Source organism: Tamandua tetradactyla, chromosome 8 (genome assembly GCF_023851605.1).
Source record: "Tamandua tetradactyla isolate mTamTet1 chromosome 8, mTamTet1.pri, whole genome shotgun sequence".
Classification (NCBI taxonomy): Eukaryota; Metazoa; Chordata; class Mammalia; order Pilosa; family Myrmecophagidae; genus Tamandua; species Tamandua tetradactyla.
Genome location: NC_135334.1, coordinates 49,286,388 through 49,430,566, shown reverse-complemented (window position 1 = coordinate 49,430,566; position 144,179 = coordinate 49,286,388). Strand labels below are relative to the sequence as shown.

Sequence of the window (144,179 nt, the reverse complement as noted above, 5' to 3'; positions counted from 1 at the left end):
TGGTGAATTGACAGAGATTTTCTTGAGTGTCAGGAGCTAACAAAAGGCAAGCAGACCTAAGCAAAAAACACCTTTCACCATCTTTGCAAATTGGCTTTGTATTGGCTTGAACTCCATTTAGAGTTAGGTTTGCCCAAGGCAAATGTAAAGTGAAGGGCTCTCCCTATGTTTTCTGGGCCAGTCTTGTCATGGGCTTGTACTTGCTGGTGTCCTGAGAAGTCCCCAGGAAACAGACCTTCTCCCTCTCCTGGGCATTGCACTGCTGGACTCAAAGTAGCTAAGCTTTGCCCTGGACAATATGCCTTATTTCTTACATCTAAAGTTGCTTTTACCTGGATGGCAAATTCTGGGAGGTAGGGCTGCTGGAGAGTAGTTTACCAAGTCAGTCTTTCCCAGCTGGGTCAAGGTCAGGGAACCACAAAGGGAGTAATGGCTGGCTCCAAACTGCCCTGGGCAGGGGTGGTGATGAGGGAAGGGCCATAAACAGTGCCAGAAGGCTCTTCCAAAACTCCACAAAGCTGTGTGTTCTTTACTCAGCCCCTGAACAGATAATGCAGCCTTCAACTGTCCTCCGCAGCTCTGAGGAAGCATACTGTCTTTAAGTTTCCTCCATTGCTTCTATCCAGAATAGGTTGGAAAAATGGTTTTACTCAGTTCTGGGACCCAGAGATCCTCCAAAGTTGCTAACCAAAACAGTGATCAGTGATTGGCCCATGCCCACCATGGATCCTGGGGAAGTGAATTTTTATATCCTTCTTTGGTGGCAGCAAGGAACACCAAGGGCCAGACCCCACTGCTGCTGCCATGAGACTGGGACATGGACTATATTAACCATAGCACAAATAGAGCACTTTATTGTTATTACTGTAATTTAACAGCCTCCTTCTTTCTGCTCTTCTCTGGGTGCTGTATAGTTTTCCTCTGTACAGTTCCTGTTTAATAGGCAGTACAATTCCTGTTTAGTAGGCAGGAATTGTGAAGGGACTGATTCCTGGAGCTTCCTACTCCACCATTTTCCCACAATTTCCTCCATATAGACTTTCTGGAAATGGGCATTTCCAGCCTATTCTGAAAGCAGGAAGAACGCTTGGAATGTGATTACAATAATTCAGATAAAATATGATGGGTTAGGGAGACAGTGGAGGTTGTTGAAAGTGTTTGAATTCTAGATATATTATGAAGGTAGAACTATCAGGATCTCTTGCTGGAGTAGATGTGAGGTAAAGAAAAAGGGAGTGAAAAATGATTCTCAGGTTTTGGGATGGGCAATATGCTATTTATTGAGACAGGGAAGCTAGGAGGAGAAGGTTACAGGAGCTTGTAAAGTCAGAAAAATCAATAGCTTTCAACTTGTCAAGTTTCAGATGTCTATTAGATATCCAAGTAGAGATTTCAGGTAAGCAGTTGGATTATGAATTTGGAGTTCAAGCAGATGTATGGCTTGTATGGTATTTGTATATGTATGGTATTTAGTCCTAAGAGCAGATGAGATCACCTAAGGAATGAATGCAGATAGAGAAGAGGAGAGGTCTGAGAAACTGAACCCTAGGATACTACAAAATTTAGAGGTAAGGAAGTTGAGGAGAAACAAGTATAGGGTTGTCTAATAAAGTAGAAGAAAATCTGACAGAGTGGTTTCCTGGGAAGCAAGTGAAAAGTTTCAAGAGAAGAAGGATCAATGTGTCAGATGCCCCTGACAGGTCAAGAAAGATGAAGATCGTGGGTGCAAGGGTAGTTCAGTGGTAGACTTCTTGCCTGATATGTGGGAGACCAGGGTTTGCTTTCTGATCCATACATTTCCCCAAAAAAACAAACAAGCAAGCAAAACAAACAAACAAAAATTCAATAAATAGTGCTGCAATAATGGAATAGTCACACGGAAAAATAATAAAATGTGACCCCACCATAAAGCTACAAAAAAAAAAAAAGAAAGAAAGAAAGATGAGGCTCTAGGACAGACTTGGATTTGACATAAAGATCATTGATGAACTTGACAAAAACTTGTTTGAGGAGGGTTCAAGAGAAATCAGAGATGGCAATTACAAAGAACTCTTTAAAAAACTTGGGTATCTAGAGGAACAAAAAACAGGGCCAGATGTGAAGACAGAATGAGATCAAGAAGGATTTTTTAAACATGAGAGGCATTACCTCATGTCTGTCCACTAAAAAAGTGGTATGACAGAGAGGGAAAAAATGATGATGAAGGAAAAAGGGTAGATAACTGTTTGGTTAAGGGAGGTAGATTGGAGTTCATTTCACAAAAGAGGTGATGTGTTGGATAGAAGCAGAAATAAATAATCATTTGCTTACAATGGTGAAAATTAATGAAAAGTTATTAACAGGGATTGGAAAACTGATTTAAGGAGTCTAAGTACAGTAGAATAAAACACAATCATCAAAACTGATGGTGCATATATCAAATAAGAGTTGAATACCAGAATATATAAAGAACTCCTACAACTGAACAAAAAAAGACAACCCAATTTTTAAAATGGGCATAGGAACTTGCATAGATATTTATCTAAAGAAGAAATATAAATGGCCCATGTGCCAGGTTGAAAGGGTTATATACCCTAGATATATAATCGATATCTATAAGATATTATAGATATATATATATAAGATATAGGCATAAGATATATATATGATATAGATATAAATCTATATTTATAAAATAAAGCCATGTTTTAATCTCAACCCATCTTGTGGAGGCAGCCTTTTCTTTTAATCCCTATTCAGCACTGTAGGTTGGAAACTTGATTAGATTATCTCCACGGAGATGTGACTCACCCAATCGTGGGTATTAACCTTTGATGAGAAGGAGACCTATTCCAGGTGGGTTGTGATTAGTTTACTGGAATCCTTTAAAAGAGGGAACAATTTTGGAAAAACCTTGAGAGTCCTGAGAACCATGCAGCCAGAGACCTTTGGAGATGAAGAAGGAAAATGCCCCCAGGGGAGTGTCATGAAACAGGAAGCCTGGAGAGAAAGCTAGCAGACACTCCCATATGCCTTTCCAGTTGAAAGAGAAATCCTGAACTTCACTGGACTTTCTTGAGTAATGATAACTTATTTTTGGTGCCTTAATTTGGACATTTTTTATAAACTTGTTTTAATTGGGACATTTTCATGGTCTTAGAACTGTAAATTTGCAACTTAATAAATTCCTCCTTTTAAAAGCCATTCTGTTTCTGGTATATTGCATTCCCACAGCTAGCAAACTAGAACAGCTCATAAACACACTAAAAGATGCTCAATCTCATTAGCCATCAGGTAAATGCAAATAACATTGAGATACTACTTCAAACCCACCAGGATAATTATTATTTTAAAAACAGGAAATAAGTGTTGGCAAGGATGTGGAAAAGTTGGAACTCTTGTGTATTGTTGGTAGGAATGTAAAATGATGCAGTAGCAGTGGAAGATGTATTGGTGGTATATGGAAATTCTGCATTTTCTGCATGACTTTTCTGTAAGCCTACAACTTCTCTAATTATATATATATATATTTATGTATATATATGTATATATGTTCATATATATTTGTGTGTGTGTGTGTATATATATATATATATATATATATATATATATATATATATATATATATTAACAGCCTGAAAAGGCTGTTGTAAGGATCAAAGCAAATAATATAAATAAGATGCCTAGCACAGTGGCCTGGCACATAAAAGGTACAAAATACTAGGCAAGCCATATACACTTAGTGACGATGGTACTGGGGGAACCCCTCTCTGATCAATAGCAATGGAGCTGCCATTGCTTTTTACTATTTCTGGTGACCCTAGTCAGTCTCTTTTACCTAATGCAGGGGGACCTGTGAAAACAGGGAAAAAAATTTCCACAGCTTCTCGAATGCCAGCAAACACTTCAAGATTTGGCTAGTTTGCCCTCTAGTGACAGATATTATAATTTCTATCACATTTTCCTCAATGGGAGCTGAAATAGAAAAGAGCACCAACTGAGTTGTTGCCTCACCTCATGCTCACACTAGGCATAATGCCACCACTGTGTGAAGGTAGAAAAAGAGCCTGAAATTGGTGCATCATTTACTTCCTTATGTTAAGTCTGAAGGCCCTTCTTAAAATGCAAACCTATACCTAGAAGTGAGCTGACGATGAATCCTAAAGCTTGAATTAATCTAGCCTGAGGAAGGGGACTTGAAGTAGATTAGTTTTTCAGCAGGCCAAGGAAAGCCATGGGAACTTAGCCATAAAGGTAAGTCCAGGTTTAGTGCCTTACTGGGAGTCACTGGCTCTACCAAGTCTGAAGAGCAGCCAGTTCCCAAAATGCCTCCTCTGCTTCCTAAAAAAACCAGAATTGTCTCCCTGGAGTAATACCTAAAACAGATGGATATAACAAAACTGACAGATTTTGAAGCAAGAGATTGTTGGTATGTATCTGTGCAGATATAAAGAGCTATGGATTTGGGGTCAAAAGACCTGAGATTGAGCCTTACTCTTGCCATTGACAGATATTTAATACTAGGCAAGGTATTGAGCCATACTGAGCATAAATTTTCTCATCTATAGAATGGATGATGGTGATAATGCTGTGCTCAGTGAAATGCTTAGTGTGATGGTTAGGTTCTGGTGTCAACTTGGCCAAGTGATGATGCTCAATTGTTTGGTCAGGTAAGCACTGGCCTGACCATTGCTGCAAGGATGTTTTGTGGCTGATTGATAAACTGGAAGGCTGATGTATTAAATAATCAGTCAGTTGATTGCATCTGTGGCTGATTACATCTGTGACAAACTAAGGCATGTCTCCTACAATAAGATAATCCAATCAGATGAAGGCTTTTAAGGAAGAAGAGACTCTTTCACAGCTTCTTCAGCCAGTAAGCTTCTCTGGGGGAGTTTGTCCAAATCGTTCATCAGAGCTGCCATCTTCACAACCTGCTCTACAGATTCTGGACTCTTCCATTCCCACAGTTGCATAAGACACCTTTATAAATATTATATTTACAGATCTTTCCTGTTGGTTCTGTTTCTCTAGAACACCCTGACTAACACAGGTTGGTAGCAGGAGTGGTTCTTGGGAAACAAAATCTTAAAAATTAGTTTGTACAATTGGTTTTCTACTCTGACTAGACTCAGAGGCACTAATGACTCTGTTTCCAATAATCAAGATGGCACTGACAGTTTTGTCACTTGTGACTGGGGTGAGTTGGCAAAAAAATCATCATTGGATTCTACACTTATGTGAGGCAAAGCTCCAGGTGAGAAAATTTTGACACCTTTATGGAGTTTTGTATATAACTATGTCGGCTGATTGTTGTTAGATATGCTGGATACAGTGATGAGGGAAAGGGATGGGCTAAAGTTTTCAAATTTTCACCTTAAATGTTGTAGCATGATGTAAAAGTTTCCATGTATGCCCTGAAAGAAAATCTTACTTCCTGTAGTTGCTGACTTCAGATCTCTGAAAAACAGACACAAATCCTCACTGTGTGAGTAGCAAATTACAACATAAACTAAAATCTCTGCTGTTAAAGTAAGGACTTTGATTGGAAAAGAATGGGATTCTGAAATGTGGGGTGGGGATATATGGCTTGATGGGGATATATGGCGATAGGAAGATGGGATCCTTGGAATCTGCTGAGCTTTTGCTAGATAGATCTATAATGGACTGCCCTGAGGAAAGAGCTTCTGGACTTCCAACCTGCCTTAGGAAACAGTTTCCCTGCCTCCAGTCTCCCCAGAGGAGTCTGTCATCCAACCTCCACCTAATGAGATTAACCCTGCAGTGCCTGCCAAACCTGGATTATCTTGTTGTGGGAGATTGAAGACAATGGAAAAGTGCAACAACCCAATCCAGGTAGGACTACCAAAGGCCCAGAAACTTCAGGAATGAAGGTTTGGGTCATTCCACCTGACAAAAAAACATGGCCAGCTGAAGTGCTTGCTGAGGGTAAAGGAAACATGGAATGGGCAATAGAAGAAGGTAGTGATAAATACGAATTATGACCATGTGACCAGTTACAGAAACAAGGACTATGATTGTATGACTATTTCTTCCCTTATTTTGAGTGTGTTTCCATTTGTACATAAGCAAATATCTTATTTTCCTCTTACCATTTGACATAAGTTGTATGGTTCATGTAATAGGATTTAAGTCATAGAATATGAAGTTTAAGAGTGAATGTTACTTAAGGACTTACATCCTATTCTGGAGAGATGTAGTGTGTTTCCACTTGTACTCAGGACAGCTGGTTATTATTAGGCAAAACAATAGGTCTGTTATTGTGTTCTATTTGGAAATTTAGCATATTTCAAGGTGAAGTGTATAGCTGCCAAGATGACAAAGGGCGGATTCTGATGGTTAGGTTCTGGCGTCAACTTGGCCAGGTGGTGATGCCCAGTTGCCTGGTCAGGCAAGTACTGGCCTGACCTTTGCTGCAAGTATGCTTTGTGGCTGATTGATAAACTGGAAGACTGGTGCATTAAATCATCAGTCAGTTGACTGCATCTCTGACTGATTACACCGGCAATCAACTAAGGCGTATCTCCCACAACAAGATAATCCAATCAGATGAAGACTTTTAAGGAAGACGAGTGACTCTTTCACTGCTTCTTCAGCTAGTGAGCCTCTCCACTGGAGTTTGTCCAGACCCTTCATCGGGAACCACCAGCTTCACAACCTGCTCTATGGACTTTGAACTCTTCCATTCCCATGGTTGCATGACACACCTTTATAAATTTCATATGAACAGATTTCTCCTATTGGTTCTTTTTCTGTGGAGAACTCTGACTAATATACTTAGAAAACCACAGGTTACAATGGTTTTGTTTGTTGTTTTAGGTCTCCTTGAGAATGGTGTATTGCAACTAGTGTTGAATTGGAAAGAGAGATTCATTTACTGAAAAGAGACACCACTCTTCTGAGCTGGGCCTGTGGCTTGATGACATGAGGAGGTGGGTGATGACGTAATTAGGCTCTTTACTGAAAGCTGAGAGCATGGGTCAGATAAGCAAGTCCCCTATTGGAGGGACTTGGGAAAATTCCATAGTGGAGTGTCAATAGTGAAGTCTTTCAAGCAAAGATGGGAGGAGAGAAAAAGAAAACAGAAAAAGAGCACAGATACATGAAACCTGGGCAATGCAATTGGAAATATGAAATTCAACTTCCAAAAATTGGATAAGGGGTTGACATGAGCCCATATGTGTAATGCCTCCCCACAGGAATGGTCTGAGAGGGATGTTACACATTGGAGGGAGCTTTGTTGCTATAGGAAAGGTGGTTTTGGAATGGTTGGTGTTTAACTGAAATGGTAATAAAACTTTCTTAACTGATTTATTTTGAAAATTTGGTTAGTGAGTGCCAAACAATTGCTGGAGTATTAGTACTACTTATGAGCAAGTCAAGGAAAAATTTGTACTCAGGGAGACCTCTCATAGTCAATACTTTATTACATCAGACATAATAATAATTCCTACTACACAATGAATTAAAGCTCAGAGTTATTTTTCAAAGCTAGACCTGTTATTATAGTCAAAGCACAGACCAGAAAAATGGTCTACTATCTAATATTCATGAGTATATAAGTTCTTTCATTTGTTCATCAGATATTTATTGAGGGCTACCTGAGGTTCAAACACCATGATCTGCCTAGCATCTAAAAAAAATTAGATGTGGTTGTTTCCTCCAAAGTGTTTATAGTTTTCCATAACACAGTCATAAATTAATTATAAAACAAGGTAGAAAGTGCGATTAATGTTGAAAGAAAAAGTTCAGGATATAGACAGATAATCACTGCTGGCTAGAGGAGAAACACAGAAAGCACAGAAGATTCTTCACAGAGGTACTCAGTAAATATTTATTAAGTGATTGGGGTGGCATGGAATAGAGGAATAAATAGAGAGGAATAGAAAGAGTATGGCCTTGAATGTCAGAAATGTCTGGGTAAAAAATATGGTTATGTCACTTGAGCCATTTAATACTGGGCAATTTAAGGGCTCAATAGAATGGCAGATATCAGAACTTTTAAGATTTTATTAGTCTTGAAAGATGGATAGGCTTGGATGTGTGGAAATGAAGGGAAGGACATTTTTATCCCACTATCAAGCACAAAGTTGGTTTGACCCTGTCAGACATTATACTTCCCCATCAAAAAGCCCACATTTTAGGCAAGGAGTAGCATAGTAGACATGCTAGGAAGATGAAAGCAACCCTTGGAGTCACACAGTATTGATCCCATGTTAATAAGGAGCAAGAAATCCCACACACTTTGCAGAGCCATAATATTATTATTTTATTCTGTGAAATATTGAGTTGGGAGTATGTGAAAAAAAAGTGGAGTTATTTCATGTTCTTCACAGTCTTTGCAGTGGTTTCAAGAGTAAGCCTTTTAAACTGTTTTTTAAAAAGGTGGAAAAGTGATCAGACTTGGACTAGAGATATGAATGAAGCTGATCTGGATAGGACTAAGCTAAATCAGAATACAGGGTAAAGAATGATATCATCCATATCTTTAAACTTCAACTTGTGTGTGAGAACAAAGGGAGAGATGTTTATGTGGTGCAAAATTTATATTTTCGGTAGCACATTATCTAATTTAACTTGTATGGTCAGTTTATTTGAACACCCTAATTGCATGGAATAATAGCAAGTAAGATCTTGATGGTTTGTACAGGCTTGTGTTATGCCCTGATTCATCCTGGAATAATTGGGAAAGAGAATAAAAAAGTATTTGCAAAGTCCCTTTGAGGGATTGGGAAATAAAGAAGAAATATTAAATATTAAACTTCTTCATCTAGAATATTCCTGATATTGTTACAAGCAATGGGAACAAATTCAATAGACTGAGTCCTGAATCTTGGGGTTTGCCCCTATGAAACTTATTCCTGCAAAGGAGAAGCTAAGCCTACTTATAATTATGCCTAAGAGTCACCCCCAGAGAACCTCTTTTGTTGCTCAGATTTGGCCTCTCTCTCTCTCTCTAAGCCAGTTTGGCAGGTGAACTCACTGCCTTCCCCCCTCCATGTAGGACATGACTCCCAAGCATATAAATCTCCTTGCAACATGGGACAGGATTCCCAGGATAAGCCAAACTCAGCATCATGGGACTGAGAAAGACTTGTTGACCAAAGGTGGGAAGAGAGAAATGTGATAAAATAAAGTTTCAGTGGCTGGGAGATTTCAAACAGAGTCAAGAGGTTATCACTGGAGGTTATTCTCATGCTTCATACAGATATCCCTTTTTAGCTTATGGTGTTATTGGAGTGGCTAGAGGGAAGAACCTGAAAATGATAAACTGTATTCCAGCAACCTTAATTCTTGAAGATGATTGTATAACTTAAATAGCTTTTACTATGTGACCGTGTGATTGGGAAAACCTCGTGTTTGATGCTTCTTTTATCCTGGGTATGGGTAGATGAGTAAAGAAATAAGGATTAAAAATAAATAAATAATGGGGGGGAGTAAGGAGTACAAAAAAATTGGGTAGATTGAAATACTAGTGGTCAACGAGAGGGAGGGGTAAGGGGTATGGGATGTATGAGTGTTTTTTTTTTCTTTCTGTTTCCTTTTCTGGAGTGATGTAAATATTCTAAAAATGATCATGGTGATGAATACACAAATATGTGATGATATTGTGAGTCACTGATTGTATACTTTGGATGGACTGTACGTGTGTGAAGATATCTCAGTAAAAATATTTTTAAAAAAAGAATAAGGCTTTATGGTTTTTGCGAAAGAGCAGAAAATGTTTGGGATAGAACTGAGGGTCAAATACTATGAATAAGGAGGGGGAGAAGCAAAAGGGTTCATAGTAAACTTACAGGAAGACAGCTAAAGAGAACCACACAGAGTGTCTGTAGCCTAGAGCAGAAACCTGGAGATACTGAGAGGAAGGAAGCTGACATGACAAAACATCCTACAAAAATGACTTTGCACAACAACAGGGAAAAAAGACTTTAGAAGGTATCAGCTAAAATAGGAGACTGGTACTGAAGGGTCTGCCATAGCCTAAGCAGAAAACAGTCGTGCTTAGGAAATATCACCAATTCATCTACTGAACCCAAACTGTGCTACACAGCAAAACATCGGTCTTGTGTTTAACTTTGGAATAAAAAGTTCTAATTTTGAAATCCATGCCCCTCACTTCCTAGTGTGTGATCTCCTTCAGTTTTTCATTCCTCATCTGTAAAAATGAGGCTAATAACAGGACTTAATGCACAGGGTTGTTGTCAGTTGTAAGAATCAAATATGCAAAACACTTAACTCAGCACCTAGGGCATACATAGCAAGAGCTTGATAAATATAAACTACTCTTATTTTTCAGGAAGTGTTGATGATTCAAAGCAAATGTCATGGTGCCTCCACTCAAGTGTTTATCGATTTCTATTCATCTGTAAGCCTCAACCAAAAGTTCATCATGGACTCCAGCCAACACAGCAAGCAAACTCACCACCCTCCCCCTCTCTATGTGGGACATGACTCCCAGGGGTGTGGATCTTCCTGGCAATGTGGGACAGAAATCCCAGAATAAGCTGAGATTCAGCATCAAGGGATTGAGAAAAACTCTAGAATGAGCTGAGATCCAGCATCAAGGGATTGAGAAAACCTTCTTGACCAAAAGGGGGAAGAGTGAAATGAGACAAAGTGTCAATGGCTGAGAGATTCCAAACAGAGTCGAGAGGTTATCCTGGAGGTTATTCTTACACATTAAGTAGATATCACCTTGTTAACCAAGATGTAATGGAGAGGCTGGAGGGAATTGCCTGAAAATGTAGAGTTGTGTTCCAGTAGCCACGTTTCTTGATGATGATTGTATAATGATATAGCTTTCACAATGTGACTGTGTGATTGTGAAAACCTTGTGTCTGATGCTCCTTTTATGTACCTTGTCAACAGATGAGTAGAACATATAGAATAAAAATAAATAATAGGGGGAACAAATGTTAAAATAAATTTAGTTTGAAATGCTAGTGATCAATGAAAGGGAGGGGTAAGGGGTATGGTATGTAAAAATTTTTTTTCGGTTTTTGTTTTATTTTTCTGTTGTCTTTTTATTTCTTTTTCTGAATTGATGCAAATGTTCTGAGAAATGATCATGATGATGAATATGCAACTATGTGATGATATTGTGAATTGCTGAGCGTATGTGTTGGGAATGTTTGTGTTTCCTTCTTGTAATTTTTTTTAATTAATAAAAAATTTTTTAAAAGTTCATCATGAAGACCTTCCTTTGTCAGCCTGTATTTCAGACCTCTCCTCTTGCTTCCATAGGACCCTATGTATAACTTGACCATTTGTTGAAGAGACTATTCTGTCCCAGTTCACTAAATTTAGGGGCTTTGTTAAAAATCAATTGGTCATAGGTCTGAAGGTCTATTTTTGAACTCTCAATTTGATTCCATTAATCAATATGTCTATCTTAATGCCAGTATCATGCCATTTTGACTGTGGCTTTATAATAATCTTTAAAGTGAGGAAGTGTGAGTTCTCCCACTTCATTCTTCTTTTTCAGGATGTTTGGCTATTTGAGTCCCCTTTCCCTTCCAAATAAATTTGATAACTAACTTTTTCAATTCTGCAAAGTAGGTTGTTGGAATTTTGATTGATATTGCATTGAATCTGCAATATCAATCAAATCAATTGATATTGAGATATCAATTTGGGTAGAATTGACATCTTAACAATATTTAACCTTCCTACCCATGAATACAGAATGTCTTTCCACCTATTTAAGTCTTCTATGATTTCATTTTGCCAAGTTTTGTAGTTTTCAGTGTGTAGGTCCTTTACATCTTTGGTTAAGTTTATTACTAGATACTTGATTCTTTTAGTTGTTGTGAATGGAACTTTTTCTTAGTTACCTCCTTGAATAGCTCACCACTAGTATAGAAACACTACTGATTTTTGTGTATTGATCTTGTATCCCGCCACTTTGCTGAATTCATTTTTCATCTCAAGTAGCTTTGTCATAGTTTCCTTGGGATTTTCCAAATCATCTGCAAATAATGAGAGTTTTACTTTTTCCTTTCCAATTTGGATGCTTTTTATTTCTTCTTCTTGACTAACTGCTCTAGCTAGAACTTTTAGCACAATATTGAATAATAGTGGAGACAGTGAATATCCTTGTCTCATTCCTGATTTTAGAGGGAAGGCTTTCAGTCTCTCACAATTAGATACAATATTAGCTGTGGGTTTTTCATATAAGCCTTTTATCATATTGAGGAAATCTCCTTCGATTCCTACCTTTAGAATTTTATTTATCAAGAAATGATGCTGAATTTTATTGGCTGCCTTTTTGCCACTAATTGAGATGATCATGTGATTTTTTATCCTTTTGATTTCTTAATGTATTATATTAATTGATTTCCTTGTGTTTAACCACTCTTGCATACCTGGAATAAAACACAGTTGGTCATGGTGTATGATTCTTTTAATGTGCAGTTGGATTTGATTTGCAAGTATTTTGTTAAGAATTTTTGCATCTACTTCCGGAGAAGATGGCGGCTTAGTAAGACGCGTGGGTCTTAGTTCCTCCTCCAGAACAGCTACTAGGGGAATAGAAACGATACAGAACAGCTCCTGGAGCCATGACAGAGAGCAAGAAGACAGCGTACCCCATTCTGGAACAGCTGACTGGCTGGGAGAACCCGCTCTGGTGAGATCGCCAAGGGGCGCGGGCTTCCCCGAGCCGGGGCGGCAGGTGGCCAGAGTCCGTCCCTCCCTCCTTCCCGGGACGGCTGGGAGAACTGGATAGGCGGTCCCCTCAAGCCGTGGCGGCTGGCGCCCCCCCCACGCGCAGTCCCCCAGACCAACTGGGAGAATTGGATCAGAGATTCCCAGGCCGCGGAGAACGGTGACCGGGGTCTCTTCCAAACACGTGGCTTCCCAGTCCGGCTGGGAACGGTGCACTCTCCCGGGCCGTGGCGGCTGGCGCCCTCCCACCATGCTTGGCGCCCCGGGCCAGCTAGGAGATTCGGACGGGCACTCTCCCGGGCTGCGGCAGCCGGCGACCCTCCACGCATTCAGATCCCCAGGCCGGCTGGGAGATTCGGATTGGCACTCTTCCAAGTCACTTCAGCTGGCGAACCTCCCCCATGGCGAGAGTTTTCCAAAGTCAAAGGACCCACAGCACCTTTTACTGGTGGAACCCGCAGACAAACGAGTGCCATGAGCGCCACCTACTGGGCAGGATAAGAAAAACAGAGCCCAGAGATTTCACAGAAAAATCTTTCAACCTGTTGGGTCCAACACCCAGGGAAATCTGTCTAAATGCGCAGACGCCAACAGAAGATAATGGATCACGCTCAGAAAATTGAAAATATGGCCCAGTCAAAGGAACAAACCAATAGTTCAAATGAGATACAGGAGCTGAGACAACTAATGCTGAATATACAAACAGAAATAGAAAACCTCTTCAAAAACGAAATCAATAAATTGAGGGAGGACATGAAGAAGACATGGGCTGAACATAAAGAAGAAATAGAAAAACTGAAAAAACAAATCACAGAACTTATGGAAGTGAAGGACAAAGTAGAAAAGATAGAAAAAACAATGGATACCTACAATGATAGATTCAAAGAGACAGAAGATAGAATTAGTGATTTGGAGGATGGAACATCTGAATTCCAAAAACAAACAGAAACTATCGGGAAAAGAATGGAAAAATTTGAACAGGGTATCAGGGAACTCAAGGACAATATGAACCGCACAAATATACGTGTTGTGGGTGTCCCAGAAGGAGAAGAGAAGAGAAAAGGAGGAGAAAAACTAGTGGAAGAAATTATCACTGAAAATTTCCCAACTCTTATGAAAGACCTAAAATTACAGATCCAAGAAGTGCAGCGCACCCCAAAGAGATTAGACCCAAATAGGTATTCTCCAAGACACTTACTAGTTAGAATGTCAGAGGTCAAAGAGAAAGAGAGGATCTTGAAAGCAGCAAGAGAAAAACAATCCATCACATACAAGGGAAACCCAATAAGACTATGTGTAGATTTCTCAGCAGAAACCATGGAGGCTAGAAGACAGTGGGATGATATATTTAAATTACTAAAAGAGAAAAACTGCCAACCAAGACTCCTATATCCAGCAAAACTGTCCTTCAAAAATGAGGGAGAAATTAAAACATTCTCAGACATAAAGTCACTGAGAGAATTTGTGACCAAGAGACCAGCTCTGCAAGAAATACTAAAGGGAGCACTAGAGTCAGAACCGAAAAGATAGAAGAGAGAGGTATGGAGAAGAGTGTAGAAAGAAGGAAAGTCAGATATGATATATATATAATACAAAAGGCAAAATGGTAGAGGAAAATATTATCCAAACAGTAATAACACTAAATGTTAATGGACTGAATTCCCCAATCAAAAGACACAGAATGGCAGAATGGATTAAAAAACAGGATCCTTCTATATGCTGTCTACAGGAAACACATCTTAGACCCAAAGATAAACATAGGTTGAAAGTGAAAGTTGGGAAAAGATATTTCATGCAAATCACAACCAGAAAAGAGCAGGAGTGGCTATTCTAATATCCAACAAATTAGACTTCAAATGTAAAGCAGTTAAAAGAGACAAAGAAGGACACTATCTACTAATAAAAGGAACAATTAAACAAGAAGACATAACAATCATAAATATTTACACACCGAACCAGAATGCCCCAAAATATGTAAGGAATACACTGCAAACACTGAAAAGGGAAATAGACACACATACCATAATAGTTGGAGACTTCATCCCCACTCTCATCAATGGACAGAACATCTAGACAGAGGATCAATAAAGAAATAGAGAATCTGAATATTACAATAAATGAGCTAGACTTAACAGACATTTATAGGACATTACATCCCACAACAGCAGGATACACCTTTTTCTCAAGTGCTCATGGATCATTCTCAAAGATAGACCATATGCTGGGTCACAAAGCAAGTCTTAACAAATTTAAAAAGATTGAAATCATACACAACACTTTCTCGGATCATAAAGGAATGAAGTTGGAAATCAATAATAGGCAGAGCGCCAGAAAATTCACAAATACGTGGAAGCTCAACAACACACTCTTAAACAACCAGTGGGTCAAGGAAGAAATTACAAGTGAAATCAGTAAATATCTTGAGGTGAATGAAAATGAAAACACAACATATCAAAACTTATGGGACGCAGCAAAGGCAGTGCTAAGAGGGAAATTTATTGCCCTAAATGCCTATCTCAGAAAAGAAGAAAAGGCAAAAATGCAGGAATTAACTGTCCACTTGGAAGAACTGGAGAAAGAACAGCAAACTAATCCCAAAGCAAGCAAAAGGAAAGAAATAACAAAGATCAGAGCAGAAATAAACGAAATTGAAAACATGAAAACAATAGAGAAAATCAATAAGACCAGAAGTTGGTTCTATGAGAAAATCAATAAGATTGATGGGCCCTTATCAAGATTGACAAAAAGAAAAAGAGAGAGGATGCAAATAAATAAGATCAGAAATGGAAGAGGAGACATAACTACTGACCTCACAGAAATAAAGGAGGTAATAACAGGATACTATGAACAACTTTATGCTAATTTATCTGGAAGGGCAGGGTGCCCCGAATTGCTAAAAACATCTTCAGGAAAAAAAACGAAGCTGGAGGTCTCGCGCTGCCTGACTTTAAGGCATATTATGAAGCCACAGTGGTCAAAACAGCATGGTATTGGCATAAAGATAGATATATCGACCAATGGAATCAAATAGAGTGCTCAGATATAGACCCTCTCATCTATAGACATTTGATCTTTGATAAGGCAGTCAAGCCAAGTCACCTGGGACAGAACAGTCTCTTCAATAAATGGTGCCTAGAGAACTGGATATCCATATGCAAAAGAATGAAAGAGGACCCATATCTCACACCCTATACAAAAGTTAACTCAAAATGGATCAAAGATCTAAACATTAGGTCTAAGACCATAAAACAGTTAGAGGAAAATGTAGGGAGATATCTTATGAAACTTACAATTGGAGGCAGTTTTATGGACCTTACACCTAAAGCAAGAGCACTGAAGAAGGAAATAAATAAATGGGAGCTCCTCAAAATTAAACACTTTTGTGCATCAAAGAACTTCATCAAGAAAGTAGAAAGACAGCCTACACAACGGGAGACAATATTTGGAAATGACATATCAGATAAAGGTCTAGTATCCAGAATTTATAAAGAGATTGTTCAACTCAACAACAAAAAGACAGCCAACCCAATTACAAAATGGGAAAAAGACTTGAACAGACACCTATCAGAAGAGGAAATACAAATGGCCAAAAGGCACATGAAGAGATGCTCAATGTCCCTGGCCATTAGAGAAATGCAAATCAAAACCACAATGAGAGCAAATGTACTAAGAAACGATGATCATGTGATGATGTTAAGAATTACTGATCGCATATGTAGAATGGTATGATTTCTAAAAAAAAAAATAATAAATAAAATGGTCAGCACAATACTACCTAAATGTAATGTAATTATGTTAAAACACTGAATGAAGCTGCATCTGAGCTATAGTTTTTTTCTCTTATATATTTTTGTACTTTTTATTTTTAGTTTTATTTTCTCTCTATATTATCATTTTATTTCTTTTTCTGTTGTCTTGCTATTTCTTTCTCTAAATCGATGCATATGTACTAAGAAATGATGACCATACACCTATGTGATGATATTAAGAATTACTGATTGCATATGTAGAATGGAATGATTTCTAAATGTTGTGTTAGTTAATTTTTTTTAATTAATAATAAAAAAAAAAAACCACAATGAGATATCACCTCACACCCACCAGAATGGCCATTATCAACAAAACAGAAAATGACAAGTGCTGGAGAGGATGCGGAGAAAGAGGCACACTTATCCACTGTTGGTGGGAATGTCAAATGGTGCAACCACTGTGGAAGGCAGTTTGGTGGTTCCTCAAAAAGCTGAATATAGAATTGCCATACGACCCAGCAATACCATTGCTGGGAATATACTCAAAGGACTTAGGGGCAAAGACACAAACGGACATTTGCACACCAATGTTTATAGCAGCGTTATTTACAATTGCAAAGAGATGGAAACAGCCGAAATCTCCATCAACAGAAGAGTGGCTAAACAAACTGTGGTATATACATACGATGGAATACTATGCAGCTTTAAGACAGGATAAACTTATGAAGCATGTAATAACATGGATGGACCTAGAGAACATTATGCTGAGTGAGTCTAGCCAAAAACTAAAAGACAAATACTGTATGGTCCCACTGATGTGAACCGACATTCGAGAATAAACTTGGAATATGTCATTGGTAACAGAGTCCAGCAGGAGTTAGAAACAGGGTAAGATAATGGGTAATTGGAGCTGAAGGGATACAGACTGTGCAGCAGGACTAGATACAAAAACTCTAAAATGGATAACACAGTAATACCTAATTGTAAAGTAATTATGTTAAAACACTGAATGAAGCTGCATCTGAGCTATAGGTTTTTTTGTTGTTGTTATTGTTTTTTTTGTTTTTTGTTTGTTTTTGTCTGTCTGGTTTTTTTTGTTTTTTTGTTTTTGTTTTTACTATTATTATTACTTTTATTTTTTTCCTCTATATTAACATTCTTATCTTTTTCTGTTGTGTTGCTAGTTCTTCTAAACCGATGCAAATGTACTAAGAAACGATGATCATGCATCTATGTGATGATGTTAAGAATTACTGATTGCGACTTCCGGAGAAGATGGCGGCTTAGTAAGACGCGCGGGTCTTAGTTCCTCCTCCAGAAAAGCAACTAAAGAAACAGAAACAATACAAAACAGCTCCCGGAGTCACGACAGAGACCAAAAAAGACAGCGTACCCCATTCTGGAACGGCTGAACGGGTAGGGAGAATCCACTGCTGTGAGATACCCGAGGGGTGCACGTTTTCCCGGCTGGGTGGCTGGCGTCTGGGGTCCCCTCCACGCACGTGGCTCCCCGGTCTGACTGGAAACGTTGGATAGTGGGGCCCTCCCGTCACGCTTGGCGTCTCGGGCCAGCTGGGCAATTTGGACCGGCACTCCCCCAAGCCACGGCCAGCGACCCCCGCCTCCACGCGCGGTTTCCCGGGCCGCCTGCCCCGCAGACAAACGACCGCCACGAGCGCCACCTACTGGTCAGGAAAAGAAAAACAGAGCCCAGAGATTCCACAGAAAACCTTTCAACCAGCTGGGTCCCACACCCAGGGAGATCTGATCAAATGCCCAGACACCAGCAGAAAATAATGGATGACGCTCGGAAAATTGAAGATATGGCCCAATCAAAGGAACAAACCAATAGTTCAAATGAGATACAGGAGCTGAGACAACTAATGCTGAATATACGAACAGAAATGGAAAAACTCTTCAAAAACCAAATCAATAAATTGAGGGAGGACATGAAGAAGATATGGGCTGAACAAAAAGAAGAAATAGAAAATCTGAAAAAACAAATCACAGAACTTGTGGGAGTGAAGGACAAAGAAGAAAAAATGGAAAAAACAATGGATACCTACAACGGTAGATCTAAAGAGACAGAAGCTACAATTAGTGAACTGGAGGATGGAACAACTGAATTCCAAAAAGAAACAGAAACTATAGGGAAAAGAATGGAAAAACTTGAGCAGGGGATCAGGGAACTGAATGACAATATGAAGCGCACAAATATACGTGTTGTGGGTGTCCCAGAAGGAGAAGAGAAGGGAAAAGGAGGAGAAAAACTAATGGAAGAAATTATCACTGAAAATTTCCCAACTCTTATGAAAGACCTAAATATACAGATCCAAGAAGTGCAGCGCACCCCAAAGAGAATAGACCCAAATAGGCGTTCTCCAAGACATTTACTAGTTAGAATGTCAGAGGTCAAAGAGAAAGAGAGGATCTTGAAAGCAGCAAGAGAAAAACAATCTGTCACATACAAGGGAAACCCAATAAGACTATGTGTAGATTTCTCAGCAGAAACCATGGAAGCTAGAAGACAGTGGGATGATATATTTAAATTACTAAAAGAGAAAAACTGCCAACCAAGACTCCTATATCCAGCAAAATTGTCCTTCAAAAATGAAGGAGAAATTAAAACATTTATAGACAAAAAGTCACTGAGAGAATTTGTGACCAAGAGACCAGCTCTGCAAGAAATACTAAAGGGAGCACTAGAGTCAGATACGAAAAGACAGAAGAGAGAGGTATGGAGTAAAGTGTAGAAAGAAGGAAAATCAGATATGATATATATAATACAAAAGCCAAATGGTAGAGGAAAATATTATCCAAACAGTAATAATACTAAAAGTTAATGGACTGAATTTCCCAATCAAAAGACATAGAATGGCAGAATGGATTACGACCCAGCAATACCACTGCTAGATATCTACTCAAAGGACTTAAGGGCAAAGACACAGACAGACATTTGCACACCAGTGTTTATAGCAGCATTATCTACTACTTCAAAGAGATGGAAACAGCCAAAATGCCCATCAACAGACGAGTGGCTAAACAAACTGTGGCATATACCTACGATGGAATATTATGCAGCTTTAAGACAGACTAAACTTATGAAGCATGTAATAACATAGATGGACCTAGAGAACATTATGCTGAGTGAGTCTAGCCAAAAACTAAAGGACAAATACTGTATGGTCCCACTGATGTGAACCGACAGTCGAGAATCAGCTTGGACTATATCATTGGTAACAGAGACCAGCAGGAGATAGAAACAGGGTAAGATAATGGGTAATTGGAGCTGAAGGGATACAGACTGTGCAACAGGACTAGATACAAAAACTCAAAAATGGACAGCACAATAATACCTAAGTGTAATGTAACTAGGTTGGAACACTGAATGAAGCTGCACCTGAAATATGGTTTTTTGTTTGTTTGTTTGTGTGTTTGTATCTTTTGTTTTTGTTTTTTTCTTTTTCCTTTTTATATATATATATATTATTAGTATTATTATTTTAATTCTCTTCTCTATATTAACATTCTATATCTTTTTCTGCTGTTTTGCTAGTTCTTTTCCTAAATCGATGCAAATGTACTAAGAAATGATGATCATACATCTATGTGATGATACTAAGAATTACTGAGTGCATGTGTAGAATGGAATGATTTCTAAATGTTGTGTTAATTTCTTTTCTTTTTTTTGATTAATAAAAAAATTAAAAAAAAAAAAAAAAAAAAAAAAAAAAAGAATTACTGATTGCATATGTAGAATGGTATGATTTCTAAATGTTGGGTTAATTTCTTTTTTTTCTTTGTTCCGTTAATTAATAAAAAAAATAATAAAAATTAAAAAAAAAAGAATGGGCTTTAAAAAAAAAAAAAAAAAAATCTTCCTACAAAGAAAAGCCCAGGGGGCCAGATGGCTTCACAGGGGAATTTTATTAACTATTCTATAAAGAACCAACACCCAACTGCTCAAACTTCTCCAAAATATTGAGGAAAAAGAAACTCTGACTTTAAGACCAATTATAAAGCCACAGTGGGCAAGACAACATGGTACACAAAGACAGAATCATTGACCAATGGAATCGAATCAACAGTGCAAAAATAGACCACCAAATCTGTGGTCAATTGATTTTTGAAAAGGTCGCCAAATCCTCTGATTGGGACAAAATATTTTTTCAATAATTGAGCATGGAAAAACTGGATATCAATAGCTAAAAGAATGAAAGAGGACCCCTATCTTACACCCTACACAAAAATTAACTCAAAGTGGATCAAACACCTAAATATAAGAACAAATACCATAAAAGCTTCTAGAAGAAAATGTAAGGAAACATCTTCAAGACCTAGTAATAGGAGGTAGCTTCTTAAACTTAACACCCAAAGCACAAGCAACAAAAGAAAAAATAGATAAATGGGAATTCCTCAAGATCAAATGTTTCTGCACCTCAAAAGACTTTGTCAAAAAGGTGAATGGGAGAAAATATTTAGAAATCACATATCAGACAAAGGTTTGATATCTTGTATATACAAAGAAATCATACAATTCAACAACAAAAGAGCAAACAACCCAGTTATAAAATGGGCTAAAGATATGAGTAGGCATTTTTCTGAAGAACAAATACAGACGGCTCAAAAGCACATAAAGAGATGCTTATTTCACTGGCTATAAGGGAAATGCAGATCAAGACTATAATGAGATACCACCTCACACCTATAAGAATGGTTGCTATTAAATAAACAGGAAACTATAAACGTTGGAGAGGATGTGGGGTAACTGAGACACTTATGCATTGCTGATGGGAATGTATAATGGTGCAGCCACTATGGAAGACTGGCGGTTCCTTTGGAAACTAAATATTGAGTTGCCTTATGACCCAGTAATAGCACTACTTGGTATATACCCATAACAGCTGAAAATAACAACACAAACAGACATTTGCAAACCGATATTCATAGCAGCATTATTCACAATTGCCAAAAGATGGAAACATACCAAATACCCATCAACAGACAAGTGGATCAACAGAATGTGGTATATACATACGATGGAATATTACGCAGCAGTAAGGCAAGAATGACGTCCTGAAGCACATGACAAGATGGATGAGCCTTGAGGACATAATGCTGAGTGAAATTAGCCAGATACAGAAGGATAGATACTATATGATTCTACTTTTATTACCAGCATAAAGATATAATCAGAGGCTTATATTATAGAATATAAGGGACTTAGAGATACATAAAAGCTAGAGATGGTTGAACCGTTAGTTAATGAGGTTGAACTCCAATGTAAGGGACTAGATAGGAGTGAAGGTGGTTCTCTAGTGGGTCTAGAAGGAATATTACCATACTGAAGATGAAAAAGAGGTTTGAAAGAGGTTGTAGAGACCTACGTGTCCTACTGCTTAACACCAGAAATATGAATTAGTTCTCACAAGAATTACTTCAAAGATATGATTCTTTTATACAAAAGTGTGTAAGTCCAGGGTAGAGGGGGGAAACTGCTATTGCATACTATGAGCTATGTGCAAAAGGAAACCATAAATAGCACTACCACAGCAACAGCAGAGGTTAATGATGGGGGGAGGGACAAGAGTTAAGAGGAGGTTTGGACTTCCTATTCAGTGAGGGTGTGTCTATTGGTTTTCTTTCTACTGGGAACAATGAAATTATCTAAAACTGAAATGTTGATGGGCTGTGGACTTTGGGCCTTCTATATGATGCCCAATGAATGCAGTTGGCTGAAGGATGCACTGATAGAAAAGTAGAATGGTGAACGATGGTGTATACTTATGAACAAAGGTTTTGTGCTGCTACAAAAAAGAACAAAGTCATGAGGCATGCTATGATGTGAGTGAACATGTGGGTCATTTGGTGAGACAAAATAAGCCAGAAATGAAAGAACAGGAATAGTATGGTCACCTTTTGAAAATGCTTATAAGAAAATAGGGGCCTAGACTGTAAGCTTTTAGAGCAGACACATTAAGCCTGGAGTGGTGATTATTTCTGGATTTTGAGAGGCTGTTTTATATATAACCTGGTATTTAGAGATAAGAATGAAGCCAAACAGGTTGGAGTTAAAGTAATTCAGAACATAGGGGTAATGAGGACAGTGTCTATATTTTAGAACCACACATACTCTTTGAGACCAATGGAAGGAAGATTTATTTGGTCTGGAACTGAAATTTCCTGTAGTCATAATCTAATTCAACCTATCTGTATAGCTCACTTAAACAACTGAAACACATGAAGCACAGAATAAGAAAGAGGTACTTTAATCCTGTATAGATTATTATAAGGCCTGGATACATCCTAGATTATATTAAACAGATAATCAAAAAATATTGACAGTCCCCTGAGGGGTGAGAGAAAGAATATAGAACTATTAAACCTTACCATCAGGGAATCCCCTGATACTGTGTCAAACTCTAGGGACACCCAAATCAATAGGCCATACCCTCAATCAGGAGGCTTACTCTTGTGAAGCTTATGTAGGTAGCAGAGAAGCTCAGACTACCTATAGGCATGCCTAAGAGTTACTTCTGGAGGACTCTTTTGTTGCTCAGTCGTGGCCTCAGTCTCTCTAAGCCCAACTCCACAAGCGAATTCATTGTCCTCCCCCTTACATGGGACATGATATCCAGGGGTGAAAGTCTCCCTGGCAATGTGGGAAATGACTCCCAGGGATGAATCCCGACCAGGCACTGTGGGATCAACAATCCATTTTGACTAAAAGGGGGAAAAGAAGTGTAGTTAATAAATTATCAGTGGCAGATAGAGTTCAGATAGAGTCGAGAGGCTACTCTGGAGTTTGCTCTTATGCAACCTTCAGTTAGACTTTGCTACCTATCATAGCCTGCCAACCCCCAACCAGGACCATTCCAGCCAATCCTAAAGAATACCTAGGGCAATCATAAGATTCCACAAGTGTCCATGCACTAGAGTAACTTTCCAGAAACCTACAACCTCCAGATGGGTCCCTGGCCCAGATAAGTCCTAAAACCTAGCCCAGCCTCTCCAGAACATCAGATAGTTCCATCTCCCTACCCCATATTAGTGACAGACCCCTCCAATATGAAAAATTTAGAATGACCAAAACCCAAACATCCCTAAAGAGAGGGATGGAAAGGCGATAGGATTTAACAAATGAATATGAATGCTGAATCATTAAATTGATATCTCTTTTAGCCTTCAGCATTTTAGAGCAGCTAGAAGCAAAAGCCTAAAATTGTGACATTATAACCCACGTAAAACTCTGAAATATGTTCTATAGCTAATTGTGGTGCTGTGTTGTGCTTTTAAATTTATAGCTTTTTGTATATGTTATTTTACACAAAATAGAAGGAAAAAAATTCAATTGTGATAATAAAAAAAATATGTAAGCCCTCTAACTTCCTGTATTCTGGAACAGCTAGAAGGAAAACTCTGAGAGGATCGTATGGTAGCCCGTGACAAATTCTGGAATCTGTCCTGTAACTATATGTTGAAGAGAGCTTTGAAAACTATTGCTTTTTTATTTCTTTGCTTTGTATATTCTTTGCTTTGTTATACTATACATATATACTAGCCATGTTTCTTGAAGATGATTATATAACGATAATAGCTTTTTCAATGTGACTGTGTGATTGTGAAAACTTTGTGTCTGATGCTCCTTTTATCTATGGTACGGACAGATGAGTAAAACACATGGATTAAAAATAAATAAATGATAGGGAAAACAAACATTAATATATATATATATATATATATATATATATATATATATATATATGGTAGATGGACATACTAGTGGCCAATGAGAGGGAGAGGTAAGGGGAATGGAATGTATGAATTTTTCTTTTTATTTCTTTTTCTGGAGTGATACAAATGCTCTAAAAAATTATCATGGTGATGAATACACAACTATGTGACGATATTGTGAGTCACTGATTGTACACCATATATGGAATGCTTGTATGTTAAGAATGTATGTGCTTGTACACTGTTGTATCAATAAAAATAAATTTTAAAAAAGATGATATTGTGAGCCACTAATTGTACACCATATATGAAATGTTTGTATGTTAAGAATGTATATGCTTGTACATTGTTTTATCAATAAAAATTTTTAAAAATTATCAAGTGAGATTCATCCCAGTTATGCAAGGATGGCTCAATATAAGAAAATCAATTAAAATAATATACCACATTAACAGAACAAAGAAAAATGACACATGGTCATCTCAATTGAAGTAGAAAGGCATTTGACAAAGTTACAGCACCAGTTTTTGAAAAAACACTTGGAAAACTAGAAATAGAAGGAAACATCCTCAACATGATAAAGGACACATAGGAAAACCCCACAGCTAACATAATACTTAATGACTGAAAGCTTTCCCTCCAGGATCAGAAACAAGATAAGGATGCCCAGTGTCACTGCCGTTATTCAGATTGTACTGGAAGTTCATGCCAGAGCAATTAGGCAAGAAAAAGAAATAAAAAGGCAACCAAATCAGAAAGGAAGAAGTAAAACTTTCACTGTTTGTAGATGACATGATCCTATATACAAAAAATTCTGAAAAATGCACAACAAAGCTACTAGAACTAAAAATTCAGTAAAATGGTGGGTACAAGAGCAACATACAAAAATCAGTAGTGTTTCTCTATACTAGTAATAAAGAATTTAAATAAGAAATTAAGGGAAAAAAATCTCTTTTGCGCCAGTTTGAAACCATATGTACCCCCCAAAAAAGCCATGTTCTTTTAATCTGATCTTGTGGGGTAGACCTATTAATGGGTGGGGCCTTTTGATTAGATTTTTTCTATGAAGATATGACCTTGCCTATTCAAGGTGGGTTTAAATCCGCTTACTGGAGTCCTTTAAGAGGGAGACATTTTGGAGAAAGCACAGATGCTTAGGGACAGAAAATGCCCTGAGAGATGCTAAGCTCTGAGATGAAATTCAGAGTTTGCCCCAGAAAAGCTAAGAGAGGACCCACAGACACTTAGAGATAGAAATGCCCTCGAGACACCAAGAGAAGACCCACAGGCCAAAGAGAGAAAGTCAGTGGCCTTTCTTCAGAGTCCAGGTATCATCTTGTTGATGCCTTAAATTGGACAATTTCATGGCCTTAGAAGTGTAAATTTATAACCTAATAAATCCCTTTTGTAAAAGCCAATCCATTTCTGGTATATTGTATTCCAGTAGCTTTAGCAAACTGTAACACCTTTAAAACAGCAAGTAACGGAATAAAATATCTAGGAATAAATCTAACCAAGGATGTAAAGAACTCGTACTCAGAAACGACAAGATATTGCTAAAAGAAACAAAAGAAGATCTAAATAAATGGAAAGATATTCTGTTTCATGGACTGTAAGACTAAATCTTGTTAAGATGTCATTTCTACTCAAAGCAAATTATAGATTCAGCACAATCCCAATAAAAATTCCAACAGTCTTCTTTGCAGAAATGGAAAAGCTAATCATCAAATTCATATGGAAGGGTAAGAGACACTGAATATTCAAAGCCATATTAAAAAGAAGAATGAATTTGAAGAATTCACTCTTTCTGATCTTAAAACTTATTACAGAGCCAGAGTTATCAAAACAGCATGGTAATTGTAGACAGACAAACATATACATTCCATTAATTTAATGGAATTAAATTAAATTGCACATATGTTGTCAAGTGATTTTTGACAAGGGTCCCAAGTCTACTCAATGGGGAAAGAATAGTCTTTTCAATAAACAGTGTTTGGAAAACTGGATATACACATGCAAAAGAATGAAGATGGACCCCTACCTCATGTCATATATAAAAATCAACTCAGGATGGATCAGAGCCAAAATATAAGAATCAAAGTTTAAAACTCCTAGAGAATATATAGGGAGACATCTTTAAGGCCATGTTTAGGCAATGGTTTCATAGACTTTACACCCAAAGCACAGGCAACAAAACAAAGAACAGACAAATTGGACTTCATCAAAATTAAAAACTTTTGCACATCAAATGATTTCATCATGCAAGTAAAAAGACAACCTACAGATTGGGAGAAAAATATTTGGAAATCAAATATCCAGGAAGAGTTTAATATCCAGAATATATAAAGAACTCCTATGATTCAACATCAAAAAGGTAAGCAATCCAATTCAAAAATGGGCAAAAAAAAACTTGAATAGATATCTCAAAGAAGATATACAAATGGCTCAAAAGAACATGAAAAGATACTCAACATCATTAGCCCTTAGGGAAAAGCAATTCAAAACCACAGTGTTATACCCACTAGAATGACAACTAAAAACATGGAAAGTTACAAGTCTTGGAGAAGTTATGGAGTAATAGGAACACTCCTTCATTGTTGGTAGAAATTTATGTTTCTACCAACAATGTGGAGGACAGTGTGGCAATTCCTCTGAAAGTTAACCAAAGAATTACCATATGACCTAGCAATCTCACATCTAGGTATATATCCAAAAGATTTGAAAATGGGAACTTGAACATATATTTGCACACCAATGTTCACAGTGCCGTTATTCACAATTGCCAAAAGTTGGAAGCGACTCAAGTGCCTATCAACAGATGAATAAACAAAATGTGGAACACAATTACAGTAGAATATTATTCAGTTGTAAAAAGGAACGAAATTCTGATACATGCAATAACATGGATGAACTCTGAAGATATCATGTTGAGTGAAAGAAGCCAGATATAAAAGAACAAATATTTTATGATCTCACTAATATGAAATAATTAGAATAAGCAAATTTATAGAGTCAGAAACTAGAATCCAGGTTAACAGGCACCAGGGTGGGAATATGGAAAGAGGAGTTACAACTTAATTTCAGAAAGTGCAGAATTTCTGTTTAGGATGTTGGAAAATTTTTGGTAATGGATTGTGGGAAACTGCTTATGGCACCGGCAGTGTGCCGGCCATCTTGTGGCCTGATGCCATCTTAGGTACTAACTCAAGTTAAGTTTCTATTTCCTCACTTCTGCTCTACCTTTCCCCGAAATCAGTGGACCTGCCTTGGCTGATCAGCCTTTCCCAGCTTGGTCCCTGCTGATTGGTTGCTTAACTGCAGGGTAATGCCCAACCTCTGCTGACGTCCGCTACAAGTCACCTCCCCTTTCTTGCTGCATAAATACCCTGGATTCGCCTTCAATAAACGAGACTTGATCAGAATCCTGTCTTGTCTCCATTCTCTGTGTCTTTTGTCCCCCGTTCTACCTCCCTCCCTCAGGTCCAGGTTCGTCTGTCCCGCGGGTCGGGTCAATTGATGGCGTTCATGTAGAACAATATTGTGAATGTGATTGACACCACTGAATTACACATTTGAATGTAGGTAAAAGAGGAAATTGTTGTTTGTATATGTTACCAGAATAAAAACTTTTTAAAAACATAGGCTTGACAACACAGTGACTCCTGATGTAAACTATAGATTTGTTAATAGTATAATTACAATAATATTCTTTCATTAATTGTAATAAGGGAGCCACACTAATACAAATTGTTAATAACAGGAGGCATATATGGAAACTATATTTTCTGTATGATTTTTCTGTAAACCTACAAGATCGCTAAAAAAAAAAATCATACATATAATCAAGATAGAATTGTAAACAAGAACAAGAGGTCAATTACACTAAACTCCTTGAGAGCAAAGTGCGTATCTTGTTCACTAGTGTAGCATCTAGGAAAAGATCTGGTATGTAGAAGATACTCAGATTAATTGATGAATAAATGAAGACAGATATAATCCCAGCCCCAGGATATGATACCCATAGAACTGGCCCCCTCACCAGTTCAACCATCATGATAGAACTCATATTAGATTTGAGCAGGGACATATGCTCATATCCTAATAAAAGCCTAGAGAGAAAATATTCCTCCCTGCAGGTTCCAGTATGAATAACTCTTGGGAAGGATAAAAGACCCCGATTGGCCCAATTGAGGTCATGTGCCCATTCTTGTTTCCAAGCTGGGTAAGAAACCTAACCCTGTGGCCTGGAGGGTCGGTTCTGTACCAGAAGGAGGAGAATTTGCTATGGAACAGGAAAAACAACAACAACAAAAAAGTTAGGCTACCTAACAAGTGTATATCTCTTTAGAGTTTACAAAATGTTCCTACAGAATTTATGCCTTGTGAATCTCACAACTACTATATGAAGATGGATGGCAGGACAAGTATTAATAAAGAACTGGTGGATTAAAGATGCTTGCAAATTCCCTGTCACTCTGTTGGGAGATGAAATTTATTTACCCTTCACTTGAACCTGAGCTAGCTCTATGATACTTAAACAAAATGTGGCAAAATTTACTACCACTACTTCTCCACCTCACCTTTAAAAGGACTTACAACTTCCATTTGTTCTGGGAATGCTCACTGTTAGGATACTCTCTTTGAATCCAGCTACCATGTAGTGTAAAGTCCAAGGCACATGAAGAGTACTTTGGTCAACCGTCCTAGCTGAGCTCTCAGCTGACATCCAGCTCAACTGCCAATTGTATGAGTGAAACATCTGTACATTCCAGCACAATCAAACTCCCAGATGTCTCCAAGTTCCAGCCAATATCACATGGAAAACAACCACCCAGTTGAGGTCACTCAACCTAGCACACTATAAAAGATAATCAATGGTTGTTATTTTAAGCCTTTTCATTGTGGGGTGGTTCGGTTTACAATAGATAACCAAAACAGAAATAAGGTTTAAGGGGTTTGACTTAGGCTAGAAAGTATCAGAGCTGGGATGTTAAGCCAGATGTTTGGACCTAAGCCCACTGCGCTTTTTTCTTTTTTTTTAATTCCTTACCTCTTTTCAAAAACAGAAACAGCCTTGACTCAAAATGTCCAATTGAAGAATTTCAGCCACAGGATGTAGGCTGGGGAAAAAGTGCATATCATTCACTCATTCGACAAATACTTGAGAAACTCTATGTGCAAGGCAACTGAACAAAATGCATTTCCTCATTTCAAGAAATTCAGAATCTAGTGCAAAAAGACAGCTCCATAAAACAGCTCATTTTAATATGGACAGGTGTCATGATGGGTAATGTGCAGGGTGCTTTTGGAACGGATGGTAGGCACTAAACCTAGTCCAAAACATCAAATGATGGGCACATCTTCTGATGGGTGTGGAGGGTATCTCTGAACCTATGTTGAGGGTGTTGGAATGTATAAAAAGAACTACTCATGAAGATAAATATGACACTGTGGTAGAATGCTCACCTGCCATGTGGGAGACTCAGGTTCAATTCCCAGTCCATGCACGCATACACACACACAAAGATAAATATGAGAGGAGATTGGAGAAGGGAGAGGTAGAGAGGAGGAATCCTACTATTTGGGGTGGAGAAACGAATTTCAGTGCTAGTTCTACCCTTTACTTACATATGTTCTTTACCAAGTCACAGAACCTATCTGTGACTCAGCTTCCTGGATTGTAAACCAAAATGGGTTCACAGCTTTTCTTCTTCAAGCACTTGGCTGATCTTTCCTCCAACTCCTTCTCTTTAACTTTTGTACTTAGCTCATTGCTCTTCCCACTCCGAGAATTCTCCCTAAGTGATCTCATCCACTCCTAGAGTTTTGGTTATTACTCATATGGCATTGGAACCCAAATTTAGCCCAGTTCTTTCTGCAGGCTGTCTTCCAGTGTATTATCAGTTTGCTGGATATCACTGACTATTCCACAGGCACATCAAGTTTCTCATGTCCAGAGCTGAGTTCATCACTTTGCCCACTTAAATAACTCCCACTCGTGCTGATTTCTCCCTCAGCCCATGGATCATCATAGCAACTCAACTAGTGGCCCGTGAGGCTAACTTTACTCTTCCTTTTTCCTTAACTTCACATGCAATTATTTGTCAAGCACTGCTAATTTTGCATCCAAAATATTTCTGGATTACATCTTTTTGTCTAGACAGCCCATAGGAGAGCAAATTCAAATTATTTAAAGCTTAAATCATTACTTCCTCTCCCCAAACCTCCTCTACCTTGCCACCCACTCATCTACAATCTGGAACTTGGGCATCACCCTTTATTTCGCCCTCTTTTTCTCCTCCCATAACCAAGTAACCATCAGTTCCTGATGTTTGGCCTTCTTTTTTGCCTCTTAAATCTACCCTCTTCTCTCAATCTTACCCACTTCTCTCCATTCTCATTACTATCATCTTTAATTTCTAGGATAAATAATATCCTAATTGATTTTCCTGTCTTTCAATTTTTAGTCTTCAACCTTTAATCTCTTCTCTGCAGCCCAGACAGAATCTAATCAGGTCAGCAACCCCTACAGCACCCTTACCCCTACCCCTAATTTCTGGTATGCTTAACTCCCTAGACTGCATTTTGGTGGGACAGGGGCCATGATTCAGTCTACCCTTGTACCTCCTCACCTAGCACCTAGAGTACCTGGCACAAAATAGGTATTCGGTACATGAACCTGTGCTCACCTCTTGATTACAGGTTCGTAGCAGATAGATCCTTGACCCGTTTTAGTTGTCTCGAACCTCTGGAGTCACTGAGTAACATATGATTCATTTTTGAGAGCTAGAGTCTTTACATGAAAGCTATCAGAAACTAACTGTTGTATAATAGTACCAATAAATTATATATCAGTATATAGAAAGATGCATATTTTAAGGCATCTTCGTGATGGAGTTTTTAGACTAAAATCAATCTCAAGATTCTGGGCAAATAACTTCACCTTTCGGTATGTCTGTCTCCTAATCTGTAAAATAGGCATACTGAAAGCAATGAAGAAAAACTTCAAAGTCGCTGTAACCTGTGAGAAACCACGGACCTTAGAATGACCGGCCCGTGCATGTGCGCGTGCGCGAGGAGAGGGGCTTTACCTCAGCGCGGCCCTCCCGGCAGCCCCAGGGGGAGGCGAGGCCAGGCTGATTTCCGCGGTTTGTTCCCGCCATTGGTGGGCGGTTTGAATGACGGAAGTGACGATGGCACAGCTATGGCTGCCCCGTAGGCGCACGAACGGTTGTTTTGAACCTGAGTGGCGGTGGCTGTCCGGGCAGTCTAGGATACGGCTTTTGGCCCTGGCTCCAGATTTTCAGGTAAGTGACATATCGGCTCCCCGTGAACCTGGATGTGCATGACTCCCTGAGCCTCACGAATTAGGAGTGTGCTTAGAATGAAAGGGATTCCGTGCCGCGTCGCGAACGCAGCATGGCCGGCACATCTCAGACTTAGTCAGACCTTCGATTCTCGATGGGGTTTGACTGGCAGAAGTAAGGAGCGCCCAGTCAGGAGATGCGTCCCGACCCAGGCCTGCCAGCTTCATGCGAGAGGCTGATCCAGGGTCTTTTGCTCTTGTGGCTTTGAGCGCCTTTGCCGGGTGGGGTCGCGCGGGTTCTTAGTCCCGGGCAGCCGGGAGGGCCGCCGCCGCCGCCACTGCTGGAAGCACTTCTGGACGCGTCCTGCCTCACATTACCCGTGAATATTGGCTGGAATCGTTCTATGCAGAAAGTACACTCTTCTGGTGTGGCACCGTTAATTTCCCAGGATTTAATAATCCTGCCACGAACTGAGGTTTTTAAACAATAACCAACTTTTGAATCTTTGATACTTAGAATGTATATGGCAGTTTCACCTTCATTAAGTCACATAATCATCCGAACTGTTGGGGTAGATATAATTATCCCCATCATACAAGGTTAAGAAACTGAAATTCAAAGAGACTGACGTAGTCGGTGTCTTCAGCTAGTAAGTGGCAGTGATGGGTCTAAACCCAAATCTTCCCGAGTCTGTTATTAATTGAATGATTATATTGCCCCTTACGTATGCCACAGCATTTGATCTTCAGGACAAAATCGTAGATAAGGAGAAATATCTCCGTTTTTGATGTGCTTCTTGGGATTATAGTGAATAGTCAGGATTGGAGCTAATATGTTTCTGCCTCCACAACTCGAGCATATTTCACTGTTTTTCAATGCCAATTTCCTGTTGTAGAGAGAGCACACTACTATGAGCTCATTAGGTTAAGGATTTGCAAAGCAACAGGAAATCTCTGCTTTTAAAAGTGTGTTTTAGGAGAAAACACTTGTTTAGGTTTGAGAAAATCAGAATTCTGCTGATAATACCTTCTGTCACCTGGGACAGCTTTTTTTTAAAGTACTTATAGTGTGTTGCTGAATTTTTTGTAGATGGGTAAATACTAGTACCTGCTAATTTATACTTATACTACCTATAATACCTGTTTGGTTTGTAAAAATAGTTCTTCACCAGGATTGTTATGAGTAAGAGTGGTTTACATACATTTTTATAAGAGTTGCTTTCAATATTAAGGTAACAGTTATTGGGTAGTAATTATACATAGAATTTTTTAAATCCATGTATCCATATTGATATGAATAAGTAATTAAATTAATTGGGGTAACAGGAAAAGTTCTTCTTTATAGTAGAATTCTAATTGATGAGTGTAGAAGCAATAATAAAAATAGAAAATAACCATTTGATAAACTCCACAGTAATTGTTTAGACACTAAAATTAATGGACAAAAGAATAATGAGAAATGGAAAATTTGCATAGCCTCAAAGTATCTCTCCAACAGATAGTTATAACTCACAAGGGAAAAGTAGTAACTTTACAGAGAAGAAACCTCGTAGAGTCAGCGTTAACCAAGTGATCAAAATTTCATATGATCCTTAGTAATGGTGCATCAAGATCCTTCTCCTGATGTGATGCACAGAGAAGGGCACATCATCACTTTTGTGCTATTCTTGCCAAAAATTCACAACCTCAACCTAATTATAAGAAAACATCAGACAAAATCAGATTGAAGTGAATTCAACAAAATAACCCGCCAGGATTTTTCCAGAATTAGAAGAGACAAAGGAGACATGACAACCTTGCAGCTTCTTCTCGTAGAGAAGAAGCAACTCACACCTTCAGCCTTAGGAATGTAATTGACCAAGGGCTCCAGCACTCTAAAATCTATTTGCATGGAGGCTACTGTTTCCATGGGCTGTCCCCAGCTAGTAATTGAAGATGGCAGGGATACTAGGGCAGTGCTTTACTTTCAAGGCAATGAACTTTCGCTGGAGGATTTCTCAGAGGCCTTTCTCAAATTTCCTTACATTGCAAGACAGTTTGAGAGTCATCTACTCAATCTTCCCTCCTTTGCTCAGTATCAGTATTGCATTAAAGTCTTATATTCCAGCCTTAATCAGCTCCCTCCCATTTTCCCTCACACAGACATTTTCTCTAATAAAATCTAATCACCTGCGGTTTAATCCTGTCTTGGCATTTGCTTTCTGGAGGACCCTGACCAACACAATAACCAAGTACAATATGTATCCTTACGTTGGATCTTGGTCTAACTCTGAAATTATTTCCAAATGATAGGTTAAGGAAAAAATATATACATACACATGCACATACACACGCAGTAATAGAATAACTAAAGAAAACGGTTATTCTATTACATTTAGGAACTAAAAATAACAAATGTATATTGTTTCCCTCTAATCCTTTGGCAAAAGAAAATGATGATTAATACTCAGAACAATCTGAAAATTCAAGGTTGTTTCTTTTTTCTTTTTGTTGAGGTATAATCTAGACAGAATAAAACACACAAGTCTAAGTGTTGATGAATTTTTACATATGCATGCATCTCTGTGACCATTACGTTGATCAAGATTCAGAAAATTTCCAGCACCCTACCAGGCTTCTTTGTATCCCTCTATCCATCAGTAACCAGAAAGGTAACCCCTATCTAACCTCTTATCATGGATTAGTTTTGCTTGTTTTTGAACTTCATATAAATGGAATTTTACAATATGATCTCTTTTGTGTCTGATTTCTTTCATGCAGTGATATCTATGAGATTCAGTAGGAATTCATTTTAATAGTTGAATATGAGTGGATTTTTAGAGACCTTCCAACAAGTTAATAAAGGCACATAGTGAAGACAATTCAGTCTTGCTCATTTTGTTTTTTCTTTTTTTTCTGTTCTCTAATCCCTACACAAAAAAATACCAGCTAAAATAAAGGTTTTCTCTCTCCACATGTTTCAGCTATCAGAAAGTTAGGAGTCATTTGGAATAAGGAAACCAGATTCTTTCCTTGGCTCTACCACTAGATATTGTCTCTTTAGACAAGTCTTATAACCCAAAAGGCATTTGTTTCATCACGTAACGTGAGGAAAGCAATAGGCACTTCTACCATTACCAAGCCTTGGGTATATCAAATGAGTGGATGCCTTAGAAAAAAATTTTTAATGCAAGCTAATTCCCTTTTTGCATTTATTCCTTAAGTACAAGCTATTATTCCTTTTTTGACATAATATTAAAAAGATAGTAATAATAACCATATATACTTATATAGCACTTGCTACGAGCCAACATGAAATATGAGTTAATGTGCTAAATGAGTTATTCAGTCAACACATTTAGTGAAGTACTTGCCTACGTGCAAGTACTATTTTTATGAAGTGAATGTAAAACTGAATTAAGACAGTTCCTGCCCTTGTTGATTGTCCATGCTGATGGAGAATTCATACTATTAAGTACCCCACACTTTCCTAGCCCCTAGTCTTTGTGTCCATCCATAGTATGTGAAATAATACTACCTGGAAGTTGTTACTCATAAAATATTTTTTAATTGCTTTCAATATTAAAATCATTTAAAAAGATATAACCCCTGTCATTCAGCTATTTGGAACCTAACTAGGACGAGCAAACTAATTAATGAAAAAATAAAAGAGGCTCATGCCAAAACAACATAAGATTAAGTCCCCATATGAATATAGAAACAGTATTTATTATACATGGACAAGATAGGATGGGTGGAGTTGGTGGAGCAGGAATTATTAGAGAACAGTTTTGTGGAGGAAGTATAGCTTAAGCTAACTTCAGCAAGATGAATATCCAATCTAGTTTGTCTGCCTGGTTACTGTGAAGAGACCTGAGAAATGTTGACTTGTCTCAGATAAAATTATGGCCACATACTAATGTTAATGTCTGAGTTTTGGAGGTAGTAATGACAATGAGGAGAAGATAACAGAAGAAACTGAGGGGAGTTTTAAAATTACTGAAACTATAAATTCTTACATTCTTTCCATTTCTACACATCCTATTCTCCTAAATAGGGGCATGTTTTAATTTAGGAAGGAGAATGAGAATATCTCAGTGTAAACAGTAGAAACAGAAGAGTTGATAGGGGAATTTAAATACTTTACATGTCTAGATGGAAGAATTGTAATTGCAACATCCAGTTATGAGATAGGAAACCGTCCTAGAATATTGGCAAACTTGCATGAAGAATCACATTGTGAATCACATTGCCTGGCAGTTTACAAAAAGAAGATTTTGCCACATTTAATTATATACTGTGTATGGATGAAAGCCATCTGAGAGATTTGAATAGAAAAGGTAGTGAAGTTAAAAACTGCAAAGCAAAAATTTGAACTACTTGGGAGCTTTGATCCACAAAAACGACTTATTGAAGAAACCTATTATGGGAATGACTCTGTGGTAGTTAGATTCAGTTGTCAACTTGGCCAGGTGAAGGCACCTAGTTCTGTTGCTGTGGACATGAGCCAATGGTATGTGAACCTCATTTGTTGCTAATTACATCTGCAGTCGGTTAGGAGGCGTGCCTGCTGCAATGAATGACGTTTGACTTAATTGGCTGGTGCTTAAATGAGAGAGCACAGCATGACATAGCCCAAGCAGCTCGCCATTCCTCATCTCAGCACTTGGCATTTCTCATCTCAGCACTTGCGGTTCAGCCCAGGCCTTTGGAGGTGCAGAAAGGAATCACCCTGGGGAAAGTTGTCAGAACCCAGAGGCCTGGAGAGGAGGCACGGCAGAGACCATCCTATGCCTTCCCACGTAAGAAAGAACCTCAGTGGAAAGTTAGCTGCCCTTCCTCTGAAGAACTAACAAAATAAATCCCCTTTTTATTAAAAGCCAATCTGTCTCTGGTGTGTTGCATTCTGGCAGCTAGCAAACTAGAACAGACTCCGACTTTGAGACTGTACCAGCAGTGTGTTAGGTACTGCAAAACATTTTTGAAGTCACAGTAAAACTGCATCCATTCATTGCTGAAGACCAACAATGATTAATATCTTTACAGTGATGTTCTAGATTTAATAATCAGTGTGTTAAAAGTGTAATGTTTCATAGCTGAAGGCCACAATTTTTTTTTCAATTGATTTATTCTTGTCTTAAGAAATAATTGTACATGGAAATTGTTGTTTGGCAGAAAAATTAATACAAGTCTTTGACTCAGACAGTTTATGGGGTACATTAAATGTTCTTAAACAAATTAGACCTCTTATCTTGCTCCAATTACAAAAATAGTGGAACAAATAAGATAGTAGAACCACTAAATATAATGTTTGTGTGTGTTTTGAAACAATAATTTTTTTCCACTGTTTATCCTTAAGGTACTCTCCGTGAGAGTGCTAGCCCTCTAATAGGCTTAATTATGGTCTTAATAGATAATTAAACTTCACTTTCAGGCCCAAGTTAATTTCTGAGCCCATCGAGACTTTTAAATAATCTACCTCTTTTATTAAGTCAGTATGTATAACTTGATGGACACATGTCCTTCATTCACCTATACTACCTCTATTTTTACCCCAGGTAAAAATATTTTACATATTTTATTACATACCCCCCGGTCATAAGAGTTCACAATCTTGATTGTAAGTGTTTTGATTCACACATACCCAGAGTACACACTTGTATGTTAAAAGGATAGGAAAAAGAGTGATTTATGGTATAAATCTTGAGCATTATTCTTAATTTTTGTTTATCTAGTTTATTTCATTAGGAAACTTTTTGTTCCCATTTGGACAACTTTGCCTCTGAAAATTTAATTATATCCAGAAAGGACACTGTATGCTGTTTCATCTTATGCTTATTTTGACAAATGTGTCTGCTTTATATGACCATATAACCCGTGTCAAATATTATTTATTAATATAGATGGGAAAAAATAGTAAAAAAAACTGGGAAAAGAAAATTCTATTATGTTGAAGTCCTTAAATAGGATGTTACGTGTTCTTTTAACAGTGTTTCATTTATTGGTAATTTCTTTGTACTTTGAGATAATTGCAATTTCAAATTCATTTGTATATATATCAGAAAAGGTTGTTTTCAAAATGAACTGGGTATTAAAAAAAAAAAGATATAATGACCTTTAGTGAACAAGTTATATAAAACAAAAGGGATTTGAGTCCAGGACCAGGAGCCCTTGAAATTACAACAATCTTGCTGATATGAACAAGTTATCAAAGTTCTAAAGCGCTAATTATAGTTTAAATAACATTTATGCTACGCTAAAGTAGCTGTGCTTTTTTTGCACTTAACCTAGGTAAACTCTGGAAATGCCAATAAGAAATAAATCAGATCCCAGGTACTCTAGGTAGAGAATAATTTGCTGTATATTCTAAGTAATTTTATGCCCAACCTCCATCCTATCAGAGTACAACTGATTTAAGTGCTGAATTAATAATACTATTTGTAAATAGTTGGACTTTGACTATCCAGATTATTTTGAGTATAGATAGCCGTTTACATGTCAAAAATATTAATGTGAATTTTAAAAACTATTCTAACTTTGCATTCTAACCTTTGCAGTTTTATTTTAATGGTATTTATCTTTATGAACATTTTTCTTTTTTAAAAATTCAGAAACTTTATATTTGATTACACAGAAATGAAAAGAAAGGTAGTGCATGCTGCCAAGCTGAGGTTGAGTCCAAATGAGGAAGCCTTTATCTTGAAGGAAGATTATGAAAGAAGACGAAAGCTAAGATTGCTACAGGTATGATTTATTTGAAATAAATTTTCAAATTCTTTGTCTTACCCATATTGTTTGTATTTGTTACATTAGAGTGTTTTAAATAAAATTTTGTGTTTAAAAGCCTTTTTGGCTATACAGGAGCGCTGGTTCTTATATATTAGTTTTGGAATGTTTGAAAAATGGACTGTGATAGTAAATCGATTGAAGTAGCATTTGAGGTTAGTAATTATTTGACTCAGTAAATATTGGAAATGGTTATTTAAATATCATTTTTTAAAAATTATCTGTAACCAGTGAAGATTAGAGCAGGAAGATTAGATTGACTTTGAAGAAGACTTATTGGAAAGATGATTGACTGTAGAGGCACATTTATTAGGAAATTAAAGATTATCCTTTTTTACATGTCTTTTTTGAATGAAATAATTAATTGTGAAGCAGGATTTACCCCACTGTCAGCAGATGACTTTTGTTATACAGAATAAATTATTAGTTAAAAACACATTTACTTTTCTTTCAGTATGCAGGTAAAGCTATAAACCTGTCTTCATCTTAAACCATACTTTACACTAAATTAAGCAAAGTAATTGCCTCCTCCCCTCTTTTAGTTTCGTAGGCTATTTATTAGGTGCTGTTTTGTCTAAAATTGGGGTGATGTACCACCTTCCTGGAGTTTTTATCTGGATTTGTATCCTTATCTGGGCTATATTTTTTGTTGAATCTTGCTTATGATTTTAATCTCATATAGGTTATTAGAGTGATAACAGCAGGCCCATTAGGTCTTTGGGGGAAAAACAAAATAGCTTAGTCAGTTAGAAGACTTTAGAAGTACTTTTGAGATTTTTTTTCTTCATTGTTTGGATTTTCTACTTTAGACAGACTTCATCTGATATAAGAATATTCAGGGAACTGATAAGCCTAAAGAGAATTCATTTGAGATACTGTTTCCAAATAGCTTTTAAAAAGATTTCATATAAACCTCCTTTCATAAAATCTGTTAAAATACTCATTCTTTAGGTTCGAGAACAAGAAAGGGATATTGCCTTACAGATAAGAAAAGACGTAAAACAGAGGAGAAATCAGCAATTCACTCGTTTGGCAGAGGAGCTAAGGGCAGAATGGGAAGAATCACAAACTCAGAAAATTAAGAACTTGGAAAAATTGTATTTGGCAAGTTTAAGAAATGTGGGAGAAGGACATCGGCAGGCCAAAGAAAATGTGAGTGCTTTACTGGTTAAAATTAAAATATAGTTGGGTGGTTGCAGCAGTGCCTCAGCAGGTAGAATTCTCACCTGCCCTGCCAGAGACCAGGTTCAATTCCTGGTACCTGCCTGTGCAAAAAAAAAAAGTAAAATATATAGTTAAGTGCTTATATGATAAAAATGTTTTCATAATGGAGAATTTGGGGCAGCAAATTCAAAAAAAAGTTTTTAATTTTTTTAAAAAATTTAATATAATTTGAGCAGAATGCCTCTAGGTACATTTCCTAGTAAGAGTCATGTCAACTAAAATCAATTTTCCTGTGATGTTTAAATTAAAATTATTATCTTTCCAGTTTTTATCTATATGGACAAATATGATAATAATCTGAACCAGAGATTGTTTCTTATTTCAAACATTTTTGACAGATTCAATTGGATTTCCCATTTTGGTATCATTCCTCTTACTTCTATCATGTGTGGTTTAATGTACATGTACTTAGATTTCATTCACAAATAAAAAAATTCTTTGATGGCTTTCAAAAAGGCAAAGTAGATTTTATTCAGTCATTGAGACAGTTCCCTTAAGTTATTTTGATTTAATTGTGCATTATGATTTATGATTAGAAATTACTAGGTTGTTGAGTCCAAAGAAGGCACATCTTCGATAACTTCTAGTTATCTAGTGAAGAAAGAAATAATTTTTAGAGATTGTACAACCAGATATGACCCTTGGGTCCCTTGTTTTAGTCTGTGTTTTAGTAAAAGCCCTAAGTTCTGACATCTGCTTTATAGCTGTTTGTGTTCCACCATTAGCTTTGTGCTTTAGTGACATGTTTCACAAACCTCAGTTATTTGAATACCACCTTCATGATTTTTGCCCTAACTGGAGGAATGCTTTTGCATTTTAACTTAAATTCTTATTCTTTTATTACTTAAATTAATTTGACCTTATCCTAAGTACTTTGGTATTTTATTTAATATAAGTTAAATGATACTAATTTTAAGTTAGAATGTTTGTATTTGTCCCGCCTAATCATATGAAATATATTGATTATGCCATTACCATACTTTGGGAAAATTGCCATGGTATGTGGGAAGAGGTTAACAAAATTGAAAAGTTACTTCTGTTGTGATATCGAATAAGATGCATGTCATTAATCTTGTTTGACATAATATCTTAAATAATATACTTTTTAGGAACCTGATTTGGATGTTCTAGCATGGCGGGCAGCAGAAAGGAAAAAAAGAGCAGAAACGAGGCATATAGAGGCCCTGAAAGAACAGAAAAATCAAAAAGAAATGTTAATTAAACAGAAAACCCGGTAAAGTAGTAATAATTTTTACCATATTCTTAGTTGAACTGACATGGCTGAAAGTAGAGGGTACATTGGATACTATATTAGCAGATACTAGATAAAAATCATATAGTATATCCCCTGCATTTGTTAAACTTTATCTAAAATAATGCCAAGTTCTGGTAGGGGGGTGGGGAGTTGTTTGCTTAGGTGAGCAAAATATGAAATTAGCTTTCTCTTTTAGTTACAGTTTGAACATTCTGGGTTTACTAGTAGTTAGTATGTTTCTGAAGAAACATATGGCTAGTTCTGAATACTACGGTCCAACAGCATTCATGTCAGCAAAAGCCTATCTGCCTCTGATGTAAAAAAGAAAAAATAATCAGTGCGATTAAGAACAAACAGTAAGAGGTTATGGGTTCTTTGGAAGTTATTAGTGAGTATTTTTGTTTGTTGTAAGAACTTAGGATCCTGTCACTAGTCAAAAGTGTAATTTTATACAGTGACCCACCTCTGTCAACATTTCTAGTTGTTTTACTCATTCTTCTAAACCAATGAATAAGAACATTCTAAACTAAAGTACAGTAAACTTGGGTCAGACCTCATGCTATATGTCTTTAGATACATGTCTTTCAACTGGTCAACATTTTCTGCATGTCTCCTGAATATGGACTTTATTAAATAGCACATTCAACCTGTGGGATCAGAATGAGGATTTTTTAAGATCTATGGTTTATTTATATTTTTACCCACAAGGGTTATACTGTAAATATTACCTTAGAGATCACTTTATGACAATTCTTTGTTTTTTCTTAAGGCATATAAAAGCTCGAAAGAAAGCACTGCTTGTGGAAAAGGAGAGATCTGCCAAAATTACAAGTTTGCCAACTCCTCCTCCATCCCTTTTTGAGGTGAGTTACTTTGGATGTCAAGAAGAGCTAAATTATGATAATTCTTTAATCTTAGGATTCAGTAGAGGTCAAAGAACCAAGATTTGAATTAAACTTGAATTTTAATTGTACTTATAATACATGAGGTTATCTGCAGTATATAAAAATAATCCTAGATATAATTTCACCCATAAGTATTTTTATTGTATCTCGGATGCATAAAAACTTTTTAAAAAACAGAATTAAAATACTTTTATTATTTTCATTATCATCTAATAGTCTGTGTTCAGTTTTCCCCAATTGACTAAAAACGCTTTTTTGTTGCTCAGAAAACTATAACATTTTGTTTTTTTTTTTTTGGAAACTTACGTTCTGTTGTTTTGTCTTTCTTTTTTTTATTAATGCCCTTTATTTGTTGGAAAAATTGAAGTATTTTGGTACAGAGTTCCCCACATTCTAGATTTGGCTGATTGTAAATAGTCAGCATTTTACAGATAAATTAAGGTTCAGAAAAGTTAATAAATTTGCACAAGATCACAGAGTAATGGAAGGGCCCTTTTTCTTTATGGGAATAAATATGTGCTTTTGCAAGTTAGTGTTCATTTTTGAAAAAAAATATTTAATTTACTAAGGAAGGTAGAAACATAACTGTAAAAGGTATTGGTTTTCTTGTTCACATTAGCTTGTTGTGGTTATTGAAATGGATCATTATCAAAAGTTGCATAGTCATTTTTATCAAAAAAGTTAAGGAGAAGTAAAAAAGAAATCTTAAATATTTAGGGATGCCTAATTTGGTTGTATTTATATTTTATGTATGTTTGATCACCATAAATATCAGATATTCACCTTGTAGGCTTTTTATTTTGTCAGCATTATTCTTTTTATTTGAACCACCTGCCATGCAACATTTGAGTCAAGAAGATTCAGAAATGAGTCATATTGCAGTCATTCCTTCAGTACCATGTACCGTGATAAAAGGCAGGCAATATTTTATCTATGATGCCTTTTGATTACTTTTGACATAATCCTAATGAATGACAAGCTAGGGTCAAAAATTTACAAAAAGCAAATGAAATATTGTCTGTGCTTTGCCTTTGGCAAGTGTGAATTATATGTAAGTTTATGGTTGTCCTTTTTTCCCAACTTTTATTATGAAAATACAGAAAAGTCAAGAGTGTGACTACCTATGTATGCACCACTTAAACTTAACAGACATAAAATTGTGTATAGATTTGGAATTGTTGTGTGGTGTGTATACAATTGAATATAAGTTATAGAGATGACATGTCACCCTTAAATGCTTATTCTTAGGAGAATAAGTTCATTGTGTATTCAAGTACAATACCATTGTCATACTAAAATAATCAACTTCTTATTACCATTTTATAATCTGTCTATAATCCAGATTCTCTGATTGTAAAGTGTCTCGTATTCTACATTTGTCTCATTTATTCCACATGGTACCATGTACTCTATTTCCATTAACTGGAACTTGGGTTTGAAGTCTTTTTTTATATTTAGGCAAGAATACTAAGTAGATGCTGGCATATAATTTATTGCACCATGTCAAGAAGCACATACTGATCAGTTATTCCCCTGGTGAGTCTAAATTTGATCAGTTGGTTAAGGTGGTGACTGCAAATGATTGCCATCATAAAGATATACATTTCCCCTTAATCACATAATCTATGAGAGGATACTTTGGCTTATGCAGATGTCTAACATCTTTCTACATTTATTCCTTTGCCTACTTTAAGAAAAAAAAGAAAGACAGAAAACAGAACTTTCTATTACCAGTAGATATGAACTATAATTAGTTTTTTAAAAGACAGGGTAATAATTTCTCTATAAACCTACAACTGCTCTTAGTAAAAAACAAAACATAGAGTATAGTCTTAGTGTTTCCAAACCCATTACCAATTTTCAGAGTAAAGAGTTGTAATAATCAACTCCAATATCACAAATGAGTTTTTTTCTTTCACTATAGAGTTGTGGATTTTTGTTTATTCAGTAACGCAGAGTCAAGTATAGTCATTATTCTTTCTGATGTTTATAATATCCCAAATTTATTAAGCGGGAACCTCTTCAAGCTGACTCTATATCCCCATTGCTCCTCAAACACTTCCTTGCTTTGTGGCCCAGGAAATGATCCAGACACACTTTGTACTTTTCCTGTTTCAGATCTGAAATCTCCAGGGAGCTCTTGTTCTTTTTAGTGGAGAATCGCATTTAGAAACCAAGATCTAGGTGATAATATTCTATTCTTCTGTGACTAAAAACAGTGTTTCAGAGTAGGTGCATTACCCATGCCTATGAAAGTATTGGGGAAAAGGCAGTATCTTTGAAAATGTTTAAGTTGGTTGTAGATATATGGGGTGAAAGGGAGTGAAAGAGTCCTGGTTGGGGAAAGGCTATATTGTGAGGTAATTATCTTGGGACTGCATTGTATAAGATCTTTGTATTGTATACCCAGAGTATAGGTGCATCTGTGTCACCATTTGAATATAAACTTGAAGCACAGTTTTTATCAAAGTGTCTGATTCTATAAAGCTCATTATCCTTCTACTGTGCCACTTAGCTTCCCCTGAATATACTTCAGAGTTCACTCTGTAACTGTTCAGACAATGAATTCTATAAATGTCAACAAACATTATCTTTTCATAGAACTGTTAAAAACATGGCCCAGTGTTTCAGGATTAGAGCTGAAAATATGTCATTTAAACATCTAGAAGTAAGTCTAGTGTGAACTACAGAAGGATTTTTATGATCAAACATGTAATAGGACAGAATAGTGCATGTCCTCTTTTTCCTGTAAATACAGTGAAGTGCTTGTAATTTGACCTGACATGTCTTGTAAGATGAATGCATTTGTATTCAGGAGTTTTAAAGATGAAATGGCTCTTCAACTACAAAATAAATGACCTCAGAAATCGAGGCGAATGAAAGACGTTGATTACATTAAAGACATTTAAAAAATGTTTTTGTGATAGTGAATCATGAAAAATAAAGCTGGTACTTTTATTAAAACTGAAAATGCTTTAACTTAGGAGGAAAAAGGACTTATTTTATTGTGAGCAAATGTTCAGCTTATCTGGAATCAGGCTGACAGATTCAAGTACAAAATTGCTTTTTGGCATTAGATCAAGCTTTATATGAAAACTAATGCTGTTAACCTGACAATTTATTTTTATGATCCTTTTTTCAGAACATTGAATTAAAGAGAATTTCTTCAGTGAAGACCAGTGGTTCTACCTACCATCATCTTTCTACTCTTGTGAATAGGGAGATGGACACAATGCAGGTGATTGACTTATTGTTTGTATATATGGCCCTCATTTCATTATCTCTTTGTTCATTGAGTTTTATCTTGGCTCTATAACTCATGTTCCCAAATTTCCATCTCTACTAACCCTCTTAGTATAGTGGTGATCAAAAACCTTTAAAGTATGCTATGAATTTTCATGTCAGGTGTATAGTGGTTTAATGTGAATGGAAGAAAGTAGTTGGCTACTTAAGTAGTAAGATTTTAAAGTAATAGATTTTTAACTTTTTTATTACAAAAATAACACATGCTCTTTGTGCAAATTTTATGACTGTGTATAACCATAAACTATAAGAAAAATACAATCCCATTACCAAAAGGTGGTAATGATTAATATTTCAATGAATTCATTAGTCTAATTATATGTAAACATATACACATACTTTTCAAACCAAGCTGGGATTATATTATACTGTTTGACAAATCACTTTTTTCGTTTTGCGTAGTTTTCAGATCAGTTTCCTGTATTCTTAAGTATTCTTTAAAAACTTGATTTTAAAACCCTTACTATTTCATCATTGAATTTATTTAACCATTCTCCTATTACTTCTGTTTTTGCTTTTGTAAATAATGCTAACATAATAATCTTGTACATTTTTGTCTATATCCTTCTTGAATATTTAGCATAGATTCCTAGAAGAGAAATTATTGCTTGTTGGATCCAAATTGTATAAATATTTTAAAGCTGATAGTACAGATCATTAAATTGCCTTTTTAAAACATCAGTAACTTATGATAATGGCTATCTTATCATACCCTTACCTGCATGGAGTATCATGGCCTAAAAAGGTTATTGCCAGTCCTAAAAGAATGACAAATGATATCTCCTTGTTGTTATGACTGCCGTTTCTTTTTAACAGTTTTTTTGTTTCTTTTCTTTTTTTTCATGTTTGTAGACATATTTGACTACTAGGAAAATAAACTTTCTCAATATAGCAGTCATACAGAGCTTAGAAAGTACCAGAAACACATTTGGTTGGCTACTCAATATTAAGACTGTGTTAAAGTCAATATTCAGTCAAGACCTAAGATGAATATCACCATCGTAGAATTTCCAAGATGCTAGAATAATCTTAGATTTATTAATATTTAATTAAAATATACTTACTATAATTATTAAAACATTTTTGAGAAAATGGTTTCTAAAAAGAATTTTTTGACTGAGATTCATAGTTTATGCAATTTTCACTTTTTTTTTGTCTTCCAACAATCGAAAATTGAATCTGCAATGATTTCAATTAAATTTTTGTTTAAATTTTTAATTATATTGACACAAATCTACAAGGGATTATCTTCCTACAGTTATTCTTATAAAATCTTGCTTTGAAGTTTGGTCAGTAAGAACAAAACTTGTTGCGGTATCTAATATTTCTCTAGCCTTTTTTTTTTGCCTCCTATCCTTTATATACTTTATTATGTCTAGATTGAAGATGTTTATCATTCATGTTGTATATTATTTTGCAGTTTTTCCTTCTCTTAAGATTTTGACCAAAATTGACATCCTCCTTTTATTTGGTCTCCATATACATGAAATCTTAAATGACTTTTTCTGGAAAACTTCCTGGTCTAAGTGGAATAAAATATTGTCCTTAAAGGTTATTTTGTTTAATGTTGTAAGTGTTATATTAAATTTGCTTAATAACTCCACAAAGATTATAATTTTGATTTTATCTAACCTTTTTTATTCTGCCTGGTATTATTTAGATTAGCTGAAATGAATTGTTCAAAAGGGATATAGTATTTTTCATAAACATGTTTGACCAATGTACTCTTTTTTATTTTGTTTTGTTTTTATTTGTACTTTGAGAAGCTGTACCTAAGAAATTGCACTTGAGGAACTTTATCTGCATCTGGACCTAATTTATATGACCATATCCTGAAATGCACTCATTCTTAATATATTGACTGTCAGTCTCTTATCTATTTATCTCACTACTTAAGAGTTTGAAATAATTTTGCATAAAAAGTTGATAGCATTTGCAATCATCATTAATTATTGTTTCAATTGACCAATAGAATTTCAGTAGCTAAAGTATACAAGGTTTTCACTCCAAATTATATTTAGAATGTTTGTCTATGTTTGTAAGTAAATAGTAAGAGAATAAAAAATAAACCCAGGTTATGTGCATTTTTTGTATTACTGTTACGCTAATGAGCTAATGGCTGGCTGTGCACTCATATGATCATTGATTATGCACAAGTTTTAGAAAGCTGGAAGTAGGTATTTTGGGCTTCACGAGGCTGAAGCCAAGCAAGTTTTTGCTGAAAACCAAAGCCAAGCTGTGAGGATTCCCTAAATTATTTCTTTTACTTGATTTTTATGGTTTCTTAATAGATTTGTAGGTGTTTACCTTCTAACACTTTTGTTTTAATGAAATTTCTTTACTTAATAAAAAAAAAAAAGATGGAAGAATTTTCTTCGATTGTGTGTAGCCTTACCTGGTATGAAATTAACTTGACTTCTTTATAGTGTCCTGCTATAAAAGATAGAATTTTGTTATTCAGTCATGAGGTAAATCATTTTGATATCATAAGGCATAACAATTCTTGTGGGGCTTTTTTGTGTTTTTTTTTTTTTTTTTTACTTTATTTGTAACATATTTGATTCTTTTCATAGATCTATGCTCCTGATATTTTATTAAAAATAAAACTCTTATTACTGTTTGACTTGAGTAGAAAAGCAGTTTTAAAGTTTTGTTTTTTAGATATGGCTTCAGTTCATACTTTTTTTTTAATTGTCTAAAATGTCACTGAATACTAGCCAGATGCTCATTTGGCTGCTGAAGAAGAAGCTAAACGTTTGGAAGAACTACAAAAACAAGTAGCACAAGAAAAAATGGAACAGTTTGAAAAGGCACATGTACGGGGTTTCCAGGCAATGAAAAAGATCCATTTTGCTCAAGTAAGAATTCTACCTGAGATTACAACTGATAGAATTATAGCTAGCATTGCAGAATTGATTAATGTAGAGGCTACGGAGATGAAATGTGAAAAGTGTTAAAATATTAAAATATTTTCTGATTCATAATGATTTCATTTTTCCCAATTTACCTTCCTGTTGCAAGTTCAAGTTGAGTTAAGCTGTTCTCATTTATATTATTTCACTATACTCTAAAACCATTACTAATTGTGAATTTATCAAAAATTTAATATTTTAACCAATCCAAAAATAACCTGAGAAAAATTAATCAGGTTCCTAATTTAATTATTTGAATTACATTAACACTCCTTAAATTTGAGAATTCAATTGAATAAATGTTTATTCAGCAAAGCGCTTGTTGGCGTTACAAAATATTGATCCAAAGGTAAAGTCATGATCCTTGCTATTAAGAAACTTTGCAAAAGTGACTGTCCAGACTTGCAGAATATATGTGATAAAAACTGGCTTTTAAGTTTTATATACAGCTTCACTTTGTTCATGCATAGTATTGAGTGCTTAGTGTTGATACATAACCATGAATATGATTTATCTTGTTAGAAGTCTGATTTTATTTTCTGAATATGATTAATGCTTTTGAATGTTTTAAGCACTCATCTTAGGAATGAACTCAAAAGTAGATTAGTGGTAATTTAATGCCTATCTTTTGAAAATTCATTTATATAGTTTGAACTAAATTAAGACTTTCTCCCTTAAATTTTTAGCATTTTAAACTTGGAGTAAATTATAACTAAAAGAACTGAATGTCCAAATTATTATCAGTAATTCTCTTTTTTAAAGCTTAAATTGATAGGGGAAGGAAAAACACGTGAAAAATTATCTTAAATAAAAAGCAATAGTATTTAGAGGCTAAGGAAGTAGTTCCATATTCACTCTACCTGAGTTTGTCTCTCTTCTTCATCACTTAGCTGTTTAAACTCAGGCAAGTTACCTAATCTCTCTGAGCTCTGTTTCATCCTGTTTTGTGAGGATAAATGAGTTTAATAAAGCACTTTGAATTGTACCTGGAATTTTATAAGCTCACACACAGTAACTGTTGTTGGGGGTTGTAGTCATTATTATAAATAAACCAAGTAGAATAATATGCCAAGCCAGAAATAGTGTATTTATTCAAAAAACTTTGAAGTTAATGAGATGATTTGAATCTTAATACAATTGAAATGAAATTTTTCATAATTTGATTCATCAGAGCATGGCAAAAAAATTCTTCTCCAAATGAAAAAGATATTTTAAAACTTTGCAAAAGAATGAATAGTGTGCATATGTTACTGACAGATGCTTTATTATACAGGCCCTCTCTGCCTTATTGTAGACTGTTTCTTACATAAGAATGGTTGTCAAAACCATGCAATCTCATAGCTCTTAGAGGATTTCCTTTTCCATCTTAACCTTTTTGCTGCAAATTAGCTATAGCCTGGAATTTTATTTCCTACTAGTGTCCATTGTAAATAGTATTTGATCTTTATCTACCTCCCCAACTTTATTTTTTTCCTTACCTCTGTTCCTTAGCTATAAAGAACACTGTACTATTGTCTAAATATCCCCTGCCTTCCTTTCCATTTCTTCATGCTATATCCTCTTCTGTCTGGCTAAATCCTTATTCTGAGGGATCAGAGGTCTTCCTTTATCTCCCTCCCTACCCTTTACCATCAAAATTGGATTAGATAGCCTTAGTAAAACACCTTAAACCTTCACATTAGCTAGATTCTTTAAGCTTAGGGAGATACATACAAATCACCTTTAATAGAAAGGGGATTCGTAGTGTGTGAAGTTACAAGAAATATTCTCTCGTTAGTCACAGTCACTCTGAGTCTTAGTGCTTACCCCAGATTGATACATGCTGGTGACTGGGTGCCATCTAGCCACCAGCATGAGCCATGGACTTATATAGGCAGTAACTTCATAGTTTTTATCAGAATGGAAAAGTGTAACTGGCAGACGTTTTTTTGAAGTTTTATGGCCTGACCAGTATACCATACTAACATACATCACTACTAGTCTAGGGTCAGAAATTATGTCCCTAGCACTTAGCATTCTGTCTGGTATTCAATAGATGTTTGTTGAATGAATAAATTAATGTCTTTTTGTGGCAGAACTAAGGGTACAGGAGGGAAGGGAATCTCAGTCTCAGTATCTCACTATTTTCCCTCCTTTTCCCTTACAATTGATTATAATATCCAGAGTTTATGACTCAGCTGTCATTATTTCTCCTTGTTTTCGAAGAATCAAAAAAAACTAATGGAAGAACTCAAACAGCTACAACAAGAGGACCTGGCACGTAGAAGACAGACCGTAGCACGAATGCCACCACAACTGGTTGAACTTCCATATAAACGCAATGAAATGAAAGAAGACTGGCAGAGAGAGCTGGAATTTGCCTTTGAAGATATGTACAATGCAGACAGGAGTAAGATATTTTCAATAAACATTCACTAGTGTTTTATTTTCTAACGAAAATTCATAAAATGCAGTTATTAGTCTCCTGTTGTTACTGTAGCAAATTACCACAAAATTAGTGACTTAAAATAATGCAAGTTTATCAACTTACAGTTCTGGAGGCTCTAAGTCCCTTGATTTTATTCCAGTGAAACCTATGTGGGATTTATGACCTCAGCAGTGCTTTTAAACATTTTGGTGGGGAAATATATTTATCATGATGAAGTAGCTTTTATTTTGAAATGAGTTCTTTGTTTGAAAAAGGTTCTCATTTTAGACCTAAAATCTGTGATGGCCTTTGAAACCTTATGATTACATTCTTTTTAAAGTCATTTTAGAATGGAAACATGTCTCTCTATTTCTTTATTGAGAGGTGAAAGGAAATCTGATTTTACACCTTGAACCGGAGCCTTTGCCCACTGTAATTGATCAGACTCAAGATGAAGAACTGGACCTTTCAATGGAACAAGAAAATATAAGTGAAAGTGGGAGCCTTCAAGTGACAGAAACTGAAGAAATATGCTCTGGTGAAACAGATGGTAAAAAAAACTCTCTGAGCTGATTCTTATGTAGAAAAAGAAAATACTAATCATTAGCCCACAGTTAGGAAAATCTGATCTAATTTAAGTACAGACAATGACTAATACTAATAGGAGTGGTGGAAGGAGGAAACAGCATTTCAGATTTCTGTCATTAAAGATGCTTCATACATAAGAGGCAGTTATTTTATTCATTTGATGCTCAGTTCTGACTTCATTTAAAAGATCATCTTTTTCTCCTAGACTTTTATCAAAGCACCAGAGAGATCTTACTGTGTTCAGTTATTGCTAAACACTTCATGTATAATGATGAATAGCTCAAGCCTAAACCTCTTTTCTAAACTTCGTCTGTATCTCCAACATTCTAATCTTTTTTATTTGGCTGTCCTACAAGTACTTAACAATCAAAGTATACAACAATAAATTTAATCACCTTTTCTTGCCTACTGAAACTTCTATCTTCCTTAAAACTCTGCAGTTTTCCAAGTAAGAGCATAGGAGTTAAACACCTCCCCCAGTTTTATATCCACCTTTCATAATGACCAAGTCCTCATTCTGACCTATTGTTATTGCTGTCATTCAAAACCTCATCATTATTACCCTGGATTGATTCAACAAACTAATTTGTCTCCATACAATATAGTCCCTTTCTGTCTTTGAATGGCTTTAGAATAATTTTGATATTTTTGTTTAAATTGGCTTTATTGAGATATAATTTACTTATAGTAAAATTCACCCCAATCAGAGGGGTAAGGGGTATGGTATGTATAATTTTTTTTTTTCTGTTTTCGTTTTCTTTCTTTTTCTGTTGTCTTTTTATTTCTTTTTCTGAATTGATGCAAATATTCTAAGAAATGATCATGATGATGAATATGCAACTATGTGATGATATTGTGAATTACTGATTATATATGTAGAACAGAATGATCATATGTTAGGAACGTTTGTGTTTCTTTATTGTCATATATATTTTTTTTATTTAAAAATTAATTTAAAAATTTTTTTAAAAATTCACTCCAATCAGCATTTAGAACATTTCTGTCATTGCAAGAAATTCCTTTAAGACCATTTGCACTCAGTTTCCTCCCCTAACTACCTTTTAAGCCTTAACTTCCCATTCCCTATCTCCACCCCATCCTCTGGTAACCTGTAGTCTAGATTCTTACTCCACAACATTGCTTATTCATAGCAATATTTGTCCTTCTGTGTCTGGCTTATTTCACTCAAGTTGTCAAGTAGCCCTTGACAACTATTGCTCTGATTTCTATCATTTTAGTTTTACCTTTTCTAGAATTTCAGGTAAATGTAATCATACAATGCATAGTTTTTTGTACTGCATTTGAAGTTCATCAATATTTCATTACTTTTTTTACTGAATAGTAGTCCATTGAATAAATATGCAACATTTTATTTATCCATTCACCATTTGATGGATATTTGGACTATTTCCACTTTTTTACTGCTGTGGATAATGCAGCTGCTATGGATATTCACATACAAGCCTGTGTGGATATATGTTTTCATTTTGCTTAAATGAATAAATAGAAGTGAAATTGCTAGGTTTTGTGGTAAATTTTTAAGAAACTGCCAAACTGTTTTTCCAAAAGGTTATAAATAAATGTTCCATTTCTCCACAGCTTGGCCAACTTACTTCTATTAGAGAAGGTGCTGGTTCACAGAAGGGTCTTATAAAAATAAAAAGTTTCCATACACCCACCCTAATTTTTAACATTTTGCATTGGGGTGTGGTATCTTTGTTATAATTGATGAGAGACCATTTTATTTATATTATTACCTATAGTCCATACTTTACATAAGTTTTCAGACTTGTGTTGTACAGTTCTATGGTTATTTTTGTTTTGTTTTTAGTTTTTATTTTAGCAACAGATATACCCCTAAATTTTCCCTTTTTAACGACAGTTGTAAAATTCAATGTTGTTAATTACTTACACAATTTGTTAACCATCACCTCTAAATATTACTAAAATTTCCACCACCCTATATAGAAACTCTGCATTATAGTCATTCTTGTGGATATGAGGTATTATCTTATGTTTCTTTTTTTTCTTTATTAGAGAAGTTGTGGATTTACAGAACAACCATGCCACCCCCAACACCTTGTATTGGTGTGGAACATTTTGTTACAGTTGATAATACCACATTTTTATAATTATACTATTAATTAAAGTCCGTGGTTTAACTTAAGGTTCACTGTGTAATGTAGTTCCATGAATTTTTTTTCTTGTTTTTAATTTTTTTAATTTTCTTTTCATTTTGTTACCACATATACAATCTAGCATTTCCCCCTTTTAGTCATATTCAGATAATATATCAGTGCTGTTATTTGGGTTCATAATATGCTACCATCACCACCATCTATTACCAAAATATTTTCATCTTTCTAAATAGGAACCCTGTATGTTTTAAGCCTTAACTTCCCATTCCCTATCTCCACCCCATCCTCTGGTAACCTGTAGTCTAGATTCTTACTCCACAACATTGCTTATTCATAGCAATATTTGTCCTTCTGTGTCTGGCTTATTTCACTCAACAGGATGTTTTCAAGGTTCTTCCATGTTATCGCATGTATCAGGACTTTATTCCTTTTTACAGCTGAATAATATTCCATTGTATTTGTGAATCACATTTTATTTATTCATTCATTGGTCGATGGACACTTGGATTGCTTCCAACTTTTGGCAGTTAGAATAAGGCTGCTATGAACATTGGTGTGCAAATATCTGTTTGAGTCTCTGCTTTCAGTTCTTTTGGGTATATACATAGTAGTGGGTATTAGCAGGTCATATGGTAGTTCTATACTTAGCTTTCTCAGGAACTGCCAAACTGTCTTCCACGGTGGCTGCAACATTTTATATTGCCACCAGCAATGAATGAGTGTTACTATTTTCCCACATCCTCTCCAACACTTGTTATTTTCCATTTTATTAATAACAGCCATTTCTAATGAAATGATATCTGATTCCTTAATGGCAGATAATGTTGAGCATCTTTTCACGTGCTTTCTGGCTATTCGTATCTCTTCTATGGAGAGATGTCTGCTCACATATTTTGTCCATTTTTATAATTGGATTGTTTATCTTTTTGTTATCATTTATTTTGGATATTAATCCTTTATTAGATATGTGGTTTCCAAATAATTTTCTCCCATTGTATAGGGTTTTGTTTTACTTTCGTGATAAAGTCCTTTGAGGAACAAAAGTTTTACATTTTGATGAGATCCCAATTATCTGTTTTTCCTTTGCTGCTTGTGCTGTGGGTGTAAAGTTTAGCAAGCTGTTGCCTAATACAAGGTCTTGAAGATACTTCCCTGTATTTTCTTCTAGGAGTCTGATAACTGTAGCTCTTATATGAAGGTCTTTGATCCAGTTTGAGTTTTTTTGTATATGGTATGAGATAGGGGTCCTCTTTTTTTTTTTGCAAATGGATACCCAGTTTTCCCAGCACCATTTGATGAAGAGACGATTCTTTCCCAATTGAGTGGTCTTTGCCACTGTGTCAGATATCAGTTAGCCATAAATGTGAGGGTTGATTTCTGAGCTCTCAGTTCTATTCCATATATCTGTTCTCTGCCAGTATCATGCTGTTTGATTACTGTGGCTTTGTAATAAGTTGCAAGATCAGGGAGTGTGAGTCTTCCGATTTCACTTTTTCTTTTTCAAGATAGTATTAGTTATTTTGAACCATTACTTTATTTTTCCATATAAATATGATTGGCTTTTCCATTTCTGCAAGGAAGGTTGTTGGAATTTTAATTGAGATTGCATTAATATATAAATTTCTTTGGGTAATGCTGATATCTTAACGATACTTAGTCTTCCAATCTGTGTACACAGAATATCCTTCCCTTTATTTGGGTCTTTAATTTAATTTATTTTATTTTATTTTTTTGCATGGGCAGGCACCGGAACTCAAACCTAGGTCTCTGGCATGGCAAGCGAGAACTCTACCTACTGAGCCACCGTGGTCTCCCCTCTTTAATTTCTTTTAGCAATGCTTTGTAGTTTTCTATATACAAGTCTTTTATATCCTTGGTCAGGGTTATTTCTAGATATTTGGTTGTTTTGGTTACTGTTGTAAGTGGAAGTTGATTGCATATGTATTTATAATTATTACATCTTCTTTTTAAATTATCCCCTTTATCGGTATATAATGACCATCTTTATCCTTTATAAGTGTTTTAGCTGACATTAGTATAGCCAACCCAGCCTGTTTTTGGTTACTACTTTCATGGTATTTTTTTTTCCATCTTTTCATCCTCAACCTACTTGTGTCTTTGACTTTAAAATGAGTTTCGTGCAGACCACATATTTTTGGGTCTTTCTTTTTTATCCATTTTGCCAGTTTCTGCCTTTTGACTAAAGAGTTTAATCCATTCGTGTTTAAAGTCACTACTGATAATATGGAATTTCTTCTGCATTTAGCCTTTGTAAATCTTGAACCTTTTTGTCCCTTGTATCTTTTAAAGCTACTTTTATATTTATTTGTTTTTTTGTGTTGTAACATATTGAGTGCTTTCTAATTTCTGTCTGGATGGATTTTTCATCTCTCCTCCTTGTTTTTACCATGGGCTTGAAATTTATCATCCGAACTATATAACAGTCATTTTGCTTTGATACAAACTTAACATCTGTAGTATGCACATATACTTTTCCTATATGCCTCTGTCCCCCACCTTTTTTTTTTTTTTCAAAGAGAGTACTACTAGGCACATAGTAGGAGAGCAGATGGCCCAGTGGCCCAAAATCTGTCTCTCTGAGTTTAGGGGGTTCAAGGTTTTTCAGGATTTTAGCAAGGGGAGATGTGGTCATTTCGGATAGCAAGTTCAAAGCAGAAAAGGAGACAGTATCATTCCAGTAGGAGAACATAAGCTGAAAGGAGAAAGGCAGAGCTATCATTTCAGTACTAAAGGTATAGCCAAAAGAAAGAGAAAGTTATCTTTCAATAGCAGAGTCTAGCTGATATGATTTATAAGTGTCAGGGGCTGAAGCTAGTTAATAGCTGACTTTAAATACTTCATTAGCATTAGAGCCTTTGCTGTATAAGAAAATGACCAGATAAAAGGAATAAGAACTCTTATAGTTACAAAGGCACAAGATAAGGGCTTTTACAATCATTTCAGATATCAGAATAGCTGAATTATAGTTTAGGTATTTCAGGTTATTTCCGTCTATCTACTCTATTATACTGGAAAGCAAAAAGGAATATAATGATTCAGTAATCAAAATCATCCCTTAAATCCTAATTTCTCGGTTACAGTTCACACTCTCATTTGATAATTATCTCTCAATTTTGAGGGATGTCTGGGCGACACTCTACTAAATCATTCAAGGCTGAAAAGGGACGTTGTTAATTAAGGGGCAGAGGAATGAAATGATGAAACCAGTTATTCTTGGAAAGTCTAGTATTTCTGGGTTTCAGAACTTCTCTGGCATTAGAACAATCTGGAGGTTTTAAGTCTCTGAAAAACAAACTCAGTAAGTAAAATTTTATAGAGACCGGATTATCTTTCAGGGTTTCTAGGAATACTGTTGGTTGGGGTTTGCTATATTGTGGCAGTTTGCAATATCTGGCTGAAACTTGCTTAAGAGTAACCTCCAGAATGACCTCTCTACTCTATTTGAAATCGCTTAGCCACTGCAACTCTTTTTTCCCCTTTTGGTCAACTAATCCAGGATGCCAGGGCCAGGCTTATCTTTGGAACTTATATCTCATGATGCCAAGGCCAATTATGTCCCATGATGCAACGGCCAGGCTTATACCCCTGGAAATTATGTCCCATGTAGGGGGAAAGGTCAGAGTTTGACTTAGACTAAGAGAGAACACATTTGAGCAAAAGCAGAGATTTTCTGGAGATGACTCTTAGGTACTAATCCTAGGTAGGTTCAGTTTGATATTACAGAACTAAGTTTCATAAGAAAACCAAGCTTCAAGATTGAGGTCTTTGCCTATTAAATTGAGAGCCCCTCTTACTTAAGAAAATGTCAGGAATTCCCCAGGTGGGGAAATTCAATAGTTCTATTTTTCTGTGCTCCTCAAGGGACTTTGCAAATACTCTTCCATTTTCTTCCAAAAATATTCTGCCTTATGGTGTAACATTAACTTGTACAGAATATTAAGAATTTTATTCCTTATTCCAGGTTCTGTATCAAATAAAGCTGAATTAAATTGTTTAAAGTAACTGACCAGACAGATTAGATAGTATGCTACAGAAAATTTAAATTTGGGGCAAAACGAATATTTTTCTTTCTGTCTCACATAAAAGTTAAAGCTTTAAAATACAAACAATATTATTTTTTACCTTGTATACTAATTTACCTTAGTTTTAACCAGATAAGTTTCATCATACCTCTAATCAGAGCTTGATCTTTTTCAGTTTTTTAACAGTTGCTGTATGGACTTATGCTGACTTTCAGAGCTGAAGAACTAAATCTGAGTAACAGGTGTCACACAGTAGTTCCAGGGAACTACTAGCTTATATAAAGAGCAAAGCATTTCAGAATTTAATGATAACAGTTAAAGTTTAAAATCTAAGCTCAAATTTTTACAAGCATATATAAATGAAACTGCTTTCAGAAATAAAACATTAAACAGTTGTTTTATATTAATAGAGCATAGCAGATTTTGTTCTGGTTTACTTGTACACATTTACCAGAGTTAGGTTAACAGATTAAATATAATTTACGTTATTTGTCCTACCTCTCTTTTTTGGTTTTGATTTTGCATGGGCAGGCTCCAGGAATTGAACCTGGGTCTCCAGCAGGCGAGAATTCTACCACTGAGCCACCGTTGCACTGCCCTGTCCTGCCTCTCTTTTGAAGTTTTTCCTTGTTACAGATGGAGCTCTGACCTATAGTTGATTACATATTCTTTTAGTGAAGTATTCTAGCAAAGCAGTGCAGCTGAAAATTTGGCTTTTTCTATGATCTGTAGTTTTTTAAAGAATAACTAAAACTGTGCCTAACAACACTGTACCAGTGTTTAACATCATACAGATTAGTAGTGGGATATAATATCACAGTGAGAACACTGTCAAATTTTAGGAATTTTATGCGGTCTTTATATATATGAATAATACTTTACCTATACAAATTTAACCAGCGACATATAGAAAATCCCTTTTAACCACTGTTACACACCTACCTATGCAATAGGTTAAACTATTTTAGCATCTATATCTTTGTTGAAGGGTCTCTTCAAATCTTTTGCCTGTTTTCAAGCTGAATTGTTTGTCTTACTGACTTATAAGTATATTCTGCATGTGACTCCTTTATCGGATATATGATCTGCCAGTATTATCTCTTAGTCTGTGATTTTCTTAATGGTGTCTTTTGGAGCACCAAAGCTTTTAATTTTGAGAAGTCCAATTTATGATTTTTTTCTTTCATGGAGCAAACTAAAAAATGAAGTCAAACTGTTCATTACAGTTTGTTATGATAGGGCCTCTGTCTGCCTTTCCAGCCTTATCCCCTGCCACCCTGTGACTAATCTAGCTTCATTTGCCCTAAGTATACTTTTCTGCTTTAGCATCATGTTCTCTTTCATATCATGAGTTGTACAATCTTCTCTGCTCCTGAAATTCCCTGCCACCTTCCCCTAATTGGGTCGTATCCTTTTATTAAACCTTTCCTGACATATGTCTCTCCTGTGCTAAACCTGAAATATGGTAGATTTGTAATGACTCCTTTCCTTCCAGAACTTTACTTACAATATGTAAAGAACGTTTAAGTGATTATCTATTTTAGGTAGATTTAGAGAAAAGTGTCAAAGTTTTGGTGAATCTAAAGATGAACACAAACATTTTCTTAAAACTGGGCTGCATGAAACTGTAGAGCTGTGTTCCAGTAGCCATGTTTCTTGAAGATGAATGTATATAGCATTCACACTGTGACTATGTGATTGTGAAAACCTTGTGTTTGATGATCCTTTTAGCTACGATATTGACAGATGAGTAAAAAATATGGATTACAAATAAATAAATAATAGGGGAAACAAATGTTAAAATAAATTGAGTAGATTGAAATACTAGTGAACAATGAAAGGGAGTGGTAAGGGGTATAGAAAAAAAAGGGAACAAAGATTAAAATCTATTGAGTAGATGGAAATACTAGTGGTCAATGAGAGGGAGTGGTAAGGGGTATGGTATGTGTGAGTTTTTTCATTTTATTTTTTTTCCTGGAGTGATGCAAATGTTCTAAAAAATTATGGTGATGAACATACTACTATGTGATGATATCGTGAGCCATCAATTGTACACCAAACACAGAATGTATGTTAAGAATGTTCATGTTTATATGTTGTTTCGGTTTGATAGTACAAAATAAATTAAATTAAAAAAAAAAAACTGGGCTGCAATATTAGTATATGGTATGGATATCCATTAGCAGACATTTTTTTTAGTCCTGCTTCTATTCCCAGCCTACCCTGTAACTCAAATTCTCTCTGTTCTCTTGGTCACATAATATTTATCAGATTTTGTGATGCTGAAGATAAAACAGGTTAAGTGGGATCTCAAACCCTGTTTTAGCAGAAGAGTCTGTCATAAATAATACAAGATGATAAATGTTGTTAATGATGCATTATAAATTCTTTACGTAAAAATGTGTTGCCGGTGAAAAGTGGGGGGGGGGGGGGGGGCGGTAACAAATTGACCAGGGAGCAAGAGTGTGATAGAAAGTGTTAATTAAATTGGATGTTAAGGATAAATAAAAATTTGTCTATAACAGCATAAAATATCAGACATACAATATGCATAATTGTAATCACTAGATTTAATAAACAAGATGATCAAAGTGTCCTTTTCAAATAGTCAAAGCAGCAAAAAATCTTCTGTTCTACCCTAAAAGATTTGAAAAGTACAACAACTCTGTCACAAGGCATGAGCATTTTCTGTTTAATTTATCTTTGATAAAACTTTGAAATATGTCATTGAGCCAAATTATATGAGTGAGTCATATGACTTCTGAAATATCTCTTCCATTTTCTTTTAGCTCCCTAGCTTAGACCAACTTGGCAAAAATAAAAATGAATGTGAAATGTAATTAGAAATTAAAAAGAAATATGGGACTCTCAAATATTTAGAAAATAGAAAACAGATAGGAAGATGGATTGATAGGTAGATGGATAGTAGACTGATGTGACAAAATGTTAGAACTTGTGGATCAGGGTCTCTGGGTGGTTTGTATATTGCAGTTCTCTGGATTTTTTGTTGTTGTTACAACTGTCCTGTAAGTTTCAAATTATTTCAAAATGAAGAGTTTAAGGAAAAATTAAAAAGAGATGTGGTTCAGACAGAGCTGTAGTCTGCCACTTTTTAGTTTCTATAGATATTCTTATTCCTTGATTTCATTATAAGACAATGTACTTGAAACACAGTCTTGCCCTCTTAGAGAACTGTTAGTACTATACTGTTTTGGCATTGTGCCATGAGCCAAATTCTAAGAAACAACTTATAGCTTTTCTTTTCTTTTTTTTAAGTGACAAGTCTCTTTATAATATAGGTAAGAGAAATTTTTCTCAGATAGTACCAGGACTAATTAGGGAGCAGTTGATTTGCTTTTTTTTTTTAAGTGGGGGGTGGTGGTGCATGATCCAGGAATCGAACCTGGGTCTCCTGCACAAAAGACGAGCATTCTACCACTGAACCACCCGTGCACCTAGTTGATTTACTTTTAAGGTTATAACTAGTAATGCATTCTTCTGTAGGGTATTAACAAGTACAGAACCATGTTTGGGACCCTTCTCTAACAGAGAGTATAGAACCTTACAGCACATATTTTGAATGCTTTTCCACAAATTAATTAGGAGGTATGCATTCTACCATCATTTAGCAAGTAAAATTAACCTCAAGTTTTTTTTAAAGCTTGAAATTTGTGCTGTGTGCATATTGGAAAATAGTTGAGTTTTGGTACCTTTACTATTTGAATTATGTTGAAAAAAATTATTCCTGCTTTTAAAATTGTGACTGTAGTCAAATAGCAATGTTATGTATACTGCTAAATTGTAACTACTGAGGGAAATAAAGTTTTATTTTGTTTTAATAGTGGTTCTAGTGGTAACTATGTAAAAATATAGAACAACTTGCCTGGTATATATAATAAGTAGTAAATAAGTTTTGACTTTTTCCCTTTTCTTTTAGTTCCCTTGGCAATGAAGGCCCAACAGAATCCTTCAAAAATTCTCTTTCAAAAATTATTAAATAAGATTCGAAGCCAAAAATCTCTCTGGACAATTAAATCTACATCTGAAGATGAAAGTGAAGTGATTACAGCTGTTAATGAAACTGAGAGTAAAGCACTAACAGTTGAATCAGAAACATTTGCTAGCGACGAGAAAACATCATCTGGGAAAGAAGAAGGTGGTTCTCTCCAGTAGTCTCATTTTGTAGCACATAAACCCTTTAAAAATTGTTTAAAAATATGCTTATTCCCGGGAAATCAAAGAATGTAGGTCAAAAGGAAGAAGAAAATTTAAGGCCCATAATCCTACTACTTAAAAGCAACAAGAATTAAAAAACTTAGTGAATCTCCTTCTAGACCACTTTCAATGTTTTATTCTTCAATATATGAATGCCAGTGTAATCAATGACCCAGAATTAACCAATTCCCTATGTTGAGACATTTAAGTTGTTTCCAATTTTTCTTGCAACTATTTGTGCTACCATGAGCATTCTTTTAGCAAAGTCCTTTGCCAACATCTTTAATTATTTCCTTAGTTGCACTCCTGGATCAAAGAATATGAACTTAATAGTAGCTTGTAATTGTTGTCTATTTTGTGTTTATTTCGTGTTCCCACCAGAGATTTAGTTTCTTTATGTTAACTTCAAGTAAGTTTTTAAGTATAGAGAGTATTTATATTACATTTTCAGAAGTTACACTCTGCACAATTTCTGACTTTATAATTTTGGGGTGATAATATATCATTTTTCTTCCCCCACTCACACTGTAAAACCTCCCTGAGGTCTTTTCTTGTTCACCTTTGTCTCCTTAACATCTTGCTCATAATTTGGTACTAAATGAATAATTGAGTGAGTGCTCGGTATGGACCTTGTGATTACACTGATATGATCAGAATAAGTTTCTTTAACTTCTTCCTCTGCTCTTGTTTCACAAAAAATACAGATCCTATTATCTAAATATGCCAAGGATGCTGACATTTTTTTAGTTTCTGTACCTTGCTTAATCTGCCTTTTATGCTTTTCCATCATGTTTGGAACCCTATCAGCATAGCTGTCAATTCTCCTTTACTTTTTCCTTTTTGTTCACACTTTTAATCTTTTTCGGTCTTGTATTAGGCTTGGGTCTAGTGGATAGTATGTCTGATCATCAGGAAAATTACTGAACTGATTAAGACATTCAGGTAGACCAAGATTGAATTGTTAATCTGAAAGCAGATTTTGGTTTTGTTATTTTCAGATTTAAGCTTGACAATAGCAATATGTTCATAACAACAATGGTATCTATTACAGTTGTTGAAAGTGATACACTAACAGTTGAGTCTGGACCTCTTACTAGTGAAGATAAACCATTTTCATGCAGTGTAGACTCTGGAAAGGAACAAGGTAATTTATTTTTAATCACACCCTCAAATTTACTTGACTCTTCACATCTTTTTCCTAATAAAATTACTTGTATTCAAAGCATTTGTGTCTGTTAAAATTCCTGTACTAGGATATCAAAGTTCTTGTATCTTTAAACCATCATCAATACTTGGTATTAACAGACTTTAAATTTTTTTCAATTTGATGGGCAGGATATATTTTGCTGTTACTTTCATTTGCAGACTTTATTCCTTAGTGAGATTGAGCACCTTTTTATATTGGCTGTTTAGATTTCCTTTTCTATAAATTCTCTATCCACACCCTTTAAACATTTTTCTTTTGGGTTTGTTTTATTATGAATTCATAAAATGTTCTCTTTACTAATCTTTTTTTATATGGTTGATAATATCTCCCAGTCTTTGGTTTGTGTTTTCATTTTATGGTGACTTTTGAAATAAACTATAGTGTATGTTTGAAAATTGAAAAAAAATTACATGTATTAAATGAATGAAAGGGCATTATAGTGGTGTCAAAATTCTAAATCATTGAAACTAATTTTTGTTTTGGGAATTCTCTTAGAAAGAAATGAGACTCAGCCTACCACAGCTATAGCTCAGAGTTTAGTTCTACTTCATCCTCAAGAGGAAGCAGCCAGAATTAGAATATCTGCAAGGCAGAAACAGGTAATTTTGAAATTTAATTTTGTTATTTTATTTCTTCACTAGGTACTATAAATTCTGTTTAACCAGTGAAATTTGTCATAATATCTGTATACTTTTGAGATAAAGATCACCATTTCTTGGGTATTTGGTTCTCTTACTGATGAAAGATACTTCTTTTTAATGTAATGTATGTTAACTTTTCTTTTGTATGAGTTTGCTATTAATGAATCAGTAGTGTTTTTGTTACATAGGTAATGGAAATAGAAGAGCAGAAGCAAAAGCAGTTGGAATTACTTGAACAAATTGAAAAACAGAGGTTAAGATTAGAAACTGACTGCTTAAGGACCCATCTGGAAGAAGAAAAAAGAAAAAATACTCAACAGACTCAGGTAGGATGTAGGAAATCTTATCCCTGCATGAATCATTGGAAGAAAAGAAAGTATGAGCAATCTTAGCATTCAGAAAAGTAAAATGCCTTTCTAATTCTTATTTGGCCATCATTTTTGTGGTTGTTGTTTTTATATTTTTGTTGTGAAATGTAAATATATACAAAAAAAGGAATAAATTTCAAAGTATATTTTAACAAGTAGTTACAGAACAGATTTCAAAGTTTGATGGGATTTTTTTTTAATTTTTATTCAGGTTTTTCCTTTTAGCTGGTTCAAAACATTGGAGACTAAAAAGAAATAGCAATATAAAAATTTAAGTCATACTCATTTGTTAAATCCTAACTTCTCTGTTATAACTCCTCCTCCTCTGATCCTTCTTCCAGTCTTTAGAGATATTTGACTTATGCCTATTCCAACTCTTTTCATGTTGAAAAGGGGTGTCGACAATATTGGATAGGGGGATGAAACTAGTCGACATTCTTGGAGAAGCTGGTCCCTCTGGGTTTCAGGACTTATCTGGCCTAGGAACCTATCTGAAGGTTTTAGGTTTCTGAAAAGTAAATTTAGCACGTACAACTTTTGTAGGATCTCAGATAGAGTCCTGGGTATTCTGTAGGGTTAACAGGGATGATATTGGTTGGGGTTTGGCAAACTATGTTAATTAGCAACATCTAGCTGAAGCTTACATAAGAGTTACCTCCAGAATAACCTCTTGACTCTATTTGAACTCCCTTAGCCCCTGATAACTTATTTTGTTACATTTCTTTTCCCCCTTTTGGTCACGAAAGCATTGTTGATCCCACGGTGCCAGGGCCAGAGTCATACATGGAAGTCATATCCCACATTTCCAGAGAGACTTTTACCCCTGGATGTCATGTCCCACGATGGGGCACAACCTTCCTTGTGGAGTTGGGCTTTAGAGAGAGAGAGAGAGAGGCCACATCTGAACATATTGTTTTCTTTTAATGATGTGTGTATAAAAGTAAGTTTGCACTACCCTAATGGCTTTCATCTTTCAGTCTCTATGGGATGCCAATATATATGACTATGATTTATATATAATATATACCCACTGAGCTTTTGGAGTTGGCACTAAAGGAGAATAATGGATTACTTCATTTCTTAACATTGGGAAGTACCAGTCTTTTCTTAAAACATAATGCAATTTGGAGGTTTGAAATTTTAGAACTTCAGTACCTGTTTCTGAATTTGCCCTTTAATTAGTAGCTTTCTCTTTTATCAGGTTGACCTTGTTCCAACATCCTGTGCCATAATTTCTGATGAAGAAATTCATAGGCAAATGATTCATAACTATCAACATCAGCTTTTACAACAAAACAGGTATTAACTAGGGTACAATTTATATTTTATTTGTGTGGCTGTGTCTTCAGGATATATTATTTGGGTTATATGAAGATCTTGTTGGAATTCTGTTCACACTGTAGCATATAGATGTCTCAAAGAGTAGTGTGAGAGTAGTTCCTTTTCTACCATGATTGTGGCCAACTCTAGGTTGCTCTTTGTTAAATTTAATGTATAGATGCTTGAGAATGTGGGGATTATTTTTCATACAAGACAAATAATATTTGTTTGTTTTTTCGTAGGTTACACAGACAGTCTGTTGAAACAGCCATGAAACAATTACATGAATATCAGACTATGTTAAAAGAAAGGTGCCCATCCATGTTAGCTACATCATTGACATCTGATTCTATTTTATCAGTACCACGACAGAAATTTGAAAGACCCACTGTTACATCACAACATTGGGATCATGCTCAAAGACCCAAGTTGCAGCCTAACAAATATCGACCAGTGAAACCCATACAGACCTCCCAATTAGAACCGAATCTCTTTCCAAAAAGACAGGTAGAAACAGCAGAAACATTAAGCACTTCAGATATTTTAGTTAAACAATCTTTGGAATCTAAAGAACAGCTAAGTCTCTTCTCACAGGATGAAGCACAACAGAGAGAATATAAATTGGTCCCTAAAGATTCTCATAGACTTCCAGGAGTTTTCTCACATAACAGGCAACTAATACTACAAGATGCTAAAAAAATTTCTCAAACATCTAAGGCAAAGACTTTTCAGACTTCAAACTCCCAGCAGTTGTTCTCAGAAAACAGTGAAAGTATATCTTCTAAACTGACCGAATCCTCTTCATTCCTACCACTGGCGACTGAGCATTCTTTTAGTTCTCTGCCTGCAAAGATTGAATCTGGAAGATTCCAGGAACCCTTTTCAACCAGGGAAAAAAGTACAGTTTCCTTATTCCATTCTGTAGTCGGCCAAATGCAGGATAGGTCTTTACCATCCTCAGGGCATATCACAGCCCAGCAAAGTAATTTGAAGACTCTCCAAGAACAGTTGGACCTACATAAGGAAGTTCTTCGGACAAGACAGGAAGCTCACAAACAATTGCTTATGTGCAAACAGAAAGAATTGGAAGAGCAAATTGGTTTCTCTTTATTCTTTCCATTAGTAGCTCCACATTCATTTGCTTCACTGCCTTCTGCTGAAGCTGAATCAAGGAGAATACAGGAATCTTCTCCAACCAAGAAGGATACACCTGCTGTTTCCTCAGACCATCCTATGGTCCAACAATTTCAAGATAAGCTTTTGAGTGTTTCACAGCCTATCTTATTGCAGCAAGATAATTTAAAATTTCTCCAAGAACAGTTGAATATTCAGAGGGGCAGTCTTGAGGCTAGGCAGGAAACCCAGGAAGTATTATTTGTACATAAACAGAAAGAATTGGATAAAAAAGTATCTTTTGAGCAGGCTGAGCCCACTTCTGTCCCATCTCAGTTAGCTCAGCAGACTTCATTACTTTTTGCTGAAATTAAATCTGAAAAAATCCAGGAGCCGTATCCAACTAAAAGTGCGAAAGGGGTTCTCTCAAGCCAGTCTGAAATCCCCGAATCTCAGGAAAGGTCTTTGAGTTTCCAACAGCAGTTCCCACCTCTGCATGATGGTTTGAACTTGCTCCAAGAACAGCTGACTACACAGAGGGAATCTCTTCAGGCTAGGCATGAAGCCCAGGGGGAATTACTTTTACAGAGACAAAAAGATTTGGGAGAAAAAAAGTCTAGACAGGTAAGTTCTTCATTCTCACCAATGGTTGCTCAATATTCAGTAGCTTCACAAGCTTCTGCTAAAGCTGAGCCTAAAAAAATTCAGAAACTTCATTTATCTGATAAGGAGGATATAATTCCCTCAAGTCATTTGGTAATCTCGACATGTCAGGATAAGTCTCTTAGTTTTCCACACCACAGCCTACCACAGGAAGAAAATTTGACAACGCTCCTACAACAATCACACATAAAGAAGGTAATGACTGGTACTAAACAAGAAACTCAAGAATTTATACACAAACAGTGTGAATTGGACAAAAGAATTTCTTCTGAACAGGCTGGTTCCTCTTCATTTCTATTCCAGGGAACTGATTCTGAACCATTCCAGGAATTTATGTCAGTCAAGAGTGACAGCACAGTTCCTTCAAGCCAATCTAAGATCCCAAGATTTCAGGAGAGCCTTTTAAGATTTTCACAACATGCAGTACCTCTACAAAGTAAGTTAGAGGAACACCAAGAATGGTTAGACACAGGGAGAAAGGCCCTTCATTTTAGCCAAAAACTCCAAGAAAATGTATTTTCCGAACAAACTGGCTCCTTTTCATTCACACCAGAGTTAGGACAGCTTTCATTAACTTCATTACCTTCTACTGAATCTGGTACAATCCAGGAGCCTCTTTCAAAAGAGAATGATAGTAAAATTCCTTCAAGCTATTTTCAAATTCCACAATTGCAGGATAGGCTTTTGAAGATATCACAATTTATCCTCCCTCAACAGCGTAATTTGAAGGCACTTCAAGAACAGTTAGCTATGCAGAGGGAAGCCATCATTCAATCTAAACAGGAAGCTCAGCAAGAATTACTTTTACATAAACAAAAGGAATGGAAGGAAAGAATATCTCCTGAGCAGGTTGGCACCTCTTCCTTCTTACCTCTTGTAGCACAACATTCATTTGCATCATTACCTCTTACTGAATCTGAAAGAATTGAAGAACTTTATCCAACTAAAAATGATAATACAGTTTCTGCAGGTCCTTCTGAGATACCAAAATTACCTGATAGACCTTTGGGATTATCAAAGTCTGTTTTTTCTCAACAGGATAATTTGATTGCACTTCAAGAACACTTGCCTGCACAGACAAATGCCCTTCCTTCTAGTGAGAAAACTGAGAATGAATTGGTTTTGCCCATACAACATAAATTTGAGGTAAAGGTATCATCTGATCACTATGGTGATTTGAAAGCACTTCAACAGCAGTTAGATATACAAAGGAAAAGCATTCGATCTAGTCAAGAAGTCCAAGAAAACTTGCTTTTGCAAAGATTAAGTAAATTGGAAAAAAGGGTATTACCTAATCAGATTAGCTCCTCTTCATTCTTATTCCCAGAAGCACTGCCTGTTGCTAACTCTGAAAGAACCCAAGAGCCTTTAATCACAAGTAAGGATGTTGTTCCTTCAAATTATCCTGAAATCCTAAACTCAAAGGATAGCCTTTTAAATTTATCACAGCCTGTTCTAGCTCAGCAAGATAATTTGACAGCACTTCAAGAACAATTGGACTTCCAGAGAGAAGTGGTATGTTCTAATGAGAAAGCCCAGGAAAAACTGCTTTTAAAGAAAGAAAATAAGTTGAACAAAAGTGAGTTTTCTGAACATGCTGTCTCCTCTTTGTTTCTACCCAAGAAAACAGAGAATTCATTTATTCCACCACCATTTGCTGAAGCTACATCTAAAACCATTTATGAAGTGGATTCATCCAAGAATGAACGTGTATCTCCCTTAATTGATTCTATTTCACAATTTCAGGATAGACTTTTGAATTTTTCACAGCCTATTTTAGCTCAGCAAGATAACTTTGGACTTCAGAAACAATTGAATCTACAAAGAAAAGTTCTACGTTATAGCCAAAAAGCCCAAGAAGAATTGCTAGTACAGAGACAAATGGCTCTGCAGCAACAGATACAGAAACATCGAGAGACTTTAAAGGATTTCTTTAAGGACAGTCAGGTATGTTTAAAACTTAAATATCTAAGAACTAAACAATGAAGGTAACCTGACTTGGATGAGCCAAACATTAGTTTTAATACCAAATCTAGATCAGATACTTAATTATTGAGAATAAATGAATTAACCTTAACTCCTTTAGTTGTCGGCCCTAAAAAATGTGGAAAGTAATACAGAAATTGATCATTCACATGATATTTATTATTTGAAGCACAACTAATCACCACCTAATTTCAGCCAGTAGTTTGTTACAAGCAAATCCAAACATCAGCAAGAATGAAAATCATCATTTGAGGTTTTGTTATAAGGGTAGAAACAAAGAGGAGACAGCATGTTCTTACCATAAGAAAATAAAAATTACTAAATAACTGTAGCAGAATTCCTCTTATTCAGTAACAGGTTTTGTACTTTTTATTTGTAGTCCATTACTGACATTTGAATACAAATTAAAATCAGTGCTACTTTTTTCTTGAGTGACAATATTATCAGATGCTTGTGGTAAAACTGGCATGTTCTTAGGCTAATAGAGAGCTAGACCTGCAGATTGTAATTGAGTTGTCAAGAGGTATCCGGCACTGTTACTCAGAGATTCATAGTTTCTTTAGCTTGAGTTGACTTTTCTAGGGATTAACTGGATTCAAGAAAAAAATAATGGCAAAGAAAAACAGGCAGATATTCAAGTATAATCTCTTATTGAAAGGTCTGGTGGAGGTCCAGGGTTGTGATTGATTGTATTTTTCATTGTAAATATCCCCTTTCAGTATTGGAAGCATATCGCATTTTTTATCTAAGGATAAACTTGCAGTGGTGTGGTTGAAGAACTATTTTTATATCTTCTTTTAAAAGAGACACATAAATTAAATGAAGAATTCCTGAAATGATCCCTCACCTATGTCATTCCCCACTGTTACCTGCCTGCTTTTTCAGACAAGTAATCCCACAGTTGAAATTGATTTAAAAACTCAGAAGATGGAGCATCTCAGAGAATGGTTTCCTTATCTCCAGGACTTAGCAAGAAATTATCAAGAAGGCGTTAATCATGCAGATAGGAGCAATTCCAATGATAATCAACTGCTTTCAGAAGATTTTACTGCCAAGCTAAGTGGTAAGACTAATTGTTATATTTTATTGTAATTAATTCTTCTAATTTTTCATTGCTTTCACTCCCTGCAACTTGCTGGTTGCAGACAAGTTTGTAGTATGTTAATAGGCTTTTACTGTGCCTAACATTGTCCTTTGACTTGATAGGTGTGCCTCTGGACAAAGAACTGGGTAGGAGTTCCTCAAAGCCACCTGTAGCAAAAATTAAATGTGGATTAGACTTGAACCAACACGAACTTAGTGCTATACAAGAAGTAGAATCACCGGGAAGTGGCAAAACTTCTCTACTAGGTAAATAGATGATTATAAAATTAGATTTTTCAGTTTGTCAGTTTTTTACATTTTTTAGAATGTTAAATTTTTTTGTTCAAGAAACTTTGGCTGTGAGTACTCATGAAAGGAAAAAATGGTTTATGTAAACAATATTTAAAATTTGGACTTATAGAAATATAGTAGCATTTCATAACTAGTTTAATTTGTGTATGGTAAAACAATGTACTATGTACAAAAATTACTCAATATTTCATATTCTGACACTCTTGCTTCCATCTGCTTCCTTTTCATTTCTGTCTTATAAACCTATTTCTGCAGGATATAACTCAGTTTTTCCTTCTCTCCGTTATAGGTTTCCGCCACTTCTTTTACCACTCCTTTCTCCTTTGGAAGCTTCCAGGATATATTCTCTTTATTATTGGTGTTCTGTAGGTTTTTTTTTTTTTTGATGATATGTCTTGGTGTGGACCTGTTGGCATTCATTATGCTGGGCACTCAGCAGGGGGCTTTTAATCTGATAATATATGTCCTTCAGTTCTGGGAAATTTTCTTTGAAGAAAATAAACAGTAAATTACCTCCGGAAAAAGATCCCCTGTGAAACGCCACCTTTTCCAGTGACATCTAACACTAAGTAAGACCTAACCACACACAGATCTTCCATTTAGTCTTGAAGGGTCCCAGTCAGATATGCAAGATACTATAAGAAAGCCAGATCTGGGGGATATAGGGATCTTACCATTGAAGATAAAGACTATCTTTTAATACCCCTGATTTGCTTATAACATTCTACTACCACCTTCTACCCTCACCTCCTTTCTCTGCTGAACGCCTTCATGAATTTCTCCAGAGAATAAATCTTAAGACTCTTAAGATATTGGAGCACAGGGATCTCAAGGAAGAGAAGGGGTCTAACTGTTCCAAGTACATATTTTTAAAACATTTTTCCTGCTTTCAGTTCCTTGATTCATATCTTTGTTTTGCAATACCTTGGATCTTTAAATTCAGAGTTTTTCTGGAGTTCTGCATAGTAAATTAGCTTGCTTCTTTTGGATATCTCCCATCCCTTTTGTTGTTTGCTCACTAGAAAAGTACACCAATCATAAATGTTCATTTCAGTGAGTTATCACAAAGTAACCACCACTCAGATCAAGAACTGGAGCATTAGAAAGCTCCATAAACCTCTCCCTTGTACCTTCCCAATTATATCTTCTCTTTCTGATTCTCCAGAGTAAACCCCATCCTGATATTCTTATACCACAGATTAATTGTGGCTATTTTTGCATATTACTCCTTTTAATACTATTAAGATATTATAAATTCTTTTAATTCTTATATATTTAAAATCTTATATAAGTCTTTATAAATGTGTTATAAGTTCTCCACACATTTTTCCTGTGGTTAATCAATACTGATATATAATGTAGTATTAGGAAAAAGGTGTATCATTAAAAACAGGAAAATTGAAGTAAAATAATTTGAAGGCTTGACTCTGAGAAATAAGCAGTTACTGTTTTCTTCCTACATAGATAAAAAAATCTAAGAGTTTAGCTTTTTGCTCAGAATTTAAATGGCCATTTTAGTTTAGCTAGCTCTGGAAACTTGTAGAAATCTGATGAATAAATCTTTTTCTTCCTAGGTAAAATAGAATTTTATCAGGATAGAGACCCTGTGAGGGTCTCAATAAGTCGAGAACAAAGTTTACTTGGTAACTTGCTGGACCATGATCCATTTGGTCATCTTCAACCAGTTGCCCAGAAGAATGTCTATAGTGATGACCATGATGAAGCAGGTGAGAGAAATAAATTGAAGGTGGAATTACTGTGCACGAGGATATATGAACAAAGGATTTATTGTAGCGTTATTTGTAATAGTGAAAAATGGTAAATAACTTCAGTGACTGTTGGTAATGGAATCATTATGGTACATATATGCTGTGTAGTTTTATGCAGTAGTTAAAAGAATGGGGAGTGGTTCAGTGGTTGAATACTCGCCTTTCATATGGGAGACCCAGGTTCGATTCCTAGACCATGCTCTCCACCCCACCCACCCCCAAAAAAAAGAATGTGGAGAAAAATAGTTCATGCATATAAAACTAACTTGAATGATAAACACCAAAATGTTCATACAGGTTATCTTTCTTGGAGACTGGGCCTCTACCTTTGGCATGGTAAATGAGCTACTTTGTTTATTTTCAAATATTTGGAAAATAAAAGAGAAGTACAAAGAAAAATTTGTCACTTAATCCTATCACCCACAGACAACCAATGTAATTTTTTTTTTATATTTATGCATACAATATTGCTTACTGACTCTAAAAAAGCATATTTTACTACTGCTTTATTCATTCTAGGCACTTTCAGTTAGTGGTTTAGATTTTCAAACCAGATTTCTTTTTATTTTAGCTGTCTGACAAATAACTTGGATAACTGATATCTTAGCTGTATTTATAGCTTAATAGATGACAGTAAAGGATATAATTTCCAGTAAATTATACTTTCTGACTTTTAAGAATAAAACTGTTATATCATTCTTTCATATTTATCCACTGGGTACTTATATTTCTTTTTTATTTTACCACTTGATGCCCAGTAGCAAGAGACCACCAGAAACACACATGCAGTTGAACATTGACTTGTTGCAATGAGGAAGAAGGCATACCAAAGAGAGCCATGGCATCTTAGATGATATTAGAAAGAACTTATGGGATTTGTACTTGTACTAGGTGATTTGGGGAGAGCCCAAGGAAATGGGGCTTTTTAAATTAGTATTGGATGCTGTCAGGAAGCAGTACGTATAATTCAAAAAAAACTCTTAGGTAGGCGGTTGGAAGAATGGAGCAGGCTAAGGCTGTCAGTGGTAAAGAAGCAGCAGTCACTTACATTAGCCAGGGTAGGGAGATGGTTGGTTATTTTTACGATTTAGACAATGTTAATGTTTTTGCCTCTATTCAGACATGATTATGAATGGCTTGTTTTTTGTCTTGATCCATCATGGTCATAGAGTAATCTTCTCTAATGTTTATGTTCTATGAAATTGTTGATGTGTAACAGAATGCCAGAACCTAGCTACATGTGTCTCAGGCTAGTTTCTAGGAAGGACAAGGTCTGCCTGATAATGCCAAGTCAGGTCCAGACTCACAGGAGCTGCTTTCCTCTTTTTTATAATCACTTCTAGATTCATATTGTTTCTGTTTTAGAAAGGTCTTGATTTGCTTACTTCTCCATTCTTCTAACACTTTATTCAGTTCTATACTAACACCTTCAACCTTGATTCTTCATAGCTTATTTAGCTGTTATTTCCATCTTTAAGCTCTGTACCCTTTGCTTTTAGGAAAGCATGAAATGGTACCATCTGAATAGCATGGGAAGATTAATTTATATAGGAGATTTCTTTCATGATGCTACTTCCCCTTTACAGGACCTCTTAAATGGGTCCTTGTGAACCATGTCAAAACTGATGATACATTTCTATTCCATCTGCTTTCACGTAACCTGTTCAATGTATTCCTCCTCATCTTAAATAACTTGATTTTGCTCCTTTTTCTCATTTTTATTTTTTACTTCTTAATGCCACCCAAATACTACTCATCTCTCCTCTGCTGGAGTCTTCTAAGTATGTTATAGATAATAGTAAATAATTTTGATTAATTGAATTGAAAATCCTCAGATTAACTTCTCATCTCTTATCCACTTTTGAAATGAGATGCTTAAAACAAAGAAAGAAAAGAAATACTAGCAACTCGCTATAAAATATCACTACCTTTTGTTCTCTTTATTTAAACTTTTAATGTATATAGAAGCAATCAAGTGATAGCATTAATTAGGTCAATAATATACTTTTAGATGAAATAGAATAAAACATTGTATTTAAAGACTCAAATTTATTTAAATACAATATTCAATATTTACTTTGTTTCTTAACTATAATATAGATAGTATTTTATGGAATTTTGTTACTAAACATATATACACACACGGAGAGATGTGTGTGTGTGTGTATACTGGGCTGACATTTCAAAAATATTTCTTTAAGAAACCTACCTTTAATGTGCATAATCTCTTTTAATAATGTCATAGTGATAATGAAACAAATTTTGAATTCATACTTGGTGAATCAGTATTAATTTCATTCTATTATATAAACTGTTCATAGACTACCATGTCTTGGCCAGCTTTCTTACAAATGTTGGTTATTGGGAATAAAAGAAAATCAACTAAAAAATATCTGAGTTATTAATATTGAAACGGAAAGTATAACTGTTATATTTTAATATGTCGTGTAAGAATGATAATTCATATTAAAAGCAATATGATCTCATTATGAATTTTGAAAGCATTAAAGGGTATAAAGAAGAAAAACTATCATTCATAAGCAAGCACTGCTATACTTAGCCATTTCTCTTTTTTTATATATTTTTATTGTAAAAACAACATACAAAGATAAAAAACATTCTTGACATACAAACATTCTGTACATGGTGTGCAATCAGTGGCTCACAATATCATTACATAATACTGTATTCATTACCTTGATCATTTTGTGAACATTTGCATCACTCCAGCAAAAGAAATAAAAAAGAAAAAACTCATACATACTATACCCCTTACCCCTCCTTCTCATTGACCTCTAGTATTTCAATCTCCTCAATTTATTTTAGACTTTATTCCCCCTATTTGTTTATTTTTTATCCATATTTTTCACTCATCTGTCCATACCCTAGATAAAAGGAGTATCAGACACAAGGTTTTCACAATCACACAGTCACATTGTAAGAGCTATATCATACAGTCATCTTCAAGAAACATGGCTACTGGAAGACAGCTCTACAGTTTCAGGTACTTCCCTCTAGCCACTCTAATACACCATAAACTAAATAGGGGATATCTATATAATGCATAAGAATAACTTCCAGGATAACCTCTCGACTGTTTGAAATCTCTCAGCCACTGATACTTTATTTTGTTTCATTTCTCTCTTCCCCTTTTGCTTAGGAAAGTTTCCTCAATCCCTTGATGCTGGTTCCTGGCTCATCTGGAAAATATCTTTCTCCACATTTTCTCTAGCACTTTTTTTTTCTCAGTTCATTTTAAATAGTTTTATTCACACATCATACAATCCAGCTTAAGTATATAGACCTGCCTTCGCCACCATATTCTATTTGAAGACATTTCCTTTTTTTCCACAAAGAATCCATACCCCTTTCCCAATCTTCCTGCCTGTTGACATTTAGTTTTGATATATGCCTTTGTTACATTCCTTGGAAGCATATTATAGTGTTAATGTTGACTGTAGACCCTAGCTTGCATTGATTGTACTTTTTCCCATATACCATCTATTTTCAACACCCTGCAATACTGACATTCCTTTGTTCTTCCTCATGCAAAAAACATTTTCGTTTTTCTTTATTGTCCTTTTTTTATTGTGAAATATAACATATATACAAAAAAGCAATAAATTTCCAAATACATTTTAACAAGTAGTTATAGAACAGATTTTAAAGTTTGATATGGGTTATAGTTCCATGATTTTTTGTTTTTTCTTCTAGATGCTCCAAGACACTGGAGACCTTTTAATGTAATGATTGCAACAATTAATTGTAGAATAGATTTCAGAGTTTGGTATAGTTACAGTTCCACAAGGTTTTTATTTCTAACTGCTCTGATGTACTGGATATTGTCTTTTCTTGTATTCATTTTTCTCATTTTAAATCATATCTATTTATGATTGAATATTCTTCCTTCGTCACTTAAAATAATGACAAAAGCACTTTCCATCACACTACCTTTTTTCTGACCCTTAGACCTAGTATTCCAGTATTTTTTTAAAGGCTTTTCTTCACAAAACAAGTATAAGAAGTACAGTTTTGCAGGGGAAAGTATATCTTGTTTACTAGTAAATATTTTTGATGAATAGAAAACTGAGGGGTTTTTTTGTATAAGGTGTTAGGCATGGAGTCATTAAGGATTCCACACAGGACAGTGAGTCAAGGCTTGACAGATATATTGAGGGGAGAATGCAGGTGGGAGAAGGCAGGTGGGAGCCAGTGAAAACCTACCAGTGAAAAGGAGGGAAAAATGGCTCCTGCTCCTTGTTCTGGGAGCTATGTTTTAAAAAGGAAGTTATGCCAGGAGGGGAGGATGCCCACTAGGTGGTATGTCATCCCTTGATTGGAGGGAGGCTCGTTGACTTATGATTTGATTGGTTGCTGGGGTTTTGATGCACTGCTCTGTTATCAAGCAGGCCTTCTGGTGGGTATGGCACTGACATGTCTGGGTATTTTAAACATCTCTTAGCCATAAACCTGGTGACTGTTTATTTTTTTGTCACATATGGGACTGCAGAAGAAGCTGAGAGGCCCCTCGGTCACAGAATCCATCTTATATATAAAGTTCTGTTTCTGAGACCTGACATTCCTGCCTTTTTCTTTTAATAAAATTGATTGAACCTGGGGTTAGGTTTGGGTTAGGGCCTTAGCTTAACTCGAAGCAATTTTTTAGAAGGAGCAGGGGCATTGTATTCTTTCTTTGGCTACTTTCAGCTCAGTACAGGGCATAGTTGGGGAGGGGGAAAATTGCTTCAAGCTGAGCAGAGATATCACTAATTGGATTTCTGGGCATTTTCAGACTCAAGCCATTAAGTGCATGGAAACCTGAACAACTGTGCGGTTGGGGAAATGGAGTGACTGGAAGGCTGTTCCCGTAGCCCCAAGGGGGAGGAAAGCTAAGCCTCAGGTTTCAGCACTGTGTTAGGCATGGATCATTAAGGATTCCACATGGGACAGTGAATCAAAGATTAGCAGATTTATTGAGGGGCGAAAGCAGGTGGTAAAAGGAAGGTTGGGAACCAGCAAAACCTGCCAGCAAAAAGGAAAAATTTTCTAGGCTAAAACACAAGAGATTTGTCATGAACCGTTATCTTATTTAGCTCCTTGTTCTGGGAGCTACATTTTAAAAGGGAAGTTACGCTGGGAGGGGAGTTGCTCACTAGGTAGTGTATCGTCCCTTGATTGGAGTGGGGCTTGTTGACTTATGATTTGATGGGTTGCTGGGGTTTTGACGCACTGTGCTGTTACCAAGCAGGCCTTCTGATGGGTGCAGCACCGACATGTCTGGGGCTCTCAAACATCTCTTAGCCGTAAACCTTGTGATTGTTTATCTTGCTGCTGCATATGGGTCTGTAGAAGACGCTGAGAGGCCCCCGGCCCAGAGTCCATTTTATATATAAAGTTCTGTTTCTGAGACCTAACATAAAGCAACTCTAATAAGCACTATATGAAAGTAAACTGTAGGAAAACAGAAAATGGTGCCCTCTGGTACTAAAAATTTGATTTGTTCTAAACTTTTTTTTTTTATTTTGAATTCTAAAATCTATTTTTCAGTCAAGGAGTCTGTTTTTGAAAATCATCGAGTATTAAGTTATGCTGTGGAGGAAGAAAAGCAGAGAGATCTGGTCCCAACCGTAAAGCCAGACAATAAGGTTAGTAGTGGCTTAATGTATACTAAAATTTTTCTAGAGCTTTTAGCTTCGTATTATTTAGTTTTGAGGTATTGTGAAATAGTAATAATGTGCATTATCTGAGATCTGCTCATAACTGTGGATCGATGATGAAAATAGCCAAATCTGAGCATCAGAAGACCTTCCAGTCTACCTGATGCATGATTTCTATAGTACTGAGAAGCAATAATTTAAAATATTATAAAATAATAAAGGCTTATGTCTGGTGTGTGTGCTTGCATGCATAAATATGTGTATGTGTTTATAAAGGTGGCAGTTGATAAATGAGCGATTGCTGGTGGATGAATGAAATTGGGGTGTGGGGGGGGGGTGGGGGTGTGTGTGCGCACGCATGTATGAAAAAAAGGCTAGTACTGAGCAATGATGAAAAGATTTTACTACTGACCTTTTTTATAATTATGAAGGTTTCTACACTTGACCTGAGCTCAGTATAGATAACTGCTAATACTGGTAATTTGAGGTTTCATTATTGAATTTTTAAGTGTAACATTTTCAAGATATTACTTCCTATATTGTGGTGTAATGTTCCCCTTGATTTTCTAGGCTAAAACACAAGAGATTTGTCATGAACCATTATCTTCAATAACTGTTTCTACCGGGAGTATTTTAAGTAGTGAGAACACAGATTTGAGCCTTACAGGTACAGGTAATAACATTCAAAATGTATGTAAATTAATTGAACCACCAGCAACAATGAGTTCCAATTCATTGGTGAGAGGAAGCATTGCATGCTAGGGAGGAAATTGTTTCTTTAAATGTCAACAGTAAATTTTACGATACTCCAAACATGACTGTAATTCACAGGCCTATAGACCCACAGGAATGCTTTATAGATTCTCAACAACACTTTCAGAAGTATTCACTTATGTTACATGTTCCTAATTAGTGAAAATCTGAGCAGATTATTTTGGATGTGATTCCTTAGCATATTGCTATGCAGCGTATTGTTGTGCCCTTCTACCAAAATATTTTGAAGTACCCAGCCATTAAAAGCAATATGTTGTTAGTGTCAATTATTTTCATTAAACTCAATTTTGAGAGTCATTTTTAGAGGACCATAGGCAATGAGAATATACTACTGGAAAAGAGGAGGAGACAAATGTTTTAAGCTCTTTATTTCCTTCACCACAAGTTGTTTATCAAAGGCAGAACTGTCCTGACATTCACAAATCTCTGTTGCTTGCAGAGGAAGAATTTACATCTGATCAAATGCACATCCAACAGATCGTAGACAAGTATATAAATGAAGCAAATATGATGCCTGAAAAAACAGACTTTCAGGGTAAAATTATTTTGAACAAATACTTTTATATAAAATTTTTTTTAACTTTTAACTTTGCATCCGTTTTAAAGTTGTGATTGAGCTTTATGGAATTCTGCAGTACTGTTATGACATGGCAGACCTCAAGGGCATTTAGTGAGGGGGCGATCTGGATCAATATATGTAGAAGAACATGTATATGAGTTCAATTAGTAAGTCTTTTATCATTCAGAAGTTAGCCATAAAAGCTGAGGCAGTATTGCCAATATTGAGTACAAGAGCTGAAATATCAGACAGACCCAGATTTGAGTTCCAGGTTTACTTCTACTAGCTGTGAGACAATGGTCGAGTTACTAACTCTCTAACTTTCTATAAAAGAGAGATGCTGGAGATTAAATGAGAAAATGCACATAAAGCACAGTGTCTGCCCAAAGTGAACAGAAGTGAATTTTTTTTTTAATCATCTATCCTGAAGTGAGCTAAGTGAGAACAACAAAGCTTATAGAAAAACAGTGATCAGGTTTGACCTCCTTACTCCTAATTAACCTCTTAAGACTTTGGGGCTGTTAGAAATGGAAATTTACACTTGTTAAAAGGTTGTCAGGGGCGGGCCACGGTGGCTCAGCAAGCAGGAATGCTTGCCTGTGATGCCAGAGGACCCCGGTTCATTCCTGGTGCCTGCCCATGTAAAAAAAAAAGAAGAAGGTTGTCGGCACTGAGTATCCACATTTTTTTTTTCTTTGTACTTCCAAAATAATCATGATTGAACTTAATTTGAAAGCATCTGCTGATAAGACAAAAAATTTTGTTGAAATGAGCTTTTATGAATATCTTCTTAATATTTTTCTAGGCTTTATTTTACATTTAAAAAGTACACTTATATATTTTTCTCCAAGTTCCAGCTGTTGACCTTGACTTTCCAGAATTAGAACACACTTTTCCAAATTTGCATCGACAGCTCTTTAAACCCTTAGAACCACATCCAGATTCTGATTTATCATCATCATTTTCTGGGATTTCTCAAGACAACACAGACTTTTCCAAGGTATGTTAAAATAAGTGCTCCATTGCAGTGAATTTCCAAAAAGAGTTTTGAGTCATTTCTTGTATTTGAGCAATGGTTTTTAACCTGGGCATATCTATTAGTATCATATAAGAAGCTTTTTTCAAAATCCCTTTGCTCAGAATACACCCCAGAATCCTTGGGTGTGCTCAGGCATTGGAATTTTTTTAAAAGCTCACCAAGTGATTCTGCATTAAGGTTTTGCCTTGTCAAAATTTTAATTTTGGACTTAAAGAGCCTGAGAATTTTTTGTTTTTGTTCAGTGGTGGCTTATTTTTTGTTTTTTACTTTAATGAAATTAAGCTTTAAACAGCTCAGGTAAATGTGATTTGCAAAATTTAAACTCTTCCTATATACTGAAGGAGCTTTGATTCAAAGCTGAATCTTTCTTCCAAAGAATGATAAGCATTCATAGCCAATAAATGATCTCGTTGTAAACTCTTACCTAGTTAATTCACAATTTGGTTTTTAAATAACCTTTTATTGACTGAAAAAGAATTGGTTTGAATGAGCAATTTTTACTGTAATAGTACGGTGGAATTAAGGAAGAATATTATCAGAGGAATAATGATTATTGGTTCAACTGGTAATACAAAGCTTATTTCAGTCTTTTCCTGTCATTTTCTGTCAGAGCTCAGATTCATCTGAAAGCCACCATGTTACTCTGTTACCTAAAATCACAGTTTCTAATATAGCACTGAGGACCAGCCCACATTCTTTTCTTAACACCGTGAACCAGCAACCTGACCCTAACTCAAACCATGCTGCAGCTCTGAGTTTTGCTACAGAAAATATCGAACGTATGTATGATCAAGTTAAAAACTTGTTACATTTTACGTGGTAAGCAGCTTAGTTTGTGTCCACCCCAGTCCTCACCGCTACCTTCAATAATACAAATTTTATTTGTGTATTTATATGCCTATTTAAATAGCATACATATGTAACTAAATATATGTTCATATTTAGTAATATATGCTGATGTAAAATATATGCTAGATATGTGCTAATACAAAGTAAAAAGCAAGTGTTGTCTCTCACTCAACAACTTTCCTATCCCAAACATTATCCAGTTTAGATATCCCTCTAAAACTCCTAGACATAGACAGGCAGATGAGCTACAAATGTACTTTTATTCTCGTTTCTCTTATGGGGGAAAGTCTTCACGGTGTTCAATAGCCATATTGTTTTTACTAAGTATCAGAAAAAGTATATTTTACAAGCTATAGAATTTATAGAACAGTCCTTTGGCTTTTTAATCATCTTTATATACATCAGCTTTCAGTCTAACATTGTAGGACATAACGTAACTATGTATCTTAGTATGTTCAAGATTGATTTGCCGTTTACTCAGAAAGTACTAAAAGTCTGTATCTGTATCCAAGGTCTATAACATAATAGTGATTAACTGAGTTTTTAAACTTCTTAATGCAGGATGTGAACAGTCTGTTCAACAGCTTCTGCCAGAATTTTCTTCAGAGGGGAGCCAGCATGCTGATCTACCGAGTATTTTTAGCATTGAAGCGAGAGTTTCTTCCCAAGGCATGGAAAATCAGAACTACTCCTCTGAACAGAAAGAAATATTACAAATTAAGAAAAAAAGTTCAGTCTTCACTTCATCTGATGAGACTAATGTATTTGAAAGCTTAAATGTACAGCATAGCACTCCATGTGGTTCTATATCCAGTGAGTGTTCAATAAAAGACCAACTAGAAGGCAGAAAAGAAAGGCTGTTACAGAGAGAAAGACTCACTAAAGATGGTAAAAATGGAACCTGTGGGGTTTTAGACATAAATCCTTATGCAGAGGAAACTGACTCTCAGTTACTGGTAAGAGCAGTGGAGATGGGAACTCCAGTTCATACACCACATTCATTACCTATTCAGAATGAAATACACTTTGAGAATTCAGCTAAAACTGAAATTGCAGAAATCTTAAGGAACACATCTCAACAAGCAGAATCAGCGCTCTTTATAGGTTCTGGATCTTTTTCAGTTCACAGCTCTGTTCCAATCTGGGTAAGTGTAAGTTTTTTTTAGGAAGACTGTTGAAGCAATTTTCATGAGAAGCAACACTTCCCAATTTCCAGATTGAAGCCTTCCATTGATACTAAACTTCAAATGAAGAATTTCACAAAAGTTCTTTCCTCACAATTCAGTAGCTTAGCCCGTATTTTAAGTTTTGGCCCTCATTGCACAGCACTAACTTAATCCAATCAAGCAAAACATTCTCGATCAATTTCCTTTGCTTTTTAGCTATTATCAAGTGATGATATGCTAGGGTAGAGTATAAGGCCCTTCATGCCAAAGCTAAAGGGAGATACCACTGTTGTGCAATTAAGACAAAATAGATTTGATGATTTTTGTCTAAAAACTAGGATTTGCATCTTTAAAGGTAGGGAGGATATTATTTTTATAATTTTCCATAGCAAGATGATATTTTCTGATTAAAATTTTGTATGTTATTGTGAAAATTTTTTGAAAGTAAATTTTATTTATATCTTACGTACAAGCCCTGAATATATGGAAACAAGTAGGATTATAAAAGTGAATTCTGTCAGTCAGTGCTGACCAAAATTTGATCAACCTGTTTATATTTTTAAGAACTGCTGTGCCAAACCGTGTATTCATATGAAACTAAAGTTTAGGTTTCTTTTGTTCTAAAAGACATTGTAACTACCTAGTAATAACACTAAAGTAAGCATAAGAGTGGCATATGCATTTTCCTGTAAACTTGTTAACTTATCCAGTAAGGTTAAAAATTCAATTGGTTAAGGCTTATTATTTCAGTGAGATTATTTTCATTGTTTATTTCCTGTGAAATATTTTCACCTTTTCACTTTAGGAGTGATAGCATTGTACTATACAGAGTTCTTGTTTTACATGATTATCTTGCATGTCTGGTTTTTTTCATACTTTTGATTTTATCATACAGGAGACAGAGTCTGGCCATGGTATAATGGAAGAGCCAGAACTTACTTTAGTTAGCACCAGTGATAACAGTGTTGCAGAAATGGATTTCGAAAATTTAACCCTGGAAGAAAAGGAGACTAAGGCAAAAAATTGTTTTCAGGTAAATTGATAGGTAAGACCAAAAGGGATCATTTGCCAGCGAGCTCCCTTCCTCTTATTAGATGCAAATGCAGAAAACTAAAGAGAAGAGGTGTTAGTACATACTGTAAAGGAAAAGGAAGTCACTGAAGAGCCACCTGGATTATTAAGCATTAATTTTGAAGCAGTAGTCCCTAAATATCATGATGGCACTAGTTATCAGTAAAACTTGATCATGCTTCCGATATATTTTTAATATACTCAATGTTTCATTGCCTGGGTGATTTCAATTTTTACAGTGGGGCAGATAAAAACTGTCTCTGCTACATTGCTACAATGTACTTTCTGAAACAAAGTGGAGCCACAAAAGCACATTAATTGGCAAAAACGTTTTGAAACAAGTATATGGCCCAGAAATTGAAGCTATATAGAGCTGCTTCCTAAAAGGCCAGCATTGGCTTGCTGTAGATTCATCTCTGGCTTGTTTTTGCAATTAGGTGAGTGAATTTCTGCCTCTCCTACCAGAAATAGAAACCTCAGACAGTCTGGCCATATCAAAGCGTTCAGGAGAGACACCAGCATCACAGCCTGAAGGTATGAGTTGGGAGATGTGAAAGGGCTAGTAGTGCCTCTGCTCCATGCCAAGTTATGGAATGTTTCTTGCTTAACAGACTATCTTGGTTCCAGACATTACAGCTCTACCAGGAAGCTTGCAAGAAGCATTCTTAAAGAGAAAGAAATCATTTATTGCAAAATCCTCCCAAAGGCAGAAAGAGATAAGGAATAAAATTCGCGTTTCTAAAAATTCCCCAGTCACACTACTTCATGAGAAACCTACAGGTATGCTTTTCCTTTTTAACAAAAGTATGTTTTCTAGGTTACAAAAAAAGAAATTCTAGTTTTTTTCTCCCACAAAGGGAAGCTATTTGTTAACTTTGAAAAGAAAAAATGTGCTCTAGTAAAAAACTGGTTTGTATTAATCACTTCTCTTATCAAAGGTTCATCTACAAGTCACCTGAAAGGTACAGGCAAAGTTAGAGTGTTTCTTCCCAAAGACAGGAAGATTGCAGAAGCCCTCATACACCAAAGGACTCTAAGGTATTTTTTAGCTTTATAGTTACATTTATCTTAAGTAACTGTTTCTAATTCCATTTTAATTCGTTGCAGATCATATAACCATTTACCAGAAGTGAAACAACAAAATGAAACAAAAGCACAAGAAGTTTACGCAAAAGCAAAAGAATTTCATAAGGTATGAAGCTTGCCCCGTATGATTTTCCATGTTTCTGCCTTAATGAAGCTGCTAAATTTCATTTTTATTTCCTCCACAGAAAACACTAGAGAGACTTCGAGCCAAAAATACATACTGAGTTTCTACAGTGTAGAATTTTATTATATAGCATTGGACACTATTAAGTCAATAAACTTTTATTTACGGTATTCCACATGTTGAGTTTTATTCTGCTGTTCCAAGTCACCTTAGTTCCTTTAAAGCCTGAGGCAAGATTTATCTTCAAGATAACCTCTAGAAAAAAATTAGCCAATGGTTAAAACTTTGAGCCATTTATTTGCTTATTCACATCGTCATCATCATGGACTATGTTTACAATGAAATGACTTCACCTTGTATCTCCCTTAGGAAAAAAACAAGACACTTTAGAGTGACAATGTCATCCTATGGAGAAGTTCACTGTTTGGTCATAGCGTTAAGAGCTCCTGGTTTCAATCCCACAAACCCTCTTTGAAATGACCTATAAAATCTTTCCCAGTGCCAACAGACCTTTTAAAAGGAATCCACAACTGTTGATACAAGAAGCAAGACAAGAAGCTTCTGCTGAAAATAGAGCAAGAATATAAACATTACTTCCAGAAATCATAATATGCCCTAATTGCATCCTAGAAGGATTATTATCACTTGGATTAGCTGGGCAAAGTGAAAGAGCCTACACTGTGCTGTCCAATAGCCATTAACAGAATTCAAAAACATAGCACAAAAAAAGTAAAATGAATGAAAGATAATAATTTAAGCTCTTTCTATTAAGCAGTGATACAAAGCAACGGAAATAAAACAAGGAGATAGAATGTTCCCAATAGGCTGAATGCTAGCTAGTAAAGTAGCAAATAGAGAAAACCTAGTGGGAAGCTTTTTTTTATGGTCAATTCCACAGCAAATTAGAAACTTGCACTCTAAAAGCCTTGGTAATGACCACTAGTCTGGCAACTAATTTGGTATGTGTGTTAAGGTAAAAACAATTACTTGTCACAACTCCTTTAGTTTAGTTGGCCTTTTCTTCTCTACTTGTGTGTAGACATACTGATTGTCCCTATGGAAAAATCAAAGTCAAAGATCACTGCACATGGCTTATGTATTGAAATTTTCAGGTTCAAAATTACTGATCACAAGTATTCTTTTTTCAGTTCAGTTCATTCAAGCAGATGCTTTAAAAACATTTTCTAAATTTCTGAAATAGCCCAAATTTCCACTCACACCTGTACTAATAATCTGAAATGTTTTGGGATCACCAAAGACAATTTTTAAGCATATGCAAATTTCATCAAGTATAAAATGTTTTAACGTACAACATATGATGTGGATGGATGTTCAGAAAGGCTATTTTCATTCAGCCCATTCAGAGCAGTTGAACATTTTGCCCATCATCATAACATCGTAATTAACATGGCAGATAACAGTACTGCCCTGTGCTTACTTATTAGGTAAAACACCAGATTTGGATGCTATAAAGATAAGAAGCTCAAGAGTCCTGCAAAGTAACTATGACTTTATGAAAGAATTTAACACTTACCTAGTATTCTTGGAAACTAATTTCTTCAAATTATTCACTTAGAGGCCCTAGAAAAAACAATGGATTTTGGAACATTATCTAAAATGTAACTAGGAAACTTTAATGTGCTTCTAAATATTGTAACATTTTGATACAGCCAGTTTTTACTCATCTTAGCAAAATGTTACAGGTCTCATTGTCACCACTGCAATAAATTTACTGTGATGGAAGCAAAACCTGTTTCTCAATTTAGCCACATTAGCAATTCTGGACACCATGATCAATTGTGCCCATTCTCATTTGGAATGAGGCTATGTAAAAGTTTCTCTTAAACTTTATTCTGTATGAACTGCCTGTATGAACTTTTACTGAAAAAAAAAAAAAACAGGAAAAGACAAATGCTAGAAAGGCTTACTTCAGAAACAGCTGGCAGATCTGCAAGGTTCTCAATTTCAGACAACCTAGAAAAACAATGCAATTAGTTTCTATTGAGGATTACATCGATCTGACAGTACTGGGAAAACTATAAAAAATAATGTATCAATAGAAATACCAGGTTTAACATGCACAAAGCCAAGAAAACCAACGATGCCAGATACTGAATTTCTATCGCACTGTCTTCTGAACACGCCAGCAGAAAAATAACTGCTGGATGCAGATACCATGCAGTGCAATTGTAATTCCCTCTACTTTCCAATCTTTACCATGTTACTTATTGGGATAATCTATATGAAATCTCCCCTTGAATAAATGTTAGTAACATATACATTTTTCCTTCTACATAAATACTACATATAAACGTATTATACTACATATAATACCACAGATAAATAAGTATTATAGTTTAATATTTTGCCAAGATCTTGACAACTGTTATACCCTTAAAATACTTAGTAATTCATTAGAAAAGTAATGTATGCTGTACTTGGAATTCATTATTTCTAAACTGCTAGAAATTGATATAGAAATTCAAGTCTTCTACTTACCTCTTATCATGTGTTTGCATCTTATTCACTCCTATGGAGATAATGCCAAATAAGATTTAGCAAGAGTATCTCAAGTTTTTCAAGTTGCTAGAGAAACTAAAATGTAGTTTGGTATTCAGATATATTTAAATATACTTTTAGCTATATGCAGCTCTGTCAGAATTAAGCTTCAGTTCATGTCTGTTATCAGCCAGCAGTTGAACAGTTAAATTCATCATCTGAACTGTTAATAGTATCCCAAAAGATGAGTCACTTTTTTTTAAGACTTACCTAAACAAAACTTGCCACAAAGTAGAAACTTGTGGGATATACCCACACCTAAAAGTCAAAAAAGTTAGCTATTAGATCTTTCATACTTTAAGCAATGCTCTGTGTCTTGCAGTTCCTTCCCACAGATCTAATTAAGTAGTTCTGTGAGTAAAGCCAAACCACAAAATTATTCTCTGAGGCGTTTCCAACGATGTGGGTCTACAGAAAAAGCCCCATCGGGATAGACCTCACTGTTTACAATCTTTAAATTATATTATGAGTTCAACAACTGTGTAAAAGCAGCAACCAATAGGAATATATGTCCTCCCATTAAAAGAGAAATATTATCTAATGTTATAAATCACATGGTTTTTAGCAAATGGGCTTTTTTAAAGAACTGAGCTTAGAAACCAGTATATAGTCTAAATAAAAACATGCTCATTACCAGAATAGCTACTGAAAATAAACTAGTCAAAAGACAAATTGAGATATATTCATAAATTTGAAGGTACCTACCTAAAAATGTTTTTCCTATGAAATTTATTCCTAAATTGCACAAAATCTAGTTGAACTCATTTCTTGTCTCAGAATCTCAGAACAAAATGAGATTCCTTCTTGGTTTGTCCGCATCTGTAATTGGAAAATAAAGGACTATTAATGTGGCTGTATTTAGTCTTCAGAATCAAAGTTGAAAACTAGGTGACTAAAATCTCACATCATATGCATTTAAGAAAACTTTTCCACTCAAATTACACTACTAAATCTATCACACCTCAGATTTTAGTTTATGCATTAATTCAAAATGTTTATAAATATTTATTTATATCCAAGTCCCTGATTCTTATTACAATTCCTCACAAGTACTTACTAGAATCACAGCCTGGTCTTTTAACTTCAGGATCCTTTAACCTAGAACCCAGTACTTGCACATAAAATGAAACTGCCACCATGTAATTATGAACCATCCTAAGTGGAAAAAACTAGGGTATCCACAAATGTACATTTATAGAAAACTTAACCAAAAGCTCATACCTGAAGCATGACATACCAGAAACTCCAAGCATCAGGTTCAAGGTAAGTCTGGAAAAAGTCCATTTAAATAGTTTGTTAATCAGAATGGAAAACATAACTACAATTTCCCTTATGACCTAATACTTTTTATTTTGCATTCCTGGAACTAACCCTTTACTGTTATCACCAAACCTTACACTGTACTAGGCATCATGTATGTCCCTTCTTATCTGTATCAAAACTCATACTAACAATGAGTTCTGGGTTGCAAAAGAGGATTTATTTTTGCACCTGTTTATGGGTTTTTGTTCACAAATTAAACAAAAACACAAACACAAGTGCCACTTAAAGGCAGTGTATGAATATAAAGGGAACTAAACTAAAAATATTTGATAGTATAGGTTGCTAAGTATTTCACCCAGGTAACAATGATGCTCTTCCCAATTTAACTAGTATATGCACAGAACTAGAATGAGGAGGATAGCTATTTTGCCAGTCTGTTAAACATTTTATCCCATGATTTTCATTTCTGGATTTTAAAAAATCTTAGTTGAGGGGGGTGCAAGGGTAGTTCAATGGTAGAATTCTCGCCTGCCATGCGCGAGAGGCAGATTCTATTCCAGGCACATGCACTCCCCAAAAACCAACCAAACAAAAATTCAACAAATTGTGCTGCAATAATGGGATACTCACATGGAGAAATAAAGAAATGTGACCCCGCCATACAGCATACAAAAAAACAAATCTTAGCTCACTGGTTCAATGCTGAATTGGTATATCCTAAAATGAATAGCATCAGCAGGACCTTCCTTGTATAAACATATAATTTCATTGTTTTTTTTCTATTCTTGAATTTCCTTCGATCTTGTCCTGAGGTTCTTCTTCCTTAAAGTTAGATAATTTATTTCTTCATCAACAGGAATATGTATCCATGCTTATCTTTATTTCGTTCTGGTGCAGTATTACCTTGTTTGACATTTATATTCCTGTCTGCATTGCAAGGTCATTCTGACTTCCGTCAGATGTTTTTGGCCTTTGAATTTGTTTTTCTCGACAAAGTTTTTTCTTCACTATTTTCCCGTTTGCATTCATCTTTGGTAATTCTGAGCTTATTATGAAATAATCCTCCTCCTGTATAAAAAAAGTAGCAACTAAGCCTTGATTGCTTTCAGTGACACATAACCTTGAGGCAAAATACAGAGGCTAGACTTACTCAAATCCTAATAGCAATACTTCATTAGATTAGAACTGAAAACTTCATTTTCAAGTTTATCAAGCATCAAAAAAACTAAAGAACATTTTAATTTTTGCCAATGTAGACTATTATTTCAAGCTGTTATAAATATATAAATATATATATATAATTGGGTTGTCAATTAGCAAATAACTACACCTTGGATTAAACCTCATTGGCTGATTAGTGCAAAGCTCTCATGAACATTTTAATTTTAGTCTTGCATTTCCAATGCTCAATCTTTCATCTCTTTAAAAATTATGACACAAATTACCTGATATTATTCATGAATGAACTGTTATTGCTTACCACCAGTTTGATATCACATTCATCACCAAGTTCAAGATGCGTTGTATCCTTATCCTCTACCCTGTAACATTAAAAGTGAGAAAATCTTTTGACTAAACTGGTTATATGCTGACACACCATGAAACACAGCATATACTAATGAAGTAGCAAAACAAAACAAGCACCCCAAAATGATGCAGCCCAATTGCATAATCCAAAGAGCATTTTAATCTGTGCTTTTATCTCTATATCAAAATAGAAACACAAAGATGCAAATTAACATTAAATTTATCATAACCAAGTTATTTCAGATTCAACTTACACCAATTCTTCAATAGGAGAAATGTATCCATCATCATCCAAGTACTTATATCTACGACTGTCAAGATCTTCTTTTTCTAAATCTTCACCAACATTCATTTGTTTCAAGGATTCCTTGAGGTGGTATTCATACTTTAGTTTTTCAATGTAGTTGAAAAATCCTCTTGCGATAGCTTGCTACAAAATATATCAACAACACCATTATCTTTGGATTTATTTACAAAATATACTGTCTTTCATAGCTCTGCGTATGTTCAAAAGGCCACCAAGAACACAATCTGCAGATTCATGTAAATCTCCAAAAATGGGGAACCATGGGATGGGGGAACTTTAGGTGACTTATCTCTTCTGGTTCCTGATTTTTCTTACCTCTTTATATTTGTCCTATGCAAACAAGTATAAACCAAATACTGGCTGGAAAGAATTTACTAATCATAATGCTTTAGAGGATACAATTATGTCCAATCCACAAAGCAGTTATCAAACACACTGAGGAGGATCCAAGAAAAACTGAATTCCTGAGAAATACTAATGCTATTCATTCTTAGAAATAAATCGCATTCTAGCAAGGAAGACAATTATACATTCACTCAATCAATATTTTAATCTGATAGGTATCAGGTGGGTGCCAGCCAATTCTGTCATCCAGCCTCTAAAAAAAATTTACTAAAAGCCAGGAACATTAAGCTATGTGTGGTTTAGAATTTCATTGCTTCAAAAATGAGTAGTAATATGAGCTTTAAGGATGTATTTAAAGAACTCAGGAACTGCGCATCACTCTGGAGAGTTTGCTAGAATGATTCAGCATAGATAACTGTAAGATAAGGGAAGCTAAAAAACAAAAAAAAAGATAAGGGAAGCTTCCAGAGTCAACAAATAATTTCCTGTATTTCCATTGATATAAGAGAATGACTCACCTCAAAGGTTAGAATTTTCTTCCAAGGTAATGGGTTTCTTCCATTCTCTGATTGTAAAAACGAGAACCAGGGTCCTCTGTCTTTCAATTCTTTTTTGCCTATTTGTGAACTTCTGGTGTTTCTTCTTCCTTTTGGTCTTCCCTTAGGTCTTCCTGTTGGCTTATATTTCCTCCTTTTACGTTTCCTTTTCTTGAATCTTTCAAAAATAGCTTTTAAAGTTCGTGGTATCGGTTCCCAAGAGGAATCGCTTGATGAATCTCTATTTTGAACATTTTCTTGAAAATAAAATTTCCTAACAGGGTTTCCTTGCCTCTGCTTAGGTAATGAAGGAATACACTGAGTTTTAAATAAACTGCTACCAGACGATGAGCTATCACTAGAAAAAGGGAGAAAAAATTACATTCTCACTGACTGCTTACTACTAATAATTTCAAATAGGTATCCTTCCAAAGACTAAAGTAGGGAACATGTTCACAGTAAGGTTTTTTTTCTCATGGGCAGGCACCAGGAATTGAACACGGGTCTCTGGCGTGGCAGCTGAGAATTCTAGCACTGAACCACCATCACACCACCCCACAATAAGTTTTTAAAAAATAAATGGAAGCGGTAGGAATTAGCAGAATGCTAGCCAGTGAATCCTATTCGCCCTACCTAAAACGTCCCAAAACACTTAAACTGCTTATTATCCTCCATTTGAAATATAAACTCCATTAAGGCTTCGAAAAATATTTGGCAGTCTATTAGAAATGCCATTTCAATGGCAATTCTGTGAAGTACCCTGAAATTATCTTGTATGTATAGTTATGCCAGCATCCTTTCTTTGTGGAATATTTTCAAGCGACACTCCACCCTGATATCTATTTGCTTGATATAAAACATGGAGTCAAGGTGTTAAGAAGGTATTTTACTATATAAACTTACGAATCTATTGCTGAAAACTTTCTAGTAACTGTCAACTGTTTTTTACACTTACCTTTGATCTTCAGTTTCTACAGCAGCTGTTTTGTAGTCGAGAGAATCCATCACTGATACAGCAAATATCTAAATGGAGAGTATTAAGTTCTCAAGTTACATCAACTGTGAATTAGGAAAAAAAGTCACTTGATTTACCAAGCATAAGCTTATTTAGAAGCTATCCATTTCAAATCAAATTCTAAAATTCAGAAACTGCATTCACAAGCTCCATTCTCCTGGTTGTGCTTTTTCAAATCTATGCAATGGTACAAGATCCATTCCATCCAGAAAGTAATGTCATTTCCAACAGAAGTACCGTTAGCTTTCCAACTACCAATAAATGCTGTACTTTTACCAGGAACTATACAGTAACATACAAATACCAATACAGTACCATATAACTACTGGTCATTTTCCAAGATCAGAAAAATTCACTTTCATATACAAAAGTAGACGATTAGTATACCTGAGGACCCAGTATACCATGAAAACAGATATCAACATTTACCATCCGAATCCAATGGAACATCTTAAACCCTTGTCTGGGATTTCATCTACGGTCTCTTCAAATTAACATTAACTCATCTAAGCAACCGTGAAACCTTTTCCTTTGCAATGACTAGGATGATATTCATCTTTTTAAAATTTCCCTTTAACATTGTACAACGTAAAAAACAGACGTAAAGACCCATCTTCACTACTGCATCACCGTTATAAGCGACGCCTTTTTTTCCAGTTATGCAGTTTTTTACTCTCTAGCATTCTTGGGAAACGCCAAGAGTATCGATAAGTTCGAGGATACTAAAAGGAGCAAAATGTTTCAAATATATGTGCTCATAGCCTCTAGGGTAATTTAAAAATGTTTATTACACTTTTTAAAAGAACGTAAAACTCTGAGATCGTTAATAAATCATAGGGTATCAACTGCTCAAAACATAAAAGTCTGCCCCGACGGCACACCTGGGATTAAATTTAAAAGATTATCAAAATGAAGTGCGTGCACTCAAAAATAATTCGCAGAAACTGGAAACATTCCAGCTAGGTACCATTGTTGGATTATGTTATAATCCCGTTGTTGGACTATGCGATTTGTAAGAGCAAGACAGAGCACTAAACAGGATCAAACGTAATACTTCTTCACTTACTATCTGCGACCCTGGGAGAGGTCTCTTAGGGAACTCCTAACCTCGTGGAAGGAAAATGGCGCCAAGAATCGTTACCTCGCACTTATTCCTATTAAATCACAAAGTACTTGTCTAGAATACATCCTAATAATTACATCCCCGATACAACGCAATACACGCCAACACGCATTTATTTATAGGGCCGCCGAGCTAGGCCCGGGGGAACCTTGCACCCTCTGGGCCTAACTTGCGAAGCTCGCTCCACCCCAATCAACGCTATGATCCAGGGAGAAATAGACTAGCCACCCTCCTCGACCGCCAGCCCGGAACAGCCATGTTCTCTTCTCTACTTTTTCAGCTTGGCAACCGGGCCTCGGGGACAGAAGTCGCCGACTGACTTGATTATTCTCCCGCCCTAGCACTCTACTAAACAACAACGTTACCTCTCGCAACAGGAACGGAGAAAGGGAGAACGCTAGCTTGCGACCTAGCTAATAGTTGGGCCGAAATCTCGCGAGTACAACTTAACACCAGGGAAAAAAGGGAGAGGTGGGAGGAGATAAGGACACCCAGCGCCAATTGGATCGCAGGGAAAGGAGGAGGGATTTAAAAGTAGGCGGAGCCGGAGTTTACTTACGTGAAGGGGAAGGAGTTTCCTGAGGGAACATAAAGCTTTACTCAGCTGGTTGAGATCGGTAAGTGTAATAGTCAAGAACATCTCGGCGAATGACGGAAATTATGTGATCAAGGGAGCAAAATGTATGTTAATTGCGAGGAAAAAGCCTCTGAGCTCAATTTGTTTTCGGTGGTGTCGCATTTCCTGAGTTGTCGTCTATCTTCCTAAAACCGGGTGCTGGATTGATATGTGTGTGTCTGTCTTTCGTGTGTGGGAATTCTAGGTTAGCAGATGAACTTGGGTTTGCGTTCAGTGTGAAGCATCCCTTTTTGGCAATTTTAGTCGTACAGATTGTGTTCTGTGTTAAAATATTGGAAAAGGATCGTGCTTTGACCGTGGTTCAAAACAAGTAACCTTTGTACTAACTACACCCGCTTCCCCTCTCTCCAAGAGGGAGGGAGGAAAAAAGCGCTAAACCATTGGACTTGGATTCCTTGTTTTTGTAACTCTTAAGCTGAGGGTGCCTCCCAGTAGTTGGGTGACATGCAAGAGATACTAGCTGTGGGTTTTATTATTTTTTCTGAGTCCCCCACCCCCGTAGTTCCCTGAAGGGTGTTTAAGATAAAAGTCAATTAAAAAAGGATGAGCTAGGAAAAAAAAATTGTGAGCCAGGTTGCGTTTTCCACTTTCTGGCATTTTGTATCACATGATAAACCAGTGAGGCTATCTAGTCGTGGTTTTTAGTCAGTCATCTCAGGATTGGAAGAGACCTTGAAGATAATTTGGTCGGTACCAAATTTTGCTCCAACTATTAACTCCAGGGATTAAAAAATCTGATCCTGTAGGCAGCACCAGAGAGTCAGTAGAATAATGAAATCTTCAGGACAGGTATCGTTTCTTACCATCATATACAGGAGCAGGCCAGGCTATATAGTTTGTGAGGCCAATGCAAAATGAAAATGCAGGATCTCTTGTTCAAAAAGCAGGGGGAAGAGTGCCATTATAGGTGCTAAAATTTAAGTGTTTAACTTCTTCTGTACTTTGTTTCTTTACTTGTCATGGTAGGTTTTATTTGTATTTAATGCCAAACTAAGTAAAAATTTAAAATGTAAATTATTAACATGAATTTTATCATTCATGCTTATATTGTTCAATGCCAGTTCCACGTACAAATATAAAAACATTTAACTCATGCAGAATCACTGAAATTGCATAATTAGTATTTTGTAGTTCATATAAGTTATATGTTTTTAGTTCTTATAAGAACAATGGAAACACTGCACGAAACTAACTCAACTATTTTTACTTAACTACTTGAAATGTGAATAGTATATCAAAACTCTGGAAGCTAGTAAATTTAAGTCTTAAACTCCCTCCCTTGTGGATCCACCAGAATTATGTGCTAATGGAGCATAACAAATCTATATGCAAATGAGGTGCCATGGAATGGTGATGGCCAGGCATATTGCACCTTTCTCCTCTATTTCTGTGCATACTTTGTTGTCTCATGATACTTCATTTTTAACACAGAAGTTTCAAGACAGTGACAATAGAACATTAAGCCAAGTGCCCTTCTGAGTGACTTAGTGTCTGCACCAATTGCACTCCATTCTTGGAGCTGTCCCTGTCTGGGAGTTCCATGGGTCTGCTACATCATAGATGTCCAATAAATGATGCTAAACTAGTGCCCATCAGGCGGACCATGGTGGCTCAGCAGGCAAGAATGCTTGCCTGCTATGCCATAGGACCTGGGTTCGATTCCCAGTGCCTGCCCATGTAAAGAAAAAATAAAAAAAGAAAAACTAGTGCCCATTTGCTATTTGGAATATTGATATGAAAGACATAGTCCTTTCTTCAAAGAGATCATAGACTAGGGGGAAGAGACAGAAAGCAAGTAGATGATCATATTTTGATCTGAGTGCTGTAGAATCACTCTATACAAATTCTTCCTTATTTTGAACTGAAATGTGTCCATATCGTATTCCTTTACTGTCAGCATAGTATAGTATGATGAATTCTGGTTTACCGTGAGTTAGATCTAGTTTTGAATTCTATTCCTGCCTTTTATCTGCCAAAGTGTGAGAGGTTTTGAGAGAATGTCTGTGAAGTGTGCATTTCATCATTGTTAATCAGCTTGGTTGGTTTAGTTGGTATGCCCCATTGAGGTGTTCTCTCTGCACCGCCACTTACTTAGCTGCCTTCTATTTCAACTCCTTCCTTCTCCAGGCCCTCTTTCTGGGACATTAATTCCCAATAGAATCAAATCCGGAGAATATTTGTCAATAGCTAGCCCAGGACTGTGCTCCTGGAGTCTTTTCTGAGTTTATCTTTATTTTAGAACCTTTCTAATTCCCTCTCTCTTATCACTCCATCACACATACACATATGCACACAACCACACTGCCTTCTCTGCTAACTTTACCTGCTAGAAGTTCTACATTTTTTTTTTTTTTTTTTTTTTTTTTTTAAAGGAAAGACAGAGAGAAGGAAGGAAGGATAGAAGGAAGGAAGAAAGGGAAACATCTTTAAACATTTTCTTGTTTTATTGTATTCTGTTTCTCCGTTTTTGTTACATGGGCTGGGGCCGGGAATCGAACCGAGGTCCTCCGGCATAGCAGGCAAGCACTTTGCCCGCTGAGCCACCGCGGCCCGCCCAAGTTCTACATTTTTAATCTGCAAAAAGAAAGAAAACAAAATAGAATTACTATGACTAAGAGATTTAAAATGGAGTCAGGAGGTTATTCTGGCAGTTACTTTTCAGCAAATCTCAGCCAGGTATTAAAAACTGTCAAATTGTGCAATGGTTCATGCAACAGTGTTCCTCAAAACCCTAAAAACACCATAAACAAATCACAAGATAATGAACTCAGTTAACTATCAAACCTAAAGGACATTTGGAGGGTCCCTAATACCCACCAGACACAAACAACTTGTGTGATCTTTTTCTATAAACCCTTGCCTGGAAGACCCAAGACACAATTTGGGTTGCAACCTGAATCTGTTCTTCCCTAATTGCAATTCTAAGACCCTAAATAAAGGCCTGTGTTGCCTTGCAGCGCAGGTTGTGATTTCTCCACAGGTAAAACTAATCATTGAGGCTGTAGTCTTGTGGAGTGGACTTCGTGTCCGTTTTGGTAACAAAAAACCCAACCCTTTTGAAGAGATGGTGAAGGGCATGCAGTTAGAATTAGATTTTAATTTTAACTTGAGTCTTCATGCCTGCTGCAAGCAGAAATATCTGAAGTGCTTTCATTATCCTTTTAAATGAATATAATATGTAAGATAATTATCAAACCCAGCTGTAATCATTGTGCAGGTTTTGACATGTTCGTAGTTAATGATAGTACTTGCCTGGTTGCCTGATAGAGGAAATGTGATAAAATGTTAACCTGTAGAAAATCAGGGTAAGAATATGTAGGAATTTTTTGTATGTGTTTCTACCAATCCAATTTCACAGTAAAAAGTTAAAATGCCCCATTCCTAAATGATTGTAGATTATTCAGTTCAAAAATATGTTTAAGGTATTGATTAAGAATATGTAAAGACTTGGGGCCCATTATCTAGAATTAATATTTTGTTTGGGATATCAGATTGTGCATATTAAATTATTAATGGACAATGAAAGCTGGTGTTTGACACAGTATTAAAGTAAATGTCAAGTCCCAAATGGATGCTTATTTGTAGGGAATGTATTGTCTAAAATAATCATCGAAACTAGTGTTCCAGCCCAACAAAAACCCAGACCAAAGTACATGCCAAGAAGAAAGTTACCTGTGAGTTTTAATTAGCAACTTAAGAATGGGAGAAGAACTGTTTGCAGACGATATGATACTATACGTCGAAAACCCGGAAAAATCCACAACAAAACTACTAGAGCTAATAAATGAGTACAGCAAAGTAGCAGGTTACAAGATCAACATTCAAAAATCTGTAGCATTTCTATACACTAGTAAGGAACAAGCTGAGGGGGAAATCAAGAAACGAATCCCATTTACAATTGCAACTAAAAGAATAAAATACCTAGGAATAAATTTAACTAAAGAGACAAAAAACCTATATAAAGAAAACTACAAAAAACTGCTAAAAGAAATCACAGAAGACCTAAATAGATGGAAGGGCATACCGTGTTCATGGATTGGAAGACTAAATATAGTTAAGATGTCAATCCTACCTAAATTGATTTACAGATTCAATGCAATACCAATCAAAATCCCAACAACTTATTTTTCAGAAATAGAAAAACCAATAAGCAAATTTATCTGGAAGGGCAGGGTGCCCCGAATTGCTAAAAACATCTTGAGGAAAAAAAACGAAGCTGGAGGTCTCGCGCTGCCTGACTTTAAGGCATATTATGAAGCCACAGTGGTCAAAACAGCATGGTATTGGCATAAAGATAGATATATCGACCAATGGAATCGAATAGAGTGCTCAGATATAGACCCTCTCATCTATGGACATTTGATCTTTGATAAGGCAGTCAAGCCAACTCACCTGGGACAGAGCAGTCTCTTCAATAAATGGTGCCTAGAGAACTGGATATCCATATGCAAAAGAATGAAAGAAGACCCATCTCTCACACCCTATACAAAAGTTAACTCAAAATGGATCAAAGATCTAAACATTAGGTCTAAGACCATAAAACAGTTAGAGGAAAATGTTGGGAGATATCTTATGGATCTTACAACTGGAGGCGGTTTTATGGACCTTAAACCTAAAGCAAGAGCACTGAAGAAGGAAATAAATAAATGGGAACTCCTCAAAATTAAACACTTTTGTGCATCAAAGAACTTCATCAAGAAAGTAGAAAGACAGCCTTCACAATGGGAGACAATATTTGGAAATGATATATCAGATAAAGGTCTAGTATCCAGAATTTATAAAGAGATTGTTCATCTCAACAACAAAAAGACAGCCAACCCAATTACAAAATGGGAAAAAGACTTGAACAGACACCTCTCAGAAGAGGAAATACGGATGGCCAAGAGGCACATGAAGAGATGCTCAATGTCCCTGGCCATTAGAGAAATGCAAATCAAAACCACAATGAGATATCATCTCACACCCACCAGAATGGCCATTATCAACAAAACAGAAAATGACAAGTGCTGGAGAGGATGCGGAGAAAGAGGCACACTTATCCACTGTTGGTGGGAATGTCAAAGGGTGCAACCACTGTGGAAGGCAGTTTGGCGGTTCCTCAAAAAGCTGAATATAGAATTGCCATACGACCCAGCAATACCATTGCTAGGTATCTACTCAAAGGACTTAAGGGCAAAGACACAAACGGACATTTGCACACCAATGTTTATAGCAGCATTATTTACAATTGCAAAGAGATGGAAACAGCCAAAATCTCCATCAACAGAAGAGTGGCTAAACAAACTGTGGTATATACATACGATGGAATATTATGCAGCTTTAAGACAAGATAAACTTATGAACCATGTAATAACATGGATGGACCTAGAGAATATTATGCTGAGTGAATCCAGCCAAAAACTAAAGGACAAATACTGTATGGTCCCACTGATGTGAACGGACATTCGAGAATAAACTTGAAATATGTCATTGGTAACAGAGTTCAGCAGGAGTTAGAAACAGGGTAAGACAATGGGTAATTGAAGCTGAAGGGATACAGACTGTGCAACAGGACTAGATACAAAAACTCAAAAATGGACAGCACAATAATACCTAATTGTAAAGTAATCATGTTAAAACACTGAATGAAGCTGCATCTGAGCTATAGGTTTTTGTTTTGTTTTGTGTTGTTTTGTTTTGATTTTACTATTATTACTTTTATTTTTTTCTCTATATTAACATTCTATATCTTTTTCGGTTATGTTGCTAGTTCTTCTAAACCAATGCAAATGTACTAAGAAACGATGATCATGCATCTATGTGATGATGTTAAGAATTAATGATTGCATGTGTAGAATGGTATGATCTCTAAATGTTGGGTTAATTTCTTTTTTTCCGTTAATTAAAAAAAAAAAAGAGAGAAGGGATAATTGGAGATGAAGGGATACAGACTGTACAACGGGACTGGATATAAAAACTCAGAAATGGACAGCACGATACTACCCAATTGTAATGCAATTATGTTAAAACACTGAATGAAGCTGCATGTGAGGTATAGGTTTTTTGTTTTTGTTTTTTTTGTTTTTTTTTTTCTTTCTATTATTGTTTTAATTCTTATTCTGTTGTCTTTTTATTTCTTTTTCTAAATCGATGCAAATGTACTAAGAAATGATGAATATGCAACTATGTGATGTTATTAAGAATTACTGATTGTACATGTACATTGAAATGATTTCTAATTGTTTTGTTAATTCTTTTTTTAATTAATAAAAAAAAAAAAATTTGAAAGAAAAAAAAAAAAAAGAATGGGAGAAGATTCTTCCCAATGGCAGCCAATTGAGAAATGTAAGTCAGCACTTTCACAAATGGAAGTCAGCAATAGGGATTGATCAGACAGGAAAGCAGGGTTTTATAGTGGGCATAGACAAAGAAAGCACAGAGCCAAGAGAGTGCCTGCACATGTTGCTAACAAATTACTTTTTTATAGTTATATTTCAAGGTTTCCTGAAACATACAGGATATGGAATCATTCAAAGGAGCTTCAAAAGGTCTAAGTAGCTTGACCATTCTTTTCTTCTCTGGAAAGGTGATTTTCCTTCTGGCCTGGGTTTTGGTCATACAACCTGATACATGCTTATGGCTCTGTTTTTTCTTTTCTGTCTTACCCTAGTTGTGGGTTGCCACAACTAGGAAGCTGGTTTCCAGAAACCTGTAACTGTTTGGAAAAAAAAAAAAAAAAGGAAAGAGGGAGTTTGCAAGTGATGACCAAGGTCAGCCCTTTCACTTACTTAGTAAACATGTTAAAGCGAGAGGTTATTCAGTTTAATTAGATGTTCCATTAATAGTCATAATAAAAACTCCCAACCTTGCCCTTAGAAATGCCCTTAAGAGTTTTGTCTTTATTTCTTGTTGTGATTGGCCTACAGCGGGATTCTTCACCCACCTCTTATTACCTTTGTTTGGGGTTTTTGTGGGGGTGGGAGATTGCCTTCACTTTATTTATTTCCCTCTGCTTGCACACATCATTGCCTGAACAACAGGGGCACAATACTAATCTCTGTGTATGCAAGCCTATTTATTTAATCTATTTGGCATGGATTTTTAAAATATCAAATTATAATTGGCTGGGTTATCAGAATTAAACATTAACGGTGCTTACCAAAAGTATATGTTTATTTATAAATAAATAAAAGTAAAAATTTGAGTTTTTAAAGCTAATCATAAGTAGACGTTTCCTTTCCTGACTAATTTAAATTGTCTTATGTAAAAGTGATAGTCTAAGAAACTTGTTTAATTTTTAGTCTGAATTTCAAATATAAAATAGAGCATGCAAATATTCTATTTTAGAAATATTTGAAAATCATATATTTTTATCTATAACTTTTACAAACACTAATTCATAAACTTCAACAAGTACCTTTTGCTTTAGGATCTGAATTCCATAGATCAACCTGTAGAAAACTGCTTCTTCTACTCCAATGTAAGGCTAAAGAAAATGAATCATATATGGCCTCTTGTACTGGTTTGAAAGGATGTATGTCCCCTAGAAAAACCATGTTTTAATTAACATCGCATTTCATAAAGACAGAATAATTGCTATTCAATACTGTAGGTAATTAGATCATCTCCCTGGAGATGTAACCCAATCAAGAGTGGTTGTTAAGCTGGATTAGGTAGAAGAATATCTCCACCCATTTGGGTGGGTCTTGATTAGTTTCTGAAGTCTTATAAAAGAGGAAACATTTTGGAGAATGAGAGATTCAGAAAGAGCAAAGCAGAACGGCATAGCCATGAGAAGCAGAGTCCACCAGCCAGCAACCTTTGGAGATAGAAGAAAAATGCCTCCCAGTTAGCTTCATGAAACAGGAAGCCAGGAGAAGAAGCAGATGACACCATGTTCACCATGTGTCCTTCCAGATGAAAGAGGAACCCTGACCGTGTTCACCATGTGCCCTTCCACTTGAGAGAGAAACCCGGAACTTCATTGGCCTTCTTGAACCAAGGTATCTTTACCTGGATGCCTTTGATTGGACATTTCTATAGACTTCTATGGACATTTTCTCAGCTTTAGAACTGTAAACTAGCAACTTATTAGATTCCCCTTTTTAAAAGGCATTCCGTTTCTGGTATGTTGCATTCCGGCAGCTAGCAAACTAGAACACCTCTTGAGTTTCCCCTTGTCAGTTTACTTTAAATGTCAGCCATTTAAACTGTTACTATTAAGAGGTTAACTTGGAGTCGGCAAGCAAAGATGGTGGAATAAAGAGCTCTAGGATTCAGTACGTTCTCCAGGCAGCTAATAAACAACCAAGACAGTCTGAAACAACTGTCTTGGGGCTCTGGTCACCAGAAAAAAACCATAAACCATCCAGGGAAGAGCAGAAGAAGGAAACTGATAAACTCTAGTGAAGATTTGTGACTAGGTCCCTCCAGGCTCTGGATCCCTGTCTGGAAATAGAAGTCCTTTTTCCCAAGAGTGGTGTGTGGGGGGGTGGGGGGTGGGGTGCGGAGCATGTCTGGGTACTGATTGCAGCTTTTAGCAAATTCAGATCCTGCTGGGTTCCCATCTCCAAAAAGGTAAAGTTCCAACCTGCCCAGGGAAGAAAGCAGCCCACAGCCTCTGTTTTGACCCCATACCCTGCAGGGGCAGAAGTAGGGCTGAGTTGGAGAACCAGTAACTTCTCTGGGAGGTGAGGGGCAGTTTGCTGAAAGGTGTTGCTTCCCCAAGAAAAGGGAAGGAGGGCACAGACCACAACAGCTTTTTGGGTTTTTTTTTAAACATTTTTTATTGTGAAATAGAACATATATGCAAAAAAGTCATAAATTTTTAAGTACATTTTAACAAGTAGTTATAAAACAAATTTGGTAGTCCTTTTCATTTGTTAAATCCTATCTTCTCTGTTACAACTCCTCCCTCTCATTTAATACTTCTCCCAATCTTTAGGGATATTTGGCAATTACCATTCTAATTTCTTCATATTGAAAAATGGTGTTGATGTTATGGGGTGGGGGGGTGCAAATGGTTAATGGTCTTGGAGAGACTGGTACCTCTGGGTTTCAAGCCCACCATAGTTTGTGGCTTTTGATTAGAGAATTCAGATTGCAGGGTCTGGGATCTGAGCAACTGTTTTAACCCACCCTAGCCAAAAAAGGGCTGAAGCCTCTGAACCTACCCCTAGCAGGGGTTAAGTCAGTTGAGAATTAAAGGTACAGTACCATCTTAGGACTCATCTTAGGGGACAGCTGAAGAGCACCATCTTCTGGGCAGGCCAGAAAAGCACAGATTCAGGGAGCTTCAAAGAAAAGATTGTGTCCTCCTGGGTCTCCTCCCCAGGGCACTCAAACTGATTTACACCCCCTTTGTGCACCCCTGTGCCTGTTTTTGATAGGGAAAAACTGACTTGGGAAAGTCATCTCCAGGGGACTCTCCTCCTAGAAGTAGCCCTCCAGGAAAAAGTAGCTAGAGATAATGAAAGGAATGTCAAACATATATAGAAGCAGCTAAAAAAAAAAAAAAAAAAAAAAGATCAGCATTCCCAGAAGAGGAACAAGGAAAAGGAGGCTTTCTTCTGGGATTGAACAATTACACAAATAGTACAATGTTAATAATTGAACTGTATATTCAGGGTAAGAAACAGATGAGTAAGAGCTGAAAAAAAATCTGATCACTTAAATACAATCTATTCAAAAGGTATAGAATAATTTAAACCATGTGTCAAAGAAGAGTTTTAGCACAAAGCTGATCTGTAAGAAAACCCTAGGTAAGAGAGAAACTGACCTCCAGAGTAAACTCATAAAGAAAATCAGATACCTCGACACCAGAAAAAAAATTACAAACCATATTAACAAATGGGAAGATATGACTCAATTAAGGACAAACTAATACTTCAGATGAAGTTGAGGTTTGAAACAAGCAATCAATGATATTCAAGTAAATCTAAAACAATTCAAGGAGCTGATGGAAAATATGGTCAGAGATAAAGAGTATTAAGACACTGGATGAGCATAAGGAAGAATTTGAAAGCATGCTAAAAAAAAAAACCCAAACAAACCAACTTATCAGAATGAAAGCACAATAGAAGAGAGTAAAAATACACTAGAGGCATACAACAGCAGCTTTGAACAGGCAGAAGAAAGGATCAGTGAACTTAGAGCATAAGACATCTGAGATTTTACTGACAAAAGGACAAATAGAGAAAAGAATAGAAAAAATTGAGCAGGGTCTCAGGGAATTGAATGACAGCATGCAGTGCACAAACATATGTGCTATGAGTGTCCTAGAAGAAGAAGATAAGAAAAAGGGGACAGAGAGAATATTTGAGGAAATGATAGCTGAAAATTTCCCAACTCCTATAAGAGATGTAAAAATGAAAGTACATGTCCAAAAAGCACAATGTACTTCAAAAAGAATATATCCTAATATATCTACTCCAAGACCTATACAAATCAGACTGTCAAATGCCAAACACAAAGAATTCTGAAAGTAGCAAGAGGAAAGCAATTCATCACATACAAGGAATGCTTGATAAGACTAAATACCAACTTCTCATCAGAAGCCATGGAGCCAAGAAGGCAGTGGTATGTTATATTTAAGATACTGAAAGAGAAAAACTGTCAGCCAAGAACTCCTTCTTACAACTGACTAATATTCCAATGTATGTGTATACCACATTTTGTTTATCTACTCATCCATAGGTAAATACTTATGTTGATTCCATCTTTTTGGAAATTTGAATAATGCCACTTTGAACATCAGTGTGCAAATGTCTGTTTGTATCCCTGCTGTCAGTTCTTCTTGGTATATAGTTAGCAGTGGGATTGCCGGATCGTATAACAATTTCATACTTAACTTGCTGAGGAACCACCAGATTGTCTTCCATGGTGGCTGTACCATTCTACATTTCCGCCAACCATGAATAATGCTCCTATTTCTCCACATTCTCTCCAACACTTGTAGTTACCTATTTGCTTAGTAGTGGTCATTCTCATAGGTGGGAAATGATATCTCATTATGGTTTTGATTTGCATTTCCCTAATAGCTAGTGATGTTGAGCATTTTTTCATATGACTTTTTTTAGCCTTCATATTTTCTCTTTGGAAGAATGTTGATTCGAGTGTTTTTTTAACATTTTTTTATTAGAAAATAATAATACATAGGAAAATCAACATAAGAAAACTGTTGATTCAAATGGTTTTGAATCAACAGTTCAGAATCATTCAAATGTTTTTTAAACATTTTTTTATTTTTAATTTTTTCTAAGTGGATTAGAGCAGCTAGAAGAAAGTACCTGAAATTGTGGAACTGTGACCCATACCAAATTTGTTTTATAACTACTTGTTAAAATGTACTTAAAAATTTATGACTTTTTTGCATATATGTTATATTTCACAATAAAAAATGTTTAAAAAACAAAACAATAAACAATCCCATTTTTTAAACATTTAAACATATACACAAAACAGTATATTTCAAAGTACGTTGTGACAAGTAGTTATAGAACAGATTTCATAGTTTGTTAAGGGTTATAGTTCCACAACTTTTTTTCCTTCTAGCTGCTCCAAGTACTAGAGACTGAAAGAAATATGGATATAATGAATCAGGAGTCATATGTTAAATTGTGTTTTCTCTGTTATAACTCCTCCTTCTCCTTTGATCCTTCTCCCAATCTTTAGGGGTATTTGGCCTATACTATTCTAACTTTTTTTATGTTGAAGAGGGGTGTCAATAATATGGTATAGGGGGATGGACATAGTTGATGTTCTTAGAGAGGCTGTCCTCTCTGGATATCAGGACTTATCTGGCCTAGGGACCTATCTGCAGTTTTTAGGTTTCTGGAAAGTAATCTTAGTTGTGTAAAACTTTGGAAGACTCTTAGATGAAGCCCTAGGTGTTCTTTAGGGTTGACGGGTTTTGGTTGGGGGTTGGTAAACCCTGGTAATCAGCCATATCTAATGAAGCTAGCATGCAAGACTAGCCTCCAGTATAGCCTCTTGACTCTACTTGAACTCTCTTGTCCACTGATACCTTATTTTATTACATTTCTTTTCCCCTTTTTGGTCTAGAAGGCATTGTCAATCCTATGGTGCCAGGGCTAGGCTTATCCCTGGGAGTCATGTCCCACGTAGGGAGGAGGGTAATGATTTTACTTGCAGAGTGGGCTTAGAGAGAAAGGCCACATATGAGCAGCAAAAGGTTTTCTGGAAGTAACTCTTAGGCAAAACTATAGTTAGACATTGCTTCTCTGCTACAGAAATAAGTTTCACAAGAGCACAAGCCTCAAGATCAAGGGCTTGGCCTATTGACTTGGGAGTCCCTAATGTTTGAAATAGTATCAGAGGTTTCCCTGGTGGTAAAGCTTAATGGTTCCATATTTTTTCTTCTGCCCCTCAAGGGACCTTCCCACCCACCCACTTTTTAATTGGGTTTTCTTTTTATTGTTGAGTTGTAGGATTTCTTTATATATTCTGGATATTAAGCCCTTATTGGATATGTGGTTTCCAAATATTTTCTTCAGTTGAGTTGACTGCCTTTTCACTTTGAAGCACAAAAGTATTTGATTTTGAGGAAGTCCCATTTATCTATTTTTTCTTTTGTTACTTATGCTTTGGCTATACAGTCAAAGAAACTGCAGCCTACCAAAGATCTTGAAGATACTAGCCTACATTTTCACCTGGGAGCTTTATGGTCCTAGCTCCTGTATTTGGGTCTTTGATCCATTTTGGATTTGGTTAATTTTTACATAAGGTGTGAGATGGAGGACTTCTCTTTCATTCTTTTGCATGTGGATATCCAGTTCTCCAGCACCATTTGTTGAGGAGATTTTTCTGTCCTAGTTCAGTGGACTTGGTAACTTTGTCAAAAATCAGTTGATCATCTAAGTACACATGGCTGGTACAGTGAAACTGTGAATGGCTCCCTAAATCTTTTATGGTTCTTTTGCTCACTCGCTCCTCTCCTACTTGGATAACTGTGGGAAATTCTAGAGCTAATATATGCCGACAGGCACTGGCCCCCCTCATGGGGAGGGGGGGAATGCATGCATTTATCAGATTAAAACCAACCCAGTCAGCTCCCTTCTGGCCTCTGCTGGGGGGATAGGCACCAGCAGCTTTGGTGACCCAACGAAGAATATAAAATCTGGAGGAAGAATACCCCATTTCTGTATGACCTGGTTATGACCCATGTTCTTCAGTGGCCAAGTCTTAATGTGCAGTGGTTTCCTGAAGTGACTAAACCAGAAGGAAAGGATTGTGCTCTTCATTGACTAGTGCTGGGGACTCACACATTTGATGAGCAGAATCATTTGGTGGTGGCTTGAGTACATATTCTGAACAGTGATATACAGTTTGATGCTTCCTATTGTAACAGTGACAATGGTGAATTTGGTGGCTTTGGGTCTGTAACAGGAAAAATTGAATGTGAGATTAAAATTAACCATGAAGGAGAAGTAAATCATGCTCGTTACATGCCATGGAATCCTCAAGTTATTGCTATAAGAACACCATCTTCTGACGTCTTGGGTTTTGATTATACTAAGCACCCTGCTAAGCCAGACCCAAGTGGAGAATGTAATCCTGATTTTAGATTAAGAAATCACCAAAAGGAAGACTATTGTCTTTCCTGTAGTTCTAATTTGAATGGACATCTCTTAAGTGCATCTGATGACCATACTGTCTGTTAGTGGGATGTAAATGCAGGACCAAAGGAAGGCAAAATTGTGTATGCTAAAGCAACCTTTACTGGCTGCTCTGCTGTTGTAGTAGATATGGCTTGGCATCTACTCCATGAGTCACTGTTTGGAACTGTTGCTGATGATCAGAAATTTATGATATGGGAAACCAGTCCAATACCACCTCCAAACCAAGCCACTTGGTGGATGCTCACACAGCTGAGGTCAGCTATTTGTCATTCAATCCCTACAGTGAGTTCATTCTAGCAGCTAGCCCCATGGATAAGATTGTAGCTTTATGGTATCTGTGTAATTTTAAATTAAAACTCCACTACCTTTGGTAGTGAGGTATGGAATTTAGTTCATCCTCCAGAGCAGCTGGTAAATAGCCAGGAACAGTACAGAACAACTGCTGAGGCCACATCAGTGACCTGATACACAGAGTACATCAGTCTGGACAGGTTGGACCAGCTGCAATCCCACTCAGAACTGTAAACCCCCAAGCTGCGGAGGCTGGCCCCGAAGCTGCAGAGGCCGGCACCCAACCCCCACAGGCTGATTCCTGGAGGGGAAAGGAAAGAGACTTTACTAGCAGCAGGGGCTTAGCTCAACCAAGCTTCAATTGCAGAATTAATTAACAAATTCTGACTACTGAAAATAGGCTCCCAACCCAGATGAACCTCAAACAAGAGCTAAAGGTACTAGGAGTTTTTGCACAGAGGGGGCAGGACTGATGGGAAAACAAAAAACAAAAAAAATAGGCTTTTTGGATCAGACAGAACAAAATACTTGAAAAGGGCTGGACACTAAAAACAAAACAAAACAAACAAAAAATGGTGGGGGCACTTAGAACCTGGAGATATGTAGAACAATGTACCAACTTAAGCTCTTGATTAACAAACTCGATGAATGGGGTTCCTGCTCTGAAAAGGATGTATGTATTTTTTTTTCTTTGTTTCTACTACTTAACAACTCATTAACTAGAATTGCAAGACTTCTCAGGATCCGGTAGCCCCAGGCAAGGGTGGAATTAGGATTGTTTGAGAGACAAAGAGGCTGGCCAGGTGAAAGGAGTTAATTCCCTGGAAGCTGTGCCTTCCCCAGGAGAGGGGTGGGGCCCAGCTTAGGTGGACTCTCCACCTCAAGGAATTCAGACCCTGGGGACTGGAAAACTGAAGCAATTAAAGCCAGCCTACAACCTCTCCTCTGTCTCAACCATACCCCCAGCAGGGAGAGTCTGCTGAAGTTAAAGGTACCACATCACTTTATACTGGTGGGAAACCACAGGCAGACAAGCACAACATACTGGGCAGGATAAGAAAAAACACAAAGTCTAGAGACTTCATAGGAAAGTCTGTCACCCTGCTGGGTCTGACCCTTAGGGAAAACTGACAGAGGTGACTCTTTCCTCCTTGAAAGGAAGCCAGTCTTGCTGGGAGAATCTGACTGGGGTCTATAATATCTAAGTAGACCGTCCTAACAAAAAAAGGCTCCAGATAGGCAGGGCAAGAAACAGAAAAACAAGAACTGAAAAATTCTGATTCATTCAACAAAACCTATGCTAGAGGTCTAAAATAAGCTGAACTGAATTTCAAGGAAACACAGAGAAGAAAGCCATCCAGCATGAAAATTCTAGGTAAAAGAGTGAAAACAATCTCCAGAATAAACTAATTAAGGAAATCAAATGCTAGTTTGATTTGCTGGCTAGTTGCCAGCAAAAAATAATAAGCCATACTAGGAAAATTGAAGATATGGCCCCATCAAAGGAACAAACCAGCAATTCAAATGAAATACAGGAGTTGAAACAACTAATTCAGGATGTTCAAACAGACCTGTAAAATCTCATCAAAAATCAAATCAACAAGTTGAGGGAGGTTATGAAGAAGGCAATGGGCAAACAAAAAGAAGAAATCAAAAATCTGATATAACAAATCACAGAACTTATGGGAATGAAAAGCACAGTAGAAGAGATGAAAAACAAAAACTATGGAAACATACAATATTAGATTTGAAGAGGCAAAGGAAAAGATTAGTGAACTGGAGGACTGGACATCTGAAATCTGACACACAAAATTAAATATAGGGAAAAGAATGGAAAATATGAGCAGGGACTCAGGGAACTCAGTGAAACATGAAGCACACGAATATACATGTTGTTGGTGTCCCAGAAGGAGAGGAGAAGGGAAAAGGAGGAGAAAGACTAATGGAGGGAATTATCACTGAAAATTTCTCATCTCTTATGAAAGACATAAAATTACATATCCAAGAAGTGCAGTGTACCCCAAACAGAATATATTCTCTTCCATTTCTGATTTTATTTTGCATCCTTTTCGTCACCCTTGCTAAGGGTTCATCAATTTGATTGATTTTCTCACACAACCAACTTCTGGTTTTGTTGATTTTCTCTATTGTTTTCAGGTTTTCAATTTCATTTATTTCTGCTCCAATCTTTGTTATTTCTTTCCTTTTGCTTGATTTGGGGTTAGTTTACTGTTCTTTCTCTAGTTTTTCCAAGTGAACAAGTTGATTTTTGTTCTTTCTTATTTTTTTGATATAGGCATTTTAAGGCAATGTATTTCCCTCGTGGCACTGCATTTGCTCCATCCCATAAATTTTGATAATGTTGTGTTTTCATTTTCTTTTTTTTTTCTTTTATGAATTCATTAATTATTTATTTTACTTTAAAGCTTTAACACATAAAAGTAATTAACTTTTACTTTTAAAAAATAGTTGGTCAAACTGATGAAGGGGGGGAGAGAGAGAGAGACACAGAGAAAGGGATAAAGAGAGGGGGGGAGAGAGAGAGGCAGAAAAGGAGAGACAGAGAGGGGGAGAGAGACAGAGGGGGAGAGAGGCAGAGAGGGAGAGAGTAATGGAGAGAGAAAGATAGAGACAAAGGGAGAAAGAGAGAGGCAGAAAGGGGGAGAGGCAGAGAGAGGGCAAGAGACGGGGATAAAGAGAGAGAGACACACACAGAAAGAGAAGCTGAGAGAAAGGGATGAGAGAGAGAGAGAGAGAGGTAACACAGAAAGAGAGACAGAGAGGCAGAGAGGGAGAGCAATGGAGAGAGAAAGAGAGACAGACAGAGAGAAAGAGGCAGAAAGGGGGAGAGACAGAGGGAGAGAGACAGGGATAAAGAGAGAGACACACAGAGAGAGAGAGAGACATAGCGATAGAGAGAGAGAGATAGAGACAAAGAGAAAGAGGAAGGAAGATAGAGTGAGAGAGATAAAGTGAGAGACAGAGAGAAAGAGAGACAAAGGGATAGAGAGAGAGACAGAGAGGTAACACAGAGAGACTGAGAGAGAGAGACAGAGACACAGAGAGAGAGGCAGAGAGGGAGAGAGCAATGGAGAGAGATAGAGACAGAAAGACAGCGAGAGACAGGCAGAGAGTGAGAGATATAGAGAGACAGAGAGAGAGAGAGAGAGAGAGGTATTTTCATTTTCAATTGCCTTGAGAAACTTACTGATTTCTCTTGTAATTTCTACCTTAACCCACTGGTTGTTTAAGAGTGCGTATTAAGCCTCCATATATTTGTGAATTTTCTGGCCCTCTGCTATTATTGATTTCCAATTTCATTCTTTTATGATCTGAGAAAGTGTTTTGTATGATTTCAATCTTTTTTAAATTCATTGAAATTTGCTTTGTGACCCAGCATATGATTTATCCTTGAGAATGATCCATGAGCACTTGAGAAGAAGGTGTATCCTGCTGTTGTGGAGTGTAATGTTCTATAAATGTCTGTTAAGTCTAGTTCTTTATTGGATTATTCAAATTCTCTGTTTCTTTATTGATCCTCTGTCTGTATGTTCTATCCATTGATGAGAGTGGGGAATTGAAGTCTCCAACTATTATGGTAGAGGTGTCTATTTCTCTTTGCAGTGTTTGCCTCATGTATTCTAGAGCACTCTGGCTTACTGCATAAATATTTATGATTGTTATGTCTTCTTGTTGAATTGTTCCTTTTATTAATACAAAGTGCCTTTTTTTCTCTTTTAATTGTTTTACATTTGAAGTCTCATTTATCAGATATTAGTATAGCTACTTCTGCTCTTTTCTGACTGTTGTTTGCATGAAATATCTTTTCCCAACCATTCGCAACCTCTCCAGATGTCCACAACAGCTTAATTACAGTTCAGGTCTTCCGGTGCTTCCCTTTGTCTGTTCCAAAATCCCAAAAGCAAAGAGAACATTTATATAATGATTCAGTAATTAAAATCATCCCATAAATCCTAATTTATTAGTTACAGTCCCCCCACAGAAGTTTTGAACAACCAGCAAGAACTGGCAAAAAGTACTTTTTCAGGGCTCCAGAAAAGTTAAAGGACTGCTAACAATGTTTTCTTTTTGGCTCTGCTGAGCCCTGCCATTTGGCACGACTAGGCTCTGCCATTGAAGGATGGATTGCTCCTTTCAACTTATGTTACCTTATGTTAACAATGTTTTTTTTTTCACCTTTAAACTCACTATTAACACTATTTTCTTGTATGCTTTGAATTTATTATCTGAGATGACCTCATCTCCCCTTGCTAGAAACCTTAAAAACCTCGAGTCCCTTTTATTCGAAGAGACAGATTTTGGGCTGTTAGACTGACTGCTCTACTGCTGCATTAATAAACTCTTTGTCTCTTTGAAACACCAGTGTCTCAGGAATTGGTTATTGAGCACATCAGGCAGAAGAATTCATGGCCTTTGCCTGATAACAGGATGGAGCCCTGATGTGTCTTATTCCGTCTTGATGGGACCCAATTTGCCTTCTTTTTATTTATTTATTTATTTATTTATTTATTTATTTATTTATTTATTAACGGAAAAAAAGAAATTAACCCAACATTTAGAAATCATACCATTCTACATATGCAATCAGTAATTCTTAACATCATCACATAGATGCATGATCAACGTTTCTTAGTACATTTGCATCGGTTTAGAAGAACTAGCAACACAACAGAAAAAGATATAGAATGTCAATATAGAGAAAAAAAAATAAAAGTAATAACAATAGTAAAAAAAAAAGACAAACAAACAACCAGACAGACAAAAAAAACAAAAACAACAAACAAACAAACAAACAAAACCAATCTGCCTTCTTAATAACTGAACTCTTTAATGTTCATTTCCAGATCAAGCTCTTCATGCTTTGTATGCTGAATTTTTCTGATAATTGGCCTACAATAACTTTATTTGTATAACCTTGCATCTAAAGAAGAAAGAAAATGGCTTGTGTTGAGTTTTCTTTTCATGTGCCAGATCTAGAAGAACTTGCTGGAGGTAAATACAATGACAGCTGAGTTTTAAAAATTGTTCTAGGGACAAAAATGAAAAACTAAACATATTCTAAGACATGATTTGCAAAATAGTACTTTTGATACAGAACTCATTTTCCCTTTCACTATCAATTCTATACTATTTTTATTGAGAAAGTCCAAAATCCCTCTCCCTTGGAGAAACCAGTATAACAAAAACTTACCATTTGTAGATTCGTGGCAAGATACCAGCTTTACAGGAAGAAAATAGCTATAGTAACCCAAGGTTAATATATATATATATAATACCCAAAGAGTTGTAAAAATTTTTGCTTTATTAACTTTTTTACCAGTTACGATATTCTTAAACATGTAATCAGTTGTGCATTAACCTTGTTTCCAAACTAATACTTCTTTTTTCTCTATTCTGATGTGACAGGCTGCCAGTGAACTTCTTAAATTTCACCTTCTTTTGATTGATCAAAAATTTAAGGCTAAAAAAAAAAAATTAAGGCAGCTTCCCAAGATAAATTAGAGGAGAGATTTAAAAAAAAGGAAAAAATAGAGATGTAAAACAAATTTAGTAATATTACTAATCCAAAATTGCATAGACTGTCAGAATGTTGAAAGCTTTTGGGTTCTATTCTGATGATAACTATAAAACTTCTCCTATTTCTCAAAGTATGTCTGTCCTCATAGTTCATCTGTTCTCCTAATGAGGTTGAACTCAAGAAGAAAATTAATTCTTTGATTGGCTATCCCAGTTTTTCTTCTGTTGTCTGGCACTAGTAAACAATCTGTACTGCTAGTATTCTTTTTCTGTGAGTATTTTTTTCTGTTACTCCTTGTCTTCCCTAAGACAAAACAGCTAGGAATATTCTCCGAGATCCTTTCTGCCACTCTTTTCTGTGTGTTTATGTTTCTATTTTTCTTGTATATATACAGGACATATTCACTACAAAATAGAAATATACACTTAAGTTTTTTGGCTCAAAATTTATTTTTAATTTGTGTAGAAAATCTTATTTTATAGCAAGAACTTGTTCCCTTTGTTAATTGATAAGAAATGATTTTGCTATATTTTCACACACTAAAACTTAATTTAAGGAAACATGGAAGAAAATATGTGGTTAAAGCATGAAATAATCTATAGTTATTAGTCTAAGCAAAGGAATTTTCCAGTCAATTTGGTTTCTCTTCTCATATAGATAATATCTGGTATGTACTATATATATATGGCTTAGATATAAGATGACTTTATCTTTCTAGAAAGTCTGATTCTATAATGCTACACTATAACTGCTGATACAAATATCAAAATTTTTCTACTAACTTTTTATCCTTAAAAGTACATTGGGGGTAGGCCACGGTGGCTCAGCAGGCAAGAATGCTGCCTGCCATGCCAGAGGACCCAGGTTCGATTCCCGGTGCCTGCCCATGTAGAAAAATTAATTAATTAATTAATTTTTAAAAAAAGAGTACATTGGGGGCGGGTGGGCCACGTTTGGCTCAGTGGCAGAATTCTCACCTGCCATGCCGGACCCAGTGCCTGCCCATGTAAAAAAAACATACATTGGTCAGTGGTAGAATGCTCGCCTCAGTAGTAGAATGCTAGCCTTCTATGCAGTTCAATTCCCAGACCATGCACCCCACCCTACCATGCACCGCACCCCCCAAAAAAAGTACATTGTTATTCAAGCCTGGCACACATGGTTTTAGAGGCACTTCTAGCAGTCCCCTAGGAACAGAAAACTAAGGTTTTATTATTTCAGGCTTTAACCACGTATTTTCTTCCTGGTTTCCTTGATGGCCTTATGGTATTCTGACAGTTGTTCAGCCAGCTTAATTATCATCACAATGAGCTCTCTCTTCTCCCTTTTCTCCAGTTCCTTTTGTGGTCTCTTCCTCTCCCTCTCTATTTGTTACTTACTAAGTTACAATAGCATTTATTCCATCCACTTTAAATGTTTTTACCTTTCTTCTTATTTCCTCATACTGATACCTTATTGCTTGTGATTTAGTTACTTTGTGAGATCCCTATTACATCTGTTTTCATGATTTTCAGAAGCAGTGCTGTTTAATGACTCTTTCATGAACGAGGCCAAGCCCTATTAATGAATAAACGTTTATTTTACTTAAAAAAAAAAAAGTACATTGCTCTTAGATTTACAACTTTGAGACACAGATGCTTGCTCTTTTACTCTTTTTATTGAGGTTTAACATATCTATGGTAAAGTGCACTAATGTCAAATATATAGCTGGATGAATTTTAACATTATACACCCATGTAAGATATAGAACATTTCCAGCATCTCAGAAGGCTCCTTCATGTACCTTTCTAGTCAGTATCCCTATCACCAGACAAACTACTCTTCTGATTTCTGTCACCTTAAAATTAGTTGTCTGCTTTTGAAATACATATAACTCAAGTCATAGAGTATCTATTCTTTTGTGTCTGGCTTCTTCTGCTCAACATTTTGTCTGTGAGCTTCAAGTTTTTGCTTAGTTTTGAAACAGTTTAAATATTCACATTTCAGTAGGTCTTTGGAATTCTTTCCTCAAAAGGAGCATAATCTCTGGCTATTCTAAAAAACCTAGAACCTATTCATTCATCTTTTTATTTTCTGTAGTTTATAATAACCATAGATTAGGTATTTATGTGCCTTTGTCTATATCTTTGATTATATATCTACTTAAGTCTCTACATTAATAAGGCCATTTTCCCCCTCTTTCTTAACATTTTTGTTATACAAATTTAGGTTGAGGGAAGATTTTACATGTGAGGGCCGATTTTTAAAATCTTAATTAAATAAGCCTTTTTCTTTCCTTCAGTTCTACAGAAGGGACTAAAAGATAACTTTGCTGATGTCCAGGTCTCTGTAGTTGACTGCCCTGATCTGACTAAGGAACCATTTGCCTTTCCTGCAAAAGGTAAGCAGTTTCAGCAACTAGTATGTGCTTTTCAATCCTAACAATTTTCTGAGAGCAGAATTATTTTTAAGGGCAATCTTAAATTATCTATAGATAAGGGATATTTTTCCAGTTTATAGGCTTAATTGCTATTAATTTCTTTTCTTTTTTTTTTTTTTAACATGGGCAGGCACTGGGAATCAAACCTGGGTCTCCGGCATGGCAGGCGAGAATTCTGCCACTGAGCCACCATTGCACCGCCCATTGTTCTTAATTTCTAAGCTCACTATTTTCTTACATTGATCAAAGCTCATTTTACACCATTGTGGAAAGAGATGATGTTTTATGAATTTTTATAACTTCTAAAGGCTATAGAACAAATATTCGATAGGCTACAATCCTTGCTATCATATGCAAATTTTGTTTTTAATTGCTAAAGCAACTGTTGTAAGGACTTAAATTGTATGTTATTATTTATTTATTCAAGATCAGAAGGGATCGTAAAAGCCTTGCATTCCAGTCATCCATTAAATACATACATCCTTTCAATAAATTTCCCAAGTGATCATCTAGCCAATGTTTGAAGTTAGATAAGGAAGGGAAATTAATATTAGTTTAGTAAATATAATTTGTTCAGATAGTATGGTAGACACTTATATTTGATGTTTTTAATTAACATTGACAATAATACTGCAAGGTGAGTACTACCCTCAGCTCAGATGAAAAATCTGAAGCTCAGAGAGTTTAAGTAAACCCCAAGATGACCTTCATAACCAGATTTCAAAGCAGGTCTATCTGCTTCCACGGTCCAAGCTTCTCCCATTATACCCTATTGAGATGAGGAATTTGGAGATAAGTTCTTATAGTATTCTTTTGTTATGTAATTGACGTCTTTGTTAAAATGTAGTTTACCATAGAAGTCCTAGACTCTTAATTCTATCTCTACCACATACTGATTTCCTTACCTTGATAAGCCACTTAATTTATCTGTGCCCCTGGGTCCTCAGTTTGTAAAATGACAATAGATTAGTTGTTCTTTTTGGGTCTTTACAGTTTAAACATTTTAAAAATTTTAATAGACCTATACATTCTAGAAGTTGTGTGTATAGGAAGGCATTTTTCTTTGCATCTTGAAAGCTAATATCATAATATTTTTATGGTCAGATTTCTTCGAAATATAAGAATATTTCCTGAAAAATAAACAGAAGAGTATAAGAAAGAAGAAAGGGTTACCCTTAATCCTTTAATCTAGAGGGTTTATACTTTGCAAGAGATTTCTAGTCAGTAATTTATGAGTCTTGAAATTACGATACTAAGGAAGCCAGTATGTATATACATGTATATATGATATATGCATGTATGTGTGAATACCTATATGTGTGTATATGATCTTTCCTAAACATGGTTAAGCACTTCTACATGAACTGTTTGCTAAGGTTACCAATAACCTTCATATATTAAATGATAGTATTTGATCCCTCTACATATTTAATACTGTTTGGTTGTTCCTGCCTGTTCTAGTTTGCTACCTGCCGGCATGCAATATACCAGAAACAGAAAGGCTTTTTTAAAGGGGGAATTTAATAAGTTGCTATTTTACAATTCTAAGGCTGAGAAAATATCCCGATTAAAGCAAGTCTATAAAAATGTCCAAATTAAGGCACCAAAAAGAGATTACCTTCACTCAAGAAAGGCCGATGAAGTTCAGAGTTTCTCTTAACTGGAAAGATACATGGCAAACATGATAACATCAGCTAGCTTTCTCTCCAGGCTTTTTGTTTCATGAAGCTCTCCTGGGGGCATATTCCTTCTTCATCTCCAAAGTTTTCTGGTTGCATGGGCTCTGGCTCTCATCATCCTTGTGACTGTTCTGTTGCTCTCCCTTCATTCTGAAGCTTTCCCCAAAATGCTTCCTCTTTTAAAGGATTCCAGTAAACTAATCAAGACCCAGCTGGAATGGGTGAAGTCACATCTCCCTCTATTCAAAAGTTGATACCCACAATTGGGTGAGTCACGTCTCCGTGGAAATAACCTAATCAGGTTCTCAAACTGAATTACTGAATTAGGGATTAAAAGAAATGTTTGCTCCCACAAGCTTGACTAAGATTAAAACGTTTTTTCTAGAGTACATAAATCCTTTCAAACTGTCACAGTGCCTCTTGACATTTACTTTCCCAAGGTTCTCTCTCCTCTCCCCTATGTTCTTTTATCTTTCTTCTCTTAGTGCCTTTTCTACCTTTCTGTGGTCATTTTTCTTGACTTTTTTTTTATTTTATTCTTTGTATGCTGTATCAGGGGACACATTACATTCTTTTTCCATGTGAATATCCCATTATTGCAGCACCATTTGTTGAATTTTTGTTTGTTTGTTTTTGTTTGCTTGTTTTTTCTTTGGTGGGGGAAGTGGATAGACCAGGAATTGAACCTGGGTCTCCCGCATGGCAGGTGAAAATTCTACCACTGAACTACCCTTGCACCCCCTGGCTCCTTTATTTTATTTATTTATTTTTTGCATGGGCAGACACTAGGAATCAAACCTGGGTCCCTGGCATGGCAAGCGAGAACTCTGCCTGCTGAGCCACTGTGGCCCGCCCCAGCTCCTTTATTTTTATGCCAGACTTTTCTATACCAATGTTTTCCAGAATTCTTTCCTGATCCTTTTTTATTCTGTATAATATCTCAGGGCTTTTCCATCTACTCATAGTTTTAATTATTATCTGGATACAACATCTTGTACATCCTACCTGAATGTCTCTTTTTCTTAGCTACAGATCAGTATTTCCAACTGTCTTTAGAACATCTCCACCTAGCTATAAGCTAAGGAAAACTTTAGGTCTAAATGTGTAAAATTTAACTCGTTACTTCACAATAGATGCCTATTCTATATTTTTTCTTTTTCTTAATTTCCTCTTCACCTCTACAGTCACCATTATTAGGTTATTACTTGTGGTTTTATATGGACTTCTGCAATAACCTCCTAATGGTTTCTCTAAACTTCCTTCAGTGTTACTGTCACTTATGAGAAAGGATTTTATCCATGAGAAATTTCTGCTGATCCTATGTAAAACATTTTCAAAATGCCCAATTACAAGTGCGACCTATAAGAATTTTTTACTTACTCTTTATATAGCTGAAGAAAGAGCATTTATATCTCTTATATAATGTAGGATATTAGTATGAAACTGACAAAAAATAATTGCTTTCCAGTCTGCATTAAAAAAGAAAAACAAATATGCTTTCTTCCAACTCCTGTTGTGATGTTAATTAACATGTAAATAGAAAATTCCTAGCATCTGAAGCTATATCTCCTGTCATTTTTATAATAACCTTGGGGATAAACAACTTTGGCAAGAGGATTTCTCAGTATGAACTTTTAAAAGAATTTATATTTTACTAGCTCAAAAGGTTTTAAATTTAAAAACAGTTTTAGCGAAAATAAATAAATAAATAAAAACCAAGCAGATTTTAAAAGAAGGGCCAATTCTAAACACTTTTCCCAATCCAAACTTCGCCCTAATTCTAGTCCTTACCTTATCACCAACTTTCTTTTGGCTTTATGCCACTAACTGTATCTATATCAAGCTATGCTTGGTTCAGAAGATATTGGGAACACAGGTAATTAGAATAGGACAAGGGTCCTAGCTATTTACATTTTCCAACTCCTGCTATTTGTAAAACTCCTTATGAATATGGTGAAGTTGTATAGTCTTAATAATAAACTAAATTAGTGTGTTCTGGCATTTTATACTTAAGTTAGATGCATTGCCTATGTTTAAGATAGCTTATGTTTTTTAGGCATCTGTGGGAGAACTAGAATTGCAGAAGTAGGAGGTGTGCCTTACTTACTGCCTCTTGTAAAACAAGAAAAAGTAAGTGTCATACTTTTCCTTTTCACATCACATGAAGATTATGGATGACTTGAATCACCTTTTTATTATTAGAAGACCCTTTGATCAATGTGGCAAGAAAGTATTATGGATTTAGTAATAAAGATTAAACCAGGGAATTAGTACAAGTATTATTTTACTAATATTTTTTCCTCTTTATAGGTTTATGATCTGAATAAGATTGCAAAAGAAATCAAGCTTCCTGGAGCTTTTATTCTTGGAGCAGGGGCAGGCCCATTTCAGACTGTTGGGTTCAATACTGAGGTCAGGATATACATGATGTAAATATTGTATTTTATTGATTTATTGTTTGGTTTTCCTTTTTCCCTTTACTACCATAACACAAAGCCTGCCTTCTGGATGAACTGTAAGTAACTAATATCAGCTGTCTCCACAGGTTTGATACTGTTTGATACAGATTTGGAGCTATAGCACATGCTCCAATTGGTACAACTCTAATAGAGCACTAGTCTCTTGTTTCATTTTCTCGTAGGGTATAGGTTCAGCCTTAAATGAGTCCAGATTCCTATTGCTGTCTGCTGAAGACCCAGGATTGTAAAATATTTTTATCTTTATATATCAGAAGATTCCTAGCTCCTCTTTAAATCTTTGCTTTTGGTATAGTGGTAGCTTTGAATCATACAATAAATGGGATATTTAATCATCTATCAGTTCCCTCTTTCAGATCAAGTACAAGTGATGTATCAGAGTCTTATGATGATTGTGTAAGTCAGTATGTTTTGAACATAAAAATATAACATCAGTGTTTCTTGGCATTTCATACATGCAAGAGTGGGTGACTATAATCAGTCTATTCACTTACAATCTAGTCAGGTGTGACCATTAGTAAGTGATCATACGGTGACTTTTGCAGAAACATTAATATCATTTGCCTTGTGTTCAAGATAGAGAAAAATGTTTAAAACTTAAGATTAGACATTTTAAAGGACATGTTACAAATATAATAGAAGCACAGGAAGAAATATAAATGTTTTCTAATTTGGGGGTATTTATAAATCTACTTTAACATTTTGTATCTAAAATTGAATATTTCAGGTTTTGTCTTTTCTTACTAGTGTTTGAAATAAAATATCTTAAAGTCTGTAATAAAATATTTTGTTACATTTTTAAGATATTCTCTTTGACAGAGATACTACGATTGACTAATTATTTATTTTTCTTTTCAGTTTATGCCAGTTATTCAAACAGAAAGTGAACACAAACCTCCTGTGAATGGAAGTTACATTGCCCATATTAACCCTGTAGATGGAGGGTGCCTGCTAGAGAAATACAGTGAGAAATACCATGACTTTGGGTGTGCATTACTGGCTAATCTTTTTGCCAGTGACGGTCAACCTGGCAAGGTGATTGTCCATAAAAACACAATATTCTCTTAACTGTTCTAAAATAGCTAAAAAATGGAACTTTTTCACTCTAAATATGCTTTCTTTAAAAAAATCAAAATCTATATAAGGCAGAGCTCCATAAATAGTCCAGTTATGAAAGACAGTACTACAGAGTGAAAGTCTTATTTAAAAATAAGATTAAAAATAATACTTCGTAAGCAATACTTTTTTTGAGGAACAAAAAGGTAACAGGATATTAATTTGGAGAATGAGTTATTCACTTAAACCAACCATGTAGCTAAAAGGAGTAGATAATGCCTACCTATAGGAAGTGTTCTAGTTTGCTAGCTGCCAGAATGTAATGTACAAGAAACGGAATGGCTTTTTAAAAGGGGAATTTATGAAATTGTTAGTTTACACTTCCAAGCCCACGAAAATGTCCAAATTAAAGGAAGGCTATAAAAGTATCCAAATTAAGACACCAACATGAGGTTACCTTCACTCAAGAAAGGCTGATGAAGTTCAGGATTTCTCTTTCAACTGGAAAGGTACATGGCAAACGTGGTGACCTCTGCTAGCTTTCTCTCCAGGCTATCTGTTGAATGACGCTCCCCCGGGGGCGTTTTTCTTCTTATCTCCAAAGGACTCCCGCTGCGTGGGGTCTCATGGTTCTCCTAGCTATCTCATGGTTCTAAAACTTTCTTCAAAATGCTTCCTCTTTTAAAGGATTCCAGTAAACTAATCAAGACCCATCTAGAATGGGTGGAGTCACAGCTCCATCTAATCAAAGTTAATACCCACAATTGGATGAGTCACAGCTCCATGGAATTATCTAATCAAAAGAGTCCAACCTGTTACTGAACAGAGATTAAAAGAAACAGTTGTTCCCACAAGACTGGATCAAGATTAAAACATGGCCTTTCTAAAGTACATAATCCTTTCAAACCAGCAGAGGTAGCAAGTAGGTAATTTGCTCATTCCTTTCTTATCAGACATTGATTGGACTAGGCAGATAATAGTAGAAAAAAAAATTATAGCAAGAAGAAAATAAGGAAAATTAGTGTCCTCCTTCATATTTACTTCCTGTGAGTATATAAAAAGATGACCTCAGTATCAGTAGTTGTGAGGACTCTTAAATTTCTTAATAGAAATAACCACTTCAACTACTCTAAGAAATGAAGTAGTGAAGTCTAAATAGCTATTATAGTGGAAATAAGATAGGTCTGGAATTTTCTGGGAAGTGAGAAAATGTAATAATTCCCCCATTACCAGAGGTTATTGCCTTAAGCCTGGGCAGTGTCAAACTATTTCCACAATGACAGATCTCATGAGACTCTCTAAAGTTAAATGTAGCATTTAGGTGTAACTCTCTTTCTCATTCCAAGAAAATCTGAACGATTCCTATTAGAGTAAATGATATTTAATATATATATGAATGATCAACACTAATTGAGTATTGAGACACCTCAACTCAAATCTCAGTGTTCTAAACAAATAAGTGAATATTTGCATTACGGAATTAAATTTTGTAATGTTTTACTTTGGAAGTTATTTACATCAAACGTTGCAGCTTGCAACAGTGGTATGTACATTTATATCTTCTTTAGGTCATTGAGGTGAAGGCCAAAAGAAGAACTGGAAAACTTAACTTTGTGACTTGTATGAGAAAGACTCTTGAAAAACATTATGGAGATAAACCTGTAGGAATGGGAGGTACTTTCGTAATTCAGAAGGGAAAAGTGAGGACTCACATTATGGTAAGAGCATGCATATATGCGTGTGTGTGTGTGTGTGTGTGTGTGTGTGGCCCATACACGTGCACTTAAGATTTTAGGGTTTTCTAATATACTTTGGGAATTCTACCTTAAAAGACACCCTGAATATAATCATTTTTCTATGAGTGTACTACCTTAAAATTTAAATGATAATAAATCACATTGTGAAGATAATGTTTAAGATAATTGTGATTGTAAATAAGCCTTAGAAACTGATTATTTTCATTGCCAGAATCCAAAATCAATATATAGTAGATTTTGCTATTAAGATGGTTGTACTTTTGGGGAAAGAAGAAATCATTATGAAAATTATAATTTTATTGGGATAAATCAGTTTAAAAGACATTAGGAATAGAATACTATACAAAGCCAGACACAGGGCATTCAGGACTTTTTATTTTATAATTTTTTTGTAGGTGAAGGAAAAAAGAAAGAAAGGATAAAAAGATTCCAACTTATTTTCCTTTTCATTTTACTAGTAAAGACAAAAGAAAATGTAGTCTTTTAATGTTTTTTATCTTGACAACTTTAATTACCAAACTGACCCTTCACAGAAAGAGTAAACATTTGTGAACCTACTTAACAAATTATTAAGAGAATTATAGATAAATCTATTTGTAATTATCAAATGATTATAGAATGGAATCATAATATTGTAGACTTTGAGATTAAGAAGTTTGTATTTTATTTTGTTCTTAAGCAAAATAAAACTGTTTTCAAAAGTACATAGAAGCATTCCTTTCTTGGACCTAATTCCTTGATATATATATTTCATTTACATGAAATTTAAGCCTGTTAACATTTTCTTTGGCTGTCTTTACAATTTTTTCAGGTACTTGAGTAGTTCTTATCAGGAGCAAACAGGAGAGTATTACCATGAATAATCACTACACATATATATTTTGGGGGGGGTGCGGGGAGGTAGTGGGTGGTCTGAGAATCAAACTTAGGTCTCCCACATGAAAGGTGAGCATTTTACCACTGAACCACCCATGCACCCCCATACATGTATTTATATTTGCAAATGTCTTTGAATTTAAGAGAGCAATAAAACAGTGGAAGGATGAAGTAATGCTTCCCTTCTACCTATCTTTATTCTTCTATTTTTTAAACATTTTTAATCATGAAATATAACAAATATAAAAAAAAAAACGTAATAATTTTCAAACCATACTCCAACAAGCAGCTACAGACCAGATTTCATAGTTTGGTATGGGTTATCATTCCACAGTGTTTTAGTTTGCTAGCTGCTGGAATGCAATATCCCAGAAACGGAATAATTTTTAAAAGGGGGAATTTAATAAGTTGCAAGTTTACAGTTCTGAGGCCATGAAAATGTCCCAATTAAAGCAAGTCTATAAAAATGTCCAAATTAAGACACCAACAGGAGATTACCTTCACTCAAGAAAGGCCGATGAAGTTCAAGGTTTTTCTCTCAACTGGAAAGGCACAAGTGGAGTATGGCAACGTCTGCTACCTTCCCCTCCAGGCTTCTTGCTTCATGAAGCTCCCCTGGGGCATATTCCTTCTTCATCTCCAAAGGTCACTGGCTGGTGGACTCTCTGCTTCTTGTGGCTATGCCATTCTTGTCATTCTGGCAACTCTCTCAGACCTCAAATCTTTTCCAAAATGCTTCCTCTTTTAAGGGATACCAGTAAAATAATCCAGACCCACCTGGAATGCGTGGAGTCGCATCCATCCACAATTGGGCAAATCACATCACCATGGAGAGAACATAATCAAGTTTCCAACCTATAGTGCTGAATAGGGATTAGAAGAAATGGTTGCTCCTACAAAATTGATTAGGATTAAAAACATGGCTTTTCTAGGGTACTTAAATCCTTTCAAACCGACACACACAGTTTCAGGTTTTTCCTTCTAGCTGCTCTAAAACACTGGAGACTATCAAACCATTGAAATAGTTCATGTGAGAACTTATTTATAATTCTAAATTTAATCATTGGGATACATGGCACTATACATCCCCTTTCAATCATATTCACCTTCAATATGGCCGTGTTACTTATAAACCCACTAATTACTTATGATCACTGGTATCCATTACCTTGCGATTCAGATTCAACCTCATTGGGTAGCCTTTCCCGTCTCTAGCCTCTGTGTACCTCTGATTCTGCTACATTCTACAGTGTAACCTCTGACACTACCAGAGTCATAATAGTGAAATCATATAGTGTCCGTCCTTTTGTGTCTGTCTTATTTCAATCAGCATTATGTCCTAAAGGTTCATTCATATTGTCCTATGTTTTGGGACATCATTTCGTCTTGCTGCTGCATAATATTCCATTGATGTATATACCACATTTTATTTATCCACTCACCTGTTGATGGGCATTTGGATTGTTTCCATCTCTTGGCAATTGTGAATAGTGCCTCTATGAATATCAGTGTACAAATGTCTGTTCCTGTCCCTGCCCTCAGCTCTTCTGGGTATATACTGAGTAATGGTATTGCCGGACGACTGAATATTTAGTTTCCTGAGGAATCGCCAAACTGTCTTCCACTGCAGCTGCACCATTATATGTTCCCAGCAGCAGTGAATAAGTGCTCCAATTTCTCCACATCCTCTCCAACATTTGTACTTTCCTGTTTGTTTAACAGCATTCATTGTATAGGTGTGAGATGATATCTCATTGTCCTCTTCATTTGTATCTCGCTTATAGCCAATGAAGATGAGCAGCTCCTTATCTGCCCTTAGCCATCTGTATTTGCTTGTCAGAAAAATGTCTATTCATGTCCTCTGCTCATTTTATAATTAGGTTGTTTGTTCTTTTGTTTTTGACCTCTATAATTTCTTTATGTAACAGGAAACCAACCCTTTATCTGATATGTGGTTTCCAAATATTTTCTCCCATTGAGTTGACTGCCTCTTCACTTTTTTTTCAAAGCCCTTTGAGGCACAGAAGTTCGTGGTCTTAAGGATTTCTCATTTGTTTATTTTTTATTTTGCTGCTTGTGCTTTAGGTATCAATGGCTCACAATAATATCACATAGCTGTGTATTCATCACGATGATATTTTTTCTGAACATTCACATCTCTCCAGCAAAAGAAATAAAAAAGAAAAAACTCATACATGCCATACCTCTTACCCCGCCCTCTCATTGACCACTAGTATTTCAATCTATTCAATTTATTTTAACCTTTGTTCCCCCTATTCTTTGTTCAATTTTTATCCATTTTTTTTACTCATCTGTCCATTATGTAAATAAAAGAGGCATCAGACACAAGTTTTTCACAATCACACAGCCACATTGCAAAACCTGTGTCATTATACAATCATCTTCAAGAAACATGGCTACTGGAACACAGCTCTACAGTTTCAGGTACTTCCATCTAGCCACTCTAATACACCATAAACTAAAAAGGGGATATTTATATAATGCATGAGAATAACTTCCAGGATAACCTCTCAACTGTGTTTGAAATCTCTTAGCCACTGACACTTTAGTTTGTCTCATTTCTCTCTTTCCCCTTGTGCCAGTTTGAAGCAATTATGTCCCCCAGAAAAGCCATGTCCTTTCATCATTCGATATTGCTGGGTGGGAGCTTTTTGATTGTTTCCATGGGGATGTGACCCACCTAATTGTGGGTGGTAACTTTTGAAAAGATGGTTTCTATGGAGATGTGTCTCCACCCATTCAAGGTGGGATTGCTTACTGCAGTCCTTGAAGAGGGAACCGTTTTGGCAAAAGCTTTAGAGCCAACAGAGCCAAGAAAGCCACACAGCCAGAGATCTTTGCATATGCCGAAGGAGAACACCCCTAGGGAAGCCTTAGGAAATGAGGAAAGAAAGCTAGCAGATGTCACCGCATGCCTGTCCAGCTGACTGAGGTATTCTGGACCCATCGGCTTTTCTTGAATCAAGGTATCTTTCCCTGAATGCCTTACTTTGGACATTTTTATGGTGTTGGAACTATAAACTGGCAATTTAATTAATTCCCCTCTTTAAAAGCCATTCCGTTTCTAGTATATTACGTTCCGACAGCTGCAGCAAATAAAATATGCTTTTTCATCAAGAAGGCTTTCTCATTCCCATAATGCCAGGTCCCAGCTCATCCCTGGGAGTCATGTCCCGCATTGCCAGGGAGATTTACACCCCTGAGAGTCATGTCCCACATAGTGAGGAGGGCAGTGAGTTCACCTGCCACATTGGCTTAGAGGGAGGTGTGTTTTTAATGACTAATTGACTCCTGTTAATAGAATTGGTTTGTTGAGATCTATTTCTTCTCGGGTCAGTATAGGTAATTTGCGTGTTTCTAGGAATTTCTCCATTTCATCTGAGTTGTCTAGTTTGTTGGCATATAATTGTTCATAATATTATCTTATGGTTTTTAAATTTCTTCACGTTCTGTGGTAACAACCCCCCTCTCATTTCTGATTTTGTTTATTTGCATCATTTCTTTTCTTCTTTGTTAGTCTAGCTAAGGGTCCATCAATCTTATTGAGTTTCTCAAATAACAAACTTCTGGTTTTGTTATTTCTATTGTTTTATTGTTCCCCAGTTTGTTTATTTCTGTTTTAGTCTTTATTATTTCTCTTTTATTTGCTTTGGAGTTAGTTTGATGTTCTTTCTCTGAATTCTCCAGGTGAGCAGTTAAATCCTTAAATTTTGCTCATTCTTGTTTTCAATATAGACATTTAGGACAATCAATTTCACTCTCAGCACTGCCTCTGCTGTGTCCCATAAGTTTCTATGTGTTGCATTCTCATTATCATTCATCTCCAGATTTTTACCAATTTCTCTAGCAATTTCTTCCTTGACCCACTGGTTGTTTAAGAGTACATTATTTAATCTCTCTATATTTGTGAAAGCTCTGGTTCTTTGATGATTTTTAATTTCCAGCTTTATTCCATTGTGATCAGAGAAAGGGCTTTGAATAACTGCAATCTTTTTAAATTTGTAGAGACTCAGTTTGTGTGCCAGAATATGATCTATCCTGGAGAATGGCCCATGTGCACTAGAAAAGAATGTCTATCCTGGTTTGTTTTGGGGTGTAGTAATCTATATATGTCTATCAGGTCTAATTCATTTATCCTATTGTTTAGGTTCTCTATTTCTCTTTGATCCTCTCTCTGGTAGTTCTATCTGTGGTGGAGAGTGGTGTATTGAAGTCTCCCACTATTACTGTTGATATGTCTATACCTCCTTTGACTTTTGTCAATGTTTGCCTCATGTACTTTGGAGCCCCTTGATTGGGAGCATACACATTTATAATTGTTATTTCTTCTTGGTGAATTGTACCTTTTTTTAATATGTGTCCTTCTTTGCCTCTTATGATACCTTTACATTTAAAGTCCATTTTGTTTGATATTAGTATAGCTACTCCTGCTTTCTTTTGGTTACAGCTTGAATAGAAAATCTTTGTCCATCCTTTCATTCTCAATCTAACAGTGTCTTTGAGTCTAAGATGCATTTCTTATACAGCACATAGATGGATTATGTTTTTAAATCCATTCTGCCGGTCTGTGTTTTAATTGGTAAGTTTAGTCCATTAACATTCAAAGTAAATACAGTACAAGTGCTTCTTGACTCAACCATCTTGTCCATTAGTTCTTATTTGTCACATCCATATATCAATTTCCTTCTGCTCTTTTTATCCTTTAAATAAAAACATTACTTGTATTCTTCAATTCTGTGCCTTCCTCCATACTCCCTCTGATTGGACAGCTGATAGGACTTGCTTTAGTATTTATTGCAAGGCAGGTCTCACAGGTGCCTGTTGAGTCGTTAGAAGTCAGTCCTAGCGGTTTTCCCTTGTATGTAGTAAATTGCTTTTCTCATGTTGCTTTCAGGACTTTGTTTCTCTTCAAAACCTAAAAGTTTGATTAGTATGTGTCTTGGACTAAGCCGGTATGGATTTATTCTGTTTGGAGCTTGTTGGGCCTCTTTGATTTGCATATCATGTCATTTTTTAAGGGTTGGGAAGATTTCCCCAGTTATATCTTCAACCAACTTTCCAAGCCCTTTACTTTTCTCTTCTCCTTCTGGGACTCCAGTGATTCTTATATTTGTGCACCTCTTGTTGTCCATTATCTCTCTAAGATTCAGTTGCATTTTGTCCAGCTTTCTTGCCATTTGTTCTTTTGTGCACTCTAGTTCAATTGTTCTGTCTTCTAGTTCTCTTATTCTTCCTTCTGCTTCCTCAAATCTGCTATCGTGTACTGTAGTATATTTCTAATTTTGTCTACTATATCTTTCATTTCTGTGAGATCTGCCATTTTTCTATTTAATCTTCCAAATTCTTCTTTTTGCTCTTCTAGTGTCTTCCTGATGTCCTTTATTTCTTTATACATATCCTTGAGTATTTATTCCACATTCTGTCTGTTCTCTGGAATTTTGATTTGGTCATTTGGCTGAGCCATTTTTTTTTTTATTAATTAACGGAAAAAAAGAAATTAACCCAACATTTAGAAATCATACCATTCTACACATGCAATCATTAATTCTTAACATCATCACATAGATGCATGATCATCGTTTCTTAGTACATTTGCATTGGTTTAGAAGAACTAGCACCACAACAGAAAAAGATATAGAATGTTAATATAGAGAAAAGAAATAAAAGTAGTAATAATAGTAAAAAAACAAAAAACAAAAAACAAACAAAAAAACGTATAGCTCAGATGCAGCTTCATTCAGTGTTTTAACATGATTACTTTACACTTAGGTATTATTGTGCTGTCCATTTTTGAGTTTTTGTACTAGTCCTGTTGCACAGTCTGTATCCCTTCAGCTCCAATTACCCATTATCTTACCCTGTTTCTAACTCCTGCTGGACTCTGTTACCAATGACATATTCCAAGTTTATTCTCGAATGTCCGTTCACATCAGTGGGACCATACAGTATTTGTCCTTTAGTTTTTGACTGGACTCACTCAGCATAATGTTCTCTAGGTCCATCCATGTTATTACATGCATCATAAGTTTATCCTGTCTTGAAGCTACATAATATTCCATCGTATGTATATACCACAGTTTGTTTAGCCATTCTTCTGTTGATGGACATTTTGGCTGTTTCCATCTCTTTGCAATTGTAAATAACGCTGCTATAAACATTGGTGTGCAAATGTCCGTTTGTGTCTTTGCCCTTAAGTCCTTTGAGTAGATACCTAGCAATGGTATTGCTGGGTCGTATGGCAATTCTATATTCAGCTTTTTGAGGAACCGCCAAACTGCCTTCCACAGTGGTTGCACCATTTGACATTCCCACCAACAGTGGATAAGTGTGCCTCTTTCTCCGCATCCTCAGGCTGGGCCATTTTTGCTTGGATCTTCATGTGCTTTGTGATTACCTGTTGTGTGAGGGGCATTTGATTATCTTGATGTGGTTATTTTGCAAGTTGGTTTCCTTCACTCATCTAAAGTTTTGTATTTACTTGGTTTTCTCTGAAGGTTTACTTTTGCACTTTGTTTGTCATTCATTCTCCACCAAATCAAGGTCCGGATCTCAAGTAAGGGATGCAATTCAATATGAGGGTCTATTAATGGCTAGGCTGGGATGTACAGGTACTTCAGTGGCAGAATGGATGCCACACGCAGGAGACCAGGGTTGACTCCTGGCCCATACCCCTCCCAACAACAATTATTTTAAAAGATAATAATAATAATAAAATAGGGTAAGAATATAATAAAAATATGAAAAGACAATAACAAGAACAACAGTGAAACACACCTCAACAGTAGTAGTCCCCAGAATCAAAAGGAGACACCTTCAGATATACTGGGAGTGAAGTCAGACTGGTACAAATAAAAATAATAAAAATAAATGAAACAGTGAATAAAAAATTTAAGAAACAGAAAATAAATAATCCAAAAAATATAAAATATCTATAAAAATTAAAAATAATGTAAAAGCAATTATACTACTACTTAAAATATATACAAAGAATATATTTTAAAGGGGGGAAAAAGAAAAAAAAAGAATACTAAGAAAAGAAACAAAAACCTAGGCAGATAGGGTGTTCACTGCCTGCACTTAACCCTTCTTCTCAGCAGCTGATGACCCCCAAGTCACCTCCTCCCTTCAGCTCCCTCCTCCTTGTCTGGAGCAGCTGACCTGCACTTACTGCATCCTGCCAGCAGGTGGTGTGCCTGAGGCTCCTCCCTCAGGCCTGCCCCTCCTGGTCTGCAGTGGCTTGAAGACTGCATGCACCGTGGGTGGGCTGCTCCTGATCTATGGCAGCTGGACCGCTGGTCCAACCAGCGCCCAGGGGATCAGCCAACGTACAGAGCTGGCTATTCCTCAATCCTGCCGGGTGATCGCTTCCTGCCTTGCATGATCAGGTCCACCTCCAGGCTCCCCATGGGCTCTGACAACTCGGACCTGCTCATGGAGGTTTCCCCAGCCTGCAGCTGGGACAGGCTGGAGTGGAGGATGATCAGTTCTTTCCAGTTGCACCTCCCTTCATGCCCGCAGCCTGCCCTCAATGGATCTCAGTCACGCAACCCACCCCACTCTCCCTATACTGATTCCCTCTCTGTTTCCCCAAACTGCCTAGGTGCTGAGTTTGATTCCTTACACCCCAGGACGGCAGTCCCAGTCATTTTCTACCCATCCCCTGTCTTGTTTCATGGAGCAGGAGAGAACTCACTCCATTCTGCTCTGCCATCTTCCTGAAAGTCTCCTCTTCTACCTATTTTTAATACCTTATGTGTGTTTTTTGTTTTCATCTACCAATAGCTTTAGTGAGATCCAAATGAGGATGGGAATACATTTATAGAAAAACTGAGGCTATGAAAAATAAAATATAAAAATAGTAATAGACCCATTCCTTTATTTCATCCATCCGTTTTAGCTTATATACATTGATTGGGTATCCTTTTGAAAACTAGACTACGTAACTTCTTTTGATGTTGAAAATAGCCACGAAAATGCATAAGAGGTCTTAACATTGTTTTAACTTAATGAAATGGCATATATTTTAAAATTTTAGTTCTCAGTAATATTCAGTATATTTGCCTGTTTAATGATCTTTTATTGTAGCCCCCAGAATTTTCTTCCTGCCCATTGAACACTGATGAAGAGGTCAATAAATGGTTGCATTTTTATGAGATGAATGCTCCTTTGGTTTGTCTGCCAGTCTTTGTCTCCAGAGACCCAGTAAGTCTAGCTTATATTGCAGTATACTACAATGACAATGTTGATTTTTTTTTTTAGGATGTTCTTTTAGAATTGGTACTTTTTGTGTAAGTGCTGTTAAAAAACTAGGATGATCTCTAGAATTCTCTTGCAAGATAAAGAAGCAGGTGGCTCACCTACCTATGAGTTAGGCAGAGAAGTTTTGCCTTCAGGAAAATGAAAGCACAGGCATTTTAAATGACTCCTAAAGTCATGTTATTAAATAGCAAAATCAGACTTATGATTCAGATCTCCTGTCATCTTACTTGGTATTCATTATATTGTAATACTATAGAAAAGCTTACTCTTAGAAAAAATAATTATACTGTAGACCAATTCAAAGTAAATATCTACCAAAATAATGACTACTCTCATTATCGACCCAGCAATTACATGTCTAGGAATATATATACATATTTAGATAATGTATGCATACATGTGCAAAATTATTTAATTAAAAGGTTATTCATGACAATATTGTTATAATAGCAGAAGAATTATAAATAATCTAAAATGTCAATTGGGAAATGGTATGTACATAAAATGGAATACCTTGTAGGTATAAAAGAATGAGGAAGTAGTTTATGCTCTGATGCACAGAGATCTCAAAGCTATGTTGTTTGATGAAAAAAGTGGTATGCAGAGCATTGTGCTCTGAATGCTGTCATTTGAATAAAAAAAAAATTTTAATGTTGATATTCAAGATACATTAGTTGCCCGCAAAGAAAGACAATGAATAGTATTGGCATGAGATTGGATGGGCCATTTTATTGAATATATCCTTTTTGCACCCTTTGAATTTTGAATCATATGAATGTATTACCTATTTAAAAAATAAAGTTATCACAATTTTAAAAAATTAAACTAAAACTATTATCTCATAGATTAAAAAAGGTCTCTCTCCGCCTTAAATAAATTCTATCCAAAATAATTTGAGTACTAACTGATGGTTTGTCCATTGTCCCAGGGGTTTGATTTGCGACTGGAGCACACTCACTGTTTCAGTCATCATGGAGAAGGTGGACACTACCATTATGACACTACTCCAGATGCAGTGCAATATGCTGGATACTTCTTACCGGCAGAGCTTCTCTATCGTATTGACCAACCAAAAGAGACCCATTCAACTGGGCGAGATTAAATCAGCTGATACTGGTTTAGAAAAAGAAATCATTAATTAAGGTTTACTTTTCAAATTATTTTTAAAATTTAGCTCACTGATTGATCCTAACATAAAATTCAATGGAAATTAGCTCAATATTAAACCTTATCTTTTTGGCATCTACAATCAAGGGATTTGTTGAAATTATAGTCACATAATTACAAAATTATAATTTTGTAAATCTTAGAGAAGCTACTGGGTACAGAGATGCATAATTGAGATGTTCTTTGTTTTTTAAATTTTTAATGTCAGCAAAATCCGAGTCTCAGGTTTATACCTTCTATATAAATATGATCAGGAATCATGTCATTATATCTACTATCTAATAGTAATACCTTACATTTAAATGTTCCAAATTAGACTCACAACTGCTATGTAAATTATTTCTGGGAATTAGACATCAGTGTGTGAAATGTTGACTGGTGATGAATCTTCATACTAAATTTTTTTAAATCCATTTTGTAAATTAGAATATACTTATTTTAATGGAACAAGTTGGGAGTGAAAGGGACTTTCCCCTTTTGATAATGTTGCCTCACTCAAAAGTTTGTGTTTGTACTTTACAAACAACAGCAACTAGGTGGTTGGTCCTGACTCCTCCCTTCTTTGGACTGCCAGCTACAAGACGGTCGTACTTTGTCAGTTATTTGAAACAAGGGAAAAAGGAAAAGGAACAGCATCAAAATACAACTTTGAAGTGAGAGTATTTAATTTATAAGTGAGACTATTACTAAATATAACTTCTACTCTTCGTGACAGATAAAATTTGGTTCTTTTACTGATTGTAATGATGGACATTTTCCTCAGTGTTCTTCTGTAATAATCATTAGCCAGAAATCAACTCTAATTTTGTGAATGCCAACAACATGCAGCTCTAGGACCTCTGCAGTACTTAAACACATAATGAGTCTTCAAAAAGTAATTTTTGATTGTCTGCTTTGCATGTTAGCTATATCATGTTTTATGAGTATACGTTCCTAAATATTATAGTTTGAAGCAAAAAATAAATAAATAGATAAAAATAAATTTACATATTTAATATATTTCTTTTTAGTATCTTACCTCCAGACGAAAATAATATTAGTATTCATTCATTTAACCAACTAGATATTAAATACTGATCCTGCCCTCTGGACTGTAAGTTTTATGAGGGCAAGGACTTTATCTGTTCTTCACTGTACCCTAGTGCCTCGCCAAAGTAGAAACTCAATAAATATATCTTGAGTGAATAAGTGATGGTCAGTTATGCTAGGCACTTTGCTTGATGCTGGGGATCTATAATTTAGTCATTTATCTACTGAAGACAAAACAATAAGCAAATATATAATATGACAGGTAGTAATATCTGCTATAAAAAAATAAAGCACGGTAAGCGGGGATAGACTGCTACATCAGTGTCAGTGGAGTGGTCACCTAAAACAAGAGAAACCCCATCTCTCTGGCCAGAGGAGTTGGGGAATGCGGAATGCGCCTCTTGTCATTCCATTTATGTCTCACTTATTTCTTGCTGCTTCTTCCTAAGCATGGCCCCAGATGTATGCAGAACTGCATAGCAGCATGTGACTGTCTGTCCAGGGAGGGAGTTCAGCTAAAGCTCCATGAGAAACCAGTCTTTCTGGCCAGAGGAAGCAGGAAAAGGGATTCTTCATATTATTCCCTTGTTATCCTTTTAAGATCTGTATTGATATCCCACTTTCATTCCTGATATTTGTCATTTGTCTCTTGCTTCTCTTCTTGGTCAGAATAAAGGATTATCAGTTTTATTGATCTTTCCAAAGAATTCTATATCTAGATATAAGAACTCTAAATCTGACACTAAGAAAACAGTCCGACTTAAAAAAATGGACAAAAGATTTTAAGAGACTCTTTTCCAGAGAAGATATAGGACAGTGTAGTGCTTTGGAGTTATGTAACTCCTGAAAAAACATGTTCTTAAACTTAATCCATCCCTGTAGGTGTGAACCCATGGTAAGTAGGACCTTTTGATGAGGTCACTCCAATTCAGGTGTGGCCCAACTCAATCAGAATGGGTCTTAATTCTATTACTGGAGTCCTTATAAACAGAATGAAATTCAGACAGATAGAGAGAAGGCCAGAGGGAGCAGTCAGAAGTTGAAAGTTAAATGAACCTGGAAGAGGAGGGAGAGTCCAGCAGAGGCCTCCATGCACATTACCATGTGACAGAAGAGCCAAGGACTTAGGATTTCGGCAGCCAGCCCTAGAATGACAATTTTTAGAAAGAAAGCATCACCTTGATGATGCCTTTATTTGGACTTATCCTAGCCCCCAAACCATGAGCCAATAAATTTCCATTGTTTAAGCCAACCCATTGCATGGTATTTGCTTTAGCAAGGAGGAAACTAAAACATGGTAAATAAACACATGAAAAGATGTTCTATATCACTAAGCTATTAGGAAAATGTAAATTAAAACTACAATAAGAAACACCTATTGAAATGGCAAACGTAAAGAAGTCAAAAAAAAACACACAAGACTGACAATGCCCATTGCTGTTCAGGATGGAGAATACCTAGAAATCTCAAACATTGTTGGTGGGAATGCAAAATGGTATAGCCACCCTTGAAAACTGACTGGCATTTCTTATCAAGTTAAACATACACTTATCATATGACCCAGCAATACCATTCCTAACTATTTTCCTTAGAGAAGTTAAAACTTGTGTCCCCATAAAAACCTGTACAAAAATGTTTATATCCTTCAACATGTGAATGGATAAACAAACTGGTACAAACATAACAAATGGAATACTACCTAGCGACACAAAGTAACAAACTACTGATATATACAACAACATGTATGAATCTCAAAGGGACTAAGCAGAGTGAAAGAAGCTAGTGTCAAAAGGCTGCATACTATATGATTACATTTATATAAAACTACAGGGACAGAGAACAGATGAGTGGTTGCCAAGGGTTAGCGGTAGAGGAAGAGCTTGACTACAAAGAGGCAGGAAGGAGGAATTTTGGGAGGTAATAATGGAACTGCCCTGTATCCTGATTATGGTGGTGCTTACACAGATTTATATGTGTTAAACTCATAGAACTGTACATCCCCCCAAAAGGCAAAGAAACGATTTTCCAACATGGAGAACTCAGAGTCCAGATGGTTTCACTAGTAATTATTACTAAACATTTAAGGAAAAAATAGCACAATTCTACAGTTCTTCTCAAAAAACAGAAGAGGGCAGAATACTTCCCAACTCATTTTATGACATCAGCATTACTGGTGCCCAAAGCAAAGAAATTACAAGAAAACTGTAGACCAGTATTTCTCATGAACACAGATGCACAAAAATCTTCCACAAAATGTTAAGAAATCATTTATATAGGTTGTGGAGAAGTTTAGCCTACCTATATAGGTATGCCTAAGAGTTAACTTCTGGAGGACCTCTTTTGTTGCTCAGATGTGGGCTCACTCTCTCTAAGCCCAACTCTGTAAGCGAAATCATTGCCCTCCTCCCTAATGTGGGACATGACATCCAGGAGTGAAAGTCTCCCTGGCGGCGTGGGAGAAGTAAGTCTCCCAGGGATGAGTCCAGCCCTGGCACCATGGGATCAACAATTCCATCCTGACTAAAAGGGGAAACTCTCTCTGGTGGCTGAGAGAGTTCAAATAGAGTTCAAGTAGAGTGAACTACTCTGGAGGTCACTCTTACACAAGCTTCAGTTAGACATTGCTACCTTGCCAAACGCCAACCAAAACCATTCCAGCCAATCCTTAAAAATTCTAGGGCAATATATAAGATTCTGCAAAGGTTCTATGCACTAGGGTAACTTTCCAGAAACCTACAGACTCCAGATGGGTTCCTAGACAAGATACGTCCTGAAACCTAGAGGGTCCAGCCTCTCCAGGACATCAGCTAGTTCCAATTCCCTACTCCATACTATTGACAGCCCCACACAACATGAAAAAGTTACCATAGCCATAGTCCCAATACCCCTAAACAGTCAGGATCCACTAGTCCACTTGGTAACCGAGAAATTAGGATTTAAGGGATGATTTTGATTACTGAATTATATAGATAATTCCTTTTTGCTTTCTGGTATATTGGAGTAGACAGATTCCTGAAATCTCTGCATTGTAATCCAGCTTGCCTTGATCTCTGATAACGGTTGTATAGTCCTTATCTTCTGCCCCTGTGACTGTAAAAATCTTGTGACTAACCTTCATCTGTACCGAGTTATCCAGTTTTTCAACTTTAGAGTCTTGTAATCATCACCAAAGACAGCCCCTAATGTTTATTAATGAAGGGTCATGGGTCAGCCCATAACTGTAACCTGATGGAACTAACAAACTGACCTAACCTGTCACGGCTGGTTGAACTTTACCCACCCTGGCAAACTGGACAGCCCCCACGTACCTATTCCTAACAATCTCCAAAGCATACAAACGTTTAACCACAGACGCGTAACCACAAAATACACGGTTCTTTTGATTTTTATTTTTCTTGATTTCAATAAACCCTGCTCTATAAATGCCACTCTACTCCCCTTAGCACGGCTCTTGGTTTGGTCAACTTGACTGCTCCTCGGGCCGTCCCTCTCTAGCTCTCTAATAAAGCTTTCCTTGGTCCGTTGAGGTCTGTCCATTCCTTTTCATGCACTCTCCTCCTTTACTCTCCTTCACTTTCCTTTCATAATGGTGCTGAAACCCAGGAGGAGGCTAAGGCAGGGACACCCCGCCCCAAGTCCCTGGCTCTTTCCCCCTCCGTTCGAACCCTTCCCCTTTAAGCCCTCCCTTCCTTTTCTTTCATTTTCACACCTGGCTCCACAGGACCTGAGTGACCCTCTGAGCTCACTGTAGGATAAACGGCTGCTGGAAAGCGACCCAAAGCCACCATCTCTTAAGAGAGCACGGCTTTTGAGGCCTCACTGCCATGTGAGCACTGCAAGGACCCCAGTGGTTCTTCATTGGCCCTCTCGCCAAACCCCGAGCCTGAGCAATCTTTAGCCCTTTGCTCTCTCATTAAAACCTCTGGATCAGGGGACCCTTGCCATTTCAGCCACTGCACCCACCACCAACTGATTAAAATCACCCTCGGACATCACTGGTGGGTGCCTCCCCCCTGTACTCTCTACCCACAGAGGCACCCTATGGGCTCTCCCTCTCCCTTTTCCCCTCCTCCTCCCCCTCTCCTCTAGCCTGTCTCATAGACTCACCTCTAGCCTGTCTCACAAAAAATCTAAAGATATTGGGCTTAACGCCTGATTTAAAGGCCACTAAGTTCCTCCAACTCTCAACCCAGACCTGGCCTCAATACAATTTAGACAATCAACATCGATGGCCAGAATTTAGAACTTTTGACCCTGTCAATGTAAAGAAACTAGACTCCTTCCTCCATCAAAAGGGCAAGTGGTCTGAGATATGGTATCTCCAGGCCTTTTCCTATCTTCTATGTAAATCAAGCTCTCCTCTCCAACTATTCCTGGCTGATACCCCGCCCCCCCCCCCCCCCCCCCCCCGCCGCCGCCGCACCGGGAAAACACTCCCCCAACCCCACCTCCACCTTCACCAACCCAGACCCTGCTGATGACCCCTCTCCATACCAACCCCCTCCCCCAAAACCCTAACCCACCCCCTCCTATTCCCCCGCTGGATACCCCCATCGAACCCCCAGCATCAACACCCCAGGCAGCCGTGCCCTCCCCTCCTTACACACGCTCCAAATCTACTTCAGGCCCAAACCGACCTCACCACGTTTCCCTTCCAAGAGGTGGCAGGAATGGAGGGACCAATTCGGGTTCATGTTTCCCCTTCTCAATGGCAGATATGTCCCATATTGAGGAAAAATTACACTCCTTCTCCGAGAATCCTACCAAATATCGCAAAGAATTTGTCTGCCTTACTCAGGCTTACCTCCTTACATGGTCAGATATTTATTACATCCTCACATCCACCTGAACCCCGGATGAACGGAGCCGCACTTGGCAATCCACCTGAGAACATGCAGACCACCTTCATGGTGAAAACAGAAACCTTAACCCAGTTGCAGATCTGGCACTCCCCACCAGTGAGCCAGATTGGACATACCAACCCGGGGGCCCAGGAATTCGGAAGAGGGACCACATGATAGCCTGCTTACTCAAAGGGATGCTCAAGAACACCCATACCCAGGTAAATCATGAAAAAATCTGGGAAATTACCCAAAAGCCTGAAGAAAACCCTTCCCTCTTTATGGCCAGACTAACCGAGGCTGTAACAAAATACACCAATCTGGACCTCAACACATCAGAAGGCACCCTCTTCTTACATGTACAATTTATCAGAAAATCTGCCCCCAACATCTGAAGAAAGCTTCAGAAGCTTGAACAAGGCCCACAGACTCCACAACAGGAACTCCTCAATGTAGCTTTCTGGGTGTTTAACAACCAGGACGAGGAGGCAAGGAGGGAAAGAGAGAAAAACCTCAAGACCAAATACCAGCTCTTAGCCACAGCCCTGCAGGGTCCTCGACATGGCCCCACACCCTGGCCTCCCATCTCCCTGGGACGAAAAGCCACAGACCCACCTAGGACCTGCTTCCGTTGCGGCAACTAAGGGCACTGGGCAAAACCTTGCCCAAACCCTAAACCTCCCTCCAAGCCATGCCCCAGTTGCGGACAATGGGGACATTGGAAAGTGGCTTGCCCTCAGGGGCAGACACCCCCTCCCTCGGGTCTCCCACTTACAGAACCAAAAAAACCCCTCTCCGCAGTTACTGGAATGAGGGAGCCTGGACTCCACTGCCCTTGCCACTGAGCGTGACAACCCCAGGGAGCCCAGGGTAGTAGGGACGGTGGCCGGCCCATATCGTTTCCTTCGTGGTCGACACTGGGGCAACTCTCTCTCTCCTGACTATGTGGAAGGGGCCCACAATAAAAGGAACCCAGCCCACAGTAGGAGTATCAGGAACTATTACCTATCCTCACAAAACCCCTTCCCTCCTCTGGTCCTTCAGGGACCTCACATTCACTCACTCATTCATTATCATCCCCACCTGCCCAGTCCTCCTTTTAGGAAGAGATATTCGCCATAAGCTTCGAGCTTCCTTCTACATCCCACCCCTACACAAAACTGCCATCTTCGTACTTCAAACAGCAGAACCAGGACAACAATCCCGGACTGACTCCCCGCTCCCCAAACCTCTGACCCCATGAACCCCTTCAACCCATCTGACCCCCATATCGACCTTGCCATCTGGGACACAGACCATCCTCAAATTGCCTCTCATCATTCCCCCGTCCTTATTAAGCTCCAAAACATCAATTTGCAACAAGAACTCCACCCCCACCACCCCCAAACCTTATGGCCCTAACAAAGTTTCAGCCCCTTACAGCCATGGCCCTTGGACACTCCATCTTTTTCTGGCACACCAGAGAAAACACGAAACACCAAGGAACAGGTAAATTATTCCCAGTTTCCAGCGTTAATTTGCTCCCCTGCCTGGCCTACCTACACGTCTGGACTCTTCTGGATATGTGGTTCAAATACCCTCCTGTGTCTCCCCACCAACTGGACAGGGACATGCACACTAGCCCTTTTATCACCCAAAATAAACATAATTCCCCCCAACACCCCTATTCCCACAAACCTGGTCCAAAACATCCCCCCCAAAATCTAAAGAGCCATCCAGTTAACCCCCCTACTAGCCACACTTGGTGTCCTCTCTGGGCTAAGTACGGGAACAGCAGGACTAGGTATGCCGTCACACAGCTTTACCATCCTGTCACGACAACTGGCTTCAAGCTTCCAGGAAATCTTAAAACAGCTTATAGCTCTAAAGAGCCAAACAGACTCCTTAGCTGCAGTAGTCTTACAAAGCAGGCATGGGCTCGACCTCTTAACAGCTGCACATGGAGGCATCTGTGCATTACTCCAAGAACAGTGCTGTTTTTATACTAACCAATCCCACCTAGCCCAAGGTGGAGCCCAACACCTTAGAGACCTAGCTGCTAAAATCAGGGATCAAGCCTCATCCAGCTCCTTATGGGCCCTAGGTAATCTTCCCTCTAGGCTCATACCCCTTATAACTCCCCTCATATGTCTCATACTAATTTTCTCTTTCCTTCCCTGCTTTGTGAATCTCCTACAAAAGTTTTTTGCCAGATGAATCCCCGCCATCTCCCGAGCCGCAACTCAAGATCACGTGAAAGCAATGTTCCTTCTCCAGGCTAGCCAAAGACCTCCCCACTTGACGCCCCCCCCTCCCCCCCAGCAGGAAGCAGCCAGATACCACGATGTCGCCCCACTCCCTTCTTATACTCCTCCAGAGTCTAGAATGATGGAACTAACTGAGCTAACCTGTCGTGGCTGATTGAACTTCACCCACCCTGGCCAACTGGAGAGCCCCACCTGCCTATTCCTAACAACCTCCGAAGCCTATCAAACGTTTAACCACAGACGTGGAACCACAAGATACATTGTTCTTTTGTTTTTTATTTTTCTTGATTTCAATAAACCCTGCTCTATAAAAAGGCCACTCTCCCTCCCCTTAGTGCAGCTCTTGATTCGGTCAGCTTGACTGCTTCTCGGGCAGTCCCTCTCAAGCTCTTGAATAAAGTTTGCCTTGGTCCGTTGAGGTCTGCCTGTTCCTTCTTTCATGCATTCTCCTCCTCTACTCTCCTTCACTTTCCTTTCATAACCCACCCCAAGTCCTAAGTAATCTTGATAACCAAGACTAGAGCTAATCAAAATGGGCCCATCTGACACCCGCAGTAGCTTAGACTTTAACCTACAAGTCACCTATACCTCGTTCTGCCATTTTCTTCTTTCTTTTTTTTTTTCCACTTCAGTGAACATTTATTTAGTGCCAGACACAGTGCTAGAGTAAGATGCAAAGGAGAAAAAAAGAGATAGTAAATAATTTTTGGCCTCAAACAGGGAAAACCTTGTTCATAAAGAAGAAATATTAGGGTAGGGTACAGGATAGTTTGAAATAGAGTCAAAGTACAGAGAGATAGAAATATAAGAACAGGGAATAAAAAGAAAATAATCTTGAATGTTGGTACGTCTACAATTCTTCCTCAATAGACTGTGAAACATTTGGAAGATGTGGAGCTGCAAGTAAAGGAGAAAGGACAGACTAAGCACGGAGTTAAGAGAAATAAATCTACCGAAGAAATAGGATGTGAGAGTATGTTTGACGAATGCAGAGGGTTCCAATGTGGCCAGATTAATGCATCTGAGCAAAAAAAAAAAAAAAACAAATAACAAAGGAAAGACTATAAAGACTTATGTGAATTTCTACTATGCCACATGCCATTTAAAAGTTCATACGTGTTAGCCGACATAATCTTACACCATCATTATGAAGACTATTACCCTACTTTCATAGTTATTTCAAACGTGGAGGCTGACAAAATTAACATAAATTACCAAGACTCAAAGCTAAAAATAGATACGACTTGACCCATATTTCCCTGACCCCAAAGTCTATAAACTTTCTGTCACTTCATACTTTATCCCAAGGTAGCAGGACTGAGTTTGTCATTCTGCCATTTTCTTACACGCATTCTGTGATTAAGCAAGTAATCAATCTGTACATGCTCAATAATCAGATCACCTCTAATTACATCATCTGGGGCCACTACGCTTATGCTCCTAAATCCTGCCCATCTTTTCTCTAATAAAACTACCCGGATCACCGCAGTTCGGGGAGATAGATTTTTGGACCACTTTGGCCATCTGCTCTCCTACTACGTGCCTAGTAACACATAGTAATCTTTTCTCTCTTTGAAACTCTGGTGCCTCAGGAATTGGTTACTGAGTGCAACAGGAAAAAGAATCCATCACCCTCCAACGCAGCCTCATTCAGCCCCTTCTCACTTTCTTTGGGAGAATGTGATCCTTTTACAGAGATCAGAAAGTACAAGTCGGGAGTGGGCACCCTCCTTTTCTCATATGCGTGCCCCTAGTATTTATGCAATAAGGGCTTAATGAACAGGCATTATTATGGGTAAGTCTGAGATCTCAACCCCTCCACTGCTTCACTCTGGCTCAAGGCACCACCATCTTGCCTGGCATTATGGGTTGAATTGTGCCGCTCCCCGAAAACAAAAACGGATAGGTTGAAGCCCTAACTTTTACTACCTGTGAATACGACCTCATTTGCAAAGAGGGCCATGACAGATGAAAGAGCCCATCCTATGGCTCTTTAGGGCCATCCTATTCCAGCATGAATGGTGTCCCAATAAGGGAAAAGAGAGACACATGGGACAACGCCATGTGACAACAGAGGCAGAGATTGGAGTAGTGCAGCTGCAAGCCAAGGGATGCTAAGGGAGAGGCAAGGAAGGATTCTCCCACACAGACTGCAGAGAGAGCATGGCCCCTATCAACACCTTGATTTCAGAATTCTAGCTCCCAGAACTAGACACATTGCATCTCTGCTTTTTTTTTTTTTTTTTAAGCCACCAAGTTTGTGGTACTTTGTTATGGGAGCCCTAGGAAACTAAGGAGGTGGATTATGCAACATCCTCCTAGTTAGTCTCCTGCTTTCACCGTTGCAGCCAGTGATTTTTTTTTAATATCACTCAGATCCTGACTTCTGCTCAAAACCTTCTGGTTCACTCAGATTAAAAGCCTTACAATGGTCTACAAGACCTCTCGACCTAATTTTGTACAACTCTGTCTCTTTAAATTAACTTCACTCTACACGCAGGGCCTCTCACCCTTCTCCATAGCCCTACCTGGGTTTTGCTCCAGCTGATTTTTGTGCTTGGGATGCTCTTCTCCAGATATCCTAACCACCTCACTTTTCAAGTCTTTGCTCACATGACACCTCCCAAAAGAGGCCTATTCTGACCACCCTTATTTAATACGGTAACCTGCCCCTTATCCACATTCCTGATTCCCCCTTCCCCTCCCCTTCCTCTTTTCCGTAGCACTTAGCACCTTCTAAGAGACCTATTAACTTACCCACGGAACGTGTCCATTGCCGGCTTTCTCCCGGCATTCACTCCCCCTCCGCTAACTAGACTGTGAGCTCTTCCAGGGCGTTCTGTTCATACAGGCCCGAACCCCGACAGGCACGGGATAAGCACTCGAAGAAAGGTCGTGGGATGGACAAATGCTCAACGTCATCAAAGAGATGGAAAAATAAACGAAGGGGCCAGGAGCCACGGCTCACCCAGGGTTACCTGGTTTGAACACAAACTTTAGGCAATTCCGTGGGTCCAGGCAAAAAAAAAGGACCAGACGGCACTCGTGGGGGCTGGGGGTGGGTGGGTGGGAAGGGGGCCTGTCCGTGTGCCGGCCCGAGAGCGCCAGGCGGACGAGGCCGCAGGGCACCGCTCCCTCGGCGTCGAGGTTCCCGGGTGGGGGGAGATGCCGCGTGGCCGCGGTGGAGGCGGGCCGGTTCGCGCTGTACCCTCGTTTTCTCTCTTCCAAGCGAGAATCCTGAGTTTTCGTGCCAGCGTTACTAGATTAGTTTACCACATATTCTGAAGGGGCTTATGCCACTTTGCCTCAGGAAGCGCCACTCACAAACGTTCTTTACGATTTTGTATTAGGGGCGGTTTAGATTACTTGAGGATGAGTTCGGCCAGCGAAAACGAAACGGACTGAGACCACGTTTTTGCCGAAATGAACGTGAGACCAAACCGCAGGCCAGACCTAATATCCCTCGCGGGCCCGTGGATGGGCGGGCGGCCGAGCCCTCCAGATCCTATCTTCTCCCGCATACCGCGCAGGTCCGGGGAACTTCGGAACCGCGCCCGCGGCGTCTTCCAGGCTCCCGCAGGGGGGCGGAGT

At 36.6% G+C, this 144,179-nt stretch overlaps 3 protein-coding genes, 10 non-coding genes and 1 pseudogene across 44 annotated transcripts; 5 read left to right on the top strand and 9 right to left on the bottom strand.

The window, feature by feature from the left end:
* Window positions 1–31,314: 31,314 nt before the first annotated feature.
* CEP295 (centrosomal protein 295) lies at window positions 31,315–84,175 on the top strand. Of its 10 annotated transcripts, none has more exons than XM_077113249.1 (31): window positions 31,315–31,459; window positions 33,954–34,109; window positions 38,072–38,181; window positions 39,175–39,375; window positions 40,557–40,681; window positions 41,472–41,565; window positions 44,750–44,845; window positions 47,628–47,768; window positions 50,028–50,211; window positions 50,612–50,779; window positions 60,936–61,154; window positions 62,265–62,357; window positions 62,916–63,019; window positions 63,250–63,387; window positions 64,631–64,728; window positions 64,992–68,472; window positions 69,397–69,574; window positions 69,718–69,861; window positions 71,481–71,633; window positions 77,223–77,320; window positions 77,903–77,999; window positions 78,546–78,641; window positions 79,517–79,665; window positions 80,315–80,483; window positions 81,115–81,698; window positions 82,615–82,752; window positions 83,228–83,324; window positions 83,418–83,570; window positions 83,729–83,828; window positions 83,898–83,982; window positions 84,062–84,175. In XM_077113249.1, the coding sequence occupies exons 2-31, from the start codon at window positions 33,995–33,997 to the stop codon at window positions 84,098–84,100; spliced, it is 7,647 nt and encodes a 2,548-aa protein (XP_076969364.1). In that variant the 5' UTR covers window positions 31,315–31,459; window positions 33,954–33,994; the 3' UTR covers window positions 84,101–84,175. The 10 variants fall into 10 exon arrangements, 8 of the variants coding, with proteins under 8 accessions (XP_076969364.1, XP_076969363.1, XP_076969366.1 ...); XM_077113248.1 differs by having other exon boundaries at window positions 77,903–78,005; XM_077113251.1 differs by lacking the exon at window positions 33,954–34,109 and having other exon boundaries at window positions 77,903–78,005.
* Window positions 77,441–77,520, top strand: LOC143645424 (small nucleolar RNA U2-19). Its single transcript, XR_013157133.1, has one exon. It is a non-coding gene; the product is annotated as a small nucleolar RNA U2-19 (small nucleolar RNA).
* On the top strand, window positions 77,715–77,787 carry LOC143645423 (small nucleolar RNA U2-30). The gene has a single exon (XR_013157132.1). It is a non-coding gene; the product is annotated as a small nucleolar RNA U2-30 (small nucleolar RNA).
* Window positions 84,098–93,140, bottom strand: TAF1D (TATA-box binding protein associated factor, RNA polymerase I subunit D). Of its 17 annotated transcripts, none has more exons than XM_077113274.1 (12): window positions 93,041–93,140; window positions 91,493–91,560; window positions 90,520–90,895; window positions 89,604–89,779; window positions 89,303–89,363; window positions 87,781–88,890; window positions 87,265–87,378; window positions 86,770–86,817; window positions 85,929–86,530; window positions 84,988–85,581; window positions 84,511–84,564; window positions 84,098–84,255 (listed from the first exon to the last, which is right to left on the bottom strand). In XM_077113274.1, the coding sequence occupies exons 2-6, from the start codon at window positions 91,540–91,542 to the stop codon at window positions 88,738–88,740; spliced, it is 816 nt and encodes a 271-aa protein (XP_076969389.1). In that variant the 5' UTR covers window positions 91,543–91,560; window positions 93,041–93,140; the 3' UTR covers window positions 84,098–84,255; window positions 84,511–84,564; window positions 84,988–85,581; window positions 85,929–86,530; window positions 86,770–86,817; window positions 87,265–87,378; window positions 87,781–88,737. The 17 variants fall into 17 exon arrangements, with proteins under 17 accessions (XP_076969389.1, XP_076969392.1, XP_076969393.1 ...); XM_077113277.1 differs by having other exon boundaries at window positions 84,511–84,561; XM_077113278.1 differs by having other exon boundaries at window positions 84,098–84,564; window positions 84,988–85,054; window positions 85,535–85,581.
* On the bottom strand, window positions 84,353–84,483 carry LOC143645416 (small nucleolar RNA SNORA25). Its single transcript, XR_013157125.1, has one exon. It is a non-coding gene; the product is annotated as a small nucleolar RNA SNORA25 (small nucleolar RNA).
* Window positions 84,810–84,939, bottom strand: LOC143645418 (small nucleolar RNA SNORA32). The gene has a single exon (XR_013157127.1). It is a non-coding gene; the product is annotated as a small nucleolar RNA SNORA32 (small nucleolar RNA).
* LOC143645414 (small nucleolar RNA Z40) lies at window positions 85,327–85,399 on the bottom strand. Its single transcript, XR_013157123.1, has one exon. It is a non-coding gene; the product is annotated as a small nucleolar RNA Z40 (small nucleolar RNA).
* On the bottom strand, window positions 85,693–85,826 carry LOC143645417 (small nucleolar RNA SNORA1). The gene has a single exon (XR_013157126.1). It is a non-coding gene; the product is annotated as a small nucleolar RNA SNORA1 (small nucleolar RNA).
* Window positions 86,047–86,186, bottom strand: LOC143645415 (small nucleolar RNA SNORA8). The gene has a single exon (XR_013157124.1). It is a non-coding gene; the product is annotated as a small nucleolar RNA SNORA8 (small nucleolar RNA).
* Window positions 86,651–86,723, bottom strand: LOC143645427 (small nucleolar RNA SNORD5). The gene has a single exon (XR_013157136.1). It is a non-coding gene; the product is annotated as a small nucleolar RNA SNORD5 (small nucleolar RNA).
* On the bottom strand, window positions 86,869–87,001 carry LOC143645421 (small nucleolar RNA SNORA18). The gene has a single exon (XR_013157130.1). It is a non-coding gene; the product is annotated as a small nucleolar RNA SNORA18 (small nucleolar RNA).
* On the bottom strand, window positions 87,975–88,102 carry LOC143645425 (small nucleolar RNA SNORA40). The gene has a single exon (XR_013157134.1). It is a non-coding gene; the product is annotated as a small nucleolar RNA SNORA40 (small nucleolar RNA).
* On the top strand, window positions 92,959–133,454 carry BKGD (beta-keto-L-gulonate decarboxylase). 7 transcript variants are annotated; one of them, XM_077113259.1, is made up of 9 exons: window positions 93,121–93,292; window positions 112,088–112,235; window positions 115,043–115,141; window positions 118,916–118,989; window positions 119,170–119,271; window positions 120,195–120,371; window positions 121,961–122,092; window positions 131,132–131,248; window positions 132,234–133,454. In XM_077113259.1, the coding sequence occupies exons 2-9, from the start codon at window positions 112,181–112,183 to the stop codon at window positions 132,405–132,407; spliced, it is 930 nt and encodes a 309-aa protein (XP_076969374.1). In that variant the 5' UTR covers window positions 93,121–93,292; window positions 112,088–112,180; the 3' UTR covers window positions 132,408–133,454. The 7 variants fall into 7 exon arrangements, with proteins under 7 accessions (XP_076969378.1, XP_076969376.1, XP_076969377.1 ...); XM_077113257.1 differs by having other exon boundaries at window positions 93,122–93,292; window positions 121,961–122,110; XM_077113258.1 differs by having other exon boundaries at window positions 93,247–93,356; window positions 121,961–122,110.
* LOC143645088 (histone-binding protein RBBP7 pseudogene) lies at window positions 106,413–109,647 on the top strand (annotated as a pseudogene).
* Window positions 133,455–144,179: the final 10,725 nt, after the last annotated feature.

Bases quoted from the DNA above. Each gene is read 5' to 3' on its own strand.
- CEP295 (XM_077113248.1), top strand. From the start codon at position 33,995: ATGAATTTTTACATATGCATGCATCTCTGTGACCATTACGTTGATCAA. The intron at 39,376-40,556 runs GTGAGTGCTTTA...TATACTTTTTAG, and splicing joins ATCGGCAGGCCAAAGAAAAT to GAACCTGATTTGGATGTTCT. The intron at 79,666-80,314 runs GTATGTTAAAAT...ATTTTCTGTCAG, and splicing joins ACAACACAGACTTTTCCAAG to AGCTCAGATTCATCTGAAAG.
- TAF1D (XM_077113265.1), bottom strand. From the start codon at position 91,542: ATGGATTCTCTCGACTACAAAACAGCTGCTGTAGAAACTGAAGATCAA. The intron at 90,896-91,492 runs GTAAGTGTAAAA...CCCTTTTTCTAG, and splicing joins GTAGAAACTGAAGATCAAAG to TGATAGCTCATCGTCTGGTA. The intron at 88,891-89,302 runs GTAAGCAATAAC...TTTTTTATACAG, and splicing joins AATGTGATATCAAACTGGTG to GAGGAGGATTATTTCATAAT.
- BKGD (XM_077113257.1), top strand. From the start codon at position 112,181: ATGGCTTGTGTTGAGTTTTCTTTTCATGTGCCAGATCTAGAAGAACTT. The intron at 120,372-121,960 runs GTGATTGTCCAT...TATCTTCTTTAG, and splicing joins GTGACGGTCAACCTGGCAAG to GTCATTGAGGTGAAGGCCAA. The intron at 122,111-131,131 runs GTAAGAGCATGC...CTTTTATTGTAG, and splicing joins AAGTGAGGACTCACATTATG to CCCCCAGAATTTTCTTCCTG.